General features: G+C 36.8%; 1 protein-coding gene across 1 annotated transcript; it reads left to right on the forward strand.

The window, feature by feature from the left end:
• Positions 1–45,242: 45,242 nt before the first annotated feature.
• Positions 45,243–101,854, forward strand: KLHL14 (kelch like family member 14). The gene is made up of 9 exons (XM_072411271.1): positions 45,243–45,716; positions 48,005–48,926; positions 60,567–60,688; positions 90,183–90,272; positions 92,661–92,739; positions 93,678–93,868; positions 94,608–94,766; positions 96,666–96,823; positions 97,332–101,854. The coding sequence occupies exons 2-9, from the start codon at positions 48,037–48,039 to the stop codon at positions 97,470–97,472; spliced, it is 1,830 nt and encodes a 609-aa protein (XP_072267372.1). The 5' UTR covers positions 45,243–45,716; positions 48,005–48,036; the 3' UTR covers positions 97,473–101,854.
• Positions 101,855–121,896: the final 20,042 nt, after the last annotated feature.

Below are 121,896 nucleotides of genomic sequence, written 5' to 3' on the forward strand. Positions count from 1 at the left end.
TTTTTTGTCACATGGAAGATTCCCAAGCCACCAATCAGTATATCCAATATAGATCACCATCCATAGAATATCATACTTACAATAAAGCATGGAGGCGGCAGAATCCTGTTGTGGGGGTGTTTTTCTGCAGCAGGAACTAGGGCAATTGTCAGGATCCTTGCATGGCCTAGGCAGTGTCCAGACTTAAACCCTGTTGAAAATATGTGGAATAATACGTTTGAAGTCCACAAACAGTCACCAGAGTTTTAAGACAAGAGACGGCAAATGTTGCACAGTCTAGATGTAACAAAATTGGTAGTCAAGTTTTCCAACATACACAGGCACTGGGGTCCATGTGCAATCTGTATCCGGGTTCTGCTTATGTCTTTAAACTGCTCCGCTGGCCTAAAAAGCATGTAATGCTGTACTGTGAAGGGGACATACTTTTGTTTTTGCTCTATTTAGTAAACTTTTTTTTAATACTTTTCAATTTTTACATTGGTTCCTACTAAAGCAATGCTATGCTGGATGTCTCATAATCATTTAACTATTGCAAATATTCTTTATGAATGGTCAGAAACAGATCTCCATCTTTCTTAAACATCTAAAAACATCTAAATGAAATGGCTGTATGTTGCATTTCCTTTTTGACATATTAGTGTTTTACAAAAGCTTATTTGCATAGGTTAAGATTAATTAATCAAAGTCTAGTTTACATCATTTACCTGCTGGCTTGGCACAGTAATTGTAACTAGAACTTCTATCGGTTTCTCTTGTGTAAGTAATATCCATGGAGGTTAGTCCAGGTCATTGCACACCAAGACAGCTATACCATAGAGTAGAGTATAGAAATGTTGTCAGTTAAGAAATCGGATTTACGTGATTTAGCCAGTGATAGGCATATATGATATAAAATGACTACACAAAGACTATGCAGACTATTTATGCGCCGTGTGTGAGTTAATAGTCAAAGTAAATACTTGACTGGCAGTAACAGTTAGATTTAAACCTCTTATGAGCAGGTTGGGCTGAAGACCCAAGGGCATAATGAATCATAATGGTCTTAATGAACCAGTGTCAGCACATTTCACATTTTGTGGCAGTGAGCAGTACTAGTATTCATTCTATATGGTGATCCAGCCAGGAGAAACTACATTTAGTGTCTCCTGAGAGTCAGTGGCTCCCTGGAGTCTTGTGATCTTTGAGAGTAAATACCCTAACATTGCAAGCAGTGGGAGGAGAGATGGCTTGTTTTGGAGCTCCTTTACTGGTTGTCAATACAATTGAAATAGTTTTATGTCAATAATCCGGGCACAGGTGTACTTTAAAAAGTTTAAATGCACCATATAGTGCACATTTTTAAAAAAATGCAGTTATCTTAAAGCAGAAGTAAACCCAAAACAAAAAAATCACACTTACCTTCAATCTTGTAGATCAGTCTATCCATCGGGTCCTGCATGGTCCCGGTATCTGTCTTAGGCCCGGCGGAACCAGGTGCCGACACCTTCTCCTCTCTTCTTCCAGGTTCCAAGATGCTCGTGCATGAGCAGATGGAGCAGTCTAAAGCCTGCCGGGATGCGTGACATAGGTGGCCCGAGAGGCTCTGTGTTCCCATTCATTCAATTAAGGTGGCGGTGCTGCACCCTTCTTTTTTTTTAAAAAAAAAGGGTGTTGCACTTAAAAAGAAACAAACAAATTTTTTTTTAAATAAAAGGGTTGTCTACCCTTCTATGTAAAGTAAAAATTCTGAGTTTAGGTACACTTTAAGAAGTTCCAGAGAAACTGATGTTTTTCTTTATATTTAAACAAACAAATATTAGATTTTTGCTTAAACAGTGCCTATAACTAAAGGTGATGCACATAGACAGATTAGATTGACATGGTGTAATAATTTTCACAATACAAATAAATGAAAATGCAGATTTGTTATATGACTACATGTTGCATGGCACGATTGGCCAGTTGATTTTAGACCAAGAACCAAAAGTTTGATACTAAAAGAATCTCCAAAAACCCTAAATGTTATTGTGGGATTTGAAGGTAACTCTTACAGCAGTTGTAGTCAAAATGCATGAATTTATTCTTCATAGAAGCTATGCCAGAAAAACCTTTGCTTTCCAAAAAGAATATAGGAACAAGGCTACAGTTTGGCAACAAACTTTAGTCAAAAACTAGGCCCAATGAAGACAATATCCTGTGGACTGATAAATCCAAGATAAAGTGCTTAGCCACAAAACAGTGCAGATGTTTGGTGCAAAAAAAGACAGTTTCAGAAGAAAGATCACATACACACTGTCAAGCACATGCTTAAAATTTGGTCTGGAGTTACTTTGCTGCTTCAGGGTACTGAAAATTAAATTGACAGTTACAGACTAATCAAGTCAAAGCCCCCAACTGAATCCCATTGAAATGATGTTAAAGGATTTAAAAAAAGTGGTTTATCCAAGGGTTCACACAAACATTTTGCAAACAAAGGAACAATGCATGGAGTAATGATTATTATACAGCACCATCATATTACACAGCGCTGTACAAAGTCCATAGTTGTGTCACTAACTGTCCCTCAAAGGAGCTCACAATCTAATTTCCCTACCATAGTCATATGTGATAAATGTAGTCTAAGGTCAATTGTTAGGAAGAAGCCAATTAACCCATCTGCATGTTTTTGGGATGTCATGGGGAGAACCTGCAAACTCCATGCAGATAATGTCCTAGCTGGGAATCGAACCTGGGACCTAGTGCTGTAAAGGCGGGAGTGCTAACCCCTGAGCCACCGTGCTGCCCCAGATGATCAAACATTTTTATATCAGAGACGAGTGGGTTGTTATAATAAGGGGGGAAATACCAGCTTCTGAAGCCAAGGGGGCTTGCTTTTTCACAGTACTATTTCATCTACTGATAATTTTGTTAAATATTTGTTTTTTTATTGTGTTTTTTACAATGTACAATGTAATACATTGTTTTTAATAAATATTATACTATTTTACCACTTTCTTGTTGCGTTTCTGTTGATCTCCACCAGCTTTTTTCTGTCTACATTCATTTTCCTAGTGGTAACAACAGTGAAGAATGTGTTTTGACAGAACCTTTTGTAGTCACCAATGGAAAAGAAAAGAAGTTGTCACCTTATAATAGGAAGTGTATGTGATATTAAAAATTACTTTCAAATTACTTAACATGGTAGAGCTTTTATGAGATTTAGTTGATTGGATTTACATCTACTGTGTTCGTTACTACTTACAAAAGCATGCTCCAGACATGACAGCACGTCCATAGGTTTTGCTCATGTCAAGAACCAATCAAAGCACCATTTATCTTCTGACAGTGTGAAAGGGCTAATCGGTAGCTTGACCTTGAAAATTTACACAGATTATTTCTTTGATTTCCTTAGTGTGAGTTTATTAAAACACAAGTACCATTATTTCTCCTTTCACACGTGTACAGCCTTTTGTGATTGATTTTATAACCAGTCACGTGGCTTTCCTATCCAGCTGTCATTTTTACACAGGTTTGCAGTCCAGTAAGTTTTATGGATGCCAATATTTCTTCAGGATGAGCCATATCACATACTACATAAATTGTCATTTGTGTAATACCAGAAAATTTGTTGTAGACTATCCTATTATGAGAGTAACATTTCTCTGAAACAGAGATGGATCCCCCAGTGCCACGCAGAAAATATGAGTAACACTTTTGATCTGAAAACTTTTTTTAAAGGAACAGTAATAAAGAACTTGTACATTATATACAAAACCAGAACTGCTAATGTTAACATGAGAAGACTTATCGAAACTGAAATGAATCAGTAATGTAACTGAATTGAAATGATTTAACATATACTTACTATAGCAAATGTACATTGCTTTGCTGAAAAAAAAAGTAACAAATGTCACACACTAATATTTTGTTGGACTGCCTTTAGCTGTGATTATGACACTCATTAGCTAGTGTATCGTTTATTTAAATTAGACACAATATTTATTTATATCCAGCTTTGGATAATGTTTTTGCCAACATTTTTTATTACTGGTGAGGGAGTTGGGCCACCACATAAAGTCCTTTTTAGTAGAAGATTCCAAAATTCTCAATGAGGGTAAAGTCTGGTGGCCAATCTATATGCAGAATTGACGTCTCATGCTCCTTAAATCACTCTTTCACAGTCTGAGCCAAAAAATCCTTGTTGCCAATAAACTATTTAATAAACTAATATAACTAACGTAAGTTTGCCTCTAAGAGCCAGAATGTAAAATGTAAACAAATACTTTACTAAAGAAGCATAGAGGCTACAATTGCTTGACTCTCATTCTATAAATACTAGTCTACTGGTCATAATACCAATCCAATATATTTTGAGTCTCTAATCTAGAACAAGAACACAGTTATTTATCTTAAAATATTAAGGCTATTTTATATTGTAAACCCTCTATCTTTCTAGTTAGCAAAGCTGCAAAAAGAGATTATCCTTTACAGGTGTTTGCAGACTCCTCATATCAGATTGGTGGGTTCCTAATCTCACCATTTTCTTTCATGTGGATAGGCAGGATCAAATCAGGATCCTAGGAATAGTTGTCACACAACTTTTTTGCAAAGTAATTTTCTTTGACTAACAAATCCATCATTAGGATCTGATATGTCGTCTTGCACATAACATACATACCAATTCCCAAAACACTATCAAGACTTACAGACTTACAGGATGCAAAGCTTTATGTATACCTGTATATATATATATATATATATATATATATATATATATTTCACTAAAAACAATTTTTACGATGGCGGTTCTAGAAAATTGTGTTTCTTGGAGGCAAACCAAGCCTGCTTGTAGAAATCGATATGCCTGAATGCTTCGGTTCTCTTATATGGAGAACTTAAGCCTTGAATATTCGAAGAAACAACCATAAAGCCATTTATATTGGTAAAAGTTTAAACCTGATCAGAAACTTGCAAATAGGTTTGAATTTTAAAAAATATTTTTGGGATTGCAGATATCTACCCCTAATCAACACAGAATAAAAAAAAAACAAGGAATGGGTGAAAGGTGAAATTAATAAAGTAAACAAGGGAAGTGTTTATAGGAAATCGCAAGCATATATAGAAAATAAAAGAGAATTAGAAGAGTTAGAATAGAGGCCAACTGTGACGTCTTGGCTCTAAAGCTTTCTCTTATATTCATGAATATATGGAACTATTAATGTCTGGTTTATTTGAGGTGTTATGATTATCTGTTGGCCCAGAATTTTATCCTTTACTGTTAACTGTTAATTTGATTAGGAGAACTACTACTTCTATTTTTCTGTTAATCTCACACTTAACAGCAAATCCCATTGAAAATAAAACTATTGTCTGCTTTTTCTCTTAGTCAAAATACAAAAGTATAATAGCAAGAAGTGCCAAACCATTTATCAGAGGGCATTTATAATAATATCACCAAAACTGATCGAAAAAAGGCAGCAACTACTAATTTTAGTCCCTAACATCCTGAATTTTACACTCAAGGACTCAAGGCTTTGCCATCTAGCATCTTTACAGATTTTGGTATTAAGATGAGGAAGAAGATAAAATGCACAGCTGGTGATGTAGTGAACAAAAAAAGTCTCACAAAGATACACCAGAGGGAATAGTCATCAACATAAAACGAACAAGCACCCACACTATTGATTACATGCTGCTCACAGAATACCAGGCTCTTCTGCCAACTTATCTCCCACTCAGACACGGAGATGCAGACAGCATGTTGTACTTTGCATCATCAGTTTTGATGAATAATGCACTGATAAACACTGCAGCCAATAATCTGTAGTAGCTGAGAAGCCAGATGTCATTTGGACGTCTGATAGTTTTAACCCTAGGTCTTGATATTACATTAGAATTGGCAGCTTATTTGTGTTCTAGAAAACCCACATTTTATTCCTTGATGCTTTTAACATGGCAGTCACCATAACTATTTAGGAAAATAAACGGTTTTATTTGTTTTTTTGCTTCGTTATTTTTGTGATCAGCACATGACATTAACATTATCATATATATGGCTTAATGCTTCAGTGATTAGCAATACTTGACTGCAGGTACAGGTTATTCCCAGTATAATATGTTCTTTCAACATTTCCAAAAGTTGCTGCCAAGCGCTCCAGTTTTCTACAGCATACTGCCATATAACTTCCATGTTAGGTGTCTCTTTACTCTATTTGGGTGAGCTTGTATGAATGTGGTAAAACATTCAGACTGTAGTCTCCATCAGGGAACAGGCTAATACTTCCCCTATTTTTCTAGACTCAAAACATGAATTAACAAAGTGTACAGTTCACTCCTAGTGAAGTGTGTAGATTTTGGTTTAGGTCTCAGCAGGGAAGCTAGCATGGGATAGCATGGGATGAAGTAGCTGTTCTTCACCAGGGGCCTTGATGGTGACTCTTGTCTGTTGGGACCTCCCAGCGTGCATCCCCAGGATGGCCTTCTATCTGATAACTTAGGACTATATCTAGCCATATGAAGTTGGTGGCCATGACAAATACAGAAATGTAGGCAAGAAGTGCAACCCACATGTGTTACCAGGGTTAGCAGAATTAAACTTCAAGACAAGAGCAAATGGAGATCATTGTAAATTTCTCTTAAATGTAGTCAAGAAGTATTTCATTTAATCAAGAAACATGGCAGAAAGAATATCAATAAAATTGTTATTATTAACTAGTTTTTATATAGCACAGAAATATTATGCAGTGCTTTACAAAATCCATAGTCATGCCACTAGCTGTCCCTCAAAGAGCCTCACAATTTATTGTTCCTAACATAGTTATGCTTTACCACAGTCTAAGGCCATTTTTTTTTTTTTGGGGGGGGGGGCAATTAATCTAACTCCAAGTTTTTGGACTGTGAAAGGAAACCCACACAAACATGGGGAAAACATGCAAACTTCATGCAGATAGTTCCCTGGCTGAGATTTGAATCTGGGACCTAAGCTGCGTACACACTTCCAATTTTTACCGTTCAAAATGAACGACGAACGAACGACAAAAGATCGATTGGGCAAAAATCATTCGTAAAAAAAGTAACCAACGACGCCGACGAACGAGGAAAGTCGTTGGAAATGAACGACCGGACCGGCGGATCGGATTGGACGACGATTGTTGACCATCGTTCGTGTGTACGATCGTTCATTGATCGTCCATGCTCTGAGCATGCGTGATGAACGAACGTTCGTTCACTTCCTGTCGTGCACGTCACTTCCTGTATCGCTCAAACGATCGCATCTATTGTGTGTACAATATCTACGATAGATCTTCGCAGATATCGTGCAGGATCGTTCGTCGTTCGTTTACCAACGATAATAATTGGAAGTGTGTACGTAGCTCTAGTGCTACAAAGGACAGTAGTAACCTCTAAGCCACCATGCTGCCCAAAATTATGAAAGGCTGATACCTTCTCTGGGGATTTAGGTAATTATATCTCACAGCCTTTATTTTAAAATATAAACTATGTCAAGTAAATTAAAAGGTAGAAGGACAAACTCGTTTTTTAATTGACAGAGTTTACCTTTAGGAATATACATAAGAATTGGAATTTAATTATTCTTTATGAATGGCATAAGCAAGTTATCAAGTTGTGAATATGTTTGCACAATAGTACATAAAATATTAAAATAATAAACAATGCAGTGGACATATATGCCTTTCGATTAACCATGGGCCTAATAACATGTAAACACAAGGTTGTTTTTGTATGAATGAGCTGAAGAAATTATACTAATAAAGTGTGAGCTGCTGTAACAGTGGCTGGGCTAATTAGCAATCCAATCATCTATCAATGTCCCCTTCCTCAGTCATGCAGGTTTAAAATTCAGTGTCCTCAGTTTTTGCTCATTCATGCATGCAGCATTGATCTCAGCATAGCGACGAGCTCTCCTGAAGCAAGCAGCACAATGAGATCACAATAAATACAACTGCATTAACCATAATAGGTAAATAATTTATGCTCCATGTAATAAATTAAGAAAAAAAAACGAAAACAGTATTATTTACCCGTCCCACTTGTGATATCATGTGACCTTTCCATTTAGGGAGAAAGTGCATCTGAAGCATGCATATAAATCCTTAACATTTTTTTTTTTTTTTTTTTGTGTGTAATGCTAATATTTCTTCTTTGTAATCAAGTGTCAAGTTTTAAAATATTTAGATTGAGGGTTGTAGGTATTGCCATTGCAAACCATGCTAAGGGGACCTGAAGCACAAGGGACCGAGTAGCCCCTGACTGTATAGTAAATAAATACCAGTATAAGGCAGAGATAAGCAATCTAACAGCTCACAATATCATTTTTAATTATGCCCAGAAAATGGTCACACGTCTACAGGCTTATTCTGACCCCGCAAATCACCCTAGGATCCTTCTTTGGGCACCTGCTCCCTTTAAACGAGATGGCAACTTACTAAACTTAAGTTACAAATCTAGGCCTGCCTTCTGCACCCACAATCCACTAATATCTAACTCCTGCATTTCAAATGGCGCAGAAATTGGGGCTTATCTGAACTCCGGCAGTACAATAGTTGGGACATCTCCTTGATTTAAACATGCAGAAATTTAGTTTTGATCTGTGGTATATAGGTGCAAGAATTACATCTGGTCTTTGGTTCACTATTGTTCACTGGCATTTCTGTTGTCTAATGCTTGTAAATTGACCCTTAACGCGCAAAAGGTTGTAGTCCCTGGTTTAAGTCATTAAGGGCTCTATTTATAAAACAGGAATCTGACATTCCTACCAACAATCCCTGGTTGGAATTAATTGCTGCCATTGAAACACATAGGCCTGGAAGAATGCCACCAGGGAATGTTGGAGGTAATGTCTTATTCACTGTTTTAAAAACACACATAATTCATGTGTTATAGTTATAAAAGTGTTGTCATCTCCCAAAAGCACATGAAAACGTTTCTTTTAAAAACAAAATGCAGTAAAGAATACTGTGATTTTTTACACAATTTTGTGGTTTGTCTGTAGTTTTCCTTTCATGATTAAACCTGTTTGTGGGTAACACCCCTAAGATGAGGAGTTTCCCAAGTAGTGATCTCTGATATATTAAGTCCAGCACATTAAATTTCTTAATTTATGTTGCAATAGTCTGGTGTGGGTACTGTTTTTATTTATTTGGTCACCTGTTGTAAATCTGGTTTCTAACGTGTATAGGGTATATATTGAGGTTTAGGTTTGTCCTATCTTGGGTAGGAGTTGAATTTAATTGGCATAATGGATGATTCATGGAAATAATGGATGATTCATTAAGGCCAAATTTGCAGCACTGGTGGCCATTGAACTATGCTCAGCAAGGCTGCAATGTCCAGTGACAACCACCACTATCTTAGAAGACAGGTGAATCTGCCATTTAGCAGTAGTGCAGTATAGGTCATTGGGTCCGCGTGAGTGATGTACATATACATTGCAGCAAGATGTACATGATGTCTAGGGACATTTATTTTTTACCATTGCAGCTTTTACATTTCCATGATGGGCCTTTGTCATTTCTTAAGATAACAATGCATTTTTGTTGAGAAACAAAATGGGCTTACTTTTCATTGTTTTGTAAATATTATTTTATTTTTTTATATAAACTATAGAAAAAAAAGTTAAAAAATAACAAATCTTTCTTGATTAGTGTTGGGTTTAAGAAGAAGTAAAGTCACAAAAGCAGACAAAAACATGCTGAAGAGAATGCCATCTATATAAAGCATTGGGTTTATGGTAGCTTTACATATTTAAGAGGTAAAACAGTTGTAGGTGTATTTTGCATACAGAGAGTAAGGTCCAGGACCTCCACATGGTATTGTTTGCTTGGAGTAGTCCCTCATGTGTGGTCTAATTTGGAAAAAAGACTATGAACATACAAATGATGCTGTGAACTCGGAGAGGAACACTAAGTGAATCCAAGGTTGGCAGGAGCGCTGGGATCTCTTACATTGCCCCCTGCTTAGAAATCAGTACAGGGTGAAATTACTGTGATATTTAACTCTTTCTAAACAAGATGCTTCTACCTGACTGGAAAGACACAAAAAGGTGCTTTAAAATGTATGAATGCCACATTTACACCATGCTGTGTTTTTAATTTAAGACTTGAGGATTGTAAAGATTTCAGTTCTTTATATAATCTCCCCCCCTCATCTAATTACCATCACATTGATTATTACACATATGATCAATTTTATCTTGAAATGAACTAAGAATCCCACAGGTTTATAGACTTTTACCAACTTTGGATAATTTTCTTTCAATATATAAATAAATGTTTAGTATTTTAACTGCTTTTAAATTGGACCTGAAAAAAATCATGTTTTAGGTGACATTTTTGCAGAAAACTGACATATAAATAAGTTGTCAAACTCAACTGTAAAATGTACCCAAAGATTACACAGGTCAACATGTTCATCAGAAATAATTGTATGTGGGCTTTGTAGTATTTTTGATGCATATTTCAAATCTGTGTTCAGTTTTTCTCTAGCACATCTAGTTTTTGTGATGCAGCTAATTATATATTGTGTGAAATTTGTTAAAATATAGCCTTTATATATTAAAACATTTAACAACAGTTTTCTTTTTTTAAGGTTGGAGACCGTACTAACTGCAATTGACTTCATTTGTCATCATACCTAGAAATTGTCCTAATGATCCAGACAGTTTCTGTTTTGTGTGTGGTTCATTCATGACAAAAGCACGTCGCCAAATACCACAGAACCTAAAAAGATATATAAGTTATATTTCAGCTGTCCACTTGGTGACCAGGATAAATCTTGGGCTCCACATGTCATCTGCACCAGTTGTTCCAACAGACTGCATGACTGGCTAAGTTGGCGTAAAGTAGCAATGCAATTTGCAATCCCGATGGTGTGGAGAGAACTGCAAGACCATCTAACCGACTGCTTTTTTTGCCGCGTCAACAAAAGTGAATTCTCAGGTAAAACTAAGCACAAAATTGTATATTCCAGCCTTAATTCTGCAATTAGGCATGTTCCCCATAATGATTCATTGCCAGTTCCGGTACCGCCAATGATTGACTTGCTTCTGTGGAAGGTGATGAGGAATGCGCTGGAATTTTAGCCAGTTACAACCCCAAATCATCTGATCCTGACTACTTGGCCAATGAAGATTCAGAACCAGAGACCTTTACATAAGCAGAGCTGAATCTTTCCAAAGACAAAGCAGAACTTATTGTTTCAAGGCTTAAACAGAAGCACTTGCTTGCAAAGGGTGTAACTGTAACTCACTACAGAAAAAGAAATCATAACTTGACAATGTTCTTCACTTGTGATGGCTCACTGTGCTATTGTCATGATTAAAATGCACTCTTTAACAGTTCGTCAAAAGAGCATGTTCCATCTGAATGGCGTATCTTCATTGATTCCTTTAAAAGAAGCTTGAAAGCAGTCCCACTTCATAAAAGTAATTCCAAACCAATTTTACCGATTGCCCATTCCGTTAACCTAAAGGAGTTCTAAGACAACATGAAGTTACTACTTGAAGCAATCCAGTATAAAACACACCGGTGGAACATCTGTGGGGATCTAATAGTCATTGGCTTGCTGATGGGAATGCAAAGAGGATTCACAACATATTGCTGTTTCCTATGCCTGTGGGACAGCTGATCCACAGGAGAACATTATGTTAAGCATGATTGGCTACCAAGAGATACCTATACGATTGCAACAAACAGTATGAAGTTTCTTCCTCTGGTTGATCCGCATAAAATATTTCTGCCACCTCTCCATATCAAGTTAGACTTGATGAAGAACCTTGTAAAGGCCATGGGTAAATCAAACTCCATGGGTTTTCAGTACCTTATTGAGAAGTTTCCAAACCTAAGCACCGCAATTATGAAGTAAGTGATATTTATAGGACCACAGATCAAGTCTGTTTTGCAGTATGATGTTTTCAAACAATCTCTCTAAGCAGCTGATCTAGAAGCTTGGGATGCATTGAAGTGGCTGTGTGAAAATTTCCTGGGCAACCATAAGTCTCCTGCATACAAGGAAGGAGTTCAGAATCTGCTTGATTCATACCAGAAACTGGGTTGTCGCGTGTCATTAAAAATACATTTCTTGCACTCACATCTAGAATTCAGAAAAATTTGGTATGGTGAGTGACGAACAAGGAGAACGTTTTCACCAGGACATTCAGGTAATGGAGCACCACTACCAAGGTTTCTGTAATGAAATTATGATGGCTGACTACTGCTGGATGCTGTACCGCCACAATCCAGACAAAGAGTACACAAGAAAATCATACTCTAAGCATTATTGAAGAAGCAAAAGTACTCAACTGAAACTGTTCAGTGGATCTAGACCACAGTGTGCCCTAATTTACTTCACACTGAAGATGTATTAACATTCACTTCAATGGTGCTTACGTTTTAGTACAAAATACATGCAGGTACAATGGGCCTAATTTATCAATGAAATCCGCGCTCGCTGGTCGCGCGTACTTTCGCGCCGTTATATTGAGCCGGTTTACCGCGGGCTGGAGTCATATGCGCTCGTACACTCGCCTCCTCACTGCCAAGCCGGATGCTTGCCTTCATAACAAAATGGGCAATAGGGGTCGTGCATCCGCCAATTAAGGCGATTAGATTTCAGCTGCGCGATTAAGGAGGATCTGTTAAGCTGCTCCGGCCGCGAGCTCTTTCAGTTGCTGAATTGCGCGACGGCGTACGATTTCGGATCGTGAATACGAATGCGCGAGCGAGCTTCCGATTTTGCTTGATGAATCAGCCTCCATGTATATGACTACTATAACTCAGGAACCATACGTGTTAGGGAAAAATCGAAATCTGCTCGAAAAACTGATTTAGAAAAGTTTGCTGTGGTTTCTGCTAATTATCAAAACTAATTTTTTGTTGACCTGTGTTATTGTTTTGTGCCAGACCCAGCCATTCAGAATGGCAAATTCACAAAATTTTTGGAAGTGGATTAACTGGATGGAAAAAAGTAGACTAACTTCAAATCAAATGATTACACGATTCCCATTATCAATATTTCACTTTTACTTAAAACTTCAGGCATGCAGATTTGACTACAAATTCATAGGGTTAAAGGAAAAAAAATATCCTTCCTCCGGGTATCATAAATAGATGCCAACCCCAATATATACATACAGAGAACAAAGTGAGAGGAGAAAAGTTGGGGTTTTAAAGAAAAACCTAAATGTATTTATTCAAAAACAATTCATACAATTCAATTTAACATCAGTCAAGCAGTTGGGTCATTCCTATTGAAACCTTCATGGGAAATAGGACCACTTATCTATACAGACATCTATAATGTCTTTCATCTATCGTCTTCCTCAGGGGATTTGCGAAGAGCTTTATGTACTGTACATAAGCATAATAAACAAAAGTCTTAGCAAAAACTTAATGAATGTGTAAAAGAAAATATTTTACATAGTAGCACCACAGATAATATGGATAATATATCAATATATACATGATGGTGATGGATTATTTCCATAATTCTTAATAATACATCAAAGTGAATACATAATAAACAAAAAATATAAATACATTTTAAATGTAAAACAGCAATACAGAGAAGGGTATAGCAAATTAGGATAATGAGAATGGGGTATGTATATGTGTAAAAAAGGAAGGAGGGTATACAGTTTGGTGACACCCACCATAAACTATTCCTGTATGCTGATCTTTTGCTATATATTACGTCCCCACACAGCTCTATTCAGTCCAAACTTAAGGAATATGAACACTTTAGCATATCAATTTTAGGGTAAACTTTTCTAAGTCGGAAGTTCTTAATATTTCCCTTAAAGCCGCTCAAACAGCGTCCATTAACAATAACACCTCTTTCAGGATATGTGATGAAGCAACTTAATATCTAGGAATTTTCATCTCCTCAGACTCCTCCAGGTTATTTGCATGTAATTATACCCCTTTATACACCAAAACACATTCCGATTTACAGAAGTAGGCCACTCCGCCCCTTTCATGGTTTGCAAGAATTAATTCCATTAAGATGGATGTTCTGCCTTGCCTATTGTATGTGTTCCAGATGGTCCCAATCTTTTTACCTACTCTTTACTTACGTAAACTGCATAGGCTATTCTGGACCTTCTTATGGAAAGCAAAACACCCGCACATAGCTTACTGCACCTTAGCTACAGCTAAGTCCAGGGGTGGGATGGGGGGTTCCGGATTTGACCTTATACTATAAGGCATCTGTATTGGTCCGCATGATTGACTGGTTTCACAATAGGGAGAGGAAAAGCTGGATTCTCATTGAAGAACATCTTGTTCAGGTAGATCCCAGGTCCCTCCCATGGATAGAACGTTCACTCTCACACCCATCTACTTCAATGCCCGGTCTCACGACTGATCTTTTGTAGATTTTGGACAATCTTGTCGGGGGGGGCAAACTTTCCCCACACCCTGGCCCCATGACACCTATTTTTGATAACCGAGCCTTTTCTCCCCGCTATGGGTAAAACTACATTTTTGACCTAGTCTTTATCAAACGATCGATTATTGGGAGATATTCTCCAGAATGGCCGAGTTCCCCCCTCTCTTCTCTTCGTCTCCCGACCAGAAGCAGGATGGCTACCTGGTTTGAGTATGGGCAAATTGTATCATATGTATGCTCCATACCGGATATATCCAGGATACTCAGAAATCCGACAGGGTTCAAGGAATTGTTGAGGTTTCCTGATCACCCAAGGCATGTAATCTTCCAATTATATAGTCCCCTGAATTAGGCTACTGGTTCTAAGTCACCAGTATATACAAGGTATTGGGAATCGGACCTGGGTGTAGAAATAACAGCTGAAGACTGGGAAAAATCCTTTACTCTACCACATAAATTAACTCTTACCTGCAAAGCTCAGGAAACCAATTACAAAATTTTGTCCAGATGGTACCCATGCCCAGTGCTATTACTTCCCATAGGTTTACCTACCCCGAGTGTGACTCGGGGTTACCACTTTTAGCATCTTTTTTGTACCCCCGAGTCACACTCGGGCTACCGCCCAGGAGGTCAAAGAATCCTCTCAGTTTCTTTGGAGTTTAAACTAAACTAGACATAAGTTACTCAACTGTCAGTCTTTGTCTATTGTTTGTGTTAAATATTTTAGGGTATTTTTCTGTTTTAGTACTGTATTTTTGGTTTCTCCAACAGGGTGGGGAGGAAGGTTCTTGTGAAATCTTAATGCTCTGTCTAAACCATGATGTAATGTCCCACCATTTTGTGATATTGTTTATAAATCATATGGCTAGAATCTTTGTTTAACCCCCCTGGCGCTCTAATTCTGTCCGTATTTTCACGCAAAAACTGTTACATTTTTTTACATGGAAATTTATTTTACATTGTATGTTTATAATTCGTAGGCATAAATCACCAAAATATGTCCAATTTTTAATACATTTAATAATAAATAAATAATAATATTAATCAAAATAAAGAAAAATCTGTTGAGAAAACTTAAAAAATACTGAAAACTGTAGTATAACTGTACAGTAGCATGTGTTTTATATATATAAAATTATACATATATAAAATAAAGATTGCTTTGAATTGGACTGCGCCTCCCACACGAACCGACTCATGCACCGGTAAGCCCCGGAGAATGTCTCTGCAGTCGCTGGGAGAAAATCCAAGAATAAGGACGCCGCTCGAGGACCTAGACGGACGAGCAGGACACTGGGGGATGCCAAAGGAACAAGGTCAGTGGGGTTTTTTATTGTTTTTTAGAGAACCCGAGTGTGATTTGGGATTACCGCTTTCTGCAGGTAAATCCACCCCAAGTCGACCTCGGGAATACCTCTAGGGGGATTAAGATACTGTTAAGGTTATCAATATGATGTTCCCATCCCCATTCCCTTGGTTTGACTGTGTAACAGAAGTGTACTACCTTGTTCACATGTTCATATGACAAAAAAAGGAAGGAGGACATCCATATAAGAGAGAAATCAAAGCTTTATAAAAGGCTGAGTGAATAGGCTATTTAAAAGGAATACCTCATTCAGGGGTAAACGTGCATAACTGCACCCGTTTAGAATTCTGTAACATAGGGGTTAATTAATAGTGGTAATCATAATAGAATATATATATATATATATATATATATATATATATATAATTAGAGGCAAGATTTTGATTATCCAATAGTAAAAAGCTCCTATTCTGTCGATAAAGACGGAGGGGCAGGGGAGGTAATATTTACCATACATAAAAGGGTTGTGTATACTTTTATGCAAGGTAAACAATTTAGTTTACGTCCGCTTTATTAAAAAATATTTGGCATGAAAACAGTATACATTATCCAACTGCATATTGGGCTATTTGCCTAGAGCACTGTTTTTTTTTACGTTTTTCACATAGGGGAATCCTTGGAATAACTATCAGCTCTTCAGGGAACCCCTACTAAAATAACAATTTACACAGTTCACAGTACATTAGCATGGTGGTCAGTAAGAAGAATGTCTCCTACATTGCCAGCCATTGGAAAGAATGTCACCCTTACAGATAGCCAAAAAGGTCAACGTCACTTAAGTGTCACTTAAACTTACCTGCGAGGCACAAATAGCTCATTGCTTAAGGAACCCCTAGCAAACTCAGAAGGAACCTGAATTTCCTTAAAGCAGACCAGATTCCAGGAGTATCCACGGCAAAGATTCTATCTGATCATTTGGGATCAGTCAGTCACCTGATACAAGCATACATATTACTGCAAAACAACCATAGATACAACTTGTTTTTGCAATAAATGAATCCTTAGTTGCAGAATAATTGTGGGTTTATAAATTTATAAGAAGGTATTAAAGGCAGAGGATTAGAACACCTAATGGGCATTCAGTATATTTTATAAATGTCAGTTTACATAATCCCATAGTAGAATATTGGCTTTAAGAAAATAAATGAGTCATGAAGCCCAATGTGCTCTAAAACATTCATACCAGACAGATCTTGACTAAGCTATATTCTGCCCACCTGCACACCTTACCCTTGGTTAGTGCAGCTGCGCATCATATTTTATGGCCAGTAGTGGGCCATGGGTAAAAAGAGGGGCCGGGCTGAAGCCTGACTTTTGAGCCCCATTCAATGTTTGAATAACAGAGTACAACAAGTTTCAGAGTTTCCCAGACTAGGATGAAAGAAAAATACAGCTGCCTGCTAGTATTTATGTCTGTAGTAATGTCCAGAAACGTTGCTAAGTAAAAAAAAACAATTCAACACACGTTTCTACTTTGGGAAAAAAGATCAGTGCTTCAGAACACCCTGAAGCCATCAGATTAGCATGGCAGCCAGGTAACTAGAATCCTAAAATCAAAAACAAGCAAAGTATTTCTCCCAAGGCCTCCTTTATTATTATAAGGATCACAGACCTTTAGAACTCTATCCTTGATTCCTAAATGAATGAGCATTATATAATCTGTTAAATGCAATCCAATGACAAACATCATAAAATTCAAGTTTTTCTCTCCTATTTTTGTCAGCAGCATTGTTGATCAATAAGGTTCTAAAATGAGCTGAACATTACTGTGGAAAATTTTAGTCCTGTAATGGCAGATGTTCTTGGCAGACTTTTTGAGTGGGGGTTTAATCTGAAGTTTATGTCCTCATAGAAATAGTGAACGCTATTAATTTTTCAGGCAATGTCTACTGTAGACGTATGTCAAGCTCTATCAATCATTTCTTCTCTTTGTCCTAACTGTGAATTGTAAATGTTACTGTGTAGGTGTGAAATACAGACAGATTAGTAGAGGTGTATCAACAGAACAGGATAAACATTGAGACAAGAATGCGGCACATCGGGTCATTCATTATACTGCGTCCAATAAAAGAGCACTGTTTCATCAAGCTTTTACTTTTCTTTTATTCTATTCCAATGGTCAACTTTCATTTTGTTTTTTATTTTTGTTGTTTCTTCTATTGTATTCTTACATGGATAATTTTAAACGTCCATATTTTGGATTAATATTTGACCATATCAAGAACCTTTAAAGTATTTTTATCTATTACATTGAAAACAGAGAAAAGAATATAAGACATCTAAATGTCTAGGCACATAATTAAAGCTGTCTCCAGTCTTACTTTCAGTCTTGCAATTTTTTAATATGTTGTACAATGGTAACTGTGTCACTTTTGGGAAGACAGAGCCACTAGGGGGCCCCACAGTTTGCACAAAGGTGGTGTGAGCCCTGACAAGGGCCAAGGCACAGAGCAACCAGATCTTCTCCAGAGCCTCTAGTGGTGAGGATGTTACACTGCTGGTTACCGCCAGATTGTGGTACTTGGGCACACCAGGCTGGGCAGGATGAACACGGTACCAAATCACTAAGCAGAAGAATTGTCAAGGAAGGCAAGAGTCAAGGCAGGCAGCAAGCAAGAAAGGTCAGGTCACAAACCAGGGGTCAAATACCAGGGGTCCAGGAAATAGACACCTGTGACACGGGGGTCACTGCAGACACAGGAGACACTGAAAGCCACAGGAGGCAGAGATGACACAGGAATATCCACAGAGAGAGAACACTGGAACAGCACAAGGGAATTGGCTGGAAACATCAAACTGGGCGACAAGGGGTTAACACAGGAGCTGGACAGAGGAAACACTAAATCAAGCAACAGGTACCGGTATACAGTAAATGGCTTAACAGAACTAAGGGCTCGGTACTAGTGGGGACAGGTTGCACAAATGCTGAGTGCTGCGACTGAGCTAGCTAAAAAGCCAAGGGTGATTTAGAATCTATTTTCTGATTGGCTGGCAGAAGGGGCGATACTGATTAAATCTGGAAGAGCAAGCACGCCTGGGCTCAGTACTGCAGGCATGCACAGGAGAGAGGTGTCTGTGCTTTAGGTGAGTAAGGAGGAAGGGGTGGAAGTGACCTGTCCTATAGAATGTCAGATAATATGAGCCTACCCAAAAAATGGTAAATACAATGAAAAGCAAAAAAAAGAAATAGAGAAACTGGGTTTTCTAGGCAATTGTATAATCTGTATTGTATAGTGGGTTATATTAAATTCATGCAACACACAGCTGATACAAAATTCAGACTAGAAAAAGAGTCCCACCCCCTCTTGAATGGCTAAGGGGGGTATATTGGGACTATATATCTATACAAAGTTCCTCCCTGACATTATGCAGAAAATGTTGAGCCCCAACGCATTTTGCTCGTATCGGCTTCTTCAGGGGACCTATGGACCGCAGATATGTAAAGATAGAAGAATGAAGTATATGCAGGGATTAATCAAGTTAACAATTGGTAGGTAACATCTCATGAGATGCTTCAAAATACAATGGAGGTGTTCCAAACCGAGGTGCCTGTTGGTGGGTTGGTGGTGCTCCGTCATTTCCATACTCGACTGGACATTGTATCACCACCATTTATTCACTTGTTTTTCTGCATAATGTCAGAGAAGAACTTTGTATAGATAAATAGTCCCAATATACCCCCCCCCCCCCCTTTAGCCATTCAAGAGATGAATTTAATATAAACCACTATACAATACAGATTATACAATTGCCTACAAAACCCCAGTTTCTCCATCTCTTTTTTTTTCTTTTTAGTGCCTGTCCTTTAACTAGGAAAAGATAAGTGTGACAAACTTAAATAAGTCAGACAGGCCTCATCTAATTTCCTGGCTGCTGAACATTTAGCAACACTTAGCCCTGTCTTAATCATAGGGAGTTTATATTCGGATCAGTTTATATTTATGTATATACAGAATAAATAATTATTGCTTACTCTCTTGATGAAAAAAAGTATTTTCATTCAAGTTTTGATTTTATGTTTCAGAATATAAACCTTACGGAAAATTATTTTTTGTTCCTGGCATTTAGAACCAAAAAGTAGACACCAATAAATACCCATCTTCTTTTCATATTGGGCCTGATTTGTTAAAGCTCTCCATGGCTGGAGAGGATACATTTTCATCAGTGAAGCTGGGTGATCCGGCAAACCAGCTATTTGCTGGCAAATGTTTTGAGTCCTGGACCAGATCCATTTCAGATTTGCTGGATCACCCAACTTCATTGATGAAAGTGTATCTTCTCCAGCATTGGAGTGTTTTAATAAATCAGGCCCATTTTGGTATGATGTGGACGCTGCTTGTAGTTCTTTTCAAATAAAGACTATTTTATTCTAGATATGTATATGGTTGTCAGGTATCAAGAAACGTTTCAGTCCATTAATAATGTCTGCTTGACCTGGACATATACACAGTACATTCAACCCATGAGGTTACCCAAATATTTTACAGCCTCTTCCTATAGGGACAAAAGCAGCTGCATCAAGTTATAGTGATCTAAAGACTGTGGGTACCTGGAGTGTTTAGTATATTGTTGAACTAAGATTAATAGTGCCCCTAATTAAATTTTGATGCACTATAATGTCTAGAAATAGATATATTTCACCCTAGGGATAAAAATTATTTATTGTAATGCTCTGTGGGGTTTGTTGCTGGTTTAACACCCAGTATAAAAGTTTTCAATTTAAATGTAAAATTTGAAAAAAGGAGATAAGACAACACTGAGCAATCCATTCAAGCACAAAATAAAGCAACCAACCAAATCAATATGCTGGAAAGACATGAACTTAGCTTTTTGCTGGACATGGAATCCAAGTTCCTCAGATTCATATATCCAGGTAAGTTCTGCTTTGAACTTCTGTCTGTTAAAATCTGGCAAACATGCAAAAAAATAAAATAAAAATAATGACATCCCAATCACAAGACAGGTTCTTGGAGGACTGGCAGGCTGTTTTTACCCATATAGGTCTTTTTACCCTCATTCACTCAATTGTATGCAGCCATGAGCCATATGTGACTCCCATTGGTCCATGTTCTGTTCTTTTTTAATTTATAGGTACATGTTAATCTTGGATGTTGGATGGCAGTGCATGAACTTTTTGCATGTTCAAATTAAGACAACATGTCAATGGCAATGCAGCTTCTTTTGCTCACCATGTTAGACTGTCAGCAATGGAACCAAAAAAAGAAACCAGAAAAGGGGAATACAAGAAATGAAGGAGAAGGGGGAGTGGGAGGAAACATAAAAAACTGGAATTGTCCTGCCTGGTATGTTTTATGTCTTGGTGTATATTGTGTCTGTAGCATAGGAAGCATAGTATTGAGCTTCATGTTTTCTTTCAGGTTAAGAAAGCCTTTTCCGGGGACATAGAATTTGTCCTATTGATCCCAGACATATACACCCAGGGCTTTTATCATCTATTTGTTTTGGTAGCATTCAATAGATGGGAAAGTAGCGACCTTTTATTTTTGTCTACTGTAGTTGGAGATACATAACAAAGCATAGTTAGGGGTCATCAGGGGGGCATTGTAGTGTATTTTTTAAGTCATCTTTTTTTACGTTCTCCCATTGGGTTGAAATATTGGGCAGGACTACCATTTATAACTGTGTCCTCTTTTTCTGTACTCGGCATAGAGAACTACTGGACAAAACGCCAATAACATTTCTTTTAGGCATTAATGGATAGAGTATTGGTAGCTGTGAGATTACTAAACAGAAAAAGGAGGTCATCAGACTCTAAATAAATACTGTTTATTATTATTATTTTTAATAATAATAGCAATAATAATAATAATAACAATATGAATTTAGCAAGTCTATATCTGATGCGCATTAACTGATATCAGTTTTAGTACTTGTTGCATTGCTGTACTAAAGACCTTTTTTTCTCATAATCTATTGGCACAATTGCACTGTATTTTTGCAAGGTCATAAATCTCCATTGTAGTGTATCAATAGCTGATTTAGATATATGTCAGTGCAAATAGCACTTGGTATAAATACAAACTAAGCCCTTATAGAATTCGTGGTAAGACCAAAAAATATTCCAAAGGTTTTGCTTGTGCTGCATAAAAGTACAACAGCTGCCTTGCTTCCATCAACATACTTTTCCTATCAAGGTAGTATTATATTTGTTTTCAAATCAATCATCTCATCTAGCACCTGTCTCTCCATGTCTCATTGTCTGTTCCTATAACATTGCCTTTGAATACCCAACCATCTGCAACAGCTTACCTGTATTTTCATGCCTCATTGACTGTCCAAATGTCATCTTCAGACATATTATTTTTGTCTCTAAAATCTCATTTCAAACCCTCTTAGTCTTTTTTTTACCCTGCCAAAGCCACACTTTATACTGAGAGTTTTGCGACTTCAGATACTGTTGCTGAATGTTATTACTGACACTTGTTTAACATTCTAATATTTTGCCTTTGATGCCTCCTTTCCCCATGAGCATGCTAATGGTACAGTATCTTAAAACAAAACTTTTCTGCTTTTATTATGTACCTTATTTTAGACCTAATGATATCATATATTCGTTCTGGGCTTTTTTGTGCAAATTAAGCAGATTGTGGCTGATAGGAGGGGTCACTGGGGTGATGTACATAACTTTCTGAAAACATCATAGGACGCGGCATCATGGAGAGCAGCCTAGAAAATTTCCCACTGTGATGCTGAGCCTCCATAATTGAAAGAACCGAAATGGTAAAGAAAAGGAATAGTACAGTAAGGCTAAGGAGGGAAAGGTTGGATGATGCAGGATATCTATTAGCAAATAAGGAAAGAAATGATATATTCTGCTTTAAATGCACACTGTGAGCAGCTGGCTGTATGCAGGGATCGGAATAAGAAGTTTCACTACAGGGAATGAATCTGTACAACTAAAATAGTGGCATCAATGGCAAATCTAATGCTTGTAATACACACACAACTATTAATAGGTTTGATAATTCAACCCAATGTATGTATAAATCGGTTGTATAAAGCTAGTACATCGCTCAGAAAAGGTGGTACATTCACTTACATTTGGGGGATATTTATTGTAAAACAGTGAATCTGACACCAGGCATTTTATGCAGGTGAATCATCCAGGTGTGTGTTATAAAGGCCAGCAGTTGCTTCAACAAGTAATGTTTGGTGAAAATCATTTTCATTGCTTCAGTAAATATGACAGTTAGTGTTAAAAATGAATTGCTTATAAATTAATAAAACAAGATAAAAACAAGTGATAACTCCAAAATAGACTTTATAACATTTGGAATTGCTGTGAGATATTTCAGATTTTGCTCAAGAAGGGCTTTAACTTAATTTTTAGGGCACTGAATCAAAAAACAATAAAACCAAAGACCAATATTACAGTCAGACAACTATGTATAATAACAAGGTTATAGAACTGAGAACAACATTTGTTTGTGGGAAGAAAATGAAGGAGGTCAAAGTATGTGAACCAGAGAAAACAAAATGTGACTTAGGGGAAAGAGGATTTCAGATTGAGGGGTTACAATGATATTGGTTTAGATGGGGTAAGGGAGAATACAATAAAGTGTAATTAAAGTTTAAGGCTTATGGGGGACAAATTTAGTGATGGTAAGGGTGGTATTTAGACACAATGCTACCCTTACAATGTAAGGGTGGTATTTAGACCTACCTAAATGATTATATGCTTTGTATGCCAATCAGAGATGATTTTATGTTTCCTGGTTAATCAAGAGTCTTCTGATGCCTCTTAATTAAAGTATTTCCCCCCCATGGTTCTCTTTTTCAGTTTATTTCAAAGATTTTATTGTTTTTTTTAAGGGTAAGAGAATTAAAAAGGGGAGAAAGGGGTTTACAATCCAAATACAAATTTTAACCTTGGTCAAAACAAATACAGCAATGTGATTCCGTGATAAAGGCATACATAAAAATATTAATAAACATAATGTAAAAAACAAAGGGAGTGTCATGCACGGAAAGACAGGACCAAATCACAAAGCAGAAGGATAGTCGAGGAAAGCCAGGGTCGAGACAAACAGCAAGCAAGAGAGGTCAGGTCACACACCAGGGGTTAATTGCCAAGGAGACAGACACTAGTGACACAGGGGCCACTGCAGGGACGGTGAACACAGGAGACACTGGAAGCAACAGGAGGCACAGGCAACTCAGGGATAACCACAAGCAGACAGGAACACATAAACAGCACAGGGAAGTTGGCTGGGAACTAACAGACTGGACAATGAGGGGTTAACGCAAGAGCTGGACAGAGGAAACACTGAATTAAGCACCAGGTGTACAGGAACTAGTTCAACAGAACTAGAGGCTCAGCACAATGGAGACACATTGCACAAACACAGAGTGCAGTGTGTGAGCTAGCTAAATAGCCAGGGCTGGTCAAGAGGCTGTTTTCTGATTGGCCAGAGGATTGGACGGAATTGATAAAGCCTGGAAACAGAGCCACGCCCAGAACTGCCCGCATGTGCAGGACAGAGATGTCTGCAGTTTAGAGGGGAAGAGGTAAATGTGACAGGGGGAGGGAAAGGAAATCCATCAGGAAGTATTATTTAAAACAGTTAACCAATTACAGTAACAACAAAACCAAAAGCAGCTTTCTTTATTGTGTGTAAACCATACCCTGCAATTGCATAAACATATAAATCAGTTTATGGCAAGGCTCTAAAGTAAGAAGCCACAATTGGCCAACAAAAATGCTTTTTTGACCTAGGAAAGGTATAGAAAAAAACAAAGGGGAACAAAATGGGAGAAATAGAAGGGGGGAGGGGAAAGAAAATAGGAAAACATATAATATGTAATTGTTTTAGTCTAGCACCAATTTCAAGTCATCTTCACTAGGAGTTCCCTGGGTAATCATATGTGCAACTCAAATTTACCCCCACCAATCACTGCAAACAGTCCATGTAGCTCCACCTACCCTATAACTCCTGATAGCCTATTAGGTAAGACCTCTTCCCCAAATTCCTATCAGGACTAATATTCTTTCTCTTAGTCATATTACCCTCTTACGTATTTTTCTAATGTGTACTATTTGTATATATTTTATATCACTAATAAAACTTTTATTCATCACTAAATATTGAAAAATAGGCAGAATACAAAAATGGCATGACAAAGTTATATTATACAGTATGGGTAAAGGTACACAAGGACACTGTGGTTTACTCATCTATCTACTGCATTGTCTCTGAATAGAGGGCCTCAGAATGAAATACATGGACGGATGACATATTACTAAAAGCCTCACTGAAAATGATTAGACTGATTTCATAAATTGAAAACAGTGTTAGTTATAAAAGTCAATTACCTTGACACTAACAGCTTCTCAGTGACATAAATGACATCACCAATCATACCAAGACTCCTGATTCTTGTGATGACAAATTGGCAAAAGAGTGTGATGATAAGTAAAGAATACAGGCCAACAATAACTTATACACCTGCGTACATTTATTATTTATGAAGTCTGCAGTAATAGATGGCATGTATGCCTATTTGACTTATTAGTGAATGTGTCTAGAATAAATGATGACATAAAATAAACTTATGTGGCTGAGTTTTGCTGACAGATTTCTTTTAATTATACATGGATTTTGCTGTCCAATTTTAAATAAATGATTCCAAACATATTGGTCACTGATTATCAGCCAATCATAATACAGATGTTTACAGAGGTCTCTGTGACAAAAAATCAGGTCCAGGCAATAAAGAGACCAAACACTGAACTGACACTGCACTCTTTGGGGTCAAGCACTTCCCCATAGGGCTATTTAGGGTTTAGTAAAGCTTACAGCTATAAAGGGGCACTGCAGCCACCAGATAACCAAAATTGCATTGTCTTAGGAAAAATCTCAACTGTGTTTGCAAAATTTTTTACTGTTTTCATATTGTCTGTGATATCACCTACATCTCAACAACATGAAAAAATGACAATGGGAGTTACTGTTAAAATAGAGCAGCTACAGAAGCTGCTCCTATCATTAAAAAAATGGAGATTTCTTTTAAAAAACATTGTTTAGCCTTTAAACATTGTTTAGACCTACAAGAGAAATACAAATTAACTCTTTGGTCCTTAATAACACATTAACACATTCTTTCTCCTTTTCTGCAATTTTCTATTTTTTCTCTGCCAGTAGTTTTCTTTTATTTCTATTTTTCTAACCATTATTAACTAATCCTAGAAAGTATTATTTTTCCCAAAAAAATGAGTTAATGCTGGTAAAGGAGTTCCAGCACAGTTAGTGAATCCACAGTAAATAATTTTAAACATAGATCTCTAATCAGACAAAGAGGTTGCAAAAACAAGCCCAAAATTTCAAAACAAGGAACAGACCCAATGAATTTTTTTTCTTTTTTTCCATCACTTTTCTTTATTTCTAATGTATACCCTTACTTTTTTGCTTTGGTGAAAACTTTTTTTAAAATCACTTACTCCCAGGTACAATAGTCAACAGCACAAACAGAGCAGGTACATTCACCCAGCAGGAATACAGACAGCAATGATAACTTGATAGGGATTCTAATCCTTTCTTATTCTTTTCAAAAGTAACATTAATTTTTGGCTATACATGCACTTCAAAGAAAAACAGCCACCATTGTGTCCCAAGTCATACACAGAATCCCCTCACAAACCAAAACAGTGTCAGGAGGTCAGTTGGGCATTGCTGAGCTCCCAAAGCAAAAGTAAAAAAAAACAATAGTGCAGTAGCTGGTATGGTTCTAGTAACAGGCCTGCTTTATTTTATTCTAGGCTGCCGGTTTGCTTTTTTTATTACCAAAGATTCACTTTCACCTGCTTGGCATTTTATCATTTGGAATATTTTCCCCCAGCTGTCAGCCTACTGCTTGCATTAATGTTAAAGGCTTGTTTAAGATAGTACAGAGACAAAGTTCTGTATGTGACCCTTCCCACCAACCATGATCTGCATAGAGAAGCATAGACTAAAATGATAATGTAAAATATAAGCACAATACATTTCACCTTTAAATGGTAATGTTAAATGTAATGTTCAAATCTGTACCCATCTTTCTTTAAAATTATACCTAGTTATCCTGCTATAAAGGGTCAGATTTAGAACAATGCTCAGTCTATTGAATTGCATTGTCGTGATCATTTCATCATACTTTACAGAGGCATAGTCCACTATAGGGCAACCTGGCCTGCAAAATGCAGGTGTTGTTGGTGCCTGGAGCACATGTACACATAAAGGGCCTGATTTATTAAAGCTCTCCAAGAGAAGATAAACTATCATGGGAGAAGCTGAGTGATCCAGCAAACCTGAAATGAATCAAGTCCAGGATTGAAAACAGTTGCCAAATAATAGCAAACTATTTTTAAGAAATCCATTCTAGGTTTGCTGGATCACACAGGTTTACTTATTGTGGACGCTTCTCCAGTCTTAGGGAGCTTTATTAAATTAGACCCAAAGACATAAGATCAGCAGCATAGGATTACCCTCCTAAGCGGTAACCCCGAGTGTGACTCGGGGTAGAAAAAAGATGTTGAAAGCGGTAACCCCGAGTCACACTCAGGGTAGCTAAAACAGTGAAATACAATAGTAAATAGAGCCTTATCTGATCCACCAGTGTCCTCCCTCACGATCCTTGTCCTCTCCCATCCTCTGGCCGGTGTCCTCTGCATCCGATGAGTCACCGGAGTTCGTGGTGACGCCGGTACATGCGGCCGTTGCATCGGGGGAGCGGCAGGAATTTCAAATCCATTTGTATTTCATTCAATACAAACTGTATTGAATACAATACAATGGATTTATTTGTGTAAAAGCAGTACATTGTCTTTCATGAAAATGTATTTTACAGTATAATACAATAGTATAAGTATAATATTTTTTTTATTAACCAGAACCAGTTCATTTATAATTTGCAAACAGTGTATGTGAAATTTACCTGGTATGATCACCCTCTTACAGATCTTATACAGCAGAGCTGGAGTGTGAGAAGAAGAAGCAGAACAAGGAGCCAGTCAGTTTAATCCCATCAAGGAACATGCTGATAGAGAAAATATCATTTGGGATATGTGGGTTGAATAATGTTGACCATCACAATAAAAAATCTACTGGAATAAATAAGTACTATGGGGAAAATCTCTAGATTGAAAGTAAATTTTTCATCAGAAGCTGGTTTTGGTATTTTCTATTATATCTCTTAGTGGTCTATTCATTTTTAAGTTGCCATTTTATGGCTAGAGGTTTACTTTAACAACAACAGAGAATGTTGGTCTTGCTTTAGCCTCCTTCTTCATTAAATCCTAACCTCATTTGGGTTTGGCATCCTTACAACCTTTTTGGGGTATGGCAACATATCCCTGTATCATATTATTCCCCCTACCATATTCCCTTACCTGCAATACTCTGATGTTTTGATCAGGATTATTTACTTAATATTTAAATGACAAGGGGTCATCTCTTATTATGGGAATGTCAGCCTGTAAATCTGATGTGCTGGTCCAAAAGATTTCATTGAGGTGCCATTTTTGTAAACTCAGTAAACAGGGTTAAAAGATCAGAAATTTTTATTAGCATAGCAGTTTAGTATTTATTCATCTCTAAATTTATGAGTAGTAAACTGACATACCATTTTATTAAATATCAGTAACATACAATATGGTAATGCATGTCAATAAGAAAAATAAAAAACAAACTAATCATAGATGTGTAGATACACCTACTAGAATATGTTAACTTCACCAGTCTAAACATAAATAATCAATAAACATAAGTAATGAGGCAATTCATGGATTACTTGTCACTGTGTATATTAAGTGTTTCAATTATTCCTCTTTAGTTTGATAGATAAATGTGCTCCCTGGCTATTTGGCAGCTTAAGGAAAACTATAGAATATTTGATAGTAGCAAGACCTCTGTTTAAATGAAAAGAACAAGTCAGACAGAAATACATAAGTCGTTATATCTTTTCTTCATATTCATGTTTGATGCATCTGTAGCATTTATTATGCAGTTTGTTGAGGTTTGACAAAGTAATTGTCTAGCAAACCATAACCATAATGACATTTTTCTGCTTCAAACAAAAGGATGTATTATCAGAAAAATATTCAAACAAATGGCTTAATACATCAGCCTTTTCTACCAAAGCTGCTAATACATATATTGCATATAGCACACAGGATGTTTATGGGATGGTGTGCTTGCGTAAGCATCATTTTTTTATTTCTTTAAAAACAAAATAGAAGAGTCTTTTCAAATACCTTTATATTGCAGTTACACTGAATGGAGAAGAACATCAGTTTGCATGCCAAAGGGGCATTGATAATTCATTAATTGAAAACATATATTCTTTCACAGATGTACAATATATTCTGTCAGTGCTCTCCACTCATTCGCTCCTTGATTTCTAAGATTTCATCGAGGAGCTCTCCCTAGATATTTGTGTTGGGAAAAAAAAGCCACAAGATTTACAATCTGTCCTTGAAAGTGCAGCATTCAGCATAGAAAATTTGGGCACAAAGTTTTAGCTGCTGATAATACAAAGCCAGTATATTGAAGGAATATGTCTGTATAAACACAGGGTAATCTGTAAAGCAGTATTTCATATAGTTTGCTTAGCTTTATGCTTGATTTAAGTTGTATCTAACACCTACTGTAATAAATGTTAGGGCCTAATAGAATAGGAGTGTGTATGTATGGCAAGGAAAAAATGGCTGTCTATGATCTTTACCATAATCTATTCTATTTGTCTTTTCAATCTGAACCTATATTTTATTGGATAAATAATCATTTAGGAATACTAACCTGTGTTTCTAATATGACTTTACATATTCATGTTCATGACTTTATATGTTTTTTTTAAATATATTTTTATTAAGGTTAACAGTATAAAAATAAATTATAGACATTTCTTTGGTATTTTACAACCAGCAAACATGAATACAAGAAAACAAAATAGACGATATAACATTTGCAACGCTAGTGTAAACATTACACATGTTTTTATGGTAAACCCTGAAATACTTGTCACAATAATGGTATTACAGTAAAATAGACCAAACTAGAAGTTACATAACAATAGGGGGGTCTATTGTTAATTCTCTTTCGAGGTAGTGTAGTGTGGCAGAAACAGTTGTACAATTTGGTTTTGTTAGCTAAATTTAGTGTGTCAATAAAACTTTCCCAAGTCTTAAAAAATATTTGAGTTTTAGATTCTTTATGGAAAGAAGCCTCCATCCATTCCATTTAAACAGGTCTTGTAGTTTAGTCATAAGTTGGGGGAGTGCAATCTAACCAGCAGTGCAGAATAGTTTTCTTAGCAATAGCTGAGAGTAAAAGTGCTAATCGTTTAGTGCCTCTAGTAAACCAAACGCCCCTTATTCCACTAAACCAAAAACTACCCATTCTGGCGTGATTGGTATATATTTCAGTAAATATCTATGAATATATTGTACCACTTGCCTCCAAAATTGCTTTATAATGGGGCATTCCCAGAAATTATGATGAAGTGTAGCCATCTAACACATTTAAAACATGGACTCCCATCTTAGAGACCCATATGATAGGATCTTTGAGGTGAGCTGTAGTTCCTATGAAAGAGTCAAAAGAACATTTCTCTATACTGAACTGCTGGAATAGCCTTCCAGGATAGTTTGAGTTTTGACCGGTAAATTAGGAAAATGTGGCTGCAACTTTGCCATGCTCACTCTAGAAGTTTCATAGTTTAAATCAGTTCAGAGAAACTCATAAAGTTTAGACATAGCTTTTGGGGGAACCTGAGGGGACAGTAACATCTTATCTAGCAGATTATCCCAATCACGAGGGGCTAATTGTCTAACATTTCTTACTGCATACACCCTCACTTAAATTAGCAAAAAAATACTGTCCGCCATAAAGGGGAGCTAATTTTTTTGTTGTAGAAAAGAGTATACCTTGTGAGTGTCGGGGTTAATTAGTAATCTGATTGAGGTAAGACCTCGCTTGGCCCATGTCGTTAGCGATGAGGAAGCATATCCAGGTGTAAAATCAGCATTGTCTGCCAGGGGGAGATATAATGAAGTATGGGCATTGAGTAATTCTGTTTTCCGTAAAAAGTGCCCGAGTTGCCACATAGAATAAATTAGAGGGTTCAATTGTATCGCCTCCAGCAGGAGTTCCTTGTGGGTATGTAAAATAGCCATGGGATTTTGGGAAAGATATAACGAGAATTGCAGATATCCACCTTCAAATTTGTATAAAAAGTTGTGCCGTGTATCCAGTCTTTTAAGATCCGTAACAATGCTGCCTGATTATTGAGAGCCACATCTGGTACATTCAATCCACCATTTATCGTGGTTTGTTGAAGGATAGCATGACTGGCTACAATATATTTGCCACTGCATATGAATGAGTGAAACAAAAAGTTAATGCACTTTAAATCTTTGGTTGGTAAGAAAATTGGAAGCATTTGGAAAAGGAATAGTAACTTGGGAAAGGTGATCATTTTAATTTGTGCCACTCCTCCCATAAAAGAGAATGTAAGGGATGCCCACCTTTTAAAATCTGTCTGCATTACTCGTATAGCTTTTGTAAAATTCAGCTTTTGTAAAATTTTGTAAAGTTTTGCAGAGTTTTTAGGGATCAGTACTCCCAAGTACCTAAAGTGGGACTTAGCCAATTGAAATGGGAATAAGGAACTCCAGCTCGATTTGTGCCTGGGAAACAGAAAAAGGGCAGACTTTATATGTTTTACTGTGAGCCAATTTTTATTTTTATATTGTTATATATTTGTTATTTTATTAATATTACCCCCTGCTTCAAGTGTGTGTTTAGATACCTTTTGCTATAATGGAATATGGGTAAATAAAATAAAGATGTTTTGTGTATCTAAACCTGAATAAATGGTGTCATTCTGTGTGACAGTAATTCTTGTAAGGGATATTGTGATTGTCTGTATCGCTCTCAAAATGACCTAAAACATAAAAAGAGAGCTTAATTGTTTGATCAGTTTTGGCCTGTCCAATGTAGAATTTTAGTCATCACTCTAATCTCATACATATTGTACAACATATGTAAACACCCACCACCGGGGATCATATATAATGTTGACCGCACTAATAGTTGCACTGGATTACTGAAGATATACAAAATGTACAATAAAAATATTCTATGGATAGTACCCAGTCCTGCTATGTATAACAGCCACATCACTTCAGATTTTACCTTACAAGTTTCTTCATTGGAGCATTTTCTCCTGATCCTATTAAATTCTCTTACCAGCATTTCATTGATTGTACCTTGGGAGGACAACTAGTGGTAGCAGAGTTACTCCTGATATTTCTTCCCAAATGTAGAAGTTACTAAACTTCTGTCCAGTGATCTCCTTATAGACTCAAATAATAAAAATTAATACTCATACAATCTGTTAGTGAATTATATATAATTATATATAATTGTACCCTGCCAGATAACAACTGGACATAATTATAATTAAAAAAAAAAAAAAAATATATATATATATATTGCAGTGAAAGGCTCCTATAGGTTACATATTTAGAGCATCAGTGCATCAAGTTCAAGCACTTGGACAATAAACACACTACAAACCAGCATATCCTAAATAAAACCATAAATATGACCTTGGGAGGTATTGTATTACCATGTAATGCTACTGTAGAGTCCCTGAAGTCTATGTTTACTAATAAAACTTTGGATAAACATCAATTTTTTAATGGCAAACTGCAAATGGGGTTATCAAATGTACAAAACGTAAAACTGCAATACACTGAATGGACTGGGAGGCCCATACTGTTGCAGATGGGAGGAAACATTTGTGCTGGTCAATTTTCTTCTGTATATGAATATGCATGAAGGCAATATAGACTTTACATTGGAAAATTTGGCTATTTTGCAGTAAGTGAGGGGGTTGGATTTCATATAACTTTCTGTCAAAGCCACAATGATCAGAAAGAAAGAAGGATTAAAGAATGTAGGATAATGATTTTTTTGCACTTGGCAATATTTTCTTAAATATGTAAATTACAATTGCAAATCTCTACAGTCATGTCTCTGTTTTTTATCCCCTTGGATTTACAGGTGGGCCATCATTATGGATAAAAACCCTGGTGAAATAAAAAAAGATGCCTATGTTTTAGTTGTCTTTCATAAAGTCACATCAAATTGTGCAATCATGTTTCTCTGTGTGTTAATGAGTCTGGGTAGTCTTCTTCTTTTTGTCTATGCATACTGCAAAATATATGTTCCAGAATTTAAAAAAATCAAATCAGGATGCCAGAACAGGCAGTCGTAAAAATGTGGTGTTCCTTTACAAGGTGTCCAAATGTTACATCACATAGATCCCCTGGGAGAAAATACTTCAATAATCCATAAGCCATTTATGATGAAAACAATTTAAAAAGATGTGGAGAAAGAATGGCTCTTTCAGGCAACATAGATTCATAAAAAATCAGGGGATTGATAAGAGACTTCAGCTCAAATCCACAAATCTAGCTAAAGTCTCTTATCAGTCCCCTGATAAAGCCATACAGTGAAATGCGTCGGGTTCAGAGACATATCGATTCATTCATTGTTCAATTCTAATCTAACATGATTGGAATTGTTTTTGTATATATCACTCATTTCAGTTATGTTTAGATCCTTAAATATTCTCACTAAAATCCCTTGAGCAGACTTCCATGTTGCCTGAAAGAGCTATTCTTTCTCTACAAATAAATTACTCTTATGTAAAAGTTTTTTGCCCTGTTTCAGGCATGTCACATTATGGCAGTGTATTATTTTAAAGGGTGTGGTAATGCCATGTACAACAAACATGATGCCACCCTCCAAGCAAAATGAAAAAAAAAACAATGGTCAAAAATGAAATTGTTGTCCAGCTTCCTGGTAAGAGGAGAAAAGAAAGAAATGCAGTATGTGTTGGATTAGATTGCAAAGAAACAAACCAATCAAAAACCTGAAGATACCTCCAAGAATATTGGACATTCTCATTCTCACAGTTTAGGAAGTTTCTATATGAAAGGTGATATTAAAACTTGAAATTTCTGAAAATAGGCAGGTAATTACCTATCATGTCATATTTAGCAAGACAAACACAATCAACTCAGTAATTATAACTAAATAGGGAAACACGATGAACAATCTACCACTGGCAGAAAAGTGTTAAATTCTAATGCTGATTTTAAATGCTAAATCAATCCAAAAGTGATTTTTTATTTAAATTGCAAGCTGGCTAGTGGCTGCTCTGAAAGACTACAGCAGAACAGTCAACTCAATTCAAATCCCAGCTATGTCCCCTCCTCATCCCTTCTTTTACCACCTGAATTCTCTATCAAACATAATAATTAAAAAATAAAAATTCCAAAAATTCAAGATGAGTCCAAAAGACATCAACGATGGAAGGGGCTTTTGTGTACTCTTCGCATGTTCAGGTGCATGATGTTAGGCAGCCCATCAAGCAATTTTAATGCACCTCAACACACAAGAATAGGTCACACAGCACAAAAAAATCAATAGATCATAAATATCTGAGTGTTGCATGGTACTTTAGGCAGATGTGTGTTGGAGTGTAATTAAATTTTCAATGCACATCAACAGTGTGTTGCCATCCTATAGCCATAGGATGTAAGTTAACACAAAGGGTAACATCAAAATTTACTCAGTGTTTATAAGAAGCATGATAATATGAATGTGTAGGAGGAAGAAAACGTCTTTTGGCAGCAAGGTTGCTTTTCAAAGACCATTTCCCCTTTGCTTCTGTGATCACATGAAGGGATGTGAGGGGAGAATACATTTGGCAGGACCATGTTGAATAGTGACACATGTTCATCTTCAGTGATTGAGCAATTATAAAATAATCCAAACTAAACAGCATTTCATGGTACAAAGTCATAAGACAGATAAATACTGTATGTCTACAGCACCCACATAATATAGAAGTATAATCAGTCAGCATACAGGGAGGGGAAACAAACACTAACAAACATGATGCCCACATAATACATTGTCCCTGTCCTGTATGTCACAATATATTCTTATTTACATCACACATATAAATTTACATTACATACACTACGCCCATACAGATAAGAATTCAAGCATATGAAACAATCAATGTAATGATAGTACAGCAGGGATAGGCATGGATTTTGGGGCAGGCTTAGTGAATGGAATGGCTATTTTTCACCATGTCTGGTCTCATTTTGCCTTGTAGGCCTTTGATATATCCATCCAGCACATATTATCCAAGCCTTGCCTTAAGCCATGTTGTCTGTTTACATTTGATTTACAGTTCTTTATGGTTAAGTCCAATGTATCTCAATGCTGCGGGTCACATCCGATACACAGTTTTCTATGATACCTCCTGTATGGTAAGAGGTATATTTCTTAAAGGAGAGGGGTACATTCATAGAACCTGCTTTTATATAGCTCTCCAAGGCTGGAGAGGATAGACTTCATCAGTTAAGATGAGTGATCTAGCAAACCTGGAATGGATTACCTAACAGTCATTTGATATTTGTTATTAAATGTTTTCAGTCATGGACCAGATGCATTCCAGGTTTGCTGGATCACCCAGCTTCACTGATGAAAGTGTATCTTCCCCAGCCTTGGAGAGCTTTATTAAATCAGGCCCATAGTGGTAATAAACTATACATCAAATATTACGCCTCAGCTTTATTCTTAGATTGTAATCTCAGCTAGGTAAATCCTCTTCTCATTTTGTGTCACAGATTGTAGTTTTCTGTTATGTCAAATATTTGTACAGTGTAATATGTAGGTGCTTTATAAGTAACTTTGAATATTATTCACTCTCTCTATCTCTCTATCACTATATCTAGTTTTAGATAAAGGGAATAATATTCACTTTTTCCAAAACTATCCAGTTTGGATAAAAATCCCAGGAAATGACTAAATCTAAATAGCCTTGCTTTGTTGACATACTGGCTGCACATGGATGGAGTTTCTATGACATCAGCAGGACAGAAAGCCATGCAGAATGAATTGTTCTTATTAGTTTTTTGAACAGCTGATTAGAATGTTCCAGTTTTCACACAAGGGCATAATTTATCAAAGTTCTCCAAGACTGGAGAACTTGACAAAGAACTTGGTTAATCAAAAACTTGGTTAATCCAGCAAACCTAGAATGAATCTGGTCAAGGACTAAAAACATTTCTAAAAAAATAGAAAAATATTTTAAGAATTCTATTCCAGGATTGCTGATTACCGTTGGATGGCTTCTGTATACATCTCAGATTCTGGTCCTAGATGAGCCCTGAGGCTCGTATCAGACACAAATCACCTGACGTGAGTACAGAGTCTTAGAGAGCAGTACCCCGGTGTAGGAAAATACACCACTCATCCCCGGCTGGTCATTTATGAATCTGCCAGGCTGGATTAATTGATGACATTGCTAAATTTTTGCCCAACATGATCACAACCGTTCACATTGGATGACAATCATCTAGCACGTGTACATATATTAACTTTGGCTAATAAAGTAGTTTTCTAACTTCTAATTTGTATTATAGTGCTCTGCCACAGTTTTATTTCTTTAATTTTATATCAGGTATATTCACAATTGTATTATCATCAACACATTTTCTATTTAAGGACCAGAAAAAACAAACAATTAGGAATAACATGGAGTAGGATACAAAAGTTTCCTATTTCTGGTTGAAACACACTAATCTTCTGTTGAAGAGACTAGGCAGGGTTGCCATTTTACAATCAGTCTTTACACTGCAGTGATTTCCACAGTTCAATAGCTGCAGCTTCAATAGAAATGTGAAGTTTCCTATGTATAATAAATACATTGATTTTCCTCCAGCTAATAAATAAAAAGAGATATGACTACACTTTTTTGTAGAGAAAACATCTGTGTGTGGCAGAAACAGGGCCCTTGGTGAGATATAAAATGTGTGTTTGTGTCTTTTCTACAGAGCCTCTCATGCAGGTTTGTGATGCAGCTTTTAATGATAGAAGTATTTGTTCACATATTAACATATCACATATTAACATGCTCTTTCAATGTACACCGGTATACACTCACATCACAATAAAAAAGCAACAAGTAAAAACTTTTTACATTTTTTTTCACATAATTTTATATTTTTGCAAAACAATATTAGCTTCACCCTATACATTAAATGAAAGTATAACTTAATTTTCAAAGTCAACTTGCTATACTCTTTACTTCAGTAAAGAAAACCCTATAAGTTTAGCTGTCTATTCTAATAGAACAATGTTGTTATATTACAACTGGAAAATTGTTTGCATGGAGTTATTCGGATTATTTCCCTTTTCTGTAATAGAAATAAAGTTCAGAGAGAGATATATATATATGTATATAAAATTAAAATACCAGGCAGCCACTTAATGCATTTAGACATGTAGCCATTGTCAGAACGACCTGCTTATGTTCAAACCAAGCATCAGAATGTCGAAGAGAGGTGATTTAAATGATTTTGAATGTGGCATAGTTCTTGGTTCTAATGTATACATGTTAATACAAGACTGGTGTGCAGAAAGATGGGACTTTTAAGGCATATAGTAAAACCAATAAATATTTTATTAATCCATCATTTTTAAGAAGAAGATACAATTATGACAGAGGCAATGATAAAAATGCACATCACAAAGTTTTTTCAATAGCTCTTAAACATGTTTTTTTTTTGACAATACAGTCTTCTAATGGTTTCATTAAATATATATATGTATACATGTTGGATGATTCCCGGCTCATACAAGCTGTCAAGCTGTCTCGGACAAGAATCTGTGTACAGAAGTCGTCCGACCTTGTTCATGGATCCGTCCTGGTGATATCATGAACGATGGAAGATGAACGGCCGCAATTGGAGGGGACAGAGCGCAGTGGGGTGCCGCTCGCTCGTTCTCCCCCTCCCTCCTTCGTGGTACAGAATGGAGCTGCATGTACAGTGCTCATTCATTCACCTGTCAGTCATTTGCCACTAGAAACAATAGAGGAAGATCAGTTCCAAAGATGAAGCCTAAGTAAGAGATTTTCCCACACAACCATCTCCAAGGTATACAGAGAATGGTCTGAAAAAGGGAAAATATCCATTGAGCAAGGATCTTTGGGTAAAAATGCCTTGTTGATGCCAAAGGTCAAAGAAGATTAGCCACATTAGTTTCAGTTTAACCACTCGTTACAACCAAAGAATGCGGAGGAGCATCTCTGGATGCACAACACATCAAACCCTGAAGCAGATAGGCTACAGCAGTGAAGATCACTCCAGGTACACCCATGCCAGCTAAGAACAGGCACCTTGGAAAATGAGTCTTGATTCCTGCTACAATATTTGGATGGTGAAGTCAGAATTTGGTGTCAATAGTAAGAAGACATGCATCCATCGTGCATCGTATCAGAAGTTTAGGTTGTTAGTGGTAGTGTAGTGGTGTTGGGGGTATTGTCTTGGCACATTTTGGGCTCCATATATCCAACTGGGCACCATTTAAATGCCACAGCCTACCTTAGTATTGTTGCCGATCATGCCTATCATTTTATGACCGCAGTGTACCTATCTTCTGATGGCAATTTCCAACAGGATAATGTGCCATGTCACGAACTCATCTCAAACTGGTTTCCTAAATACGACAATAAATTCAATGTACAGGTAGTCACTGAGTTACAAACATCAGACTTACATACACCTTTTACTTACTGACAGAGGCTGTACTTCCGGGGATCACTGAGCTGCAGCCAATATGTACCACACAACTTGCACATAGTCTGTGTTTGTCAGAAAGTCTGCTGCCTCTAGAAAAGTGCTGCCAATGAGGGGTGCCCACCTTAAGAGAGACCACTGTACCTCAGTACACCATAGTACTATAGAGCAGACTTATTGAAGCAGAAATGGCAAAGTTAGATGAGCAAGATCCTGATACAGAAAGGTTCACCAAACTTTACTGTACAGTTACCGAAGGCCTTAGATGCTACAGGGCTATTTATGATGAGAAAAAGAAAAGCTCTGTGCAAACCTCGTCTCTCTAATACCTGTGCCATCTTCTCCAACAAGTCCATCATCTTCGACTAAAATTGTTCAAGGTTGTGGTACTGTTTATTTGTTTACAGAAATATAATATATGAAAGCAATAGAGTATCTTTGGGTTTAAAATGAAAAAGTACCTTTCTGTAACGTCATCTCACTATGCCAACATGAATGCAAAGAATCCCTATGTACAGTGACAATTCTCACCATTAGTGTACACATTTGAGATAGTTGTAAAATAAAGTGCATTCATGGAGATAGTTAAATGTTTGAAGTATCACCTGTAAATTATACTTGCTCTGACAGTAGCTGCTAATGTGAAGGATCATATCTGTGATATGACCCTGTTCTGCCAACTGATATTAATGAAAAAATGGAAGGATGGCAGGAAGGTGAAAAATTGAAATGGGCATCAGGTAGGAAAAGTCTGGCTTCATTGGCACTTGTGGAGGAAGATATATAATGTGGTTCCCTTCTATCTCTTCATGAAAAAGAAGAAGAATGACTACCACAAGGTTGATTTTCCCCACCAGATCAGGAAAGACAAGAACAAAGACTATGGACAACCCATTAGATTGGTTCCCTGAAGATACTTGGACAATTATGAAAGCTTCATAACCTGGATTCTTATGATACTTCATTAAAGTCAGCAGCACTCCACATCCTACTATCATAGTAAAGACCTCTAAACACAAATGAAATAATTCCTAACATTTTATGAATGTGCTGGAGTCCTCCTAATGCTAAGCCTGCCCTCCTTTAGCAAGTATGACATGGCTGGGGCAAACATGTATACTGTCACTTCATAAATTAAAATATAGGATATATTTTAAGTAATACAGGACTGGTAATACAAGACTTAAGTACTATCACTTCTCAGTCTACCAACTGGTTTGTTTCTCTAGATATCTATTGTTTGCATTTTCTTCTATGGATGCTGAGTTCTTACCATACTGTTATATGGTACATTTCCTGGTTTCTTCTATAATTTTCAGCTTCTTGTTGCTGCTGCTTCAACCTGTTTCAGTAGGCTTAGTAATAATCAAGACTATACCACTTAGATTGACATTATTCTAAATGTACATTTTAGGGACTGTAGACTACAGTTTCATTTTTCTGGGAAATTGTACATATTAGGTTCATACAATTCTAAAGGAGAAAAGAAATATTTAGTATATCTTTAAGGGGTTTATTCAACAAAAGCTAGTTGTCCAGCTGTCTCTGGCTTTATTACATCTGAGTCACAGAGCCAGAATAAACAGTGTCAGAACCCTTTATGTCCATGCTTGTCTTTAGTCAGTGTCTCAGAAATAATTGAAGCCAAAACATGGGAGATCTGCAAGATAAATGAGTACCCAGAATAAGTATGCAGATCAGGATCTTTGACTTGACTCTGACTTTTTAATCTGTATACTTGTTCTGGGTCAGTAATTCAGAGATCATTAAAGCCAGAGACAGCCAGGTTTCTAGTATTTTCAATGGAGATTTAGAAAAGGCTTCCCTTATCTTCCACCCAACATGAACTTTCTTTAATTAATTTACATTAAAATAAACATGACAACCCAAACATAAATAAAATTAAAAAAAAAAAAAAACAAGGCTAAGAACGTCAATCCATTGCACTAAATAGAAGGAAACTGCTATGTTATCTAACAAATACAAATGTACAGAAATAATTCTAAGAGGGCTACTGAAGCTATTAATCATGTGTCATCCATCCACCAACGTGTTGTGTAAACGAGGTTTAAATATCAGATGTGATAGAAAGTTTAAAGGTTACTCTGACAAAAATGTACAGACGTTTCAAGCAATTAGATTCAAACTTCTGCAACGCAAAGCCAGGAAAGTGAAAAGCAAATCTGACAAAATGCTAATCTTTTCCATAAAAAATTGTCTTCTTCTAAACCATTCTGGGCCGCAGAAAAGCTGACACCGAAGTTACGAGCCGCCTGTCTAACCAGACAAAACGATGGAGAAAATCTGCTTTCAAACAAGATCATAAATCGTGTATAGCGCAGGGAATGGAAAGAAACTGCTCTAACCACTTACTATTTTTTATTGCTATGCAAAAGTCTGTAGGGCTGTTGATCAAATAACAATGGGGCAAGTGACAGAATGAAAGCCAGCTTTGTGAAAAAAAAACAAGTGCGGGAAAAACTAGTAAAGGTGTTTGAACACAAGATGGTTACCTGCCCATAAAACAATATACATATAATCTTATATAGTATATAGGCACAGTATGATTTTTTCTATACCCTCTGTCTGATGAATTAGTGCAAGAGATGTTCTCCAACATCCTCCTCCTCTATAAATAGGGTAATACTTTGGCCAGCTGAGTGTGCTTGTTTATGGAAAATCTTTATCAAAAACATATTTTGGCAGTCAGATAGTACCTGAACACCCAACTGCAATCAGGATCATTGTCATATAATGCAGAAATGACAATAGTATGCCATTTATATCTTTAGTTATAATACAATATAGGTAAAGTGCAAGTATGAGCATTGTTGTTAATGAACAAGGGAAAATTAAAACATGTGATTTGTTTATTGTAGTCTGTATTCCCACTGGTTAGTTCCCCCCTTTGGTTGTCTTATTCAATATATTAGGACAAAAGTATATGTTTAAATTGTAAAGTTGTCACAAGAAACAAAGGTAAAGGAGTAAGAGATTTATCTCTTACTCCCTGTTATATCTATTGGAGAAGAATTAAAAAGGGAATCTCCCTTACAGAGCAAAAGTATGTAAAAATAAACTGACATAATTTTAACCCTTCATTACCCTATCTTAAACTATAACGAAAGGTATTGGCTATACCTACAATTTAAATATAGTAATTCTTTTCCTGTGATAAACTTATTTTTTACACTTGAATTGTAATCAGTCTTTAAAGTGGAGGTATTTCACAAAAACTAAACTTTTTTATAATTACAAAGCTATTGTTATACCTGAAACAGATGACTTTGCCTAGACTTTAATTATTATGTAGCTTACACTAGGATCAGACTGCTACTCTGTAACAAGTCACAAGCTGAGGGACCAATTCATGTCAGACATTTGTGAGTCATGGACTACACAGGCACCAGTATTTTCTAATAATGGATGGTCTCTGGTCAGGATCTCAGTCCAGTAAGTAAATGCTGATCAGGATAATGCATAAAATATAAATATAGGCATGGCTAGGAAGAGTAATTTGAGAAGCAACAATAACCTGTACATAGTAAATCAACATATTGCTAAAAGTGAATGTGCAGCCAAAATGTTTTTCCTAGTTATGGACACAGTGAGGAAGGGTCAGAACCAATACAGTATAGGAACCTGTTACTGCTGCATGCCCCAAAGCCATCATATTTATTACTCCTCTGGCACTCCAACTCCCTCATAGAGCCGGGCTATAAAGTTTAAGGTGCTTGGGCTGTGCAGTCTGTGCAAAAACAAAATGCCACCAGAAGCAATAGGGGAAAGTTTTTTGGCAAAAGACTCTGTTTCCTCTATCAAAAACTTCAACCCTCTGATGACATTTTAACCCTTAGTGGTATGGAAACCAAAAGATGGGTATTTATTAATGGATAGCTGGATACAAAAATCATTTTCTGCATTACTGAAACGTATAAAAACCCATTTTTGTTTTCCTTAGATTATGAAATATAGACCAGTTGAGGCCATTCAGATTTTTTTTGTGCTGTCTCTGAGGAGATTATATCTACTTCATGTTCTGGAGATAGAACAGAAAATGAGACGAAACTTATCCAAAGTGAACAAAATTTACATCTTAGAGAGTTGTCATTAGATTTCTCCCCTTGTCCTGCTCTTATAATGGTAGCATTGGTCAGTAGGACAAATTTAGGAAGCAATCCCCCACATTGGGGATCGTTTTTTATCCTGGAAACAAAAAAAAGAATTGGACTTTGTCTGATTTGGGCTGTCATCTGCTGGACCTCCATTTCATGTTTTGGTTACACAAACACAAGAGCCAGAATTTGTCTAGTTGTAGCTATTGCTTGTATCTGTGATTGGCTGAATATGTTTTAGTAAATGTAATTTAGTATATGTAATTTGTCCTTGTGATTGTCTTTATTCTGTTCCTGTCTCCATGTATAGGATAAAACTGAGCCAATGACATCTTCTGAACTCACACTGATACCAAATGGGACTGATAAAGATTTTGATAATTTTAGCCATCTGGACAAGAAGGTTGAACGATATATTTACCCCCACCCCACCTCAAGGGGAATCCAAGGGGTTGTGAAAAGGTTTTGAACCCTTACCATAAACAAATACAAATACATATTTATTGGTGTTCTTTTCAGGTGATGAACAGATTAGCAAATAGTGTCCAACAACACAGAGTGAATAGAATTCTGGTATGCATGGCTGGAGGGCTCACCAGCAGCTGCAAGAAGGTCTTATTCCTCTATATAGAGATATTTAGTTACCACCCCCCACCCGACCATCCTCATCCCTGCAAAGAATAATGTGTTCAGTTCTGGAGAACTAACTCACAAAACATAGTCCAGAGTCCAGAGACAGGGAACAAAAATGGCTAAAAGCTGTCAGGAAAGGCCTGATAAAGAAACAAAGGGCGAACACAAATAAAAACCTAAAACAACATTAGGTGTGTTACAGTTGACTGACTACTTCTACTACAAGCCGGTTACATTCATCCACTACTTTTTTTTGTAAAATAATATTTACAGGCTTTATTTACACTATTAGAAAATACGTTAACCTTGGTTTTCCATATAACACATGCAAACACTTTGTTTATAGTGTGGGAAAAACCTTTTCTTTGAAAGTATTATATTACTAAAAACAGAAGTAGATGCAAAGAACAGCGGAGGTGGAGGTCTGCTGTCTATTACAAAGAAAGGTGCAGAAACAGAAACAGAAATGCGTGCAACAGTGCATTGTAGCTATGTATCACACTGCACTGCATAGTGATAATGTCAGACATTGCGTTCTCTGCATATAGTATACTATGTGAGGCACAGGGTACTGCACCCACCTACAGACTGGCTGCAAGGTTGTGGTGGGGTTATATATATAATATAATTATATTTGAGACACTACATAGAGCATTTCACCCATGGCTGCCCCATGATACTGAATAGAAGCCACAGTCAGTGGTCAGTACAGCCTAATGCCACCCAATGTAAAATGTGCAAACAGTGCTTTACAGGACCAGCACAGCAGACCGACAGAGCCAGCTGCCAGGAGTTGCACAGGTTCCTTAAGCTGTTCCTTAAGCTGTTCCTTAAGCAAGTGTGAACATAGCCTTAGTGTGAATCAAGTCAAGTGACTTTAAATCTAAACTTTGAATAATCCAACACTTATGTATACTCATTTATAAACCTTGGTTTGATTTGTGGACCCTTTTTAACATGGGAGAACCCTTGAAAAACTTGCAGGTTTCAGGGAGCCCCTTAAATAATATCTTTATCCACATATATATTAATATATATATTATTATTGTATATTATTGTAGTGGTCAGTGGGAAGAATGCCTCTTACATTTCTGGCCATTGGGAAGAATGTCACCATTGGAAATTTCAAAAAGTTAATTGGTGTAATATAAATAAAGAGGCACAAACTGCTCATTGTTCTGCCTTTGCAAGAACCCTATGATTCCACAGAACCCTGGTTTAGAAAGACTACTTTAGTGAATTCCTTCCAGATCTGTGCAGTAATCTAGCATAAAACTTTATGTCACTACCTATTATAAAGACCAATCTTTACTGCTCTCTATCCTTGTGCAGGATGATTGGTCTTGTATCCATCCTCTCCCATACTTATAGGTGTCTGTAGTGATGTCTGTAGTGATGTCTGTAGTTCCTGCACCTGCTGGGCCCCTCCGTCTTCTATTACGGAATATATTTACATGCACCTTGTTGTGTTTGGGTTAAACCTAAATCTATCCTCAGACAAAAATAGCAGAAGACTTGTTTGTGTGTGGTCCAGGACATCATCTGGAGGGGGGAGGAAGTCAGCTACCAGCATCCTCTAGCCACAGCAGAAAGTTTGCACATGGCATGAGCAGCTTCCACATCATAAATCTAAGCATGACAAGGATGTGGTGGTGGCAATTTCTGCTTTTTGTATATAAATCTCTCTCTTTCTCTCTCTCTCTCTCTATATATATATATATGTATGTGTGTGTGTATTAAGGAGGGGCGGGAGGGATAAGAGTTTATTTTTTGTCATCTTCAGGAGACAGCTACTCATTCATCCAGATCACAGCTAAGAAAAAAAAAAAAAACTGGTCGCAGAAATTAGCAGTTTCGGCTCAGCAGCAAAGTCGGCAGCCTGTGAAGGCAGAGAGAAATTGACTAATTAGCAATGCGCACTAAAACTTGACGGTTCTTTATAGAGAGAGAGATGAGAGAGGGATGGGGAAAGGGAGGAGGACAAGGGGAGGGGGGGAGGGCTTCGGTTCCCCCCTTTCTTTCTTCCAAAGATGTTTGAAATCGCAGTCATTTACGCTCGACAATTTTTACAATAGCCTTGAGCCATAATTTTGCGAGGCTCCTCAGCATCCATCCCCCTTGCATGGTCTCTCTCCACTGGCCATGCACGACCGTTTCTCTCCCCAACCGTGGATTTCCTATTACTCTCGTTACGACTCACTGAGCCCCAGGCCCAAGGATAATGATGTGTTGTTTCTTGGTAGCATAATTTGTCACACGTACATTTTTTTTCCCTTCTTCTTCTCTTGCAGAAAGCTCTGCTCCATTCTCCCTCTCTCCTTCTCTCCTGCCTCTCTCCCTCTCACAATACTCCTCATGTTCCTTTCCAATTCACCATGATCAAATGATGTACAGCCATAGAAAAAGAGTGTAGAGTGACTGCCTGGAGTTTGGGAAGACACCAGGGGCTCTTGGCTTTCTCCTTCACCCCCTTTTGGAGCCAGCTGTGATCCCTCTAGAAGGAAGGAGTTCAAACCTCTTTGGGGTTGGGAAGCTAAAGTCAGCCTAGACTTTGACATCTCTTTGCAAGCAGGTAAGTTTGTGGCCTTGTGTGTGTGTACATTGTGTGTCCATGCTGCTTTCTATACAGGGAGGGGGTCAGTTGTTGCCACTAAACTCTAAATTAGAAACAATATACAAGGCTAAGAATAGACAGAGGGGAGGGGGAGAGGGACTGAGTCCAGGGAGATCCTATTGCTAATACACTGTTTATATCTGGAACAGGGGGGACTAAAGTACTATGGGATACTACAAGTACTCTTAATCTCCTGGATGATGGCGTTGCACAGGTGTTGCAAAAATAAAAGGCATTGCAGTCCAGAGAGCACAGGGGAAATGTTACAACAATGAGACCCAAGGCAGATCTGCAGTGCAGGGGGACCAGTAAGGCAGTGAGAGGGTCTCTAATATACAAGAGATGGGACCAGCGGCTGAGCGTTGAGGTTATCCCTTCCCTTCTACCCTGCCAGCTGTCTGATCCCCTTGTTCCTCCGAGAGATTCCAGCTCAACTTTCCGTAGGAACTGGAAAGTGTGTTTTTTTTCTTTGGCAGAGATTACTCTGATTGCTTTGCAATTGTCCATGGAAGTACAGAATGCTTAGGCAAAGTGTACATGGTGGCTATTTGTAACATGAATGGACATGGAAAGGGGTATCCCTGATCTGTATTGTCAAGGAATACTAGAAATGTGGTGCCGGGAACTTGCTAGGATGAATGTACCATTTTGGCATTTTATGTAGTGCCTGTGCGATCATTGCTAGAGATGTTAAAGGGATGGCATACACAACTGGTATTTATTTATGAGAGCCTAGCAGAACATTATAGGTTTTATAGGTAAGTCATAAAGAACATTAACATTTATTCTTAGAAATATATATTTGAATTTTTATGTTACTCAGAAAACATGCTGCTACTTATTCCATAACCCCAGACCACTTGGATTAGGGGAAGTAAATGAAGGATGCATTCCTGGTGAATATACAGGGAGTTCCATCAGACGGGGGTTCCAGTGACAATATCATGGTGTCAGACAGTTCAGCATCCTCACTAGGAGTGAATAGGTGGGACCAGTTCTGTGATCACACCTAAACTTATCTGGAACTGAACACTTCAAAGTTGTGGGGAGCTGTTGGAATGTTTAGATCACTATGTTCCTCAATGTCTTCAATGTCAGTTAGTAAACCAAGCTGTTGGGAAACTGTCACTGGCTTGTCAGTTGATCACATCCTGATGTTTTTCTCCTCATTGACCAGAATAGCAAATCAGTTTTGTCAGTATGCTGTGCCTTATTATGGATCCTGTAAATGATTTAGACTCCTTGTATACCCAAGAACTGTCACAACTCTAACACACATCTGTGTTTAAGTTAGGTTTAATCAAACATTTTTAATGTAAGCATGATATGATTTCTTTTCAGATTCAGCCAGGCTAAACAGGGTGTTTTGTGTTTTCACAGCTTGTAATTAGTCCACATTTCTGAAAAATGTGAAATAGTATTCAGGATAGTGAAATCTTTAGCTGTGTAAATGATCCAGCTTGTTGTTTTATGTTTGTACTGGCTTTTGAAGTATCCACCATGATCACCTGGAAAAGTTAACATTTTACCGGTGGCACTGGTGGTTCATCAATGCTTGCTATGTATATTTTTATAGTGTGACTTACAGCTCCTATAGACTATATGTCTTACTGTATACATATTTTTCTATGGCAACAAAACATAAGATTTTTCAATGAGTACTGTTGATATAACCAGGACTTGTAGAAAAATATTGGTAAGTATAATAATAGGTTCTATGTATCAAGCTGATTATTTCAAGTCCTGCCTCGGAATGTTGACAGAAATGTTTAAAAGGCAAACTTCCCTTTTAAACAATGTGCTTTTGGTTTAAGGTTTGACATATTTTATGTCTATATAAACAGACATAAAGAAAACCCGTCGGAAGATTCTCAAAATGATATGGATGAGAATAAAGACACAGTGATTTTAGTAAAATATGTAAAACATACCACCAAACTACCTGATGGATGTGCTGTTCATGGATGTCCAGAAATCCTTTGGGTTGCTATTTCCTGTTAGCTGTAACCTTTATGATGTCATGGGAATAAAGTGGCCAAGATGCTGAGACCTGGGTGCTTAGGAAACATACTTTTTGTTTTTTGTTTTTTACCCAGGTGTTACATTTTTGATGGTAATATTGTTAAGACATGTTGGTCTATGATAATGCAGAAGCATCCAATATTTATCCTGGTATAAACGCTACTTTGTTTTTTCACTCTATAGTTATTTCCCTTACCTAATGTTTTAATGTAATTTTTGTTTAGGCTTCATCGTCAGGTAAAACGCGAGGCCCGCCATGTCCAGATCGGGGGACAGGACTTCTACATTTGACCCGAGCCATAGTGACAACCTGCTGCATGGACTGAACCTCCTGTGGCGAAAGCAACTGTTTTGTGACGTGACCTTGACTGCACAAGGACAGCAGTTCCACTGCCATAAAGCAGTGCTTGCATCCTGCTCCCAATACTTCAGATCGCTCTTTTCCAGCCATCCTGTCCAGGATGGTCTGTCTTCTGTCCCAAAGGATCAGCAACAGCAGTCAGAGGAGCCTGGGACACCCTCCTCTTCCCCAGATGATAAGCTTCTAGTCAGCCCCAGGGCCATAAATAACCTGGTATTGCAAGGCTGTTCTTCAATTGGGCTGCGTTTGGTGTTGGAGTATCTCTATACGGCTAATGTAACCTTGTCTTTAGATACAGTGGAGGAGGTACTATCTGTCAGTAAGATATTGCACATCCCTCAGGTCACAAAGCTTTGTGTACAGTTTCTTAATGACCAGATCTCAGTCCAGAACTACAAACAGGTTTGCAAAATTGCTGCCTTGCATGGCCTAGAGGAGACCAAGAAGCTGGCCAATAAGTATCTGGTGGAGGATGTGTTGCTGCTTAATTTTGAAGAGATGCGTTCCATGCTGGACTCTTTGCCACCCCCAGTGGAGTCTGAGCTTGCGCTCTTTCAAATGTCTGTACTGTGGCTTGAGCATGACAGGGAAACCCGTATGCAGTATGCACCAGACCTAATGAAAAGGCTTCGATTTGCTCTCATCCCAGCTCCAGAGCTGGTGGAAAGGGTGCAGTCAGTGGACTTTATGAGGTCTGACCCGGTATGCCAAAAGTTACTGCTGGATGCTATGAACTATCACCTGATGCCTTTCAGACAGCACTGCAGGCAAAGCGTGGCCAGCAGGTGAGGTCGTTTTTTAATTTGTGTCCAATAGGAGCTTGGCCAGCATGTTTTTTATAGCAAAACTGAAGTGTAAAACATTCACATAAATAATTGCTGCCACCACATAAATGTCACTTTGGATGCTTGCACAGCAGATTTGGTTTCAGTGTAAGTGTCAGTCTTCTGCTGTAAAAATAATTCTTGTGTCAATGGATTAGGAGCCTGGCATCCACCTTCTAAGCCTTACCAGTGTGGACAATCATCACAGTAATGGGCCGAAAATAAGGTTAGGAGATTATGATGTTCTGGGGGCCAGGAACCTAACCAATCTGACCCAGTCCACTTAAGTTTTGTGCTAAACAGCAAAATGTATTAAAGGTGTCCAGTATATATATATAGTTTTTTTTTTTTTTTGGTGGGGGGGATTCTGGCAGTGAGATCTTGCCATATGAGTTTCCACATCTAATGTACCTAGATGTTACATTTTCCATATCTGATGTATAGTAGCTTACTGTCTGTGTTCCCTTATTTCAGAATATGGGAAATGAACCCTTGAGACTTAAAAAAAACTCAGCAGATAAATTACCCATCCTACACAAACATTAAGTATTTTGGGTAGACTTACTCTTGTCCCTAAATGATATTTTTTTTTTACATTTTTATGTATGTAGGTATTTTGTTTTTAATTTTTCCAATATTTCTTTAGTTTAATGCGTGTTTTATTTGTCTCAGTAACACAAGTTGTTCATGTTATGTGACCTTACAAGGTGATCCCCTAGGGGGCTACTGGAAAAAACAGAAGGGAGGGAAATGGAATGTGTTCTTTAGCGCAACTGCTTTAGTGCTTGATTTCTAATTTCTCCTTGACCATTCCACTTGAATGTAGTTATGCTACAGGAAGCTTTATTGTCTCTACTTTTATAATGAAACATATAGTAACAGGTTGCAGTAGTGAACTTTTGAGGGTATAAATGAATACGAATATTTCAGAACTGCCAAACAACCATTGTTTTCTATTGTGAACCATGGAACAGAAATTTGGTCCCTCTGATCATTTCTAAAAAAGCAAACTGATTTGAATTCATTTTAATGACTGAGCTTTAAAAAGAGCTCTGATTTTAGAATTCAGCCCTTTGTAAACTTATGGGTGGGGATTAGTGAAATACATGGATATTACTATTTGGCCCTGGCTTGTTCTTGTCTTGTTCTGCCCGATGTCTCTGGGTGGAGGCAGTCATCTTGGTAATGGCAGGGTCTTCAGCTTTCAGCAAGGAGAACAGCGACCAGGGCTTCACCAAATCTCACTTTAAATTTTGTGATATTAGCAGTCAGAGGGAGCATAGACAAATAAAATAAAATAAACATACTGCAATAAAATAAACATACCGTCCTGAACACAGTTTTTTTTTTTTTTTTTTTTTAAGCTCACCTGTCCTCACTCTATTGTGGACGTTGCCACCTGCATCTGGTTCACTTCTGTATGTCAGAACCTTGACCATTTTGATTGGCCAGAACAGGATGTAACTTCCACATGCATTCATTCGGTCCCAGCTACATGTGCACATGTGGATACTTAAGTTTGTGAGTTCCTCTGAAGAGCAGTTAGGGCTGGTTCATACCCACAACTGGATCAAGCATTCTTGTGCAGAACCTGGCGGCTGGCATCCAACGGTGGATGGTACTGTACATCTAGGGTTCCCCAAGGCAGCATTTCAGTGGCATGAGGAAGTACTACCTGCACCTCAACCTCACCACCAGTGACGTGATTATGTGTATTATGTTGGAGCTATATAAATACATGACACATAAAATCCTAATATATTGACCATGGAGAGAAGTCAGACTTTTTTTATCTGCATACTTGTTCCAAGTAACAAAGACATAGGACCACCACAATACCCAAGTGACTAGTAAATTTAGAATCAGAAATTCAGCCTCAGTATTTTCTTACTACAGGTTTTTTACAAGGAAGTGATGGACTTTACCAATTTTAGCAGACCTTGTTTTAGGTTACCTAAAGTTCTATCTTCATAGGAGAGAGGAGAAAGCTGCTGATTGAAATTATATGCTAAGAGCCAATTATTCTCCTGAAATGAGCTAGCTTCTAGTGTTCCCACAAGGTACACTATGGGATAAGACTGTTGAAAGCAGGAAGTGAGCAGCTGTCCAAAAACTTTCTGATGTCTGTGACATGATAAAATACCTGGTACAACATCATATAATTAAATAGGAATACACAGACATGTTCATACTCAGAGCTCCATAGCAAACATTTTATACAAATGTTTTTAAACCCAGTTATACTATTTATAAAGTGGTAATCCAATAATGGATTGTTGTTTCTTTGTCTTTTTCGTCCAGTTGGCACTTTTATAACACTAGACTTAGCAAGACAATGATTTTGTTTTTATTGATAAGTGATTGATAGTTCATCAAAGTTAGCAGTTAAATGAAAAAACTTTTTTCAAGCTGCAATCACCCTACATGTGAGAATCAAGGTGTTTAAGGCAAACAACACTTTCAGGATCTCCACTGCAGTGGGGGGACAGAGGGTACCTCTGTACTGGGCCCTGATCAGAAGAGTTTGACTTTTGCCATGCTGAAACTTTTAGACATGGGGGGTATCCCAGTAGAAGTATGGAACCCAGCAATTTCTCATGGCAGCCCTTTTCCACTGTGGTCTGTAACATTTCCCACTTTACATATAGTGAATGGTCTCTGGTGAACTAAATAATGGTGATTAGGCAGTGAAATGGCAATCTTCTAAAAGGGAAAATCCTGCTGAATGATTTTATCAGCTGACTTCCATGTTTTGTGGCACCCATTGCTATCTGAGATACTTCATTTTTAGATGCTGAGGTTAATTAATTGAATAAGTTGAGAAATTGTAGCTTTGTCTACTTAGAAGAGCCAATTGTGTGAAGATAAATAAATAAATATACATTTGTTCTTTACATGACTAGATAATTGAGGCAAATGTTCACACATTTTGCTAAGTGGAAGTCGTCAACACCTTTAGTAACCCTGTGACAGGGTTAAGATACTTGGTAAACTAAGTGTGAGGACATTTTGGTACATATTTCATATATCAGCTTCTTAAAGGGTGACTAAACTCTTCCATTTGTCTTTCCCTGGAAGGCTCAACCATCTTAGCTTCCATTTAGAATTGTAGTTGCCATGGTGCTTCCCATGTGATCAACTACCACTCCAGCTATTTGAGGGCATAAAAGACCAGATGAGGCCCGACATGAGCTACATCACAACTGTGACATAATAATAATATACATACATATATAAAACATAATAGTGAATGTAATAATTTAATGTATACTGCTAGTGTGCAAGTAGGTAGAATATTCATAAATCCACTGCAGAGAAACAACATTGGTGTGTTTGATTTAAGATTTAATATTATTTAAATATTTAAAGCCTGAGTTTTCTGTAGAAAAACAGGTAAATCGGAGAGTTTAGTACCAGTTTGAGTGATTAATTTCTAATATAAACATATAGTTTAGACCCGTTAGGAATGTGATGAATGTGAATGTAAAGTGTTTTCATACAATTACAGGATAACTGCCCCTATGGCCTTTGCTCTTTTTTTTTGTATCCCATCAAACAGTATTCATGCAAAGAGTCCCTTTTAAGCTTTTCCTTCTTCCTGTCCTATAGCAGACCTCCAGAAATCCTTAGATAGCAGCTGTGGGGCTCTGTGTAAAAATCAGTATTTCTTTTAGAAGTCAGATTGTGCATTTGTGTCTGTGCAGTAAGTCTGGATACAGCTTGGAAACAATGCCAAAAACTTTTCTTTCTCAAACAGCTGCAAATGTTTTCTTTATTTTGGCTGACAGCACACGGTACTATTGTTTAACAGTGAGTTTTAGCCAATAGAAAAAAAGAATATTCCAGCCAATCCGGAAATGACCGATGATATCATTGTATCTGGCCAGTTTATAGCAGTACAGTGGACAGCTAACATGAATTATTTTCATTTCTTTATGGATCCTTCAAAATTGCCATTAATGTTATCTTAAGGCATGAAATCATTTAAAATCACATAAATGTTAACCCTGTGACTACAAAGTGCAGATATACCAATATAATATATGTATATCCCACATAAAATAAAAATACCATTTCTAGGGATTGCCTGTATAATGACTTGTACCTTAAGGAGCTAGACAAAAGGCAGCAAAGAAAATGCTAGGGATCCAATTTGCAAGTCATAAACATTTCGATTTTTTGAGTTTTTAAAAATTCCAGTGACTGCAGTTTTAAGTAAAAAAATGTCATTGTATTAATGCTAATTTATAAACTGACCTGTGATGCAGCTATATATTTTTTTTAGTGGTAATCCAATTTTTTTTCTAAATACAGCAATACACCTGATTTGCAGAGAACTGCACAGTCTCAATGTATCTGTTCATATTTTACAAATTATACAAGAAATGGGTTGTTTGGTTCTTATTAATCAATGTCCAATCACGGTAAAGTTTACATAATATGTAAAGAATGACTGTGATTCATGTCTTTAGACCGTAGTATATCACATAAAATTGCGTTCACAACATAGCATAAAACACATTCATGACTTTGATTGGATATTACTGTCATGTTGTTTATGAATAATTGCTATTCCATTTACCATTTGGATTATTATTATTAGTATGTTACCAAGTCACATCATAGACATGATTTGTAGTGTAAGCCCACCGCAGCCTGTAAAGTGTAAATGTTATTTATCAAGTTATCAGTGCCGATGTTTAATACTGAGCTACTAGAACATGACATACATAAGTGGCATGAATTTTTCATTACATATTCTGAGACTCCGACTGTATTCATTTCCTATACAAAGTAGCATAACCACATTGTAGTTCTTATGGGATCTTTGCAGTTTGTATTACATAGATTTTCACCAGCTGAGATGATTAACAAAAGTTTACATCTCATTTTTTTACTTTTTCCCAGGCACATATAAAACTGTTGTATCTTTATGCTATTCACAAACACTTTTCCATCTCAATCTGCATTTTTTATCTTGCAATACAACAACCTAGAGGTTCACCATGCACAGATCACTCATTTGTTGTTTAGGTGATTTTCTCAGATGTCTAAACATTGTTTTTCCATTTTTTTTGAGCACTCTGTAATGCCCATCTACTTCTAAGATGATAAAGATTTTACAGCTTTTATTATTACACCAGGTTACTATATTAAAGGCTGACTCTTTCATTCAGAATTTCTGTGCAAAAATATATTGTGAAGCAGAAAAATGTTGAGGAAAATATATGCATATATACTGTATGTGTAATATTTGCTAAAATCATTTTATTGCATATAAAACTGGAGTTTTACTTTAAATGGGTGATTTCTGGCTTAGTATTTAGAAATGTTTACCTTGATATTTGTTGAAGTTTGCAGGTTTTTTGTTTGCAGTTTTCAGAGACACTGCCAGTAGCTGCATAGCATTCCATACATGCATTGTACAAATATTATTGCTACAATATATTCTTTTAACATTAGTTTACTTTTGTGCAGATTCAAAGCTTTAAAGTGTATGTTCACTCTTTGGACCTGATTTATTAAAGCTCTCCAAGGCTGGAGAAGATACACCTTCACCAGTGAACCTGGGTGATCCAGTAAACTAGAATGGATTTCCTAAAAGTAATTTGCTATTTGTTAGCAAATGTTTTCAATCCTGGGCCAGATCCATTCCAGGTTTTCTGTATCACCCAGCATCACCTATGAAAGTGTATCCTCTCCAGCCTTGGAGATCTTTTATAAATCAGGCCCTTCATGTTTTACATATCAACCAAATGGCCATACCTTCAACCAACAAACCATTATCAGAATGTTAAAAGCCTGCATGACCAATCTCTTTTTAGTGGTGGTCACATCACCTATATGCCTTCTCTGTCTACTCTAGCTATGAGGAATGTTTTGAGGATGATCAGCTTCTGTCACAAAATCTCACAAACTCTATAGCTTTCTGGATAGTGTTCACATGATGGCAGGTATTGAGGGATGATTAGGGACAGATTTCTGACTAGGCCCTTGGTTATGGCCTAGGGGTGGATGAAGTCTAGTCTTTAAAGGGTTTTGGTAAAATATTCCATTTCCTGTAACCCAATTATGTTCTTCTGGGTAAAAAAAATCATTACCTTCTTCAACTATTTTTGTTAAGCACACCCATTTTTGCAATTTGCTTTATTGCACATAACTTGCCATTTTGTGGTTTTCCACAAACTTAAGGTAATAGATCAAAACATCTTTTGGCTGTGTCAGTAAATTTCTAATTGTGTCTTGGCTGACATGCTTGCTGATTTTTAATAATTTATTGAAACATTATTTTATATATGTGTGGCTACTTATTCGAGCAATACTACTTCTCAGTATAGTATTAATAGTATAAATCCTACACTGGGATTGATTGATATCCCTCTTACAGCTTATAGCAAAGATTGTTATGCAGAACTGGGATGGGATGTCAGCCTGTAATGTAATAGGATGGCAAGGAGACTACAAGTGTCAGAACAAGAGGATGTCCATTATTCACAAGTGGACTGGCAGGATCGCAACGTAATTTTTATAGTCTAAATTTTTATTTAATAAATAAAAGGTACCAGACAGGAACAGAGCAAAGTAGTGCTAACGTTTTCATATTTGGGTTTAAATTTACATTAATGTTGACCTGCACATATTAACAATAAATGAAATTATTCCAATAACAAGACAATGTTGTTAAAATAAAATACTGTTTGTCTCCCCTCCAATAAAAAAGAAGAGATGATACTTTCACTGGTACAAATCATTGCCCTGGGTGCTAAATCTAATATCTAACAATAAAAAAAGAGCACTTAGTATTTTTAGAAGAAATGCAATATATAAAGAAGTTTTTTCATTGTAGACAGACACACTACCAACTCCAATCACTCAGCTCTCCGATGTGCTAAACAGAGGGAACTTTGGTACTTTTAGTTTATAAATTGACCATAAAATGTAAGCGGAATAGTATAATCACTCTACATTATAAATCTGCCCCTTCCTGTTTGTATTATGATTTATATTTATCAGCCATGTGCTCAATAGGTCAGACTGTATGGGTCGATTTAGAACCTGCCAGAAGTAATTTATTGACCCAATAAAAAAAGTTGTTTATACAAAATAGTAACAGTTATGTGGCATGGTTTTTAAGTCAACTTAAATGTAATATTTTACCTATACAGATGGCTACTTACACGCCTTGGATATTTCAATAGCAGGATCTCATTGACATAATTGTTAGCTCTGAGAGAGGCATTCTTGCAAAATTCAGTATTAGATTTAAATTTGTAGAGGAGATGGATTTTCACTCATAACACATGCACAATTACGAATGATCGGGGCAAGGTTTTTTAACAGCAGCAGGAGGAATTTTATGAATGTAGCTTCAATCTTATACTAAATCTGATTCATAGGGCATTCACCGGTGGGTAATTAGTTACTGTAAAACACATGCACTGGGATATTTCATCTGCAATAAATATTTGGTGAATGTCACATTCACTGTTTAATAAATATTCTCCATAATTTTAAAATAGATAAAAGAAACTGCCCAATGCTGTATTTATTCCATATTTGGCAGAATTTAAAATATCTTTATTGGGTTGGCTGACCCGCTTAAAGCAACTGATTTTAAAATTAGATACAAAAAAACTTTCTAATGATGAGACCAAATATTTACTGTTCCTGACCTCTCTTTATCGTCATTGTCTTGGAGAGTAAAGCCCCCCAAAGTATCTTCACATCTGACCCGGTTCTGAATATATCAGATACTTGTGTCCCCTGTCCTGTGCTCTGCTTTCACCCTTTAGTCTATGGGTCACTAGTGTTTGCTGTAGCGATGTAGGGGTAATCTCAGATATGTTTTTATTTTTTATACTTTATTGGTACTTTTCTGACATTTATACCCAGTTAGATAATGTCTTTGGATGAGAGAACACAGGTTACCTTGTCTAGAAACCTAAATCCCTTTAGTATATTTTCCATTGAGTTACTTGTAGTATGATGAAAGTTACCACTTCAAAAATTCGGTGCTGTGCTTTATTTAAAGGACCATAGCTCACTTTGCTCTGAAGTGATAAAGCTATCATGTTGAACACAAACACATAGAATTCATATGACTGATGTGAGGTTGGAGGTCTGATTAGACATTCTGAAGATTCAGGAGCAATAACAGAAAACATCTAAAAAGCTCTAAGCTACAAAGCACAGCTACCATGTTAAACTATTTTCCTGATGTATAACACCTATTTCCTTGCTGTGCAAAACAAAATCTGGTATTTCTGTATACAGGGAAAGGAGAAAACTTAGGGTATTACTTGTCTGGACAATAACAATTCTGGAGGCAGAAATGGCATGTCAGTTGTTCAGGTATCTTGTTAGCTGTGTTATTAAAAGAGATCTTTATAGTGGAAGGAAGCAGGCGGTCTGGTGGTAAAATACAAAGGTTGGAGATGTACAGCAATCTTTATATCTTTTTTTCACTTGTTTATAGTTATCTTGGTTTAAAAATATTTTTCATGCTATTGAAGGTATTTTCTTTTCTTTCTTTCTTCAAATTATATATTTATTCATTTTATCAAACCTATGGTATTTTACCAACATCAGGAATGTTTTACTAAATCGGGGAAATAGTATAAAAGAAAAAAGTAGTAAAATGAAAGGGAGAGGAGAAAGAGAACATTCAACCATATTACATTATATTTTATAAACGGGTAAACTGCAGGAGTTGCAGATAAAATCCAGCATAATAGAGAAATTTAAACAACAACACAGGAGGAGAAGTGGACCCTGCCCAACTAAGCTTACAATCTAAGAGGAAGGAAAGCAAAGATTCGCTATTGATCATGGCCAATGTCACAGCCTTATTGCAGCTGTTGAATGAGTAAGGACTATTTTATTATATTGTAAAACTAACTAAATAAATGATTGAATAGGATAATATCTACTGCTGTCCTCCACTGCTGAGTAGTTGGCATTATGACAGCAAGGGTCCAGCTGGGAGCCGCTATCAATCAACAAGGCAGGGATGGCTGGTGGGGGTTCGTCAGAACTGACTACAGACATACAGGCATACCATCATATATTTCCAATATAGCAGCGAAGAGACAGAAAACTAACCATGCTGGCATAGATCCATTTCTTTACGTGGAGGAGTCAGAATGTTTTTTAATTACCTCTGATTTAGCTGTGACCAAACTATTGTTTCTATAGAGTAGTAAAATGACTTACGCTTTTTTTATAAAATGAATCATGTTTTTCATGTGATGAAAATTTAGGAAAGGGTATTTAGTAAGTGAGCATTCATTTATTATTACTGACTTTCCTTTTAATTAGTCAAGAAGTATAACACTACTTCTGCAATGGTGGAACAGGGGCCCAAATGCAGGAGATGATATATTTCTGTGAGCTAACTTCACCTTCAAATCATTTACAAAAACCTTAGATGTGTCTTTCTCATTTGTGCTTCCCTGTTTATTGGAGGCCAGACCCAGGACAGGTATGTAGCCATTGACTCCCATAACCCTTGTCAGTTGGAAACAGCACAGCTAGGAGTAGAGAACTTTTTAATATAAAAAAAAACTTTATCTGAAAGAAAAACTGTCCAGGTTTGTTCTCTTTGGTTAGACCAACCTTTACCAAACAAATTACTTAAACTGTACCCACATATGTGGCAAGTGCTCTGCCCATCATGTACACGCTTACCTCGTTCAGTGCCATAAATTATATCTGTTCTTCATCTGTCCATCTATGCCTGTGGTCAAGTCTGTAAAATCTAGGCATTTGCACAAATTCCAGCTGTACAAGTAACAGTAAAAACAATGTTTTCATCACCTCCCATAAGTATTAGGCAATGATGGGATTCTAGCTTCACCATTAAGGGGTTACATGATCACCAGATTACAGATAAAAAAGAGTAAACCAGTTGACCACAAAAATACAGTATCCGCTTGGACTCTGAACTTCTCAACATGTAGACTGGGTCTCTTGTATGCATTTAAATGTTAAAAGTGTAATTTCAGGTAAAAATTGAAATCAGCTTTTAGAAGATTCAGTGTATTTAAAATTTTAATATACTCTTGTTTCGTTGGAACTATGATAGCAATGTACCTGTTGATCTTGACATTCCCCTCTGAAATCCCCGAGTTCCATTTTGGCAATTCTGTAATATCACCTTCCCTGGAGCATTGTTGGCACCCAAAAGCCACCGCTCCTGATTATGTATTCATAAGCACTAGAATCATCATTTGCTTTGTCAGTCATGCAGTGGACTGAATTTAGAACTAAGCTCTAACTTTGCTCAGTTTAGAAGGCCTTGGACAGCTCTTTCCCTCCATTCGATTGTCAGGTGAAGACTTACCACCCAATTTACATTGCTAGTTATACCAAGGTTTGTGGTCAGGTGACCACAATTATAAAAAGAATATTCTTTAATAATAAACCACCAACTATGCTTGCCATGATTGTCATAACATTAAGCTGTTTGTGGTGCACAACTTTACAACTACTATTTGTTTTTCATTTTGAGTGGGGTAAACTTTAAAGATGGCTGGACATAGGCAAGCATCTTATTTATGTATTGTAATGATCTCAAGAAGTGCCAATTCCCGAGAGTAATGCCAACCACTAGTAGAACATGTATGTTCCAACTTTAGCACAAGCAGTTATTTAAAGCTATAATTGTGAGCAGATTGTGCACTTCAGTATCAGTTTATTACTTTGAGACATCCATTATTACCTGTAAATTAACTCATACCTATTTAGCAATCATTGGAGGTGAAACCTGAATCTTTTGCATTAGGGTTAATTAACTCATGCTTAATTAGAAGGAGTAGAGCATGTTCAATTTTGCAGGATCATCTTACTTAAATGATAGCTTAATCAATGTGAAGAAAATTCATGTTAAAAAGAATGATCCTAATACGAACAAAATCATTTAAAAATACACTTTTTTCTTGCACATGATTGGATGATTAAAGTGAGCAGAGCTTTACTTCATTTACTAGGCTTTGTAAAAATCACCTTGCTAAGTGAATAGCTTAAACTCCTTTAGTAAAACAATTGGTTGAACTTGATTGAATTGATGTAACTGCACAATTTGTAAAATTCTATAGTGTGTGACCTGCACAATTAGTCAGCTAATTAATCTAGTCACATATATATGTACAGAAAGAGAGTGTTGTGAAAACTTTGTCTCCTGTCTCTGCATATAACCTTTCTCATTTTTCAAGGTTCTGTAGGTGTAAAACGACTTATAATAATGATTTGACTAATATGATTTTTGATGTGTAACTTTAATGCCTAACCTTATCACAACTGCAGGGCATTTCATGAGTGCTCAGCTGTAGAGAAAAATGATTTATAGGGATAATAGGAGAAAAAAAAATGCAATCCTGGAAGGAACCTTAAACAAATGGCAGAAGAGGAGCTTATTTTTCTTTTTTTTTAGAAAGTGATGTGCAGTCTTTTATGAGCACTTTTCTGCTCTGCTCTTACCTCCAACTTATTGTGACATGATTATGGGCAGATGCAAGACCCATTAAAACAGATTACAGCTGGGCGCCAGCATGCTTGAGATATGACAAGGTTCATTTTTCTTCTTTCCTGTTTCGGGTGAAGAATTCGATCCAACAAGAAGATGTTGTTATTAGTCGGAGGACTGCCTCCCGGACCAGACAGATTGCCCAGCAACTTGGTTCAATACTATGATGATGAAAAGAAGACATGGAAAATACTTACAAGTAAGTAAAATAGAACTTAGTCAATGTCTTTTGTATGTATGGATCACAATTGTATTGTTGTAAAGAAGACCTCCACCATACACTATTTGTTTTAGCAACATGACCCCGCTGCAGTTTTAGAAAATCAGCAACAATTTCTGCATTAAACACAACATGTTTATTTTATAAATCAGAGCACTGAGCAATGTAATAAAATGCAAAGAGCAGTGTCCATAGTACTCAGTCAGTCAACCTTTATGCTGCTAACTTTAAAATACTGTATAGCTAAAATGTTTTATTTTTTGTGTTTTGAATAAAGTAGGAAAGGATTACACCCCTCATTTGCTGTGATTTTGTTTTTTTTTTTTTTTTTGGGGGGGGGGGGGAGCTTTGCATTCCCCTTTCCTGGAATCACAATATTCTCCATTAGATAATTTCTCCTTACCTACTGTTTAGTACAACTGAAAAATGTTGGCTTACCTATTCATTTCTGTCTCAGCTGTAATATTCACTGGTACAAATAGAGAAAGTGAATTTTCATTATGGGGATACAAACAGCAGCACATGGGTTTCAATTGGAGGTTTTAGTCTTTCTCAATTTCTCTCTCAATATCTAAAATTAGAAAAAATATTGTAGCTTTACATACATTAGTTTTGTAATTATTTCTTCTGCATCATAGAAAAGTAACCAATGTCTAAAAGTCCATGTGCCACGAAAGCATGAGCATGGCTTTCTAACAGTATAATTAAACACATTCAGATCTCTAGTCCCTGTTTTTCTTGGCAATGGATCTGCATCTTTACAACAAATTATCTTTTGTGACCCTGATTTATATATGTATAAACCCATTAGACAGGGGTGCCCACACTTTTTTGGTTTGCAAGCTACTTTCAAAATGACCAAGTCAAAATGATCTACCAACAATAAAAACTTAGACCTAACTCCTGTGCGTGTTGCCTTTGCGATCTACCGGTGGATGGCGATCCACCTCTTGGGCAGCCCTGCCATTAGAGATTAACTCTAATTGTGGCCATTTGCAAATCTTTCGCAAATAATAAGTCCTATATTTTTTGCATGAATTAGATCAATTGGTCATGTTTTGATCATATTCCATTTTATAATGTATACATCCTTTCAATGGATGACATTGATAGTTCAATTACTTTTGTACATTTGTGTGTGTATTAAAAAAACACAAATTATAAACTTTAAATCCAAACAATAATGTCTAATAGTGTATTCTGTTAAGAATAGATTTGATTTTGAATCATTTCATTTTCATGCTGTTATCCTGACTACACCACTGACAGAGTTAATGTTACTGTAAACCCCACACCTGCATCAAACCTGAAAAGTATTGGGGTCTCTCCATTAAAAGTAAGCTATTGTGGAAGTTGCCAATGCTGACTTGTTTTTTTCAAGGTACTTACGCAAGCTGATATACTTGTTTTTATGCTCTAAATGGGGAGTTCCTGGCCCCAAACAGTCTCAAAGCATCTTTACATTTAAATCAGCAGTGACAAGTCCATTATTTTTATCCTGACTGTAATGTTCTAAGGCCAATTGTGTTTATGTTCTGTAGTTTCTGGTTTAAGGTCCTACATTTCTAGGTACCTTTTTGGGTTCTACCAAATTGTTTTATAATATTAATAAATTGGTGAAAAGTAGTGGTTTGATATTGCAACCAGGTTACCATTCAACATCCAAAAATAGCTTTGGGTGCATTGAACCAAATTTAATTTTTTAATTTATTAACAATCTAATCAAGAAATTTGGTGTTTCTTTGTAAATGTTTAATTAACAGAAATGCTACCATAAAATTTGAAGTGAGGTGATTAAAAAGCGTCTGTTTTAGAAAAAGAGGTATAAAAAAAAAGATAACCTAAATCTAAAAAACTGTCTCACCACAACATAGAGGGTTTTAAGGCTACCACAAAAGAATATTAGAATCATATAAATAAACAATAAAATTTGTGTTCTTCACTTGAAAGGGTTCTTTAAAGGGTTGAATTTAAATTTTGAAGCTTGGCATGACTCACAATACCCATGGATCACCAAACTGTTTTGCTGAATGAGGACACTGCCCATGTAAAACTCCCTGTAGTCTCCCATCTATTTTGAATGATAGGTAAAAAAAGAACATCAGAAAAAAACATTTATATACTGTTTTCATGCGTTTAGTATATTATCAGGGGTTAATGATGGTGTTATAATGAGTCATTAATAAAGACCTGGCTATTTGATTAATGGAAATGAGGCAGCTGTCACACTGTTGGCTGAATCCTGTACACAAAGCATGAGGGTATGGTGAAAAAGAGGAACAAGAAGACAGGAAAGCTTTTTTAGGTGACAACGTGGATAAACACTTTGAAATTCAATTTTGCATAGGAACATACAGGGTATTATGAATTGAATATAAGCATGGTCCATCAAATGATGGCTTTTGAAATATGGGACACGAGAATCAAAACATTTTTTTTGCATGTGTGCATGACTGTTTTGATCTCAGGTATGCGTTTGACATTGATGCTTATACTGACAGCAATGAATATAACTTTATAACCATATCCATACCTTATGGCCAGGGAGGACTGGGTTAGAGGGGCATTTTCTCCCTAAGATAAGTATTCTTTCCTCCTTTGACTGACTATAAATCAGGACCTGTAGTCAGTGATAGCAGGACAGTATATTGCTATCTCCTTGTTTAGACATCTGATAGTACTGGCTTCCCTTGTGGCTCTCAGAAGTTATATGTGGAGGGCGGCATACAAAGTCATTGCTGGAATAATACAAACCTGTGAAAAGCATTGTTCTCCTTTGTTTAAAGTATGTTTCAATAAACCGTATTTGTTAACTTAACACTCACAGTTCACCATTGCCACCAATCTCTGTGGCACTTTGTGTGGTGCATAGTGTCCATACCACAGAAACATGTCTGCCATAAGAGTGCCATTTAGTTGTGCTTGCCTTCCAGGCCAGTCCCATGCTTACTGCACCTTAAAATGTAAGCCTAACACTTTTAACTTTTTGTCAAACCTCAATACCTATAGCTGGTATGATCCTATGAACCTTGCCCCACACAACTTTTTCATCAAACTGCCTTTGTGCTTGATGTAGAATTATGGACAATTCCCTAAAAAATAAATGGGTGACGCTCCTCACAAAATTTGATGCCTAAGTACAAATCACTAAGCAATTGGTCCCAATATTATAATGAAATGTTGTGCTAAATGCAACTGATCCACATAGTGGTGGTATAGATAAAATGACAGAAACAAATGTGATATGTGAACTAATGAGATTCCCTCCTCCTTTTATAGCAAGCAATTATAAATGTGAAGCTAAAGGTTGTGTTAGACAATGTAATATAACAACATTTCAGATCTCTACTCTGTTTGGCCATGGTCTGCTGAATAATGAGCAGCCAATGTCCCCTAACTGCACACATGTATGGAGGAAAACCACATACTTTAAGAGGCTTTAAAATTAGGTGTTATTGGGACCTGGGGGATAGTGGACATTCTGACCACACACTTCTAGCTATGAGCTATGACTATGTACCATGCTTTATTTTCCTTTCACGTTCCCAGGAGCTAAAACTTCACTAACAAGTGTTCATTTTGTCTTATGTCATGTCTGAAACACCCAAAATCCGAGCAATCGCTGACCTGGAAACCAGCAGAGGTGAAGTTGTATTTCGTCTGCTTCTCAACCGAAATAATGCTGGCTTCTTCATACATCTCTTTGCATGTCTTTGGTGTGATTTGGTGAATGATCTCCATGGTGTCATTCAATTTAGTTGATAAAGCAACAGATGGAAAATGGCATATATCTCAAAATATACAGACTTGCACTAGTAACTAGCGAATTCAAAAGTGGATCCATAATAAAAATATATACGAGTCTCTATTAATCTTTGTAAACTTCAATTAAAGTACAGCAGGCAAAAAATACCATCCCACATTGTCAATTTCACTTGGAGACCACACTTTCAAAATCACTCACCAAATATGGTTCAAAATGAAAAAACAATCAATGAACTGTAAAAGACTTATCAATAATGGTAAGCAATGTTGGAGTCAACCCAATAGAAGCAGGGATGCAGCCAAAAATTTCCAAATAGTTTCCAAAGTTGATCCACAGACCAATATACAGTTGACGGGGAAAAGATGGAAAGCAAATTCTATAAATCCAGCCATTGTTGAAACCCAAAAGTTCCTCAAAACAAACAACAAATTCAGTAACAGTGTGGAGTAGAAATCCTAAAAACTGTAAAAATGATGATCCACTTAGGTTTCACAGACTCAAACATAAAATGCCAATTAAAGGTATAATACATAATCAGTCAATCATAATTAGGTTCCTTGAGTTTTTGTTTTGCTAAAAAAGCAATTGAAAGTCATTCTGATGGGGTAGTGCAACTTTATTAATCTAGTTACTGTGGTAGAAAGATGCTGCCAGCTAGAAAATCTTCATAAAAGATGGTACCACCGGCTGTAGAATAGGGTAAGCCCAGTGGTACATTTGCCATTATATTCAAGTTTACTTAACAGGAATTAACAGCACATAACTTATGGCACTTATGACTCATGCAGCCCCTCTCCACCTTGAAAATCATCCAATTTGTATTGCTGCTTTGGACTTGACTATAGTTAACTAATAAGCTGTCTATAGCTTTTTTTTTTTTTAGAACTGTGTTTATTGAACATTTTTCACAATAAAGATACAAAGAAACATACAAAATAACATACAAAGTATAAGGGGATGGGGTAGATCAATAGTACTATGCATTAAGAATCAAAAATAAAAGCGGGGGAACAAACCAGCAAACAATAGGAAACTCTCAATAGTCCAATATGGTTCGATATCGTCTCTTGGATGATGGAATAGGTGAGTAAGTAAATACTCCCCTGATCATCCTGAAATATTTGTGAGATACCATGTGGAATATTTGAACAACTCCAGTATAGAGGTACACTCCGAGGCAGGAAAAGCATAGACCAAAAATTTGTACCATTTTGTCCAGAACCGGGTAATAGCGTCATCACCTTGTATGTTCGCATCCAGCATTTCCGTATGAAATAGGGATTTTAAAGCAGAGACCACTTGTTCCATGCCAGGAGGCTGTGCCTGTATCCAATTTTGCATGATTGTGCGTCTGGCTGCTAAAAGGCAAATATTTGTCCAAATACGCATAGAGTGAGGCATAACATCCACCTCCACACCTTCCCAAGAACCAAACAGCAATAAAACAGGATTGAGTGGTATGATATCCCCTGTTACAGAGTGCACCAATTGGAGAACTTGGGACCAGAACCGAGAGATCTCGGGGCAAAACCACAACCGGTGCGACAGAGGGGCATTCACACAACTACATTTAGGGCACTGGAAGTGCCATGACCGCTCCTGTGATATTGAGGTGGAGGGTCGGAAAACTTTATACGCTCTGTGGAGTATCATAAACTGAGATTCCCTCCAAACTTCATTGACCATACTCTGTCTCACCGTCTGATAACCCTGTATTATGCAGTTTACCAGGTCGGGATCCCGAAAATCTCTCTGCCACAACCTCACATTCGAGGAGGATAATGGCTTGGTAAAGAGAGGTCGGAGGTTAGCATAAATATTAGTTATATTTGGTGGAGATAGTTTCAAAAGCTTATCAAAATTATTTAGTCTAAACGTCTCGGCCAAGTTAGTGGCCAGGGTTTGTAGAAAAGACATAGCTTGGCCATAGTACAGCGGGTGGAGGGCCCAATTAGGAATGCTATACTTCTCCCGTATATGAGCCAGAGAGAGCTTTGTTGCGTTCTCTAAATTAAAGAGACCCCCAAAATCCCACAGTCCCTTCTGCTTCCAATTTCTAAACGCTGCCTGTTCCTGAGCCTGGGGGAACATGGGATTACCGCATATTGGTAAATACCGCGATATGCGTATAGGCAATTTAAACCGTTGCCTGAGTACTTTCCAAGTGACTACGGTATCTCTAATAAGAATGTTGTGCCGTAAAAAAATAGGTAGGGAAGAAAAGGTGCAGTGCAATAGTGCACAGGGGTTCCAGGGATGAGACATTGCACTCTCCAATTGCAGATTAGAGTAATATGTCGTATTGCTCAGCCAATCAATAACATGCCTAGCCAACGCCGCCAAATTGTAGGCCCTAATATTCGGGAAGCCCACTCCTCCTTCTGTTTTAGGCAGATACAACTTTGCCAGGGAGATTCTCGGGTGCTTCCCAGACCATAAGAATGTCACAAAAGCCTTATTAAGAGTATTAATATCAGCATGGGTTAATAACAAAGGCAGAGTTTGCATTGGATAAAGTAGCTTCGAAAATGACATCATCTTAATTAGGTGACAGCGGCCCAAGAATGACAAGGGCAGACGCTCCCACAACTTTAATTCCTTCTGTATTTTTCTAAATAACGGTGGGTAATTTAGGCCATAAAGGGACGAAGGCATACGGCCTATGCGTAAACCTAGATAAGTGATATAATGGGGTGCCACCTTAAAGGGCACAGTTGTCCTCCAACCATCTGCCAAAATCCCGCTCTGCGTTAAGGACAAAATTTCGCTTTTATCAAAATTTATCTTGAGACCTGCAAAACTCTCAAAAAGCCTGAATGTTATTTGAATATTATTACAATCAGAGCGTGGTTTGGAGGTGAAGAGCAGGATATCATGTGCAAAAAAGGCAGTACGTAGTTCACTAGTATGAACCGGGATTCCATGCAACAGAGGGGCGGAGTCCAAATATCGTACCAATGGTTCTAATGCTAGATTAAACAATAGTGGAGACAATGGACACCCCTGCCTGGTCCCTCTGTAAAGGTCGATTGGGTCCGACAGAAATCCTGGGGTATGGATACGTGCTGTAGGGGAGGCGTACATAGCTTCAAGTAAGTTTAAAAAGGAACCTCTGATTCCCACCTGTCTCAGAACCATGAATAGCCATGGTATGTTAACCGTGTCAAAGGCCTTATGTGCGTCGATGGCAACAATGGCCAGGTCCAAATCAGGTCGTCTCTTAGCGACCTCTAGTGCTACCAGTACTTTTCTAATGTTAGTTACCGCCGCCCTACCCTGTATAAAGCCAACCTGAGAGGGGGAGATCAAAGATGGCATCAACCTGGCCAACCTGTTTGCCATGATCTTTGACAGGATTTTTGCGTCAATATTTATTAAGGAAATCGGACGGTAAGAATCTGGGTCGCACGGGTTTTTATCTTTCTTTAACAGCAATTTGATATAGGCTTCCTGGCCAGAGCGAAAGTATGTACCAAGCTCCCATAGTTTAGAGTAGAGTGCACTGAGGTCATCTGCAATGTCCTCTCGGAGCATTTTAAAAAATTCGGTGGTAAACCCATCCGGGCCTGGAGCCTTTCCATTCTTCAGGGAGGCTATGGCAGCAAGTATCTGTTCAGTAGTAATGGGCGCATTTAGGACCTCGATATCACTTATTGATAGTGTGGGCAGGGAAACGTTAGATAGAAAAGTCTGTCCGGCCCGCAAATCCAATGGCGGGGAGGAATAAAGTTGTTGATAGAATCGAGCTAAATGATGACTCACCTCTTTAGGAGAGGTAACCACGTCTCCTTCCATTGTATTTATTTTGGGGATAAAGGTTGGTTTATAACCCGTGCGTACCAGATTTGCAAGCATTTTCCCAGATTTGTTTCCATATTTATGATAATTTAAGGATTTGTACCTGAATTTTAACTGTTCATACTGGAAAAGCCAGGAATCAAATTTACGTTTAGATGTGTACCATTGTTGCTTAGTCGATTGGGTAGGATTTTTCGTCAGAGCCTCCTGGGCTGATCTAAGTTCCTGTTGTGCCTGTAAAAAATGGGATAGCGTGGCTTTTTTCCTTTTTGCTATGAAAGATATTATCCTGCCTCTCAAATAAGCTTTGCCCGCTTCCCAGAAAAGGATGGGATTATCTCTATGAGCGGCATTGTGCTGTACATATTCAAGCCATGCCACGCATGTTTCCCCCTGGAATTCTGGATCGTTGGCCAGATAGGATGGAAACCGCCAAAGCACATAATCTCCTCTGGGGTAGTGGTCACGAATAACAAGGGAGATTGGGGAGTGGTCTGAAATAACCATAGGATGGATTTCTGGGGACTCCACTTTATACAAGACATCATTAGTACAGAACAAATAGTCTAGGCGAGCTTGAGATATATGCGCTTGGGATACAAAAGTATATTGTTTTTCTAAGGGATGAAATTGTCTCCATACGTCATTCAGAGACATGGCTGAAACAAAGTCTGACAAATGAGAGCGGGACAGAATTCTCTCAGCGCCCTCCATATGACCAGAACATCTATCTTCTGCCACCACCATGACTGAGTTAAAATCCCCTCCCACAATTTTAAAGGGTGTAGGGTCTTGTGCCAACCATTTAGTTAATTCCTGGAAAAAAGCGGGCGGGGGAGAGTTTGGAGCGTATACATTGTAAATGGAGAGCACCTGATCATGGACTTGTATGAGAATTTTAATTATCCTACCATCCGAGTCACTCTGCACTGTTTTGACCTTACCCTGAAAAGATCTGTGAGTTAGTATCAATGCCCCGGCCTTTCGGTCAACGGAGGGGGTGCCATAAACCTCACCAACCCACAATTTCTTCATTCTACTGAAATCATCAGTCCCCAAATGGGTTTCCTGTAACAAGACAATATCAGGGCCAAGTCGCTTTAAATGACGCAGCACAGACATACGCTTGTTAGGGGAACGTAGTCCCTTGACATTCCAGGATATTACACGCATACACTGTTAACATATGGCTTATACATAGACAAAGCATATCTTTCAAACTGGCAAGAAAACATAGGCCTCATAAAGATTACATGCGGAACAATGAACAGGTGATGCCTGTTCAAGTAAATATAAAAAAGCTCGTAGGTGAAGGTGGCTCTTAAACAATAGAGCATCTTGTAGGAGCTGTGACATACCATGCATATGGTCAAAAATAGAGAGTGTTTCCAGGGACAAAAAACACACAAAAAAAACATCAAAAAATATAGAGGTAGCAGTAAAGAAACATAAAACAAAAAACGAACAAATGGAAAGGGTGACTTTCCTTTTTTCCTCGCAGAGCAAGAAAACGTTGACCAAATTAGAAACATGCGTAAACACATTACCATGTCGGCAAGGTTGGGCTCACACCTCAGAGAACGGGCTAGGTAAAAGGCAGTAGTGCAATAAAATGCACGAATAGGGACTACTATTGCAAATGGCAATAATAAATACAAAACAAAAGGAAATTGTTCCTTATGACCCCGCCTGGAGTTGAGACTCGGACCGCATCCTCTCCCGATTTTTCTTAGTCGAGATTCCCGATTTTCTAGGCTGTTTTGGAGAATACACTGGGATGGAAGATTTCGCCACAGAGCGTGGCGGAGATGAGCGATATTCGTCCGATCCAGCTGATTGGGCCGATGCAGAGTCTGATACTAAAGCATGCAGAATTTGTGTAGCTTCATCCGCTGATGTAAAAGAATACTTGCGGCCTTGATCATCTGAGAAGTGAAGGGTTGCCGGATAGGCTAGTGTGAATCGCATTTTATGTTGGTACAGAGTAGAGCACACCTGCTGAAAACTGCGCCGTTTGCGTGCAACTTCAGCTGAGTAATCTGCAAATATCAACACGTGTGCACCTTCCACATGCAGGTCCCGGAGACTGCGATAAGCCTGGAGAATACGGGTTCTGTCAGTGTAATGTGAATAGGCCACTATCACCGGGCGCGGTTTGGCCCTTTCTGAGCGCATAGGGCCTAATCTGTGCGCACGTTCCACTTTACAAGCAGTTGCAAGGTTTAGTAATTGAGGTATTATATTGGAACAAAGATCCATCAGTCTCGCAGGTTTAATACTTTCCGGCAGACCAATAATGCGTAAGTTATTGCGTCTTGACCTGTTTTCCATGTCATCTAACTTATCCTGCAAAGCTTGCACTTTGGCCTCCAGCATAGATGTAGTAACCTTAGAGGAGGTAATATCATCTTCCACTAATGTAATGCGTTGCTCGGTGGCATCTATTCTTTGGGAATGTTCTCTCAAATCATTTCTTAAAGATGCAATACCTTTTTGCACTGCTGTGTCAATTGCCTCCTGTAATGTGGGTTTTAGAATGGCTACCACTGCATCTGCAATCTGATTTGGCTGATCAGTTGCTGGTGAAACATCATAATGTACCTGAGAAGATGTTGTGCTGGAAAAACGTGCAGCTGCTGAAGCGGCGGCCATCTTGGAGGGGGTAGCCTTCTGCCTGTCTTTCTTCCCCATTTGATTATTCACAGCTGCAGCCGAGGAGCGCTCCAGGAACCGTTCCATCCGGGTTCCCAGCGCCGGAGGAACAGGAGGAGGCGGGTGAGTGGGCGTAGTGCCGGTTTTTAATTAGAAAAGCCCGGAGGCGAGCGGGAGCCGCTAGAACATGCCGGTAGCTCGCGGGGCGCCGGAACGGGAAGTCTCTATAGCTTTTAATAAATTTGACCTTTGGCATTTATTTGTATTATTTCGTATTCCCCTTCCAAGATGCGGCTATAAAACAGATCTAGCATAGCAAAACATATAATAGAGAGACAAAAAGGTTGGCAAAATGCAACGTATCAACCTTTTTATATAATAAGGTTTTAGAAAAAGTGGGTAGGGCTAAACCTTGCTACCAAACTGTTATGGGATTATCTACAAAAATATGTATTTTGAGCAATTTAAAAAATTGTTCCCACAAAATGTGTTCTTTTAAAGAATATGTGAATGTCTTATGGAAACCTAATATGCAGTATAGGTCAAGAGATTTCTTTTTCTAAAACCTTGTATCGAGCAGAAAATTCTCATAATATTACATCATTACATCCAGTGACAGCGGTTACTTCCCTCTCGGCCCTGGCTGGCTGCACAAAACAACTAATACGCCACTGTAGGAGTTGTTCTGGATATGGAGTATCAGAAGGAAAATAGATAATATTATTTGTAGAGTCAGGGTGTTTGAAACACATTCCACTACCATTCTTTAATGCCTCTATCTGAGCAAATGCCATATTATTTAAAAATCACACTATATTTTGTATCTCAGTTTTTTTAACAATTAGGAATGATTACCTGCAAAGAAAAAAAAGATAAGCTTTGTCAAATAAAAATGTCAATATTCAGAGAGGTAGATACATGACTATAAAATTAATCCATTTTATGATAACAAGCTGGGTAGCCCTGAGTATTTTTTACAAAGTAACCAATACACATAGATTGTGATATACACTGGAGAATATTGAACCCCGGTGATTGATTTAAAATGTATTGTAATGTGTGATAGTAGCACTAATTCATAACATTTTAGGGTCCCTTTATCATCTAAAGTGATCAATAAAAGTTTGTACAAGTGACACTGTTTATTGACAAATATCACTTATAGTAAGTCCACATGGTGCTTTCGAGTATGACACTTTCAATAAAGGTAATGGAGACCAGATGAGGTATGAACATTAAAGGTTGGTACATACAAGCACATTAGTGGCACAAAACTAATTAAACCCTCAATTTAAATCAGCTAAATATGGAGTGCATCAAAACAAAAGGTCTGCAAGGTTGTTTTCTTGTAGAAGGTAGTGACCTCCTTAACTCCTTAAGTCACACTTAAAGCTCTGCCTTCAATAAACAATTTTGCTGCCCACTGATTGGAGGCATCCGGCTCTGATTTAGCAGCAGGAGGTGAGCAAAAAGGTCCCACCTTGCTGCATGCTAGCAGGGAGAAGAATGTTCTACTCTGTAAGGCATTGAACTTTTTTTTTAATGCAACTGAACTAAATTTAGCTGAGTGTACCTAAATCTTCATTTTGACTTAAGAACATATGGATTGAAAACTTAATTTCATAAAATTGTTTTAGGTTTGCAATATATTTGAAAAAGGAACATGAAAAAATAGATTACATGTTAAATATTTTATTCCATCCATATCCATAAGGATAAATCTCAAGTTGCATCCTATGTTCCATCCTCTACCCAAGGATATTTTTACAATGAACTTCTACTTTACTGATGTAGGAAATACAGTAGGATCACTTTAATCCCACCCCTCCCCCAAGCAGCATGTTCATACTTTTATTTTACTTGTCCGCTACTTTCTTCCCACAGGCCAACAGGGATAAGAAGCCCTGTCTGAGTTCTCAATTTGGTGCTAACACAAGGCAGAGGACTCTCTCTGCAACAGCCCTGGGAATCCTCCTGTTTGCGATCCCCGGGGCACTAGAGATTAATTAACCTAGTGTCCCAGGGATCGCAAACAGGAGGATTCCCAGGGCTGTTGCAGAGAGAGTCCATTGAGAAGATGCCCAGCAGAGGAGAACCTCCTGACATTGTAATAAAAGTATCTCTTACAATGATACATTTGTTACAGATACAAATGATACATACTTATATTACAATGTCAGGAGGTTCTCCTGTGCTTGGCATCTACTCAATGATTGCAGCTGTTGCTGCATTCATTGAGAAGAGTATGTGATCCCCGGGCACTAGAGGTTAATTACCCTCTAGTGCTTGGGAATCGCAGAGGATTTCCAAGACTGCATGATGCAGCCCTGGAAATCCTCCAGTTCGGTGAGAGCTCGACCTTTCGGTGAATCAGAAGGCCGTTCTCGCTTACATTTTCAGTAAGTGTAAAAGGTCCCATTCGCCGCGAGATCGAACTTAACATTCTCGCTCACTCATCCCTAGTGCCCAGCATTCCAAAACATATGATCAAAATATGATCAAAATATACAGACATGTATAAAATGCAATATACAATTAATAAAAAGGAAATGATAGCACCCCTTTAAGTCTGTAATTATGTTAATATATGAGAACATGTATAGATGTAAAATATAGGCTTGATTGACCTAATATAACTTGCATACTTCTCGTAAATCCCCTATTGCTAAGTCAATGATGTATCACTTTCACTTTCATTATATGTCTTTAATCAGAGCATGAATTCACACTAGACGTAGTGATGCTTTATGCTTGATCTCACTTGTTTGTGCTAAAATCTTCTGACATGATTAATTCTTCTGTAATGCCTTTGTCTTGTTGTGGTTAAAATGACAGTGTGAAACGCCATCGATGTGTTCAGTCTTACCATTTGATTGAGCACTTATCTTACCACTATTTACACATGATTTCATTTACTAATGTCTGAATTTTAAAGCACATGGAAATGGCTAAATACTATTAGGAAATCAGACAAACTGAGGTCTGATGATTTTTGTTGTGTCTTTTAACCCATTAGCCACTGCGAGACAATATTTTGGCTGAGCTTTTTTTTTTTTTTTTAAATAGCATTTTTAATTTCCATTATAGATTTGAAAGGTCGTGAAAGGCCTTGAAAGCAATGGATTCACAAAGAGCACAATGGGCCTAATTCAATAAAGACTGGGGAACATAGATTATCATGGGAGAACATGGGTGATCCAGCAAACCTGGGATAATCAATCAGGCACGATGTATTCAAAACAAAAAGTATTATATTTCAGCATACATACATGAAATATATGTATTAATTAAAAATACATTACATTGGTATTGACATACATAAACATGTTTTCAAAACTTTATTAGTCCAATGTTAAGGTAATGAATAACAATATAATGTTATTTAGAAATTTAGGGATCTGCAAAACAGGAGAAGCAAACAAATGCAAAACTATATTAAGGAATTTAGAATAAAAAAAACTTTTTTTATCTAACCCAAGGGTGGGGAAACTTTTTGACTCAGGGGCCACAATGGGTTCTAAAATTTGACAGAGGGGCCGGGCCAGGGATCAGGTGAATGGAGCGCCGAGATGGGTGTCACTGAACTTGACGTCATGATGGCATAACCTTGCCCACTTTCCCTTAACAGGTCCGAGCCTGCGATGGGAGAGTGGACGGGTTGTTCCCCCTACTTCCCCGAGCCGAGGTTTTGTACAGGGTGCATGGTCTGCGGGTAGAAGACAGCGAGCCTCATCACGTGATGGACTCACTCGGAGGTGTACCGACCAGAATGTGTTTAATGGGCCAGATAGAAAAGCTAAATGGCCCATATATGGCCCGGGGACCATAGTTTGCCCATGCCTGATCTAACCTATAGTAAATTAAAATACAAATGATGCCTAGAAATTAAAGAACATCTGAGCATGAACATTTTCACAAGGAAGTAATCAATAGGAACTTTTAGAATTTTCTCATGGCAGAAGTGGCATGTGTGTTATACCTCAGGTCTTTCAGCATTACTGTACTGGTTGCTCTTCTAAACGAATGTTACCATACACATTAGTGTAAAGCCAGCCTAAACCAAAGGGACTTTTTTTTTTTACCCTCAATCATATTTGAAGAATACATATTAAAAAATCCAATTCATTTTTTGTATTTAAATATGTGAACGTAAATGAGTTTTAACCTAATGTCAGGTAAATTGAATTTATTTTGTGTGTGAACATGCCAGCAATTGTTAGATTAGATATATACAACTTCCCTGAATGTGGTCAAGCTACAAAAATATAATGATTGAACAGTTACAATAATCTTTTCTGTATCAGAAATATATAAATGCTGTAGATTATAACATAAGATACATAACTGCCCAATGAAAATGAGATATTAGGTACATTACGTACAACAGATAAGGGGATGGAGAAATGTCAGCTTTGTTTGTAGCATCTAATATTGTGATGTTTTTATATTCTAGCCAATAGCAGACGGTTGTTAGTTTGAGTTCAGAAAGATTAGATGCTCAGACAATTTCCTTCCTATGATTGTGTTTATATGATGATCACTGGTTTATCAGGGTCAGTCTGATGCTTCAAACATTATCAAGCAAAATCCCCAAGTTTGTACCCAGGAAAATGAAACAACATAAAACTGTTATTACATGCAAAAAAATTTCAAGGAATATGAAAAGATATGATTTTTGCTTGCACGTGATCAGATGGCTGAAGTCAGCAAAGCTTCATGTCATTTACTAAACTAAATATTCTATCTATTGCTGGTTGAACACCCTATATATATATCTTGTACAGATAACTCAAGACAACACACGCAATAAAAAATAACTAAAAATAAGCAAGTCTAGAAGAACACTATAAATTAAGCATCATGTAGTAAGGAATGTAACATGTAACCATTACAAGTTTTTTGGTAATATGTAATCTTTCTTTTCAAGATTGTAGAAGCAAGAACATCTGCTGTATCCTGTCTCCCAATAGCAAGTATTTAAATACCATACAAAAGGTTTAGTAAATATAGGAGAAACTAGAAAAATAAATGAGTAATAGAAAAATAAAAATGTTTAGCAAATATGTAAAAATGAAAACATATTTGTAACAGAACGAAAATGTTAGAAAAATTTAACTTTGGCTTTAGGAAATAAATACATTAATATAATGAGAATATTTTTGATTTACTGCCAGTTATTGGGGTTAATAAGCACATTTAGCCTCAATCACAATGACCTTGTTTCTTTTTTGTATTTTCTATAACTTCTTTCCTTCTCTGTTGTGAGGTTCAGTGCTGAGGATTATTTATGCATATTTTTATAACAGAAAGAAAAGAACTCAATTTTTTAGACTCTTGTACATCACTTGAGAGGACCTAATTTAGCTGTACTGTGCATTCAAAGGATGATCATACAGAACTGTTATATTCCCACTCAGTGATTAATGGTTCCAATAGTTCTCTTTTAGAATTGGCGATACGCTTTCTACTCTTGCATAACAGCAAAATGCCTTCCACCCATGGGTAATTACTCGTTTTTAATGTAATGTGTGCATGTAAGATTAAATATATAATACAAGTATTGACCGGACTGCAGGTTTGGAGACAAAAACAAACGGTTGAATATATGTTTGTCTGGCAAATATGGCATTGATTCAAACACGTTCAAGGTCAGAATTTATTTAAAGGGTACCTGTCAAGATAAAGCTGCCATTGCTGACTTAGTTTTTAAAAGTTAAGACTCTAGAGTTAGTCTTATCCTTGTAAGACTTAGAAAAGGGGTGCAGACCAGCAGCTCAGTGGTTTCACTGGCAACATTCTCCTGTTTGAAGAGGTTCTCGCTAAATAGTGAAGCAAGTAAAGGAATGAAAGCCCAAGAGCTTGTTCTTTTTAACCAAACAAGATCTGTCTGTCGTACACTGAAATTTAGTTTTAGAATCAGTTAGATCCATTTTGGCAACACAAATGCGTGTAGATTGTTCTTAAAAATTAATACCACATTTTGTACAGGGGCTTCTGGCTGACATATAGAAACATTCCAATTATTGCACTATACAACAACATACCTATAGTTCTGTAATGGAGCTTTACTGTATCTAAATCCTAAAAAATGCCAGCTCATATTTGCAAAGCTGGCGGAGGCATGGTCCTTCTCCTGCTTTGAGACATTGCTCTTCAGTTAAGCCCAATTATATTGTATATGCTTAGTACTCACTCAGGACATGCTATTGGTACTTCCAAATAGCAAATAGTGTGGCAAGACAAATATTGCATGCTTTCATTCCTGGCACTAAACAAGAAACATTTGGAGAGATTGATTTATTCATTGTAGTGACTGTGCAAGCTAAGAAAGGGACAGGCACAAAGAGATTCAGAACAATTCAACTTTTATGCAAATTGCATTAACTTGAAATTGAACCAATCAAACTCTGCAAGAATAGTTTTTAGTTGGCTCAGTTTTAAAAGAGTGTAATTTTCATGAAATTTGGATGTGATTTGCATAAAAGTTGAGAGTTCCATGTCTGAGTGCTGCAATGCAGAGGATGACACAGTGTATCTATACTAATTTGTTTATAGTTTTGGATAGAGCAAAAAGGTAACCATACAAAACCATTCCCATTCAATTAAATAAAAAATGTAACATACTTGAAATTGTGTTTTTATATATGACTGGAGTGTCCCCCTGGTTTGGAGGGACAGTCCCTTTTGTAGATCCAAGTCACATGTTTCCTCCCCAGTTGTTGCTCTCTTTGGGTGTCTATACACCTCTATCTAAAAATATATTGTTTAACCAATAAAAAAAAGTGTTTGTTTACACTAAACCTTTATTCCAGCCTCTAAAATGTTCCATTTGCTTTTTGAAAAGATAATATAATATAAAAATAGTTGTACAAAAAAGATCTTTCAGGTTTAGCCAATAATTTTTTGGATAGTTGTTTTTTTATGGTTCATGAAATAAGGACATGGCAGGGGTGAATCATTTGCCTTCATACTTTAAACTAACACATGTCCCTTTGCCCTGTCTCGAAAAAAGGGAAAGTATGATTGAGGCTACCATTTTTTTTCCTATTACTCCTTATTAATATAAGCTTTGCAGCAGGTCAGATACAGCCTGTCTCCATTCCTGGCAGATGAACATTCAGCATCATCTAGTCCTTTACTTCCCAGGCTGATTGTCTCCGGCTTGCCCCTTTTATTTATTGGATTTCAGTTTTTAAAACATGGAGGCTCAGCATCTTAAATTACCATTACCACAACTTTCTGATTTTAGAAAGGTCTAAAATAATGTTCTATAATAAAGTATACAATGAAAACAGAAGGTTTAACATTTTTATTAGCATGGTAAAGGGGGGAGGGGCAAGCAAGTAAAATATAAGTAGATCAAGCTTCAGCTTTGAACAAAAGGTTGTTAACTACCTGCTAATATTTTAATTAATACAAATAAACGTTTTAAAATGGCAATATACCATGTACTTTACAGCGTTTCTACATTAAAGGACACCTGTACACAATTCCCAAACAGGTTTGATCATCTTTACTTATATTATATAGATATGCATTTTAATAGTTGAAAGGGAAATGAAAACAACCTTCTAATTGCATAGTAAATTTGCTCATCCATTGTTAAATGCAACAAAGCACAATTCATAAAATTTCACCCTTCTCAGCATTAAGCTACATAGCACCATTACGGACTGTAAGCAAAATGCTTCATTTAGTGAGCAAAATTTAATTTACATAGTCCATGCTAGCTAGATTCAGCAAATAGAAGCAAATTTGCCACTGACTGAGTGCACAGCTTCTTTTTTAAAGAAACAAGTACCTTGAGCCACTAGCAAATTCTACATTACCCGGATCTTCTCCAATTTTCAAAATGTCTTGCTATTTTTTTTAAGAAATATAAACTGCCTAGATAGATTTTGCATAATATATTTAAATATATGCTGTAATTTATGAAATCGGGTGCAATGTAGCTGAACAAAGCATCAGTTATCCTCCAGTTACTACCAAAGCAGCTGCTTTAAAGGACCATCAAACCTCAAACACAAGTTACCTTATTCAAAAGAGATGTGCATAAGAGAATAAACTTCCTAGCTATCAGATGTGTAGTTTGTATTTTCAGTCCTTTAAAATAAATAGCTTAATAACAGGGGGAAAGAAGGAGGGGTATTGTACAAAATAGCAATAGCGGATCTTTTTTGGAAGAACCCCCAACAAAGATAGGTCCCATAGTGCAATAACTGCCTGGTTCCACCATGGCCAGCAACTGTGATCAAATGAGCACTACATAGTGACTTTTGTTGCACAAATATCATTCAAATGTTGTCTTGTATATGTAGTGAGGAAAAATGGCACAGACTCCCTTTTCCTGGCCAGTAGCGTTGCAACCACACTATTAGATGCATAATAATCTAACAAAGGATAAATATGTCCCAGATAAATTAAAGAAATATAAAATAATAAAAAAAAATTTTTACTGCCTATTGCCACTCTTTTATGAACAGCAGAAATCTGTTTGGAAATTGACTGGTCACTGCTAGGTTTGAACTGCACGTTACAAAAGTTAAAAAAGTTACATGGCAGTCTATTGCCTGCTGCACCCATCCATGCTCATTAATAAGAGCAGACTAATTTTTAATATACTTTTTACTTGATTCAATGTTCTATTTAAAATGTTGTATACTATATGTTTGTATGTTTGGCTTTGCTATATACTTACCTCTGTATATATAGTTATGCACAGTCATACAAAGAGAATTTTTCATTTAAGTGACATTTTAAATAAAGCTTTTCATTCAAAAACATAATATTGTTGTTACATTTATATGTTCTGTTTAGCAAAGACATTTCAAATTAAGCATTGAGGACTAATCAGAGCAAATGTGCTTGGAGCAAGTGAACTAGTTGAATTGTTAACTTTTGTGTATTGAGCATAATTGCTTTTAATAAAAGATGTTCACTCCACTTTATAGTGCAGAAACTAATTTGATTAAAAAACCATAAAGTTCTCTGAATGTTTTCAAATGTCTGCTGCTATATACTGTGGGGTAAATATATTGCAATGCAGCTTGGATAGTGGATACAATTATATTATGTAATCCTTGCATTATTTCTAATTCTGCTCACATTTGGTTTGACCTGTATTTTTCTCTGTTCCCGGTTGTTACTAGAACTGTTCAGGTCAGATTTCACATATGTATAGACAACATGCATTATTGAGTGAAGGAATAAGCAACCCGTGGGTTAGGAAATGGTAGCTGTAGCTTTGCCCACATAGAAGCATCACTTTAAGTGATGGTGAATGTTCTTCTGTCACCACATAAAAATAAGTGTATCATTTAAAGTAAAGAAAAAAGCATGTACCAAGTGTTACACCATAACCCTTAGGAAAGGGCCTTAAATCATTCTTATAACACCTTTTTTTTTACATTACCAGGTTTAGATTCCAAATGTAACCTCTTGGTGCTGGTATATTAGACAATGCTATGTAGAAGAGAGTACCTATCAAAATACTTGTTCTTCTTTCTGTGATTTCATTTAACCTGGTGTAGTAGAAGTAATCAGAAACCTTTGTTTTTACACAAATTGCATTGGGGGAGGCTAATAGCCTGGTAAGCATTTGTTGCTCCAGCCTCATCCAGCCGGGTATTTTTGTGTCCCCTGTTCTGTGTGATGTATTTCAGGGGTGCTTACCAGAAACAATCCTTGATAATAGTGTTACTCCAGACTATAGCTTGTATACACTTGTAGTAACTGTTGCTGGAAACATTCATTAGTGATCATTTTTATAGGAATAAATGAAAGATGTATCTTTGGAGAGAAAGGATTTTGGGAGGCGTCATGCTGTGTCCACCCCAAAGGAAGCAATAGGGGACATTGACTGTTGGCCTTTTGATGATCCAGCAGGTCTGATCACTGAACAGTATCAAGGATCAGCTACACAGATGTTAGATTTTCACCATTAACCATCATGAACACTTTTCTAGGATATCAAAAATTTAGAAGCTGTACATTGCTTTACCCTCAGTGGAAATAAAGCAAGAACAACTGTGTATGTGCTATGCTTTTATATTGCTAGGATCAGCAGTTTACGCTGGGGCTAGTGATATTTGTAACAATATATTTGTAAGTCAAAAGCCTCTGGAGCCATCCCAAAAACATATCATGCCAGCTATGGTCATTGTTGTAACAGCTGCGTTTCCTTTCTGGTTTAAAACTTGTATTTATTTCTCTTAATGTAAATTAATGTATAGATCTTCTCTAGGTTCTCTGATTTCTTGATGCAGCCCAAAATACTTCTCAATTAACTGGCTTCTGATCCATCTGGGAATATTTTCCCTTATATATGTAAAACATCTTCCTATACATATAGATCTTGTTCACAGGTACAGAGATACAGTCTGGTATGAGTTGTGTCTGGTATATCTGAGAGGTGAGAGTAAGGTATGTCATCTAGTGGTTGAATGGAGAATTGCTGTACTGCATTCTAACTTGGCCAAGATAAGACTTTCTGCAAGTGTGAGCAAAATAAATTACATTGCTATATTTTATCTATATTTCTATTTGATTGCTGTGGATCTAATACGATATGTTAGGGAAAATACAGCAATATTACGTATTACATAGTGTTGGTTTTTGTCTTCACTTCATTGAACATTATACCTAAATTTACAGTGTTCAAGTCAATGTAACTTCAGTATAGAGCAGAAGTGGGAAAAGGCATTTTAGAATTTTCATCAACCAATCCATTTACAGTCTGTCTCATTATTTATGATTTCAATTCACAAGAAGTATGTAATCTTCCAGCAATTAAATGTATGTATTGACTGTTTGCCTGGCTGAAAAAATACTTCTGGTGGAGGTAAATGCAGGCAATATGGATGGCAAGAAAGACAATTAAACAAAATAATTTATGTGTAATATCGATTATCACTGCTGATTACAGATCAGCCATTTAGACAAAAATTCTAGCAAGAAGGTTTTCTTTGTTTTGGACAGAACAGGAACCTTTTAGAATCTCAGTATGGTTGTCAATGCATTTTGGATGTCAAAGGAAATCTAAAAAAACAAAAAACCGGGTTTGTAACTGTTGGACAATCTACTTATCATGTGTCTTTTTACCAGAAAAATCTCTCCAATGGGGGCCACAGATAGCAATTGCATTTTGAAAGAGGTGAACAACTTTTCCTGATTTAAAGCTAATGTAAACTATAAATCTGTTTATCAGTATATTTAGCATTACTCATTACATTTTACAATTTTAAGTAAATTATTTTTGTTGTCAGCCTACCATGCTCATTTAGCATGTCAAACACATTTAAGATTTTCACAACCTCTTACCCAAAATGCACACAGATTTCTAATTGGATAAATGTGGAACAATTCTAGGTGAAAGTTCTACAGTTTGTGCAAAAACATTTAAAACACACCCCAAAGTGTCACAGTCTGAACTTCAACTGTGACCTGTAGACTTTTTATTTGACACTATAGATATTTGTAGATATACTGATGGGCTAAATAGTGTTAGATAGGGGTTATTGTATTGCTATTTTATTGCTTTACTGCTATTTGCATGGAAAAAAAAGGAGTTGTTGGAAAACATTGTTTGAAAACAATGATAATATTGTTTAGAGTACCTATGAAGTTGTCTAGTTATTTATAAAGTTAAGGTTGTAAAGTTTAAGTTTATAAAGTTGCAAAAAATCAGGCATTCTCCTGAAGAGCAGTCCAATCCAGCTGCATATTATTTCTGTCTTTGAACAGGATTTTGTTGGGCCATTTATTAGATGAACAGATAAAATCATTCATTATACTGACTAGATCTCTGTAGAAAACAATCACGTCCACCTCCCTGGATCTCTGTAAAAATAATTACATCAACCTCATTTATTAACTCAGTTTTGCTATATTCTGGTTTTTACAGTGTTATTTCCTCCATGTTGGGTTTGCATTTCCCCAGATTTTCATCCTGCACAGTAGATTGTCTCTAGATGTATAAAGAGTAAAATTATTGATCAACACATTTGAGAGTAATAGTACCAACATTAATATTACAATGAATAATGGTCCATATAAGATGGGTATGTAAACAACAGTGTGATGGTTGGACTCCCATGGGTGAATATGGTTTTGGCAAAACACAATACGGGCACTGCCATGAGACAGTTTGCTGTCTTGCCAGACAATTATCTAATCATTGCCAGTTTGCAAGCTACGTATGCAGAACTGCGAGTCGTCGTGATCTATTAGAAAAAAGTGGCATGAGATTTTAAATCTGTTTTGAAAGAGCCTCTCCCCTACTCTTTCACTCCTTCCTAGTAAAGTGACCTTTTTAAATGGAGGGAAGTGGGTCTAGATGACAGTCATGATGAATGCGGTCATGTTCACTCAATAAAATAAGGCCCAGTGCATTTGAGGATAAATCAGTGGAATGTACAGCCCCACCTGTCTGTCTCCATCACTCATTTCCACTGTCACTTTCACAGTGCCTGATGGATCACAGTTGCTGTAAAATTAGACAGCCTTTAATCTCATTTCATCCTGATTAGCTTCTCTTTACCCTTTCCCTCTAACTCACTGACTGACACGCTAGAAACTCATATAGTGTGCTGTGTTTCAGGACGGATTACAAAACTTATCTTTAACACCTTCTCTTCTAGAGAGTCACAAGCTTCATAGATATCAGTTCCATACATGCATAGGATCCTTGTTTGGGTTCGTTTCAATCAGCAAATGTAAATGGACTGTGCCAAATCGGTCCTAAAATACACGGTATTGATAATCTGGAAAGCATGAAATATAGTCAAAGCTAAATTACTCCAACTTGCAGAAATACATGTTTTTCTACATGATCATCATTTCTTGTGCCTTTAAAACTCTGTAGTTATCAGCAAAGTATTTTCCAGGAATTTTTCTAGCGCATGCATATTATAGTATTATTTTCTCCATTATAAACATATTGCATTAATAACATAAACTAACTTTAAAGGTGTATAGTGGGTTCATACAAGCTACTGGAGCTTCCTAGGTTTCATAAAACCCGCATATATAAGGGGCCCCATTGGATTTGTGCATTATTTTTGGATTTACTATGTGAAATATAAGTTTACTTACTTGACACCATCCCTAATCACCAGTATGAAGTCACACTCCTATTTGTCCCTCTTCTAAAGCTGCCTGTTTGTCTGCATACAGCATCTTATTTAAAAGAATCTGCCAGGTCCAGCTTTACCTTTGCAAAAGGGCTGCAATCGCAACTTTTTGCAATGGAAACTTTGTGTTAAGAAAATATATCAGCTATCGCATTCAGTAGTATTAATCTTAGTCTGGAAAACTTTGTGGCACAGCATGAGACACATGTAGATTGTTTGATTAATGTTTGCTTCAAATAATTCAGGCTTGTGTTCCAATAAAGCACTTGACACCAAACTGCAGAGCATAGGTGACCATGAGAGAATGGATGAACTGAACACTCATATAGTGTATAGTTGAGTCCGGTGGTTTCTTGGGTCAGACTTCCAAAAAACAAACTGGAGAAGTGCTTGAGGAAGGATATGTTGTCGCTTAGAAAGGAAGCTCATCTACCTGGAAATTACTATTTTGGGCACATGAAGTAGGCAGTTGGGTTAAATACAAATATGCTAAAATATTAAAAATAAAATAGTAAAACTGTAAAAAAAAAAAATTTTAAGGCCATTCAGATTTGCTAACTTACCATAATTGCGAACTAATACAGATAATAAATTAGTGAAAATTTTTATTAATATATTTATTTATTATTTATAAAATTTAGAAAATTTAGAAAATTAAAAAATGTGTTTCCTCATGGTAAAATGAATTCAAAAGGAAACATAAGTATACATGAAACTAATTGTAGTGTATAATTTACATCTATACAATATTTCAATTACTGTATAATATCCTTAGATATGTAGATTTCCCCACTAGTGTCATTTTTCTTCAAACACCGCCATCGATTGTTGCTGGAAAAAAAAATTCAGCTGCATAGATAAGGTGTTGTTTTCAATCAGTCAGCCCTAACTGGTAGACTTGCAATGAGGAAAAGCAAATGAAAGATACAAGCACTTTACTGTGCTTCCATGTAAGATAATATTGCTGCTCCTACATGGCTATGCTGGTAAAAACTATTCACAGGTGTTTATTTTACCCATTGAATACGAATATTTACAAAAATTACAACTTTAAAGTGCTTTTAGTAACCACAAATTTCAGAATTTTTAAATATATGCCTTAAAGTAATGTGAAACATGTGTACACGTTTTGTACATCTTATTTATAATGTACATTATTTAATAGTTTGTAGGATCTCACAACTGCAGAGATTGCCATATTTCATAGTTGGCAATTGCGGTAAAAACATCCCAGCTCCATGGACAGTATATTTTGTATTAGACAGGTCTGGTAGGCTTGCATTGCGAGGCATGAACATTGCGAGACATGAACAATAAAACGGTTGAGTATAGATGTGGTCAAACAAGTAGGCACATTTCAACTACATTCAGTCTAGAACAGTTATTCTGTACGAGGCTTCTGAGGGTACCTCCAAAAGTTGCCAGGGGTGTCTTAAGCTATGGTTGATTGACATCCCATAAGATGATGCCTGAATAGTTCCAGGACCAACACCACTTGGCAAAGCCAGCTGCATTAAAAAACAGGACCTTTTTAGTTGTCTGTAAAAGTAACATTACTTAGATATGGGGGATGCCAACCAATCCAAATCGCTTTCTTTGCACATTAAATGATTATAGCAGGGGTTCCCTGATACCTCAAAACTGTTTCAAGGGTTATTTCGAGGTACAGAGGTTGAGAAAGGCTGGTCATGAACAATCTTCAGAGCTCTGCAAAATATCCCATAGGGGACAAATACTGTTGACTTCTATTGAACGCCCTATATGTCTACAAGAACTGTATGATGAAACAACTGTACTAAGCAGAGAGCGGACACATATATGTATTGGCCAAATATGGCTGCCTCCCTGTACAACTTATACAAATGGATTTTGCCATTCCTTTAAAATGGGTATCTAAAAAACATTAAAAGATAATTAATTCTTGTTAAACTGTAACTTAACTTGCTTTGCCCCCACCCTAATATGTATAGCATATCTGTGCATAAAGGCCCCCCTCCAATGATGCCTGTACTTGTTGCACTATTGTCACCATTTTCTCCCAGCCTTCTTCTGCTACTGGAATCTTCTGTTGGCTGATCATATACATGGAAGGTACTCCATACACCTGGTTCCTTCTCCCAGCATCTTACACATGCTTGAATAAATCTGTGATCCGCATGTGTGCCAGTCAATGTACAATCCGCATACAGACAGGGACAATTTAAAAAGCTTTAGCTTCACCTTTAATGGCTGGAGATATATGCAGAACCTTTTCTGCCATAAATTAAATAAATTACTTTGTCACATATAAATTAAAGTATTGTTTCTTACTTTTTTTGGTTTATAGATTTGAATCTCCCATATCCATTCCATTCATATAATGGTAAAAGGTTTCCAGGCTGAGCATATATATATATGTACATTACTACATACAAAACGTTCCTGCAGATTTAATAAATATTTACTAAGATATGGCTAACGAGCAATTCTCCAGAGCACAAGCACATATGCACATTACATACCAAGGCTGGGTGCACATATTTGGGTTGGCTGTGGGAGTTGGAAAATGTTCAAGTTAGTTGGCTTCCACTTTCTTCAGCCTATATTCATGAGCATGCACATGGGCGGAATGTGACATCATGAATATTAATGAGTATTCTGCCTAATCACATTATATGCTTCTGATCATGAAGTTATATTTTTATGTGATATAACAGAGATGCCAGCTTTGCAATAACTATGATTACAAAAATATTATAATTTTAGCATCATAAATGAAAAAAGTTTTATTATATAAATTAGAATGACAACATAGGAAAATATAAGTGGTTCCTATAAGATTCTATGTGCATTTATTGGATCTTGTTCATGTTTCTTACCTGTAAAAGTCTCCATAATGGAGACATCCAAAATCTTTAAGATTGCGGCTGGCTGCCGCCATTTTTAAATATGATGTCAGCAGCTGTACCAGACTTAGAGAATGACTAATCGGTTATTCTATTAAGCTCCAAGGTAGATGATAAACAAATAAAAATACATGATACAGAAAATAAATGCAAGTAGGTATTTAAATACCTGAAAGTTTCATAATTCTAAATTTGTATTTTTTATATATCCAATACTAAGATTTAAACAGTCCAGTCAGGATAGAGACCTGTTTTTTTTCTTTCTTGCTTTTAGGCCTGTGATTGGACAGTGAGGGAGAAGCGTCAGAATAATTAACCAACCCTCTGCTCATTCCACACTCATCTGTCAAAATGTTTCTTTTTAGCACCAATAGTATTCATGTAGCAGATTTTAGTCCCTAGTGCTGCTGGTTCCTGTTCTGAATATATGTTTAAAATATCAATGACAAAGTTTTATTGCATTGCAATGGAAACAGCATACATGTTTGTCAATTTTTTAATAAACCATTGAATATATATTTTACTCATTACTCAAGGAAACAAATGAAAACTGAACTATTTTTCATAATTTAGACATCCCTCCAAATAGCCAGGCTCAGGAGTTATTGAGGACTACTCTGCAGCTTGGTCCAACACAACGCATGATGAAGCGGCAGGTCACTGATGAGATCATCTCTCTGTTCTCCCATGCTTTTATCATATTTATAGTGTTAGACTGAGAAAACTCACCACAGCAATAAAGCCAGAATGCTGGATTGTCCCTTCATAGTATGTGTGATGCTGACAGGGTATTGCAAGAAGCTGTTATCAGACATGTTCTGTTTATTTTTTTAATCAGATCTTGATAAAATAAATAGCAGCACCTGGAGAAGTTAGACTATCATTGGAGAACATGGGTGATCCATCAAATATGAAATGGATTTATTCAAAATATTTTACTATTATTTATCAAATGTTTTCAGTCCTGGACCAGATCTTTTCCAGGACTGCCGGATCACCCAGCTTCTCACATGATAGTCTATGTTCTCTTGTGCTTTAGGAAATCATATGGTGCTTGAGGTATATGTATCAGTAATAAATGAATGCTTAATATCCTTTTTAAAAAGTGTACCATTTAGTTATAGACATTCACTTTCCCATTAAAATGAAATCAGGCAAATGAATAGCTTAGAGAGGTGTACATGTGGTCATGTAGGTGCAGGTCTATTCTGCCAGCCCAGGTCTATCAGTTAGAGGACCCTTCTGTGTCCAGATCACTGACATTAAACAATTCCAGTCGGATATTTTCCTTTGATTTATGGAGATAAGTATATTGTCAATTAATAAAAGATATCATTGTGTGCCATTCCAAAATAACCTTGTGTTAAAATATAATAAAAGCAAAAGTGTACAACAGAATAGCTGTGTGTGTATGAGTTAAAGTTTGATAAATCTTTTCTGAGCTGTAGCCAAGTTTGGGCAGCCAGTAGCATCAAAATGATAAAAATTATCATTAAACATTCCATATTGCACTGCTGCATTTTGCAAGAAGGAGATAGTAAATCAAGTGCAATGAGAGATATATAACTGAAAAAATTCACGTGTGAGTTCGGCTGCCTTTTTTTTTTCCTCTTTGGCAGAAGTTTATAGAGAAAGAGCTGGCCCTGTGTCATATTGATTTCCCACTGCTCTGGTTTTCTAAGTGCTCTGTTGATCCGTGTCCAGCAATAAATTCCCAGCCTCAACATGCACACCGCTTCCCTCTTTGTCCTCACCTAGATTTAAGGTGTCCATTTGATGAGATGAGCAAGGACATCATTTTCTGACTATTGCTCCAGCTCACTTTACATGATACCACTGAGCTACATTTGTATGTTTTTCAAAGGATATGACATGACATTTATGGACAGGTATAACATACGGCCTAGCGCATGACACTTCTAGGATGGTTAAACTAATCCAAATAAATTGAAGCATATATTAGTTGGCAGAATTGAAAAGAAATCAGTATGTACAGAATTCCCATGACAACTGGAGGTGGAAGGAAATGTGCTTTGTTTCAGAGAATTGTCATGTAAAAGGAACGTTTTCTGTAGCGGTTTCTCTTCTGTGAATTTAAAGCAAACAAATTCTAAGCTGAAAATACAAAGCAAAATTAAATTAATTACTGTATAGATTTATAAAAAAATCCTCAGAGCCAATCAGGTGTGCTGCATGCACATTTGTTAGTAAGAAACATACTGATATGAGGACAGAGCAGAGGGAGTGTGCTGCTCCTTCATTGACCAATCACAGGCTGGGGGGCAGAATATTGACCTAGGTGTGGTGTTTAAATACAGCACCATTCTCGCTCTGCTCTCTAGCAGGATTGTGTACATTTTAGAAATGCATAGATACACAGTATATAGTATACAGTATATGAACTCTTCCAGAAAAGTTATATCAACATGATTTATTGTAGTGCTGTGTCCTAAACTGTTCATATTTAGTCTAGTTTGAGATCCGTGGTAGAAACAGGTGTTCCCATGTGGCTCATGGTGGCTGGTCCCTTGCCAACTGATCAGCCTCCTTCAGCACTGTGTTGTTTCCTGAAGCGTTTGCACATTTTATTGTAGGAGTCACTGGGTACTAACCAATTACTGCTGCCCCTTTCATTCAATGGGTTGCCACAACTCACACAACTGCTTTTGCCTGGGGAAGCGGTTCAATGGAGTGAGAAAGCGGTAACCACAGCAGAACCTCACCACCATTCTGAACATACCCTTAATGTACTAGAGAAGTTTGGATGAACACAATAAAGGTGTATTGGAAGATGTCTTTGTTAAATGGTGCTGTTCCATGATTACCCATGGGCCTTCATAAACAACCTTACCTCTCCCTAGTGACATGGGGCTAGAATATGACTGTCCACTATGGTTTCATTTACTTTGGATTCAGTTTATAAACGACCCATCAGTGGCATTGGGTATACACTTGTGTAATACATGTCTGGCACTTACTCCAAGTGGCTGTACACATTTTAAACATCATTTTGTGGGGTGGTGGCTTCAACCTAGCTCTTTTTTTTTGCATCAACAACAGCAGGGTGTAGCAAGACAAAAAAAAACAAATTAACATCCATGTACGTAAGTCCTGAAAACCTCACATTACCATATTTTTGGGGGCAAAACAGAAGCTTTATTATGCACCTTGCTTCATGAAGATTCTCTGTGTATAACATTTGGTTTTTGGATCTCACAATCTCACTTTTGTCTATTTCTCAGTTATGCCATACAACAGTGCTCACCACTGTGTGGTTGAAGTGGAGAATTTCTTATTTGTGCTTGGAGGAGAAGATCAGTGGAATCCCAATGGTAAGAACTACCACTTTATACACTGTTGTTATAAAATACCATTGGTTGCTTCTTTGCTTTTATTGTACTACATAAATATAACAGTTTTTTATTCTGTGTGTATATAATAAAGGGGTAACCTTCATTCTATGCTGCACTTCCTATAGCTATGTAGATTGTGGGAATTATTTTTAGCATTAATGACATAAACATGGGGAAATTGTAAAAAATGCTCCTTTAGTAAATTATACCATAAGTATTCTATAGGACGAAATTGTGGCAAGTGTAATGCACAATATTAGAGTATGGTTAGTATGTACAAAGTAAGATTACTATTTATATGAAAATCCCAGTCTGCATGTGGCCCTTAAGGACTGCTGCCATCCCTTTTTTAATAAAAAAAAAGAATTCCCTGATGACCAGGGAATAAAATGTAGTTCCCTGGTATTTTCTAATGGTTGATAAGGTTTCTGTATGAGAACAAAAAAGTAGAAAATATTTTTTATTTTAATGTGCATATTTTAGTTATTGGGAACTGGTGATTTAAAAAAAATGTGCCAAACTTTTGCATTTCCCTATGATATTCCCAGATAAAGAACTAGAGAAGTTTGAGATGAATCTTGATTGGTACTGATTGTGCACTCTTTTTTAAATCTGTTTTATTTTTTTCTTGGTCACAATTACATGGATATAAAAAAAGGCCAGACATTTGGTGATTCCTTTAAACGTAATTAAAAAAACAATACACCACATGTATACTTCAGGGTTAAACATATCGCTGCATCAGTGTTGTGCCATGCATGGATATTTTATTCATCTATTCTTCTTGTATAATCTAAAATGATGGCGACACAGGGGAACATCAGCCCAAGATATTACATTTAAATAATCTTACTTTAATAAATGAAATCCGTCCAAAGACATGGAAAAGTTATCAGACCATGTTAAATTGCAGTGCATCCTAATGCTGGGCTGAGTAATTCTGAAAGTGCAAAATACATTAATATTTAAAAGTGTTGACTCAGATAGCAAAAGGCAAAAAGAAATATGAACACTTAAAGCACTTTAAATTGACTTTAAGGGGAAAAATTACACAGTGTAATGGCATCTCTGGCGCTCAGGATACAAATCAACAAAAAGTAGCATTGCTGCATGACGAAAGCAGCCTTTTCAATAAGACTGTGCGGAGATCAGCGGTAAAATGGAACAGAGCAGTAACTGTGTTGATTGGTGCTTATGGTTTACTAATCTTTGTGTATAACTGTTGTACTTTTCACTAAATAAGCATTGCCAATCTATGTCTATCTATCTTAAACACTGGAAATGACACATTATGTACAGTTTCTCCTTCAGTATTAGAGGTTTTAAGATTTTAAGCCAGGTTTTAGGTCTAAATGACAGTAAAGAGACAGAGCTGTGACTTGCTGTTCAACCACCCAACAGTTACACTGTAAATGCAATCATGTTAAAACCTCTATTAAAGATTTCTTGCTATATGGATACTCATGGGGGATATTTCCTTTGTCTTCCTGTCCTAGTGACAAAATGTTTATTTTTTACTGAAAAAAATATGATGTATTTAGATCATCTTATATACTAAACCAATATGACAAAATAAATTCACTATTTTTATAACTATTTCATTTTCTGGCATTGCACATATGAAAATAATATAAGTAGGGTAATACAAAGTGGACATGGAATGTCTTCTTGCTAAGCCATTTTACAACATTAAAATTATTTAATTAACTATAGATCCAGTAAATTATAGTGCAATAAAATATTGTTTAGTTCAAACTATTTAGACATTTTGGTACTTAAGTACTTTATTTACTTTAAGCCATTTGACAGCTGCATGAGTTAGCTTTAAAATCCCAGCTACACAGTGTCTTCTACAAACTCAGCTCAATGCTGAAATTAGGCCCACTCTAGATCCAGAACAGAAAAAAAGACAAGATTTCTTCTCTATTCCAGAACTCTAATTTTTATTATTATTAATATTAAAAATAATAATAATAATAATAAAAAACAGGATTTATATAGCGCCAACATATTACGCAGCACTGAACATTAAATAGGGATACCATACTCATACAGTATTTTTTCCTAAACGGTCACATGTTGTAAGTTTATAAGATGTTAAACATCCAATAATAATAAATCTATAGAAAACTTTGACCACAAATTGAGTCTTTGGGTCCCTCTCAAAGATGAAGATCACCTTAGAGAATCTTGACATAATGTGAATACATTCTAGTCATTCCATCAATGTTCATTTAACTATTTTGTCTACGGTATAGTCATACATTACCATACTGTCACCTTGCCTGTTTTGCTGTACACTATTTATCATTTTCTGGTTTGAGCTGTTTACAAGTTCCTTTTTTGTTTATAACCCTATTTTTGCAGGAAAACACAGTACAAACTTTGTGAGTCGATATGATCCAAGATTTAACAGCTGGATACAGCTTCCACCTATGCAGGAAAGGTAGGCATTTCTTCTTTGGTCCCTTATTTTAATTTAAACAAAGGTTGTTGTTAAACATGTGTTTTCTCAAATCTTACAGCAATTCCTGAGTCATTCCTTCAGTGATTCCTAAGTTATTGAGCTACATAGATTTTTGTGGGCAGTGCTCATTTTATAGCAGAAACACCAAACTCAATCTAGGAGCTAGTTGTATGGGTGCAACATAATACCAGTGTTACAGTCAAGAGCAATAGCTTGTGACCATTCCTGCTTCTGTCCTTGTTATTTTTATATAACTCCAATGGTAATCCTAAAATGAGTAAAAAACTGAAAATTCTGTTTTGTGTCAATGCAAGGTGTCACTACACATTGAAAAGACTACCTACCTGCAAATTTTCCTATAGCTGGAGTTCCCTAGACACTCACACATCCCCACCATTACACATATTCGTCGACTATACCTGCAATTCCATAACAATAATATACATGGAGCTACGGTTCTGGTACAAAATGCAAAAAAAAATGCAGAAATTTGCAACGTTCATGTCTGTCCAGACACATAAATGTTGTGTTCTTTACAGCCTAACTGCAAGGAAAAGAAAAGCTAGCTGAAGAAAAAAAATTTGATGATGTGCTTCTTTTAGTAAATTGGAAACAATGACCCTTGAAGGACCATAAGGATAGTGAATGTCAAGATAATTTATAATTGTTAAGGTATCTTCTTTATCTTTCTCATTGTCATCTAGACTTTGGCAAATCCTTCCCAAAGAACAAGACTTCCCTAAACCTCCTAATGAAAAAGAAAAAGAAAATACAAACATATTGGATAGGTCCTAGATTGTATATAGTGCACAAGTATATGTATAGAATCCCCTCTAGAAGTGATAAATTTATCAGACCTGACCCTACTGTAAAGAAAAGCAGATAATCTTTATATTCTGTGTTTTTCTTTCACCCAGGAGAGCCAGTTTCTATGCCTGTCGCCTGGATAAGCACCTATATGTCATTGGAGGAAGAAATGAAACAGGATACTTATCAAGTGTTGAGTGTTATAACCTAGAGACAAATGAATGGTGCTATGTGTCCCCCTTACCACAACCACTAGCAGCTCATGCAGGAGCCGTCCACAATGGAAAAATATACATATCAGGTGAGCAACATGCAAGGAGATCTTCTATTTATATTTGATTTTATTTTTTTAATTACTTTTTTATTAATATTTTTGTTATTACTTTTTTAATCATTTTGACACAGCTTAAAAAATGTAAAATGAGAATTTTACTATACAAGAGACAGATGGATGGTTTATGCCCACAATGGAAGAAATCACATGCAGCTTGCACTTACCCTTGTTAAAAATGTACCCCTTTCCTTTATATTCATGGCAGTCCCTCCTAATCGGGTACATGCATTATATTGTTGGGTGTATGGGAAGACATGGCTTTAAAACTTTAAAAATTTCTTTTTGGGAAGGGGAGAAAAGATGTGTAAAGATAATAGCTATGCAATAGCAAAGATGTGTGCAGGCAGCCTGGGATGACTGCTATTGGAGATTATTATTGGAGAATTTAATAAATAGACTTTACCATTGGTTAATGTTGGTTGGTTAGAGTCATGAATTGAAAAACATTGGCAAGTACAAGTTTGCTATTTTACAGTATTATGATAGAATCCTAAAATAATCAAAAGTATTATACTATTTGTGCTTTACAAAGGGATATGTACCTTTTGATATTCAGTGGCAAAATGTATTGCTTAGGAAATTTAGTACTTTTTTTATTGTCTCTAAAGAAATTGCAAGCTCTCCAAAAAAATGTAATTTCACATTGTCTAATGTCAATTAGACTGTGTCATGTAATGCTATTATTAATCAATCATTCATATTATAGGCGGTGTTCATAATGGCGAGTATGTGCAATGGTTGTACTGTTATGACCCAGTAATGGATGTATGGGCTCGAAAGCAAGATATGAACACTAAGAGAGCAATCCATGCTTTAGCTGTAATGAACGATCGTCTATATGCAATTGGCGGAAATCATTTAAAAGGTCAGTTTAACATTTTATACCAGCATGCCTATTTTGCTATGGTTTAGCAATGTGCTGTAGATTTTATATTAGCGTTTATCGTTATTAAAGTATATATGTATTTCATACCAGATCTACTAATATTGCAGATATTCAGTGACTATTAACAATTTTTGCAATTCTGTCCTAAAGTTCCACCATTCTAGTGTAAAATAGGTTGTGTAGATATTAGCAGGCTGATAAACTTCAAAAACAATTCTATTGATGTATGCACTTTTAAGTTCAAAGATTTGTCTTAGGATTGTAAAAAGTAGCTGGATGAAGAGATGCTTTAGCGCAATACATTAAGAACATATACATGAGCCAAATGAAAACCGCACTGTAACACTGCAGACATTAGCCATATGTTATATTGTGAAATTATGAAGGAGCAGGCAAAAGTTTGTCATACCATCCAAAGTGAAAATTATATTAGTCTGCTTTAGGCCAGCTGTACACGTTGCAAGGATGCATATAGCAGAGAATTGACAGCTTTGGTTCCCGAAGATGGTGATGTATATCTTGCCAGTGTATTTGCTCTAAATTGTTAGGAAAAAAGGTTTACTATAATCAAATAGGCAGTATCAATGTTGGGATAAAAAAGCCTGTAAGAAAACCTATTCTTCTCCATATAGATTTCACAATAAAAGGTACCTGTGAATGGAGGAGACATTAAAATAGGTGGCAATTTTAGAAAATAAGCAGCTTCAACAAAGTGGCTGAAGAATAACATGGAAATGTTTTTTTTATTAGCCAAATATTACAAAATGATTTGCATAGCATCTAAAAATGTTTTAAAAGTTGAGGTTTACATTAACAAAATAAATGACCAATTGACATCATTTTAAAAGTCAGGTATTTGAAAAAACACTCACAAATAACATAATGAATCCTGTAAATACATAATTACATGCAGCATGTAAATATAATGATATGCTTGGCAAAAGCCTGTTTACAAGGCCTGAGAAAGAAAACACATCAATATTAGTGAGAACAAGATGGAGAGTTACTTGATAATATCCTCCCTAGTCTCTGGTCTGATTATGCAATGAACAGATATACCATTCTGAAATTAAATATCCATTAAGAGACTTATTCAGATTGATGATGTGATGTGGCCTAGCGTCTGCCATTGTCCATCTGTTTCTACTGCTTTTCGCATAATCCAACATCAGCATAGCAGCTAAAGTATTTTATTCTTCAGATTTGGCCCTGGAGGTAGAATGGTCATTTGGTTACGGATCAAGCTCCCTCCACCCTGAGCAGGTTAGTCAGGCCGGTTGCTGCAGGTACAGGTTCCCATACACAGTTTTAGGTTTTTTTTTCTTTTGCCCAATTTAGTCAACTTTGGTTAGATTTAGGGTTCAACATCTGCCCAATGACCTTCAGCAAAACACAACCCAGAAAATCAATATATCCACTTTCGAAAAGATCTTATATTATATTTACATTTCACTGCCCATAATTTTACCTAGTAGAGCGCAAGAATTGTGACATGTATTACATGTAGAAGTTTAATCACCAGAATTAAGGAAATTATTTAGGAAAAGTACATAAAAATGGGAACAACGGCAGCAAATTGTGATAAATTCAGTCCAAAGTTGAAAAAATTTTAAAATTTTATTGGTTGCTTTGTTTAACTCAAGTAAATTCCATTTGAATTAGTTTTATTGAGTTTATTTTAGTTCTCCTGAACACTTCCAGGTTGCACAGCTTTAAATACAATTGTTGCAAATCACTGTAGCTTGCTTATGAATTAATTTTTTTAAACTTTTCTTTTGTTTTTTTAAAAATGATTAATGTGATTTAAATATTATATTAAATATGTTGTATACTAACATCCGCATATAAAGGTTTTAATAAAGGTCTGATAATTTATAGGATTCTCTCATTTGGACGTTATGCTTGTGGAGTGTTATGACCCAAAGGCAGACCAGTGGAACATTCTACAGACACCAATACTAGAAGGGCGCAGTGGCCCAGGATGTGCTGTACTGGACGATCGAGTTTACCTTGTTGGAGGATACAGTTGGAGTATGGTAAGGGTTGAACTGTTAGAGATAGTGAAATTTTTGACACCTTTTACCTTTACCTTTACATGCGCTTAAGTATTTTTGTGCACAAAAGTTGGTGTGTGTATGCAGTGCATATATATTTATTTATATATATATATATATATATATATATATATATATATATATATATATATTTATTTATATTTAATAAAGTATAGAGGTTGAGAAACCCAATTGTAGATATTGCTGGACAATTACACAGTTAGTTTTATGTTTCAACATTATAACCTAGGAGCCATAGGCATTGAACAATTCTGTAAGTAAATAGTGCACCACGCACCCTGAATTCGATAATTATATATATTTCCAATATACAAATATATTAGATACAACATACATAATTCAATATGACTTGATAACGTTACTGAATAGTTTCAATTATTATTATTATTTTAATAGATTTATTTAATATTTTTAATTGCATAATTAAAATGAGCTTTCTTAAACAGTGTGTTCTTGTGTACTTTTTTAGGGTGCTTACAAGTCCTCCACTATTTGCTACAGTGCTGAAAAAGCCAGTTGGACAGAACTGGAAGGAGATGTTGCTGAGCCCCTTGCCGGTCCGGCTTGTGCTACTGTCATATTACCAGCCTGTGTCCCCTACAACAAATAAAGACTGTACATAGACAACACTGTAACAATACAGAGACTAATGGACTACATTTATTGGAAATTTTCTTCCTTAAAAAGGTTGTAAAAGAAGAGGACTTGAAAAGTCCAAGAGATTTATCAGTACTGGAACTTTCATCAAGTTGGTGAAATTACTCAATGAAGTAGTCATTTAAAAACAGGGGACTTTGAAATAGAGCAATGACAAACATTTATAAATCTCCCAAAGACACCTGGCACAGATGTGTAAAAACTATTGCAAAGGATAATTGGAGGTATGACCCATAGTAATGAATCCTATTATAGATTTACCTTCCTAGAGGAGATTGAAAGCTAAAAACTTATTGTGGTTGTCATGTTTTTTTTATGTACGATTACTTTGCAAGACATGAAAAAATAGTATGTTTAGCCCCTTCTTGAAATATAATCTTGTGTAACAGGGTTTATTTCTCAATATAGGCATCAGGAGTTTTCAAAAGCAGAACTTTAGAATTCAGCAAACATCTTTCACAACCAAATTATATTTGAGTTCCCTGTACGTCAGAAGGTGAATACAGAGCCTTATGAATAATGAAAGCCCAAAGGTAGCTGCCCACATTACCAAAAGCAACCAGATCTATATAGTTTTCCTTCATTTTACTTTTCTTTAAAACTTTCTTTTCTTTCCTACATCAAAACCCAACAACCATAAGTAACCTAGAGTCAGCCAGAAGTGAACACATTTTTTATTTCCATTTCCATTTGGCATACATCATATCCTATCATTTAATGCTACAAAACAATATTTATTAGCTGCATAAATGACAACCCAACACTTAAAGTAGGACCTTGAACAGCTTGTTCCATATAGACTCCAGGACTTAAATTGATTAATGCATTATATACAGCCAGTTGGGTTCATTGCCCTTTTGTAAATGACATAACAATATCTGAATATTCCAGTTTCCAGCACTAGCAAGCTATGAAACAGTAGTGAGGGCTGGGTATTCATGTAAGATGAGTGGGACATACCGAAACACTAATGTTGCAAATTGCTACTTATGTCATGTAAGCACTACATGTAGTATGCAAAGATGAAGAATATCACTTATTATATTTATTTAAAGGGTCAGTACATCCAAAGCTAATATGTTCAGGATCCACAGTTTCCTAAAATTTCTTCCTTGCAGGTATACTTTCCACAACAGCGTTCACAGGTCCAACTATGGTTCTAGTCAGTATGATGAGTTCTAATATTTCCAGTTTTCATTATTTAAACAGAAGTTAAAGTAGTGATTTGATTTGGGCTTGGGTCAATTATATCAGTTTTAGATGCATCTAAGACCATTCTTTGACAGGTGCATTTGACCTGAAGCCACTTTCTGAGCTGCAGATTTTCAGCAAGAAGCAGGTTTTTTATTCCCATAGTCTTGTGGACTTTAACTTTATTCTCTATAATTTTGTTTTTTTGTGTGTCTACATCAACTAAGATAATATATCAGTCATGCAGAAAATATATAGTTTTCAGTAAGTTAACCTAAGTATAGACTTGCTGCATTAAGAGGGAGAGTAAAGCTCACTCCCAACACCCCCAACCTCCGCACCAATAAACATTATAAACCTGCATAGCTGTGTGCCTTGTCTGTGACCAGATCTGCTGTTTTTTCTTGGGTGCTGGATGTTGCGCACCAAAGACAGGAAATGGTCACAGAAGATAATGGTGATCTGCTCATTACATAAATCAATGTAGCATATAGAGTCCCAGTGCAACCTACATAGTCAAAAGGGTCTGATTTACCTGATTTTAGAATATTTATTGATGCCGTGACCTGAGGAGGGGATATCGCTTATGGAAATTGTTACAAGGTACAATTTTGCACTTATCTTTTTTTAAATAATACATTGTAATTATTTTTCACATAGTTCATTAAATCAATCTACATTTTATTTTTTCTTTATTCTTTCTTCACGTTTTTACTTATTGAATGTCTTGACTTTCCTCTAAGACAATCATCTACCAGCATCTGTTCTTGATGTACTGTATTTTATTATGTGCATAAAAGTGCAAAGGGTCCTTCTTTTTACAATTACAGAATATAATCAGTTTTACCTACAGGCCTCTACATGCACACAAATTTTACAGGTTGAAGGAAAAATATAATTTAATAGGCAGACAACCATGAAGTATTAATAGGTTCACCATCAGGATGTAATCTGAATGTCAGCAGTGCATTCTATTGAATCAACCTCTATGTTCTTCTTACTCCTTTGTGAGCTGGGATGATCTGATCATGAATTATTTTAAGGACATGGGTTCATTCACTACAAGATGAACCAGTCACTTATGTAAAAATATGCTTAAATGGACATCAAACACGTTCTTTTAGTGTGGATCTAGGTTCATCTTGCAGACTGCCTAAATATCTTTTGATGCCCAAATACTTTATTATTTTATCCCGGCACTTTTTTGTTCCATTGGTTGCCATTGCCACATATGTTCCCCAGTGACAGTCTTTCTGTACTACTAGTTGTAAGAGGACCTTCTTATTGTTATAAAGACCTTTCTAACTGCCGTTTACCAATATATAGCATGTGGCTATTGGTAGATTAATTAGAATGTTGAAACAAAAATGGGTAAACATACTTTTAAAGGATAAATATGCAAAATTATCAGTCCTTTTACTTCTTGAATTTCACATTAAAAATAGGGATCATGCATCAAACTATAACAGGATAAAAAAAAATTCAGATTGTGCCAAAATAACATTGGATATCTAACGTCTAACAATCTATAAATCACCTTCCACAGTTTAAAATGCAGAAATAATGGTTAGGCAGTTAATTAATTTTGCAACACAAGAGAAAATATTTTGTACAATAAGGACAAGAACAGCCATAAAGGAGTGACGTCTATGACTTCTATTAGGAATTGTAAAGGACTTACAGTTGCTAGTAATTTTTTTTCACTGTGCCATACATTTGTAAAAAAAATAAAAAAATTGAATGGGAGTTCCAGATCAAATAAACAGAAAATGCTAGAAGCATCCTGCATGTGGCATGTAAAACAGTACAGACAGGATCAGACTGGGTACCTGAGGTTCACCAAAGAATGGGGATCCCACCAGAATGCAGTTTTGTAAGGCAGCAGGGGTCAATAGTCCATCAGAGGGCGAGGTAACTGCCCTGTGACCCTGTAAAGGGCCAAAAATGGCTCATTTAGCAGCATATCACCAATGCAATCTGTAGGCTATTTTCAGTTCTCTAGTAGGCCAGTCTGACCCTGCACATAGTACACACAATCATATGTCTGACCAACCAATGCATTGCTTCGGTTTCCCAGCCAAGAGCAGATTCTGTATGATATAATGCTACCTGCTGCTTAGATAGTTAACAAGCCCTGCAGGCTGTGGTCATTCTGTGTGCATGTATATTTGGCTGTTTTGCAGGAGCAATAGTGTATTTTAAACAAGAACATATCAGATACTTTGCACTGTGCTCAACTAGACTGCTGAGCACAACCCAATGCAGATTGCCATACACAGGCAACAAGATATAATCGCCTAAATCCATCATCCATTTTTGTTTTGCCCTAAGGTTAGTTTTATTGTTAGTACAGTAATCTCATGACATGCTATATATATATAGCATATGCCGAGGATGTTTAGCTAGAAAAAGCAGTGGATAATAAATACTAACAGCCCTGTCTGTGACTGTAAAGAATATCTTGTAGTATGTCCTCACACTGTTTTATAAGTGTAAAAAGTACATAAAATGAAAACATAATTTTAATTCACTGATGTCTTTATTGGGTTCAGGGCATGCTTTAGAATTTTAAGTAACTACTCTTGTCCACCTTGTTGCACAGCAGAACCAGCCCCTTGAATAAATGAAAACATCAGGTTATTTGGTGAGATTTAAATACCCCTATTATGATTAATGTAAAGTACAATCTATGTTGTTTTTGTATAAGTGGTGATAGGGAAAATTACATTTTGTATCCTAAGGACTCCAATTTCCTTGTAAAATAAGACATTGGGTGAGATAGATTATTTTTTTTTTCGTTGGAAGAAATGGTAAAAGCAATTTACTCCGGCACAAAGTGAGGCATCCCTGCTTAGTATTAAAATTGTTGGAAGACTTGTTTCGGAACAATTTACGGCAGCTGTCACCTGACTTGTCTAATGAAATGTGCAATCTTCTGAATTCTAACTTTAAAAGGCTATTTGTTGTCCTTTGAAAGGTTCTTTTTTAACCATGGTAATTTAAAGCTTTCTATCTTTCAAGAAGGCATGACCAAGGAAAGCGGTGTTATTGAACAAATCATAAAAAGGATGTAAATTTTGTACAGTATCAGAATGTATAAATTGAGCTTGCTTGTAGGAAGAAAACTTTAAATAAAACTTTATGTAAGAATTACTCTTTTGGTGTTTCATTCTTGTCATGTCACAATCTGTTCTTCTTTTTAGTTGGGGTCTTTTAGGTAAATTTGACTTGGCTGAATAAAAATCCTTCAATGAATAATGAGATGGATGGTCATTAAAAAAGGTGAATGTAGCAGGTAGGGAAAAGTCAAATCTTCTGAGGTCTATGTTCATATCAGCTCTATACGAAATATAAAAAGGCTATTTAATTACACAGACATTAATATCTCAGACAAAAAGATGAATTGGTAGGGTCAGTGCTCAGGACCAAGGCCAATGTGTAAAACTATCTATGATAAAAATAATTGTGTGATGTACAGAACATAAAAAAAGACTGATTTTTTCATAATACTTCACTGACAATATACTTTAGTTCTCTTATCGTTCATTTTTATCCACTCCTGTTTAGGTAGCACACAAATAGTTTTTACCAACATGGCTAAATAACATTAAAAGGACATTTTTAGCAACTTTTGTTTATTTGAAGATAATGGTGCATATTCAATGAACATGCACTGTATTCTGAGCCTATATTGTGTTTGGGATATGGGATTTTTAGAGCTTTCTGATGTATTTTGGTGTGCTTATTCATTCTGTTGCGTGTTGCATTAAAGCAAGCCAGATTAAAGAAGCTGCCAGTGTATCTTATATTGGACCAGAACTTTTTTTTTAATGGCATTCCATTGTTTTAGTGGTGCCATTCAAAATGAATGACACCACACTTCACTACAGTACATGCAATACCAAGTTTTACAGTAATGCACATTAAAATGTGTTTATTAAAATTTGTAGCACAACAACATGACACATAGGTCAGACACAACTCTTAAATATTTGATGATGTTAGTTGTCTATTTCTTAAACGTTGTAGAGAAACCAATTCAAAGTTTATGATGGCTGCATACATACAGTAGATGTGGCCAAAACATCCATTGATCCACTATTGAAAATTGTCAATGCCTTGACTGTGTGATTGCAGTGGGCACAGCTTTATTGTATTTACTTACCTAAATTAACATTCTCTACTTATTTAGTAAATCTTAGTAATTTGGCATTCACATTTCATGTTTCTTAGATGGGAAGATAAATTCTATAACTGTTGGAATAAACATAAGAATTTACCAAATATGTTGTCTGATGTATATTGATGTAAGTTTTGGTCAGATTACATTATAAATTATGTACTTAACATACAACTTGAGCAAGGTACACAAATAAGCACTGTGAACCATACAATGCCTTTTAAAATGTCAATGGAGAATACAATATAGTGATGTATCCCTTATAGATCCACAAAACAAGCATATTTTTTAACATGGACTTCCCAAATATGTCTACTTTTGTCCTAATGGCAGATGGCTGTGGTAATTATTAATTATATTTTGTCCCAATTTATGGCCATTAATGAATGTCAATCTACGTTTTCCTTCTGTGGCACTGTAGGGCATACCATGCACTATAGTTTGTATAGAGTGGAGAAAGGTTAGAACCTCATCCAAATGTTTTGTCTGAAGCCCCCAATAAGTATATTTTTCAATATTAAAAAGTGAGAAAAAACCCACAGTTGTCGCTAACACAGATATTGATAGATGTTGATACTGAAAGAATTTCCCTAAGCTCAGTTCAACTGTAACATTTTAGAATCCTATCCAAGTTCCTTTGTGATGACATTGGTGACCTGGACACAACACAAGAATGAAGTTGCCTAACGAGGATTTAGACCCTCATTAAAGCACATATTAGAAACTTTGGGGGCCCAGAGCAAGATAACATTTAGTGGGCCTCCACATCATAAATACAATAAGTAGGCAGTGGTAGGGTTGGACAGACTATGTTCTCTAATGCAAACTGTACTGCTTTGCAGCTCAGTGCCCCAGTGTCCAAACCTTGGCCTGGATCTTTCAGTAGAGCAGGCATTCAGGGCAGCTCAATGTAATTTGGGGCGGGATGAACAAGACTGGGGCCCCTGCTAGCTGTAGGACCGCTTCCCTATTTGCCCCTTATTATTAGCAGCCTTGCCCCTCTAACCCAAATAAAACTGTGCAGCAATGGAGCGCTGTTATCACAAAGAGTACCATATTGAAAGCACTGTGGGTCATAAATTGAGCTTTATTTCTTAGTAGAGACCCATGGGATATTTTTTCTTTTAAATTGTACAACAAAAGGTAAAATACAAGATATGGGTAAGTTTTTTCATAATACTAAATTACCCCTTTTTGTTTCTTTTATTGCTATCAAAATAGACACACATGTACCCAAGTCCTTCCCATGGTAATATGTTTAGAACTATTTCAATTGATGCAAAGCAGAATTAAGTTAATAAAAATAATGTAAAATGCTGCTACTGCCCATAGCAACTAATTGGATTTTCCCCCCACTGATGACAGCTAAAATAATAATAACTATTGTGATTTTTTGTTTCTTTTACATTATTAATATTTGATGATACCTGATGGCATTAAAAACAAGCAGGTGTGTTAGAATATTAAACATTCTGCATGGTCTAACACAGTAATAAAGTACATAGGAACTATGTCATTGTTACAGATTGATGCAAAGGTTATATTTTTCCCTGTTAATGCTGTAAAGTTTGTATCTGCAATAAAGATTCTGCTAATCTCTAGCTGATATGCTGAACTATGGAGCCGAAACTCATTTCTTGGACCTTGTCAGATGTATTCTGTGTATGTCACTGTTCCACACCAATTACATTTTTCACAAGGCGCTTCCATGCACGGCTTTGGACCCTTATGCATAAGCCATTTCAGATGAAACTAAAATTAAAATCTGACTGACGGAAATCTCAGTAATCCTGAAAATGGAAACTCAAATAGTTTACAGAAATGGGAAAGAAAGAACTTGTTTTAGAATTACTTATGCAGGATTAATCCCCTCCTCCCTGCTTGAATGAATATGCCATACTTTGCTTAATAAAGCTTACATGAATTGCAAAGTGAACTCTGCTAACTTCTGCAATTGCTGTCTTAGTCCTTCACCACTGCACAAAGCATTCAACACACTTACAAGAGCCTGACACCAAAAATAAAAGTGCTTGTTTCCTGTCACACACTGGGATGGATCACCATATGGTAGGGTTGGGTAATAAAGATTATGTGACACCCGTACACAAATGTGAGCAGACAAGGTAGAAATGAACATTAAAGGACACATTTATTAAATAATACCAACAACAAACACCAGCCACCCTTTTTACCACAAACAAACGCAAAACTACCTTACTTACAGCGACGGTCTGATCTGTTCTGTATACTCCTCTTGTCCAAAATTTTCTCCATTGCTGGTCCTGCCTTTAATGTGAGTACACATAGACTTGTGAGCTAAATTCATATGAGAACACAGCCTTCCGCTCTAGAACATTTTCACTCAGACATATCTGTAGAGCTCTAGGCGACCCTGTTTTTTTGGAATTATTGCTGTTGCTTGTTGTTGTATAATTCTGTGACCTAAGACAAGGTTGAAAACAAGGACTCAGGCCAATGACATAGAAAACCTGGGAGAAGTTTGACACCCAGGCAACTAGCAATTTACGTAGGTTGGTAACGGCAACCCCTAAATTTCTCCTAAACTTTCATCAAACCTATTTTTCACTATAGTACCCTGGGCAGAGCTCTCAAAATATGGAATATTCTATTATTTATGAGGAATGCCTATGTGACACCCCCTGCCTCCCAAAACTAGCCATCCTGTTGGACAATGCTGTTATCCTCACCAGCAGAAAACATGCAACCAACTAATATGTTCAAAAATGCTAACATACAATGTAGCATTAGGAGAGTGCTTTGCGAACAGCCTTTACAAACCTTTATGTTTGTAAGGGCTGACTTATGTACTACCTACCTGCACCCTATTGATTAACTTTCCAGCTCCAGCCAAAGCTTAGACATATCCTTTTTTCAGATCTTTACCTACAGTTGTTTAAAAAAAAAAAAAGTTTTTTGTTAATGGAGTTTAGTAAGAAAAGTACATTTGCAAATAAACATATCAACAGAATGACACCTCTTCCTTGGTGCACATGGAGCTGCTAAAATTTGAAACAGGGTGGCAAAAGACAAATAGCTTTTTTGCTGTGCTTTTGCTTAAGGAGAACTAAATACAAGTCATGGGCACAATATATATTCAATGTTTACTTTTAAGATAAAAATCTAATGTAAACGGCACAAAATATTTAAAAGCCTAAACTATTGTGATCTAAAACCATTAGCTTCCCTTATTTAGAAAAGGATGTATAACATTTGGCAAAGATAAGTACCTTGATTTTATAACAATAGTATAAGGTTGCATTTTGTGATATTACAAAATATATTATATTGTTCATTTTTATAAAATATGAATAGATACAGCTACCTTATGTACAGTATCTTTATTTTCATACTGGGGTTTACCAGCTGTTCCTTAGATTTTGCAGAACATGCTGTATAACTAAAATTGTACTTCACATATTTTTTTTCAGTTGTTCCAGTTTGCTATTTTATTGAGAAACAATCCCAGTGACATAACCTTTTGAGTAAGAGTTGCTGCACATTCATACTGGAATGTGCACATATTTGTGTAATAATGTGGAGACCTCTATTTTTTGTATTATTCTCTTTGGGATTGGGAAGGTTGCCAAATAGGGCCACCTGGGCAAACATTTGCTTTTCAAGCTTGTTAAACAACTGATAAACCTTAAGTATCTAATTGCTTTGAGATCACAAACCTTCTTCACGTCAAATTCACTTGTATCTGTTAATTGGCTGGTAAATATTAGAGAGAAGTCCACCTATGGACAATTTTCCACTAATAATTCTTTTCAGCACTGCTCTGTAATATTACTAGTGATGAGTGATCTGGGATTTTACCAGGATTCTGCTAATTTGCTTTAGATATTTCCAACGATTTAGGGGTTTTGATAAAAAGTTTAGAAATGTTTTTCCATGAAGATTTTTTAAGAGGATTTCCCACATTGTCTTGCGTGCCATTCATTTTTCTCTTTTCCATACTCAAACAAACTTGGAAAAAATTTTATTCACTAGACACAATACTCATATTAAACAGTAGTAGCCCTCTTAATTGCATTGGATTGCCTTAGTGTCATCATATGAAACAGCCACAGCTACAGAGTGAGCTGAGAATCATGTCATACATATTATCATCAAGTGCTTGGACTAATCACCAGGTTTTACTAACAATAACAGTCAGTAAGTTTTCATCCTTTTTTATTTTCAATGATTCAGGATTGTTACCTTGGCACACAGAAAAACAGAAATAGCGGGGGGACAGACAAGGGAAGGGGATACGTGCAAAGTTTTAGACATTAACCAACCAATACAGTTAAAAATCAGTAAATAAATTGTGCAACATCAAAGTACACAGAAACTCACAAAACTGTAAAAGACTGTATCATAAAACTACATAAATGAAAAAACAGATGTACTCAGAAAAGAATGAGACACCGGTAAAAGGCATCATTGAGGTCTCAAATTTTTCAATATTCCAGGTTTGCTGGATCACCCAGCTTCACTGATGAAAGTGTATCCTCTCCAGCCTTTGGGAGCTTTAATAAATCAGGCCCAATGAGTGTTATTTTTAAATAGGTCAATGGGCCTTAACCAGTTGTAAAGAGAAATGATCCTTGTCATAAGAACCTAACCTTGCTGCAGAGAATTTGTAATATGCTAATTTATGTGTTCCTAGTTCTCAGGTCTGATATTAAGCAGACAGAAAACCCATGGAGGTAAATGACACACACTAACCTGGATAAACTTGGTCTAAGTGTTTTAGCTTAAAAAAACCAAAGACTTTAAATACTGGTCTTTGCTACATCTTCCCACAGAATGTTACATCTAAACATATGATAGAGTAAGGAGATTGGTCTGTAGAAAAAAGTGGAATTTGAACTCCCAATTGGCGGTAATATTTTTAAAGTAGTTTCCTGCAAGTACATTGGAATTAAATAAGTAATACCTTACATGATTGCACTTTTGTGACCATCAACAGAAAATAAAGATATCAATATATCAATAGATATAAACATAGGATATGTCGCACTGGTTGGAAAAGGAACATGAAGTGATCACTATGTCATGAAGAGGATAAGTACAGGCACATGGACCTACATGAATTATGGTTTAATGAAATTTCACATATACATATATATATATATTTATTTATGTATATAATAAAATCCAGTGTAAAGTATATTGGAGTTTTATGGTCAGCATTAGGTTGAGAGGTTAGGATCCATCTTTGAGACTGAGCCTCATCTTTTCATTCCTTCTTTTTCCATCCTCTTACCCTTTACATTTCCTTCTTTCTTATTCTCCCATTCTATTCTCCCCCATAAACATACATTAGATAGCATCATTTTCACATTTCACTTTTATAGATTGCCAACTGTTTTCTGTTTCAGAGGCAATGGTACCAAATGTTATTTATTGGAGATCCTGCAGTCACAGGAGGCAGGAGGCACAGCAAGGTGATAACACTACGCCACTGCATGGCATTGTCAACATGCCATATGTGATATCCTTATGTGGGATTACAGCATGCTGAAGACAAGGATGCATGTAGTTTCATCATATACAGTTAGCAACCCCTGCCAACTATTGTGAAAAATAGTGACATTAACTATCTTGGTAAACAATACAATGACTCAGTGTCCCACCATCTTCCCGCCTTTATCCCGGGCCCTGAAGAAGCTGGGGGACGGTGGTCACATGACAGGGGAACCGTTCCCCCCCAAAAAAAGACATTTGTAATAAATAATAAATGTGAAACATGCACCATGTTAATATGGCATGTCTCCACAATACCCTGCATGGTTACAGAGACAGGGTGTACATCTACTTTAAATAGGGCTGTTTGTATCCATTTGAATCTCAGCTGTAATTTGTGCACACAACCTCTAGCAGCTAACACTGCACAGATATTGCTGGGGTTATACATCGTCCTTTCAGTGCACAATCTAAGCCATATCATTGCAATGTTATTCAGCACTTTGTATGAAGAAAAAATCTATTTATTTTCAGATGTAGTGTGCTGGAATTCCATCTAGAATTAAAAGGATTAAATGAACTTGATTGGGGCATTTAGATGTTTGTCACAGTAAGTTGATTAAACAATGGACATAATGTCAGCAAACTGAAGATACTTCCTTAGTGCATAGATCATACATCCCTGCGATTCTGGTGCTGATGCCATTCTGCACCTCTGCAGGAGTGCAATAAGTGGTGCGGTAAACCAGGAAATTAGAAGAATGTAAATTCTCGCAAAGGAATTGCACGCTGGGGGAAAAATTGCTTCCTCATGCTTATATTTTTTTCATGGAAATAATTCACCTACCTCCTAAAATCAAATTGTTAAAGGCTTGGTGGGAGAGCATAACCTGAAAATGATATGTTGCCGGACTAAGAATGATCAGTTGAGTAATCTCAGTTCCATCTGCAAAGAATATACACACAGACTTCATAAGAGACAGTTACCTGCTGTATAGCATCTGCCTGCTCAGATCACATCAATGCCCAGTCACCCTGCACTGCAATTGCTGCTAATTTAGCCGTTAAGCCAACAAAGTCCATCAACATAGATAGGAAAACAATTTGGATGGATTGCCTGCAAATATTATATAGAGCTATCTGCAATCAGGTCATGTGTATAATGACATTTTTAATATATATATTTTTGCAGCAACCTCTAAAGTTCTAAACATTTCCAAAATTGACAACACTAAATGTAGAAGTCAGAAGTTTTTAAAATATTATTTCCAGACAGGCTAAACATATTGGTCAAGATGGTCGTAAACAGGTAGACATCTACCCAGGAATGATGATGGGTGACAGTTCAAAGATCCACAGTGATTTTTGCCCAATTCTGACAGTAATGCATATGTAGTGCATCCGATCCTTCAATCTTCTTCAAAGAGAAATACATTATTAGATGCTACTTGTGAGCAGATTATTCCCACCCACAATACAGAAAAGGGTTTTATATTAACACACAGCAATGGAAGATTGGGAGCATTGCTTGTAATTATTGAGCTATCTTTAAGTAAGTTTACGGTTGTCATAAACAGACAATTAACAATAAAAGTTGTGGCTATACCAAGAAGTTTGCTTTCTATGGCACATTTCAGCTGATGCTAGCAATTTTCTTAGTTCTGCTAACAATCAAAAGACTGTATTCTAAAATTCCACTGTACTATAATGTATAGAACACCATATCACAGAACACATCATAACTCTAACTGCACCAACACTTAGATCAAATGGCTGACAAAGACTTAACCTTTTATAGTGAGGGGGCTGGTAAATAAGAAAAACCTCATTGTGTGTCATTGTAACCCTCATGACCACAGATGGAAGGCCAGTCATCCCATTATGGGTTTACATGACTAATTATACATACACAATATTTCTGATGACATTAGAAGAAGCTTTTTCCATTCTGTAGCTTTGCATATCCTCGAGGAGTCCTACAGCCAAATATGTTCTCTTTGGTCTTAAGTTGCACCATCTCTACATTCAAATATTTCTGTAATGGATCCAAATGGTAGGTAAACTTTTGACCATTGTGACCAAACATGTTTGAAACTCCTCAAATCTTGGTTACTGGTCTTGTAGAGGACATAGTCAGTGGGCCCAATGATAGAACAGAAATGAAATACTCCAAGATATTGACCTAATCCAATGTCAGATTTTCTAGTGGCAGGTAGCTCTGGATTACCTAAGGTGCTAACTCTAATGACACCTGGTCTTTTACCTGAGCACTTAGTGGCTACTGGACTCTTTGCTGTGAAGCGTCAGCAGGTCGTAAACCTCAGAGCATAGAGTTGTCATAGATATTCCAGGCAGAGGTCAGGGCAGGGAGCAGACAAATAGGCAAATTCAGGAGTTCCAGGCAACAAAGAGACACAATCGAGTTCCGGGTCAGGGCAGGTGGCAGACAGAGAAGTGTATTGTGGTTTCCGGACAGAAGCTCGGTTTAACAGGCATGGAAATCAGGTAAAATGAAAGCAAGGCAATTGCCACATAGTCGCAGCACCAGTCTCCATCATAGCAGGTAAAATAGCCTGAGTCTTTAACTCCCCTGGCGGTATTGCCAAGTGTGGCCCAAGGTTAATATTTAAGTGGTAACTCGAGCCGAACTCGGGCTAGTATTGTAAGGATCCTACCTGCTCCCCACAACAATCCACTGGCTTCCTCCAGCGATGCCCTGCTTCTGTGTCCCCTGGCATGGCATCCCTGGTGTGATTGATGGTAAGCGTGAATCGTTGGTACGCTGAAGAGGCATGGCCTGGCGGGAAATTTAAAAGAAGATTACATTGTAATCTGATTTTAACACATTAATCACAGTAATAAAGTGATAAAAAAAATTCCAAATAATAAATAATAATACTAAATTAACAATATTATTGCATCCTTGTTTGGACAGGAATTTGTAAGGAATATGCAGTACGAGGAGCAATCATGCAGCTAGCTGCTGCTTCCCAATACTTAGTACACAAAACCAGAACAGGGGCGCCTGCCGGCAGGCTGCTTTGGCAGGTTAGTGAGCAAAGTTGAAATGTAAAGTAGAAAAGCTTGCAGCACGTGGGACTGTGGGACTAAGTAGTCTGACTAAGTAGTATTACCCCACTGACTCCCTTCTAAATATAACATTAATTTAACCCCACAGTACCTCTCAGAAAAAGGGGACCAGAGTTACCAAAAGAGAAAACATTACAGTCCATACCTGTGTCCAGATAAGAAGGCCAATCCCCTTTTTGCAACAGAATCACACAGAAGTGCTATGGGGGTTACAGCCAATTCCAACCTTTTGTGGATATATTCACCATCCAGCTTGGTGTTGTTTTCCCTAAAAACACAATTCTCTAAGTTCCCAAACTTTTACATTATCCTAGCAAATTCTCTTGGATCAAAACTACTGTAATATAGGACATTCAGTATGGATCATATGCTTTTACCATAACATGAGTTTCAGGACTGTGGATTAGCTCCTCCATTATTTGCCATGCCTCCCACACAGCAGCCCCCCAAAAATGTTGCCCATGTTACAAATACACTTACTCACACAAAGAAAAAGCAAAGAGGGGAGGGCTACATGGGGGATGTGTGCCTAAGAACTCATAGTAAAGAATCAGAAAATGCAAGAAGCAATGATAATTTCATAAACCTGTTTATTGATGACTATATTAAACTAAAATGTGATTAGTGATTTTATATTACTAAATTACTCTGATCTACCATATTCATTAAACCCCTGAGAATTCCTAAATATTTTCCCATTTAATTTGCAATTTTTACAATTTCTTTTATATAACTATACTTAGGATATAATGTCTGTGATGCTAGCCAGGTGGGTTGCCAATGGGTTAATCCTTTCCTCAGTATATGTTGTGCATTTTCTGGCAGACTCGCTCTACATGAGATCCTCATTTTTTTTATTTTTCACTTGACTGAACAAGCTTCATTATGATACTTATTCTAGCATTCACAAACGCAGTCAACTAACTGAGCTACACCTCTCACATTGCACAATTGATGGATTTTTCCATATTGTATGGCTAAACATTCTCTTATCATCTAATTCTGCTGTAAAGATGTAGTGTGGGGGGACATAATCATATTATCTGGAGAAAGTAATAATAAGAAATACATGACACTAACCACATTGCTTGTTAAAAAAAATATTTAAAAATAAACTTAGAATTTATTTTGTGGGCATGTTATAACAGACAAAACAGCAGACCACAAGCAGTGGCAAGATTATTAAATATTTAGAAGTTCTTGCCTCCTTATGTCCAAACTGCACAGCTAATAGATTGTTAGTGATGAATTTTAAAAATACCCTTTTATTTCCATACAAAGAGAACATAACTGCATGGTCCTCACAACTTGCCCACTGGCTATGGCTATCAGTCAACAAAAATATGGCCAACAACCAAAGAGAGGGCACATTTGTATCCAGGTACAGCTCAGAGCCCAGGGTTGTTGGTAGGCAGATAACATAAATCAGGATTGGAGCTGTAGCTTAGACAAATGGGAAATCATGAACATAAACCAATGGACAAGGCTGGATATTTGTTGCTTTATATCAGATAGCTACCATGAGGGCTCATGGGTAGAAACAAATAGTGGTACTGCATTAGATCAAATATCAAGTCTTTAATAGGTGCTGAAGAAGTGAGCAGCCACCGATGCATTTTTACAAATGTTGCCATTAAGAAACCAATAATTGGATACTACTGTAAAATATCATGCCATATTAATTTCTTTTTTAACAATGGAAAAAATAAATACAATTTCTGAGATTGTGAAATTAGCACACAAGTTTTTCCTAAATAGTGTACCCCTAGATTACCCAAGTTATTGCCATACTAAAAGAGCACCCCGCTACTGAATAACAGTTTATGCCCCCTAAAGGGTATACTTTTTAACTTTTAAAGGTAAATAAGGACTTTCTAGAAAACTTTTTATAAGTTTAAACAGACTAAAGTGTATAATTCAGTTAGTTTTTTATGTATAATCTGTATTTATTAGTTTTCAAAAAAGAGCGTTTCCAAACATGTATAACAAATAAAATCGTAATAAACACAAAAACATACAGGCGTTCGTTACATATAAATATACAGCAAAAAGACACATGGGGGGACAAATAAACTTCATAAATAAATAAGCTTTCAAAAATAAGTGGTTGGAAACAAAGGGGGAGAGATGGAGAAGAAACCGAAAAGAAGAAGAGAAAGGAAAGAAAAGATAATAAAAGATAAAGAGGGAGAAAGAGAAGGTATATCACTAGTCAGTAGTATGCTTTCAAAAATAGTTACTTGTACAGTAAACTCGAGTAGCAGTACCATTATACCCCAAAAAAATTTTTAGTACCTTTTCATAACCAAGTGTCACATTAGGTGTCACATTAAATAAAAAAAGCCGCCTCAGGAATTATATTAGGTAGGGTAGGTCTTCATATCATCTGATGCCTGAAACAATTCCCAAATATCCCAGGATATTCGATCTTGGGAGCCTAATTTCCAACAGTATTTGTTGATCTATATAGACAATATCATCCATCCCTTTCAACCATTCCACCATAGTGGGATTGTCAGGGGAACCCCAGTGTCTTACAATCAGTCGGTGTCCTGCAATGATGAAGTGGCGAAGCAGCAATAGCTTTATTCGAACCTGGGAGTATGGCTATCATAGTCATTTCAGGGCAGGGATTGTAAATATATATATATTTATATATATATATATATATATATATATATATATATATATACATATATATATATTGTATATTCAGGGCAGTTGTAATTCTATTGTATATATCAAAGGTTTTCCTCTATAATGTTGTAGTTGGAGGACAGGATCTCCAGACATGTAGCATTGACCCAACAGAGTTTCCACATCTCCAACAGTGGGGAGAATAAGATGAATCAAATCTCTGAATATCTTGTGGACATTTATACCATCTGCCTAAAATCCTAAAACATCTCTCTTAATCATCACTAAAATCTTAAAACATGTCTCCTCATCTAGCAAAATGGTATAAATGGAGCTCATTCCATGTAGGACTCTATCTTTCTGCAAAATAATTTCCTCAAATGGAGTGGGGGATCCTATAAGAGTATTTCTCTTAAAGGATCAATAGATTGAATAAAATTTCTAAGTTGAAGATATCCTAACCAAGCAGAACCACTCTAAGCCTGAGGTATATTTAAGTTCCACAAAGAGGGAACTTTGCCACAGGTAAGTATCAGACTCACTCTAGGGTGATGGTCTCTGTTCCAGTGCAATGACCATTTATGAAATCCTTACTGATGTTGGAGATCTCCGATACACACATCGTGTCAGACAATAAAATTTTATTATTAAGCCTCCAATTAAAGAACGGGGTATATCCAAACATCCACCAGTGAATATTGAGTAAGAACTTTTTTAAATCTTGCGACTATACCTCTCAGTAGGAGTTACTCCTGGAGGAAGAATTCATGAGTGGATCCATGACAAAATTTAAATCGTCTCCTAGGATTAACTGGCCGTATTTAAAACTCATAAATTTGTGCAATATATCCATACCTAAGGAGGGTGGATCTTGGTTCAGTAGGTATAGATTTGCCAAAGTACAGGCTTCACCATACAACGTTACTTTCAAAAAGAGAAAGGTCTCCTAGGTCTAAGAGTTGGTCTTGTATTTGGTGAAGTATCGATTTATGAAAACCAAGGGAGACACCTATGGGTTTAGAAACCTCATTGGTACTGTGAATCCACTGGGGGAAATAGCGGTTTCACATTTTTGGTACATACCCTTGGCGAAAGTGTGTCTCCTGCACAAAAAGGATGCCCACCTATCGTTTATGCATAGCAAATAAAATTTGGGAATGTTTAGCAGGTACATTAAAACCCTGTACATTATAGGAGCAAAATGTCAAAGGTTCCATTAGTGAATTAAGACACTACTGAAATGGAAATAGGTTGATAAAAGGGAGAAAGATTTAGAGAAAAGGCAAACAATAAAGCAAGTAAGACAGGAACTTGCTTCAAATTTAGCTAAAGAAACCTTCACCCAAATAGGTGTATTTAATGTCTTACTACTCTAAGAGCCCTACGTGGGGACGTAGAGGGCTAGTACCCGTAGAAACAGTAATGTTGTTATATCTCCATGCAGAGGCGCATTTATCATATCTTATAAATCCAATGATAACAGAAAGACTTATATAACAAATAATAACCAGCTCGAACCTAAGAGAGTCAAGGCCTGCATAAATATATAATCATGACTAGCATCATAAAGCAAAAAAGGTACTGTTACAGGAGTCATGCAGAACAGATTGAGAATTGCACATAAAGAAGATCTCCCCGTTCAAACCTTAAAGAAACAAAAAGACATATACAATATGTCCAATATACGCATCTAGTTCCAGATGGGGTAATGGGACGCATTGCAAATCTCCTGTGTCAACCGATCTCCACTACACCAAGAGAACCATATCGAAAATCTCCTCCAATGCCAATAGAAGAGAAAACCTTGGGCACTCGATGCTGGAGTCAACCAAACACACGAATGGCTGAGTTGGGGACCAGTTAGAGTCCAAACAGTTTCCAAACATGGACAGAAGATTGCATTTCATTGGCCATTGACAGCTTGGTTCCAGTTAGGGAGATCTATAGGTGGTAGATCCAGAGTAGAAACAATCTTGGGTAGATCACTTATATCCTTGAATATAAAAAGTTGCCTTTGAGCTCTGATATGCAGCTGGAATGGGAATCCCCACCTATAGGGAATATCTTGTGATTTAAGGGCATTGAAGGCTTGAGAGCCTTACGCATGGCAAGCGTACGGCGCGACAAACCTGGCAAAAATGACAGTTGTGCCCCATCTTGCTTGCGGCGGGCAACGTGCTCCTGCACGTGGAAATAATGGATCCGGCAAAGAACATCTCATGGGCTTAGGGGCCCAATGCCCTATGTACCCCGTCCAAAAGGATCTCAGTAGAGATAGGGCGGTCTAGGAGTAAGTTGAAAATCCCTTGAACAGATGCCATCAAATCAGGGGTGGTGGTAGCCTCTGGTAAATTACGGATTCTAATAATATTCCGCCTGTTGTGGTTTCCCAGATCATCTATGGAACAGAGGGCATGTTGAAATTTGCGGGTATGATCCAAAACTTTCTCTTCCACTTTAGTGAGCCTAAGGTAGATATCTGTGTAGTTGGTTCAGAGAGTTGATACTGCTGTTTGTGTGTAATCTAGGTTCTCCCTGAGCTCTGCCAACTCCTGTTTAAATGAGGCTTCTAATCAACAAGTGCCGAGTGCTGAGGAAATGATTCTGTGATGCCGCCGCCCACGGGCAAAAAGGATCTTTGATTGGTAGAGGAGGTGTTCCCCTTCTTAGCAGTGTAGTGCTTAGGGGTTTTAGTTGGCACAGTCGCTGGATTGTATCTGAAAATGAATGCGCTCGGCACGGAACTCTAGGAGATGCAGCTCTGCTCTGCCATGCACAAGTCACGCTTCCAGTTAGTTTTTTAAACAAAGTTGGGTTCTATGCTTTGAAGTAATTAAACTGAGTTTAATTTTACAAATAAGGGAACACCCTAATTATTATTATTATTATTTTTACTAAACAGGATTTATATAGCGCCAACATATTACGCAGCGCTGTACATTAAATAGGGGTTGCAAATGACAGACCAATACAGACAGTGACACAGGAGGAGAGGACCATGCCCCGAAGTGCTTACAATCTAGTAGGTGGGGGAATTTACACACAATAGGATGCAAGATATGTAGTGGTGGGAAGTGGTGATGGTTTCAAAAGACAGAAGAAGATGGGTAGGCAAGTTTGAAAAAATGGGTTTTGAGCGCTCTTTTAAATGAGAAGAATGTAGGAGCAAGCCGAAAAGGACGAGGAAGACTATTCCAGAGAGTTGGGGCAGCTCTGGAACAGTCTTGTTTCTGTGCATGTGATGAGGTTATGAGTAAGGAAGTCATTAGTAGGTAATTGGAGGAGCGAAAAGAGCTGCTGGGGGAGTATTTTTTTATCAAGTCAGAAATGTAAGTGGGACAAGAACTGTGGAGGGATTTGAAGGCAAAGCACAGGAGCTTGAATTAGATTCTAAGGTGAAATGGAAGCCACTGTAGAGATCTGCAAAGAGATGCAGCAGAAGAGGAGCGGAGGGAAGGATGGATGAGTCTGGCTACAGCATTCATATTAGATTCAAGAGGAGAGAGTCGGGTTAGTGGAATACCAGAGAGGAGGAGGTTACAGTAGTCCAGACGAGAGATGATAAAAGCATGTACAAGGAGTTTGGTGGTCTCTGGGGACAGGTAGGGGCAGATTTTGGAGATGTTGCGTAGATGAAAGTGACAGGACCTAGAAATGTTCTGAATATGGGGGGTAAATGAGAGGGCGATGATGATGAGTTCGGTTTTATCCAGGTTGAGTTTCAAAAATCGGTCAGACATCCATGATGATATGGCTGACAGGCAGCATGAGACCTTATCCAGGACTGAGGGAGACAGATCAGGGGTGGACAGAGATTTGAGTGTCATCAGCATACAGATGGTACTGTAAGCCAAAGGAGGATATGAGACTACCGAGAGAGGAGGTGTACAGAGAAAAGAGAACCGGTCCAAGGACTGACCCTTGGGGGACACCAACAGGGAGGAGAGTGGGTGAGGAGGAGTTACCATTGAAAGAAACTTGAAAGGAGCCGTCAGAGAGATAGGAAGCAAACCAAGAGAGAGCAGTGTCACTGATACCAATGGAGTGCATGATTTGTATTAGAAGGGGGTGATCAACAGTGTCAAAAGCAGAGGAAAGATCAAGGAGAAGAAGCAGAGAAAAGTTGCCTTGAGATTTAGCTCTGATGAGGTCATTGGTCACTTTAGTAAGGGCTGTTTCAGTGGAATGGGCAGCTCGAAAGCCAGACTGGAGAGGGTCAAGGAGAGAGTTGGTGCTCAGGTAATCGGTGAGTCTTTTGTAGACAAGGCGTTCAAGAAGTTTGGAGAGATATGGGAGAAGGGAGATAGGATGGAAGTTAGAGGGTAGGGAGGGGTCCAGTGAGGGTTTCTTCAGGACAGGGATAATTATGGCATGTTTAAAAGCTGAGGGGTATTTACCAGTAGAAAGGGAGAGGTTGAATAGTTTGGTCAGGGCAGGGGCCAGGGTGGAGAAATGGGCATGGAGTAGATCACAGGGAGTTGGGTCAAGCGGACAGGTAGTAGATGAAGATGATGAGAGAAGAGAAGAGACTTCGTCCACAGTAACAGGGTTGAGGGAGGCCAGTGATGATTTACAGGTGGAAGGGGTGGGTATGGTTGGAGTGGCTCAGTGAGTGAAGACATCATGTCTGATTTTGTCTATTTTATCTCTAAAGTAGGTGACAATGTCTTGGACAGAGAAGGATGTTGTGAGGGGAGCAGGAGTGGGGTTTAGGAGGGAGTCAATTGTTAAGAAGAGGTTGCGTGGGTTGGAAGCTAAAGAGGAAATTACTGCGGAGAAAAAATTTTGCTTGGTGACAGTGAGCTCAGTGTTAAAACCTTGTAGCTTGGCTTTGTAGTCCATGAAGTCAGCATTGAGGCTAGATTTCCTTCGCTTACGCTCAGCTGCGTTTATGCATTTATAAGACACATACATCATCCATGGCACTTTACAAAGTCCATAGTTCTCTAACTTGTTGTCCGTCAGAGGAGCTCCTAATAATATACCTCTACTATTAGCATGTTGTTAGCATAGTCTGAGGCCAATTAACCTACAAGTATGTTCTTTGAAGGTATAGAATTGTGGACATCTTATATCTATGTATACTGCCACTGAAACTGTTGATTCGCTTTTTATGAAAAATGAAATATTATAATATTGAGTAACTGTGGCAAGTGATAAAGATTCTAAATGTTCATCTGCTTGAAAATCTTACTACAGCATTCACATAAAAGCATCAAAAGTAATAAAATATCTATATTATTATACATTTTTTCATAAATATTTAAAATTGACATCGCAAAGCGAATTAAAATATAGGTTTACAGCTTCAAAATTACAAGAATTGAATGGTAATGCTGAAGCTCTCAATGATCCTTCTAGCCCACCCCTGCTGCTTTTACATCACTTAATAATTGCCTTATCTTCAGGCTACAAAAGTCTTAACAGGTTAACTCACTTTACTCATTCAACCTAATAATTCATTAGTGTATGGTTAAATGCTTGGGGCTGCAGGAAGAGTTTGGTGATAAGGAACGATGCTGAGGGGTCACTGTTGTGTTTCTTCTCTAAGGTCTTATTTGTCCCTGTACTCGTGATACTGATATTTAAAGAATTTCAGATCAGAGTCTGTAGAGTAAGCATTTTAAAAGAGCATTTCATTTATAACCATATAGATGTTATGGTCAGATTTGGGAGTTTTTAAGTGCTAGACATCTCACTAGCATTCCACATTACTTTATTCTGAGGTATGTACATAAACTTACACCTCCTCTATGGGAATGACAAGTAATAGCAATGCAATTACTGAGCCGTTTTACCTGGACTGAGCATGCTCTGTTCATCTCATTATTTTGATTGGCATCTGAATGACTACAACAACAGATATTTAAAAGCTGTAGGCAGCTTCATTTCACACAGGCCTCGTGTCACAGCCTAAAGAAGAATATAGGTTCTTTTCCCCTGGTCCTTCCTGCGATCTGATCCCGCATCATTCTGGAACTCCTCTTCGTTCTGGGGCCAAGGAAGTGCCGGGCACCGCCATCTTGGTTCTTCACTTGTGTCTTCTTCCTCGGTCTTCTTGGCACGTCACCCGATCTCACACGGCGCAGGTGGGAGATCGGGTGACGTTACCCACTATAAAGGGGAAAAAATAAATAAAAAAAATTCCCCTTCCGAGCATGTCCAAGATCTTGGGCATGCGCAGAAGGGGGACCCAGAGTCTCCTGGGATGTGTTTTTGAGTGGCTTGATCCTTAGGGAACCTTATACACTCATTTATAATTCCATTATTAAAAACATTGTGGTTAGCACATTAAGAGTTCATCAATTAGCTGCTTATGTTATTTATATCTTGTACGTTTAAAAGAGTCCCATAACAATTAGCATTGACCAACTGAAAGTTGGGTTGGTCAGAATGTATTGATAGGATGTTGTTTTTAACCCTAACAGATATGATAGAAAATGTAGAATTTCTGATGTGCCTAGTGACTAGGCACAATTTCTCTATCATGATAGGAGTAGTCTCTTGAAATGCTTACTAATTTATGATACAAGATAAGATAGCATTTATATATTTTTTTTAATTCTGTGAGAAACATTGCTTATAACATTTACTTTGAGTTATTTGTTCTAAATTAAGTTTGTATTATATCTTACATCCATTTTAGCTTATTCTATCTTCCATTTTCCTTTTAATACCTCCTATCCTTTTAGGTCTAAAGCACTGTAATAACAAGTGTCCAGTGCTTAGTATGGTTCTCATTGATGCTATGCTAAAAAGACTACAATCTCTCCAGTGTTACAACTAACAGTCCCAATACTATAAAAAGACTTGAAAATTATTTCCAAGAAAACTACATTTCTATAGTACTATATTGTCTTGTATGATAACTTAACCCTACTATAAAATGTAAAAGGATGTTTTTGTATTAAAAAGCAAAATAATATTATTTGAACTTACCTATTTTACATACCAAAAAGACAATACGTAGGGGTCTTTTTATAAAGCAGTATATCTGATATTCACCTAGCATTTCTGTGGGGGAGAATCAACTATTCAAATACATGGGTGGAGAAAAATCTCCACCAGAGAATGGTGAATGTCAGCTTCATTGTTTTATATATAGACGCCTTAGTGAGATACAAGGATATTGGGGCAAGTCATGAATCCTTTATGAAATAGTAAATAACTTTTTTATTTTTTGTTTGTGTAATTTATGGCAATACCTTGGTTTGTGTTAGCTGCCTGCAATGTCATATTTATTTTATTTATTTACACCTCAATTTCAGCTCATTTATAACATGTTGCTTGTGCTTTTTATGTGTGCTTAAATTGCAGCTCTAATATAGCAGCCCAAAGTGCAAAGAACCTAAAATACCTTGGGATTCCATAGCAGACTCATAGTTACCTTCATCTCACTCCAACCTAAATGTGACTCTTGTTCTGATCAAGGCAAGGAAATGAAGCCTACAAAGAAAGTTCAGAGAAAAAAATTAGCTGTGTTTATTACTGTTTCCTTTTTTGCTAGCAGACGTTTGGAATGACTGGGGTTAATGAGACTGCTGTCACAAACCTCTATAACAATGCGGCACTCCAGGATGTAGATTAAAGAATCTTGATGCACATAGCAGTTGGTAAAGATACTTCGCCTTTGGCCTCATGCCTTCTAATAGATTTCATTCACACCCTGTTGTGTCAGTTACGTACGTACTTGTAGCTTGAACGGCTTAGCTTTAGCACAAACTGCCGCATGTTTTGGTTTATCTGACTAGCTATATTACCAGCCTGGTTTATACCTCTTTCATCCTTCAAGAACTATATGCCTGGC

The sequence above is a fragment of the Pyxicephalus adspersus genome, chromosome 5 (assembly GCF_032062135.1).
Source record: "Pyxicephalus adspersus chromosome 5, UCB_Pads_2.0, whole genome shotgun sequence".
Taxonomy (NCBI): domain Eukaryota; kingdom Metazoa; phylum Chordata; class Amphibia; order Anura; family Pyxicephalidae; genus Pyxicephalus; species Pyxicephalus adspersus.

Excerpts from the sequence above, each read along its gene's own strand:
- KLHL14 (XM_072411271.1), top strand. The coding sequence starts at position 48,037 with ATGTCCAGATCGGGGGACAGGACTTCTACATTTGACCCGAGCCATAGT. Across the intron at positions 93,869-94,607 it reads TGGAAAAATATACATATCAG|GCGGTGTTCATAATGGCGAG; the intron begins GTGAGCAACATG and ends TTCATATTATAG. Across the intron at positions 96,824-97,331 it reads GAGGATACAGTTGGAGTATG|GGTGCTTACAAGTCCTCCAC; the intron begins GTAAGGGTTGAA and ends GTACTTTTTTAG.